Source organism: Molothrus aeneus, chromosome 4 (genome assembly GCF_037042795.1).
Source record: "Molothrus aeneus isolate 106 chromosome 4, BPBGC_Maene_1.0, whole genome shotgun sequence".
NCBI classification, from domain to species: Eukaryota; Metazoa; Chordata; class Aves; order Passeriformes; family Icteridae; genus Molothrus; species Molothrus aeneus.
Window position 1 is genome coordinate 27,567,103 of NC_089649.1, and position 144,179 is coordinate 27,711,281.

Genomic DNA, 144,179 nt, shown 5'->3' on the forward strand with positions numbered 1-144,179 from the left:
CAAGGTTTTGTCTGATGTCTCCAAGAATGTATGTCCTGGTATTGATTCAGACCCACTTTCTTACTGCTTCTGCTTTTCTCTAGATTGTGAGTGATTTTAGATCATACCTGAGGGTTTTGGCTTTAATGATTGTGAGGTTTTTCTTGGGCACAGAATAATTTATGTTGGAAAAGTCGCTTAAGGTCTTTAAGTCCAACTGTAAACTTACACTGCCAAGTCCACCACTAAACCCTGTCCCCAGGTGCCATGTGTACAGGTCTTTTGAGTAGCTCCAGGGATGGTGACTCAACCACTTCCCTGGACAGCCTTTTCCAATCTTACAACTCTCTTGGTGACAAAATTTTTCCTAACATCCAATCTAGTCCTCCCCTGGCACAATACTATTTGTTGGAGCCTCCCACCATTTGGGAGTGATTTGAGTGATTTTTATACTACAAACTACTTGAACTTTATTTACAATAATTTTCCAATAAAGTAGAAGAATGCTTAACCAAGTACAGCTGAATACCCCAAACAAATAAATGAATGCTTAGAGTCTCCCCCTTGTCCTGCCTCTGCTAGGTGTGCATTTGCAGCTGTTACTTGAGCAGTGAAGGCACTGGCACAGTGAATATGCCATATTCATTTGTGTACACAAAGACCAATGGAAAAACTGCAGTGAAGCTCTACTGTCTCTTCCTGCCCATAAAAATGCCTCCCTCCTTCCCTGTAAATATAGATTTTATAGAGCAGTAGCCTGGCCTCAGCAGCCTGTGTCCCAACCTCTTGGAGGTAAGAGTCAAAGAAGAACTAGGAATAAATGTGATGTCTAGGCTTCCTGTTTTGAAGTCCCTAGTGATGCACTTTGTTTGAGTGTTATACCTGTTTATTGTCAGCTGGTAAAAATGACAAGGAAAGACAAGTTTCTGCAAGACAGACTTAGAGTGCATTAAATAAATATAAATTTTATTAAAAACACCCACATCTCAGCGTTATCAGGAATGATATAATAATAAACAGCTTTCAAATAACCTGCATTACATTACAATACTTACAGTATTTATAACCATCCTTGGATTCTCTTTATAGACATACCAAACATCTCATGAAAATGAATGAAACTAAAGTAAAAAAAAAAGGTAGAACATAAGCATAGAAAATGCACACAGAAGTTCATTACCTTAGTGTCAAACTGCTAAAGTTTCCTACACAAGTTAACCACTAGCGTTAGAAGTGAATTTTATACTGCTGTGCGTCAATCAAGATGAAAAATTCATTCAAGTAAAGTTGACAACTCTCAGAAGCATCTTCAAGTATGGCTATAATCGACCTGATAATCCTATACAAGCAACTCTGTCTGCTTTGTCATTCGTTCCAACTGAGGCAGGGTTCTGTACACCAAAAATTACAGCTCAGGTATTTACAATACAAAACTGATTCTCCAACTAAGCTTCCTGCTCCTGCTGCCAGCAGTTTGGCAAATGACAGTGCATGGCATATTAACCAAACATCTACTATGGATTACATGAATTAGATAGGATTAAAAAAAAATCACTAAAAGATGAAGATATATAATGATTTACTTAATCTGACATAGAACCATCATTTTTTTTTTCCCCAAAAGGCAAAATTTTTGTTTCAATGAGTGGATAAAGTCACAGACTGAGAAAACCCAAAATTGCCGTAATAAATATTTGACCATTAAACCCAAAGGCCTCCTTTGATTTTCTTGAGTTAGGTTGTGATTCTGTTGTATAGAATTTCTCTTGACCAAACATAATCTTACAGTATATTGCACAAGATATAGCTGGGACATGGAGGTTTGCATGTTTAGGGAAGCCCTTGTACTGACTGTACCTTTTTATATTTTATTTTATTCATTACAGTATCCAAGAAGCCTTGTTTAGAGAGTGACTTGAACAACTCTAGCAAACAGTCACTTGCCAAACCCCTGCCTTACATTTTTCCCTTTAATCAGCTCAGTGCATTCTACTTTCTTTTTGTTTAATCATTTGAAAGAGTCAAAACATTCTAAATCTCTTAAACACTTCTGTTACAATAAAAAGAGCTAACAAATTTACAAAATTAGTTTTAGTTACACAATACATATACAAGAAAAATAAGAGAAGGGATTCAAAAGAAAAACATTAAATCCCTGAAAAAAGAAACAAAACAAAAACAAAAAACCCAAGAATAATATATTTAACCTACAACAGCTTTACATACACACAGGTGACACGTTGGCATAGGAGAACATGAGCTGAAATATCCCTGAATTTTTAGAACAAAAAAAAAAAAAGGTTGAAGTTCAAGTTATACTTGCTAAAATGTCAAGTATTGAGAATTTTTTGTTTAGGTTTTTTTTTGTTTGTTTTTTTCAAAGGCTGTTGGGGGAAAAAGATGGTATACAATATATAAACTTTCACACTCAGTTCAATATCCTATTGCCAAACTAGTGTTGAGGTATATGACAAGTAGGAACATCACTCAAACCTTTTAATGTATTTTTAGCTCACATTATGATATATTTGTAGCAGGCTGAGTAGCACCATGATGTGAATTCAGCTCAAAACTCAAATATATATAGATTTAATATTTTTACAGTACTAAAATACTAAAGCATTGTGTTAAAAAAAGTTTTGTTTACAATTTAATTTACTATACAACTCTCCTGCTTTTTAAATTTTTTAATAGAAATTAATGATTTAAAACCACCACAGCAAGCCAGCTGCCTATTTTTTTTTCTATGAATCAACGGAATCACACAGAACTAACCCTGTTTCATTCATCTTGTGTAGGCATCGGTCTGCTCAGTCTTTCTGGAAAAGAGGCCACTTGCACCAAGAAATGACTTGCACCACAATGTACATAATTATCAACACAAAAGCAGTTCTGCCATTCCATAGTGGGAGCGCACAGATCTCTAGAAACAGCAGAAGCCCAAGCTAACTAGGTGTAGTCTGTTGCATGCTGCTAATTATTACTTGTGGTTAATATAAAATTCTTTCCTTAAAACTGTACATATTTGAGCAATGAACTTGTCATAATAATTGTAGAAAACAGTTTACAGTATAGCTGTGTGAGATGAGCACCAGAAAAAAATGTGTTTTGTGTACTAAAGTATTCCCTTATATCCAGTAAGCCCCATATTTACCATAACTGACTGTATTAAAAATGGATATGTAGCCCACTAGCTGATGCATGGCTAAACCAAAAGTATTTAAAAGCTTTTTTAGTTTAAAAAAATTATCTTTGCATTTTAAAATCAAAGTAAACTCTTCTTTTTTTTTTTTTAATGTCTTAGTACCTTAGCATTGTTCAAGTTGCCAAGCTTAGGTAGACAAAGTGCTTTTGAAACACTATTTAAAAAAAAATATCTCTCTATTTTATTGTCCTTTTCTAGGACTTGACTGGATGAGCAAAATCCAGAGGTCTTTGTAATTCCCATATGTTAAAAAGTAAGCTTATTTTAACACCAGGTAACTTCAATACATACATGAATGAAAAGGTCCTCCCTGTTGCTGAAGAACATTTGACTACATCATTGACATTTTGTTATAAAGGCATTAACTGTTTCACTGATAAAATAAAGACACTATTCTCTTTGATAGCACCATGGTTTTAGAATATTCAAACAAATTCAGTGTTTTGTTGTCTATTTGTCTTATCTACTTCATTAAATAAAATCAAAATACTATTAAGATTACAGTAAAAACTGCATGTTAAAAAGCCATAATTCCAGTATTTCAGTACATCATAGATTCAGCACCAGATGTTATTTTAAGATTCCTGCAGTTGTAATACTACAGTATTATTCTTTTTTAGGGTTGTTTTTGCTCCTGTTCCATGACTATGCAAACTTGATGACATTAAAAGTGACCACAGATGTGAAAAACTGTAAGAAAAAAAAATCCATTTGCAGATTATCTCTTTCAGTAATAGAACCAGTGTTTTCCAATGTAAATTGTGAAACACTTTTTTGTTGTGTTCTCTCCTTTTTTCTTTCCTTTTATTTTCTTCTTCTGTTTGTAATTTTTTTTTTTGCATAGGATGCTTTGGTCTGTTTCCTACGTGCCATCTGTGACCACTTAAAAATCAGTGGAAAACAAGTGCTCTAGTGAGATTTACCTCTTTTTGCTGGTGTGCCGAGGCTTTTTCCACCGATGAGCTCTGTAAAAACACTGTTTTCTTCTCCACCCTTGCCTTCCACGAAACCTAAAGCACCACTACCCTAGCCACAAGGTGTTTTTTCAAATGAGGTAACCAGCCAAGGTGTCAGATATATCTGTTGTAAGGCCCTGTAACCCGTGTAAAGGCATATGGAGATGTGGTGACGGTGGAGTCCGTGGTGACCGACAGTGTCCTTTGTGCCAGGGACTTGATGAAGCGCAGGTACGTTGGCTCAGAGGGCTCGTGGGGCTCCGCGGGCTCCCGCTTGGCTTTTTTGCCATAGGATTTCTGAGGCACGTAGTCTGGGCCGTACTTCTCGCATTCCTCTTCTTTCTCTCTTGCTTTCTCAGCCATCTTCGCCTCCCACAGAGCCAGACCATGTTTTGGCTCATTCATGCTCTTGTGCTGGTAAAATACAAGGGATATTCTGGTGGGATGGTTCCTGTTGGGATTTTTTAAGGGAGTCGTTGCGTGGAGCTCGCGTTTTGCACACTCTATGAGAATTGACCCATGAGATGGAGCAACTGCCACTCCTCCAATTTCTGGATCCAGAAAGTTCTGCTCACTATCTGACCAGACTTCATCGGGATCCTCTGCTTTTTCTGGATTCAGCACGTCAGTTTTATCTAAACCACCCTGGGGAGTAGTCCTGTCATGGTTTTGACCTGGAAGCATGTTAGACAAACCATTAACTGCGTGTGAAATAATTTCATTATCCTTATTTTGGAGATGCAGTGAATTAGGGGGACCACTAAACATTGTTGGAGCAGAATGGTAGTCATGTGATAAATGTGGAGGGGGTTGCATGTGATGATGTTCACCTGTTTTACTCATGGAGGCATAATCCATGCTTGGATTACTCAGATTAGATTTTAACCTTGAGGCAACTTCCATAAAATGGCCATTGGCCTCATGGGTTGAGTAAGAGGAAAATGACCCTACGTGGTGTAAATTTGGTCTTATGGCGCAATTACTGAAGGAGTCTACCTGCATATTTTGGTTTCCATAATTCAAGTACTTGGGACCAAAACTCTGGTTATTCCCAAACCTATGCTGGTATAATGTTTGAATGGGTGGTAGACTTAGTTTAGACATATGGTCTTGGCTCTGGCAACTATACAAGTCCATGTGCTGATGCTGGGAAGAGTAGGAGCCCAAGTAAGAGGGGTAGTTGTCCATAGCTATGTTTCCATTGCATTGGTAGGGGGGATATTGGTTATTTTGACTTAAAGATCCTGAATAAGGGTTCATGGGACTGGAAGAATTCAAATAAGACCCCGCAGACTGTGATGAGGTTGGATAGAGGTTCATGGCATTGGACCCTCCATATGGATCTGAAGTGTACGAAGAGTTTGGATAAGCATTGGCTGGATTAGGCAACCTTCCATAGAGATTTGCAGAACCTGAACCCGAGTAAGAGTTAATGGGATTTGATTGAGGGTTGTTAGGGAGAGAGCGCTGTGGATGTTGCTGCGGCTGCTGCTGCTGCTGTTGTTGTGTGGCTGGTCCTGAAAGACGTAAAAGATCTGTAGATGTAAAAAGGAAAAAACAAACAACCACACAACAAACAGGCTTCTTAAAAAAAGGCCCCAAACCAACCAACCACCCAACAAATTACATACTTTATATGAAATTTCTAAGAAAAGTAGATTCATTAACAGATGCTCCCTTTCTCATATCTCAAACACCATCCTTTAAGAAGCTGAATAAATACTAAGGCTACTCTTCCTTTTTGGCATGTGTCCAACAAGATCAGATGCTAGTGGCAGTGGGGAAAAGAGGACAGTGCAGTCTGTTCAGAGTCACATGCACAAAATCCAAAGAGTTGAATCATCTTTTAAGTAGCCCATGAAATGGAGCATCAAAGTGCTCCCAAACAGCCGTGCACAAAGTGACTTTCTTTTCCTCAAGAATAAATAATTCTTCTCATCTACATGAATAGAACTGACTCCAAGAAATGTCCCTAGCAGTATGTTAAAACCAACATTCACTGGTAGACAGAGCAGTGCAGTAATAAGTGAGATTAACTGAAGACGTGAGAGCAAAAATAACATTCATTAAAGTGCAATGGCGTCATTTAATGGTCACAGCCCTTGCCTGGGTCATGGCATAGCTGACTTCTATTCATAGGTATTTCAGTGACCTTCTGGGTGGCCCTAGATGTATCACTTTTTTCCTCTCTAGGAAAACTGCTGCAACAATAAAATAGGTCTGATAACTCCTTTGCTCAGGACTCTCAAATCTGCTGCTGAAAACTGCCATAAACTCTTACTCCACTATGGAAAGCCTGCTTTGCTTTTGGTCTTGAGGCAGAGAGTTTAAATAGTGGTAAAGAGGTTATGCTTGTATATCCTGAAATCAGGAGGTGCTCTGTAACAGTGACAGACATTGAGTGATGTGTAGGTCATTCTTTGGCAGCAGCACCACAACTTCTCTTCATGGCTTCTAGCACTCCTAGTCCTTTAAAGATAACTTTACTATATGCTGGCTGGCAAGCAGAGTTTGTTTCTAGATTTCTACAAGTGTTAACTATCCAACAGTAAAGGATTTCTCATTGCAACTTTTTTTTTTTATTTTTTCTTCTCTGGAGTTGTACCACATTTGGCACTCTAGTATTTATGTATTATTGATCTTCGCTTTCAAGAAATCTCTTTTTTTTTTTTTACTTTTTACTTCATTACATTCTTGGGCTGAAAATAATGGTTTTCTTGAGGCTGATTATAACTGGCCCTGATTTGTAGGATGCTTACCACTGCTGACCCCACTCAGATTTCTGTGTTTACCTGCCAGCTGCTTTGCGTGACCCGCTGCTTCAGAGGTGCCTTGCTTGCTGCGTGCTGCAGCAGACTTCTCTCTCTCAGCTTTGCTAGACCCATTCTCCAAGGAGGCAAGCTTTTCTGCAGCTGCTTTCTTTGCTTCCAGCTTCCTCTGCCGACAGGTCTTCACCGGCTCTGCTAACATCCGTACTTTTCGTCGAAAGGACGTAAGGACCTGGATGCTGCCATTCCTCTTCTTCTCCTCCTGGCCCTCAGTGCTTCCAAACTCATCCACATCAGAGACTTTGTATAACGGGAGCACGTGGAGCTGCTCATCTTCTGGTGTTTGGCCAATTTCACGATTGTCTTCTCTAGTCAGTGTGCAAACCTGTTAGGAAAGTGTATTAGAGATCTGAAACTCTACCTCTGCATTGTGCCCTGACACTGTCAGCGCTGGCATCTGGCAATCTCTTTGTAAACTGTGAGTTTCTGTGCAATTTTTGCATATCACAACAAGCCTGCAAATGTAATTTCTTCCATTACTTTGTTGGACAGTGTTAAAAGAAACAGAAGGTGTATAGATATCTATTTCTTTTACTTGTGCTGAAATTAACAGTAGAGTTAGGGATTACCCTCATGTGAAATAAACTCTGTGATCCATTGGACCATGGCTAGAGAGCTAAAGCAGTGGAATCTGGGACTTGGTACTCACCTGAAGATTCTTTCACTACAATACACGAGGTAGCTACCTATTAGAGAGAGTGTGCAATATAGCACACTGGCGTTGTACTTCACACCCCCTTCACAGTGCAACTGTAATGTTAATAACAAGATTTAGGGGAGTTACTGCAGCAAGCCTGTTGTATTAGTTCTAGCTAGAACAGGTATTGGGAGGATCTTTGTGGAAAAAGGTGCTGATAGGGATGTATTCTGCAGCAAAATAATTGTCCCAGCTTTGGGAAGAAAGCTCAGCTGGAAATGTATATTAGGGGTGATTAACTTGTGAGTTAAGTCAGACCCTGGAAACAGGAAAAATTCAGTTTGCGTTAAAAAGGCAGATACTCTCTTTGGTCATAATAAGAGCTGCACTGTGAATCTAGGGAGCTGCTTCTAATTACAGCCTTAAGAGTATTCTTTCCTATGTTTGGCCCCACTGTTTTATTACAGAAATAATCCAATACACATTCAAAACCAGCTTGCTTTTCTAGTATCTTCTACAGAACTTCTGCTGTACCTACCAGAAATCAGAACTGAGGAGAGTCAAGGGTACATGGACTAGCAGACTTTCTGCTCATCCAAAGCAGAAATAAAATCCAAATTTTCCAAAACTCTCTCAGAAAGAAGTTATTTGTTTCTACTTTTATTTTATTAGAAGATATAATCCAAAGTTGTTAGAAAAAGAAGGATTTCAGGAGGATAAATATGAACTGTTTTGTGCCAGGAACACTGAAACAGGCATTTCAGTGCTGCTGGGACCTTCTTTCCATTGTCTCCACAAGAAGTTTCTCTTCTACCAGGTCTGTGTTAAACCTTTCTTTAATACACTGTGAGTCTCATTCATTTGAAAGAAAAATGTGTAGGGGGTAGTAACTTAGCTCAGTTACTGCCTAATGGTTTTTTTTTTCTGATCTGCATTATGCAGTATAAATTTAAACAGAGAGGAGATAATGAATGAAAGTCAGGAGCTGAGTGCTGGAGTGAGGAGGCTGCTACACATCCCAGACTTACCAGAGTACTCCCGTTTTGCATATTGTGCAAGTCTCTGTGAGCATGAGCACAGAAGTCGAGGCAGGCAGTGACCCCTGAGAATGGGCGACCTTCCTTCAGCCCCAGGCGGCACTCGGGGGCTCTGTGTTCGTACTCGATCTGCAGAGACAGGACAGGATTCACTGCGTGCTCCACGAGTGCACAAGGAATGAATGCTCTGCTGTGACAAAGGGCAGGTCTCCCTCATGCCTTGGAGGTGACAACAAACACATCTTGAAAGCAAATAAACTACAGCAGTTAGATGGCTGGTTTGTATCCATGCTTCATTCCTTGCTGCTTTGTTCCCTGGTACCTTCAGTCTCTGGCATGATGGTGCAATTAGTCGCTAATACTTCTCTTTGTGTATTACTCTGCCAGGGGTTGGTGTTTTTACATGACAAATGCAGTGCATGGTTTCCGTGACTGGCACTCTGAGAGTGATATGTTTGTGTAGACTGGAAGTATACCAAGCTATTAAGGGAAAATGGCTTTAGAAAACTGACTCCAGAATGACTTAATGAAAAATAATAATTTGCTTTTTGATTTGTAATATTTTGGCATGCTAAACGTGTATTTCATTAGCTTAAGTACAAATCTAAACCACCCTGACTAAAAAGAGAGAGAATTCAGTCAAGACAGTACTTTGTACCCATGCAGTCATTATTAAGGAGCTTTACAAAGAACTCAAAAATGCATTAACACACCTTACACAAAAGAAAGGATTTTGTAATGGAAGATAAAGCCTTAGAAAAATGATGGTTTCATATTTTATTTCAAAAATTAAAAATGAAACCACATTTATAAAACGCTTTTCTGAAATTCCTGAGCCTTTCAAGTGAATGCACGGACCATCTACACTTAATAGAACTTAATAGAGCCCTTTTTAAGTTAAGGTCAAATTAGATGCTTTGCCAAGTCTTCATTCAAAATCACTAAAAATATGTCTAGTTTGCTCACAGACATTTATTTTTCAAATCTGGATTATTTACTTCCCTGGAATCTGAAAACAAGAGCAGAAAAAAAACACTTGAAAACTGTGTAAACTTCTTTGGAATTAAATGTGAGCAGTCTGAAATGTTAGCCAGACTATAATTGTCTGATCAAACTGTATGGGTTTAGCTGCTCTCCGAAATGTTCTGTTTGGTCCAGTTGGGAAACAATCTTTTTCCAGTTCTTGGTTGTAATCCAGAAGTGGTCCAGATTTGGATTAGAATAAATCTGGGCATTTGAAATGTGGTTTTAGTGCTTTTTTTGGTTTTAGAACCTTTTACAATATCATACAAATTAGAGCTCGATCATCTCCCTTTAAAGCCATTGGCAGTAGCTCAAGTACAGTTTCCCCACAAATACAAGGTCTACATGAAACTCGTGAAATAAGCCAAGCTACACACATGCCTTATTACATAAGGTAAAAATTGAAACTTGTAAAAGCATGTATTTTCAACAAATGTTGGGCAGCACCACAGCTTACTTGGAGAAAAGTTCTTAAGTGAATTTTTGTGGGAAAAGAAAAGCAGCCCAAGCAAAGAAACAATTTATTGTTCACCACCTCATTTTTCTTTTCTTTCTCTTCTTATTTTCTCTTGCAGAATGTGTCTCAGATATTTGGACAGATAACCACAGCTAGTGGGCACATAGCCACAGTTTTCTCCATAATGAGTCTCCAAACATTGTCAGATCAGGTAAGTGAAACTGGGTAAGTCTGCACTGAGTCTGCTCACCCTGTCTAGCTGCTACTAAATACGCAGTAAAGGAGTGAATTTTACAGCAGATAATAATGGACAGTTTTTTGTTAATTGATTGTTTCTGTTAAAGCTGAGAATCTGTCTTCTGCTGGTTGTACCGTGCTGTCAATAGGAAAGCAGGGTGATGTTACAGTTTGCAGTAGATGCTGAAAGTTTGGGGATTCAAGTTCTGTGAATGTTCCTAACAGTAGTAAACCTGAGCAACGAAAATAAGGTCAACAGTTACATGTTTGCAAGTGGTGTGCTGTCAAATTTTGGTGTAACTATCTGAAAGACATGTTGTAATGAAATGTAGATGAGACACAGCCAGAGTGGGAAGCTCTTCAGAGCTCTGAACGTGTCTGAGAACAGAACCCTTCATGCAAGAAGGCTGGTGCAGGCACTTAGGTGCATACACAGGACTGAGTGTATTAAAATATAGAACTTCACTTTAAAAGCATGTTTATAAAGGGTGTTTTGGTGAAAACTAAATCTGCTGCTTGAGAGAGCAGAACTGAAACTGTGGCTTCAGAACTTGAGTGCAAACTGTTTCCAATTTCATGCCATATACACGGCAGCTTTGTTGGTTTGGATGGTAATTCATGCTAAATCAAGAAATTTGTATTTTGGAGCTGAAGAGTGAAATAATTTTATCGTTTTATGTAGCTGAAAAGGTTAATTCTATTTAGTGGACCAAATCCTGCTAGTTTTACTTGTGAGAGCATTTCAAGTGAAATTGTTCATTTCTATTTGTCTTCATGCTGATATCAAAGAAATGTTAGCACAAAATGTATGTGATGGTTTCGTGCAAGGCTGAAGCATTGGGAAGTATGTTAAAAACCAGGTTATTTCCATGACTGCTCATATTCCTTTTTTCCCCCCATCATACCTGGTTGTTATATGCATCAGGTGCAAGCTTCTTGTAGGTAGGTGCCATCAGGGTTGACAGATTCTGCAAATGGGATTCTAGTTTTTCTTCCTGTTAGAGATGAAACAGGGTTCAATGACACTTCCATACTGTACATCTGGGATCCAACAAGTTGGGGTCTTTACACAATTGTGTGTGAGGACTGTTGTGTAAAGGCATGAACCAGTATCACTGGTGTTTAGACAGTGACTGTTGTGAATCTCCTTTTAATTTCTTTGTTCCAAGGCCTTTAAAGGAATGGAGCAGTTATAGCAGTGTAGTGGAAAACCTGCAGTAGAACACCATATACTATACTCCTAATTTGTTTTATATTAAGAAAAATCACATTCTTCAACATGGATATGTTTTAGATCTAAGTGTGATAATCCTCATTATTTTCCTTTTTGGAGTTGTGGAAAAATAATACTCTTCAGAAAGCTTGAGAGAAATAACATCAGAATGATCCAAGTAAATATGGCTAGTTTAAGGGTTTTGCACATTGCAATGACAACACTTTGACATACTGAAATATTTTTATATGCAGAAATTTCAAAATATTTAAATATTGCAGCCTTCAAAAACTTTCCAATCCTTAAGCAATGAATGGATGTGTCTAGTAATTGATGAGGTGGGAATGACCACACTTCCTTTTTTCTCTAAATTGCGCACTGTCAAAATAAAGCATTAAAAAAAATAATCTAAAACATACTCCAGAGTTGTTTCCCATCATATAAGGATGAGAATCCCAAATTCAAAACCTCACTTGTATGAGGTTTATCATATCTTTAATTTTAAATGCATACAGAATGGTGGCATACTGGAATGGCATATTTGGTTTTAGGAGTTTTTGTGTTGAAGGAAGATGTGAAGAGCTGGGAGAAAACAGGTTTCAGAGAGGAATGCATTTGATGTGTTGAAAGTTTGCATTCCCTACTACGGGACAATATTCTAGTTTGGTTTGACACGAAATTGTCAAAAAATATCTTGCTGTGACCTCGTGCCTGCTGCCAGAATGTGGAGCTTTTGTATGGCCTGTAGGTTAGCATTTGTTAGTGTATTTTCTAGTTTTTATTGGTGAGGATTCTGTTTATGCTGCCTGTAAACTGTGTCTATGCTATGGAACCCAATCCCTGGTCTGGATGCATGCTTTGGCTGCCCCTAACTTTGGGACCAGGACTGGAGGGTAAAGCCCTCTTTCCTGCATAAATCTGGCTTCCATAGGAAGTAAATCCAACAATGCAAGTTGGAAGAGTGCCCTGGTGTGCTCTGGCCGGGTATCATCTTAGAAATGTAGGTAGTTTAGGATTGCAGACTGTGATAAAGAAGGCTTTGTGCCGCAGCATTTATGGAGGAGAGCTATTCTGTAGTTCTTGGTGCTGTAGAAGAGCAGGGGAAGGAAAACCTGTATGTTAGTTATGATGGTATTCTGAACAGTGCACTCTTTTCAGCACAGGCTGTAGGATGTGGAATTATCTGTCTCTGTGATTATGAGAGAGTAATGCTTGGATTTGTGTAAGACATCAGAATACAGTGAAACTAGTGTGCCAGTCCACAAGCAAGGGACTAAATCTGCACATCCTTGCCAGAAAGCAGACTGGGCCCCTGGAGCTTCACATGACTCGCTGGAGGTGTCCAGGAGTCACTGCAGTCATAACTTCAGGGTATCTTGTGTCCAGGCTAAGGTCAATGTTTATTACTCTGGCTTGTTTTAAACATTCACCAGTTTGTTGTAACACAGAGCCTGGTCTGGAAACATTCAGTGGGGCAGGACTGTATGTAGAATGCTTCTTCCTATCCTCTTCTTCCTATTGTCATCTCAGAGTTTCATCATGTTTGTCTCCATTGAACCAGTCTGCTCTGGTTCCAGTTGCAGTGTTATGTGCCATTAGCTGGTAAACCTTCCATTGTGCCACTGGGGAATGCTCAGTTGCAGGCCTAATACAGCCAGAATTATTCAGGCCATGCCTTCTCCTCTAATTGTGAAAGCCTGCAAACATGGTTTCAAGTCTCAGGGCTTTTACCAGCTGTCAGAATTTGGACAGTTGATTCAGCTGGCTCAGTGACTGGAATCAATTGGTTTTGACTGGCAGTTATTTAATTACCCTACATGTACAGCACTCAGGGAGGCCTCGGGCCCTGCTCTCTTGTACTGTATCTCTATTTACAGAACGACAGAAAACATTTCTTTGCAAATGAAGCTCATTTCAGAAATGGACACCAACCTCTTTTGGGTCATCCCCCATCAGCTTAAACTTTCTTGGAATCTTGCTTCTGGCAAACTTACAACCATTGTAGTACATGCTCCAGGAGCAACCGAAGGAAAATGAAGCACCACAAGTTTCAGGGTCCAGCCCTTGGCATGCACAAGTCCGTCTAAAAGATAAGAGAACACAGCTGTTAGCAGCAGGCAGGTCCCCCTGTGGTGCTCTGGCAGTGGCCATCAGCATTCTGCCAGTGCTCCAGGGAATCAGCAGTGCAGATAATCTTCCACCAGTAAATAATGTAGAATTGCAAGAGGGAGACATACACATCATAACAGAAGAATTTATCAGAGTGAATAATTTCCTGGCTATAAAGCAGGGCGTTTGGGGGTTCTACACTTGTGTGAGAAACATGGCTTTGCTTGGGTGAGGGTGTTTGTGTGGTGCCTTGTTAGGTACGGATATTCATAGTGCCTCATGGGCTTCTGCTGACAGCCCTGCAGGAATGTGGGAGCCCTCTGTCAGGGGCTAAGCAATAATGCCTGAAATACGACTCTACCCATGAAGCCAAAGTAGCATACAGTGATAGCTGTGGTCTAAATGTTCTTGTCTCTCAGAAAGGCATGGGAAAGACATACAGTGCAATTTCTTTAAATTCAGGCTAGTCTGTGTCAGCTTACACAAGTATGCTTTAGTGCACCCAGCTTTTATTTCAATGTTGAGGTATCAGCTATCCTGGCTCCTGCTGAGATATCTTCTTTTAAATAGATTGAGATGCTTCACAACTCTGACAAAATGTTTTTCCCTATTTATAAGAGTGTTTACTTTGGGTTTCCTACAAAGTTTGTGGTTTTTCAAACTGCATGAAACAGCTGGGAAGGTTGTAGATGTTTCAGGGTAACAGCATGAGTAGAGGAGCTGGGTCTGAAGATGGAGCTGCAGGTTTGGTGAGCACAGCCCTTGCTGCACTTACTCCTCGTTGAGGGCGCAGCGCCGGTTGGTGAGCGTGCCGTACTTGCGCAGGGTGTCGGTGAGCTCCGTGTAGAGCCTGTCGGCCAGGCTGGTCGGGATCCCCTCCCAGACCAGGATGAGAATGACGATGACGGCTGTCTCACACGTGTGTCCCGCTCGCTCGCGCACCAGGCACAGCAGCTTCTCCTCCTGACTGCTTCTGCGGACTACCTGCATGTACAGCAACACACACCCCAGAGCCCCAACACAAACGATGCCATTCTTAACGTGAAGAGCAAGAGAGAGGGAAACCTCAGCAGTACTGTGTGTCTGGGAAGCTTACTTCTGCTTGTATCCTCCTCTTTGCGTCTGGCAGTTCAGTCTGTTTTTCTCACTGTGATATGGCAGGGCTACTCCTTGTTAAACACTCTTTGTGTTTAATGAAGCTGACTCTAAGAGGGTGACTGATGGCATGGAAAGCTGTGATGGTGGAAACCAGCTTTATAAAAGCAGGATTCCTCTCCTGAATCTGTGTTAGGAGTGTGGCCCAGATTGATTGGTGAGCACGAGGAAGTGAGCAGTGAGGTGTCTCCCTGCACAGAGCTGGGTAGTGGACACCTGTCTTAGGGCAGGATGCATGCAGGCAAAGGCAGGCAGTAAGGAAGGGACTAAATAACTGGACAAGGGAGCTCTCTCTCTCCCCTTCCCTTCCAACCTTAACCAGCTATACTCATAACCAGCCTCACAGTTTTGTGACCTCCTCTTATTACATACAAATATTGCAGTGTTGGGAGGAAAGCAGTAGATGTTTTTCAAATAAAAGTGTCCTTCCAGTAGCATAAGCACTGAGAAGCTTTTCCTAAAAAGGGTGCAGTCTGGCATGCATAAAAACTATAATGCATTAGTTTTTCCTCATGCTGTCTTTCCCCAGCAATCCCAACCACTCAGTAATTTGTTCCAAAGTACAACAGTGTTTGCTAATTAAATTTTATTCTTGCTATTCTCCATGCAACAAGTCAATGGAGTGAGAGAAGGGTGGCAGCAGGCTACAGGCACCCCATATTACTGCTGCTGCTGAGCTATTTGAAGTTTCCTAGTGTCACTTGACAAGACATGTCACTGCTGTCAGCCACATGAACCATCATACCGAACTAGAACAATTTGTTTACATCACTTACCCATTTAGCAATTGGACATCCTTGAGAACTTTTGCCTTCTTTCCCAGTGTAGACAACCCTTTCAATCCTTATAGCTTTACCCTTCTGTCCAAATCTTAAACAAAACAAAAATATGTACAGTAAGCAGATTCATGTGGTTCTGTGTGAACATTGAAAAGATGGAGCACATTTGCCGGTCTTATCTTAGAAAAATAAACACTATGAATTACAGGGAAAGATGTGCAATGGGTTTGTCTTAATGATTTTATTACCCTGGTGGAATGATACATTAAGAGAGGCAAATGTCTTTAATACATCCCAGATGGGTAAAAATTATCAGTATCACATTATTATTACCAAATATTTTAGACATTTCTTTAGAGCATTGGTTATAGATGACATTTTGAAAAGTGAATTTTTTTTAAAAGAGAAGTCTCCTTATATTGGTGAAGAATTTTATATTTTTATTTTAATTTCTGGGTTGAAGTTGTTTCTGTGAAATGTACATAATTAAGTTGTCATGGAACAGCTGGCATGTAACAGTCACTTTATTAATTTTCTGTGCTTGTTTCTGGCTTAGTGTGAATCAGTTAAGTCAGGATTAATTCGCTCCATATCTATTTTTTTAACATAATCCTCTCATAAATTGTTACTTATTTACTTCTACTCGACTTCTGTACTCCGGATAGGATCACAAGGTGCCTCAAATAACACCATTTGTGTGCCTATTTGCAGCCAAGGTGGGTAAGCTCAGCTCTTGCTGAAGCATTCAAACAAGGGGATTACGCTCTCAAGGCAGGATCTAGGTCCATATTCAAGCATTGCTGTTGCCAGAGCAAAGAGGATCCACTTTCCAGGTGGAGATATGTGGCAAATGCCACGTGAAGGATATTTTGACTCAATAAAAAAAGTGCTGGATGTGTTGAGCCAGTTCCAGGCATTTCTCTGGGATTGCCCACCTGCTGAGCCCAGGAGCACACCAGGGCTCAGGGGAGGTCGGGGCAGAATACACAGTGGCCTCAGTGTTACAGACTGAGCCACCCTGGCCACTTGGCTGCTCCTTGGGCACTGGGCAAACTGCACTTCCATCACCATTTCTGGAATTCTGCCACTCTCACTGCTGTTAACTTTTAATAGCCAAGTGTGGGGACTGACTAAATCAGTCTTCTTATTCCTTGCCTTTACCAGCAGAGTAATCAAGGTATATTCCTATTATGCAGCCATTTAGTGATGCCTTAAGGTCTTTTGACCCTTTTTCCTCTTATTTTGCCACTAAAATCTTGGTGACATATTTAAGGGTCAGTATCTGTATTTAAACTTTTGTCTTGTAAAGGAACGAAAAATGCTTATTTTTAGATGTGATCTCATTGTGAAGTTTCAGTGGCACAGGAAATTATACAAACAAAATGAAGTTGTACTACATATGTTCTGCAGGCAACTGTTAGGTCACTTTTTCCTGCTTAGCCTTGGATATTAGTATTTATTTGTTTCTTTAATTAACAACATTCAAAAAAAACATTTTTAAATCTTAACATTTTCTATCAGTTTTCTAATCTGGATTGCAGGACAATTGTGTAGATACCTCTATAGAAATATGTTGTCCATTACACACTGGAAATTAAATGGACTTCATCCCAAGTTTTTTCAACTGTCAGAAAGGAATTAGTGCCTGATGTTTGTCATGCTTGCTTTCAGGCCAAAGCTGATTGGCTTTAAAACTAGAGCAAATCTCACTGAGCAAAAGTAGAATTGGGAGAAGGAAGAGGTGAAATGTCTGTATCTGCTATGGATTCTGCAATAAATTAGTTTTGGTATAGCTAAAATATTAATTGTAAGTCTAAATCCAAATCCTGGCTTCTTTAGCAGTGCTGATACCTTACCAGTTAATCCATATGCATGGGAAACCAGGTTAAAAGTGCTTGAGTTGTGATTAATGTCACCAACTGAACATGTATACTTGAGAGTATCTTTATAGTGAAGGGTTTGGGGTTTTTTTTACTTAGGGATACAAAATTAACTAATGAGTCCTGAGTTCTTCAGTCAGAGAATTTCATAGTTCACACCATACAGTTGAACACTAGCCATTGCTCAAGTGGCTGCTGCTATACTCTGCTGAACCTGGCTGATTAGTTGCACATTGCCTATGGTATCTCCTAATTTCCTTCTGCCAACATGAAATGAAATGAAATTAAAAAAGAAAAGAAAAAAGGTAAGGTCAATATTAAGAGTGAAAAATTACTTTCCAATGTAAAAAAACAGAAAAAATGTCATCTCTCTAATTGACATTACAACATGAATGACTTTCCTCTTTTATTTATTATTTGTAAATACTAAAGAACCAGTTGTGAGAGCTCTGGAGATAACAGATGGTAAAGGATTTCTTCAGAGAATCAGTGTTCACTCTCCCTTCCCAGAAGGAAGCTGATTTATGTAGTTTACATGCACTCAAGCTGCTCCCAAGCTGAAAATTACTGAGGCAAACCAGTAACCATAAGAGTCACAGGGAAAGAGGTGCTAAGAAAGAGAAAACACCTCGGGTTTTAACCTGAAGGATTTAATAGGCTACAAGTGCCCCATGGTTGTGCAGTGATGAACACAAGCTAACAGACCTCGCTAAGAAATGGTGCTCCTTAGCTCAGACCCAGCTGAAACCAGCTGAAACTAGCTGGAGCTTCACTGCCATTCTGGAGTCCAGATATTTAAGGTACCAACAAATCAAATTCCCATCTGTCTCTGACTTAACTGAATAGTTTTTCTTTTGCTTCTTTGTTCAGGGAGCAACTGAGCAACTGAGTCCCCAGATACCTCTAAAAATCTGGTCATTATTGGCTACAAGTAATGCAGAATTCACAGTGCAGAAGTCACTTTTGTGACAGCTTTTAATTTGCGTATCTTAGATAGGCTGGTGGGATTTGTGCTTACTCATCTTTTTAAACAGCACATATCATATATCTTTTCTGTGCCTTTAAAAATTCCTGGTTTGGTTAGCATTGATGTAATAAATATACCACAGGATTCAACATGATGAGAGGGGATTGTCCATAATCAAGATAAGACTGGGTTTGTGCAATACTCCAAGGCAGGGGAATGTTTTCTCACAACACTACTTATCAATTCTTGGGCTGAAATCCCATCCAGCAATTTTGTGGCACTCCTCTGGACATGAATGAATGAGATTTAGACATTTAGTAATTTTGTGAGGGGAAACTAATGCTGAAATTTGGTATTCTGCTCTTCATCCTCCTTCTCCGCTGGCATTCTCCTAGCCAGAGGGAGCACCAGCTCCATGCCTGCCTTTGCAGCCCCTGCCAGCCACTTTGCTTGGCAGGCTGGGGAGAACTTGTTCCAGCTTGGGTTTGCTGGCATGTGTGTGCCAGGGCCCAGCCCGTGCCAGCCAGCAGACTGTTAGCCCTGTCAAATATTGTGACTCTCTGCTGAATAGCAGGGTGCGTAATGTTGGCAACGCTGGAGTAGCTGAGCCTACAAGTAATTACTTGATTTGCAGTTGTTTATTTCTTTATGTGCAAAAGCTGGAAAAATTCTGACATCCACAGAAGGATAAAAGTTAATCTGCTCTGTGCCTTTGCACTAATTACCTTTCTTCCATGATTTCTCTAATAGCTGCCACATTAGGACCGGCTCCTAGATGGGTATAGAAGGGACCTTCATCTTTTTCAATAATTTGCTCTGTTTAAAACAAAATAAAGGTTATTACTTTGAAGCTTAGTTCTTTCATGTAAAATGTCACAAAGCTTACCTCTAGCTTGTTAGAAGGCTGCTGCATGGGCTGGGGTCAGTTTTCAAACACTTATGTCTCAGGTATTTGCCCACACAGTTTGTACTAAACATGCAAGGCAACGGCCAATCCTGCAAACAGCTGTGATTAAAGAATCTCGTGAACCCGAAAATATGCTTTTCCCTAGCACAAACACTTATTCCACACCTCAGGCTCTACACTGATGTTCAAATTGGCATTTTCCTGTTATCAGCGAACAATTGTTTCTCCTTCTCCCACTTCCTCCTCTCCCAGTATATAGAAAGGAGGATAAATGGGATAACAGTGGTAAATATTGATGTTAGGGAGCTGTATTGTACTTGTTTTTTACAGAGCAGGAACTTACAGCTTGAAAAACTGGCCACTAAGGTTACACAGAGAATTCCTGCCACCCACGGAAAGACTGCAAAATGAACCCGCCCGCCCCCCCTCGAGTTTGCTGAAAAAAATCATGCCCAAGGCCTGGTAAAAACCTTTGTATGCCAAGAATGTGGCCTCAGTTTTCTGTGTGTAGGTAGGACCATATCAGCAGTCACAACACATACTGTATGTTTGGTTTGATACCAGGAAGCAGGCTCCAGCTGTGTGAAAGAAATGGGCAGGCCTGCTTGGGGTCAGGAGATGGTGGAGCTGTGCTGGCTGATACCTGATGCTGACTTAATGCTTTCTGCCATGCTAACTCCACAGGCTGGATGGGTGCTGCTGCTCTTGACAGCCAGCCTCTGGAAGCACGATGAAGGGATGGTGTAAATATGAACGTGTCAGTGGGGAACGGCTTAATTTAATCTTCTTAAGGACAATATTGATAAGAAAGAGCAATAAACCTATAGATTATGCTGTGGCACTGGGTTCTTCAGAGAGAGTTCCATACTCTTGTATTTCCTACTGTTTGCTAGGGCTGAAGAATTAAAATGTAAATGGAGGATAAGTTCTTAAGTTTGCTTAGTGGTTTCAGTAGGAAAAAAAAAAGTAAGGATAAGGAAATAAGTACCAGAAAAACTTGTGCTAACTATATGGAAGAAACAATATTAAAAAGCCCCAAAAATGACAACTGTGTTTTCAAAAAAAACCTGGTTTTTTGTCTCAGCCTGAATAGTTTACCCAGTAGAGTCTGAAAGTGCCTGTTACGCTTGTCTATGTGCAGTGTCAGTACTGTAAGAAAGCTTGGGCTAGGGGACCATGCCTGTCACTGTGCTTCCCTCTGCTCTCTTTTTCCAGCTCTTGGAGACAGGGTTTGTCATCAAGCAACAATAAGGGTCTCCCCACTGCTTTTTTGGTGCTGCTTGTGTAGCTTCTCTATGAAACTGTGGATTTCTTTTAGCCTTACAGGAGACAAATGCCTGAAAAGGAGGATAAACTCTTGCAACAAGTGAGGAATAATCTGACATCTGTTTTTTCTTATGCTTTACTAAGGGAAACTTCAACAATTTCACTGTTAGAGCAAAAAATGTCCATAAGGCTCAAAATGCTTTGGACTGGGATAGTTTTTTTAAAAGCTGTATCTAACCTTGACAAATAAATTAGGCCATAAAGTTATGACCTATTTTTTTATCAGTATGTTGTTGTTACATGTCTGCTGCTCAAGGAGAATGGATCTGAAGCCACAAGCATTCTGACTGAAAAATCAAATAGGTAATTGCTTTATGAAATAATGAGAAAGGGGCCTTGTGTAGGGTTGGTAAGTGAAGTAGGCATAAGTGTGTAAAATCCCAGTTTTATAAGTCTTCACTAATTACTGTTCTTTAAAAACCCCCAAAAAATCTTCCAACAAAAACATCCAGCTAACCCTGTGATCCCAGCTTGAAGGCTCATTTCCTTCCTGTGAACTATTACGTTTTTAGTACATCTCAGCACTTACCAACACAGCTGCAAGATGGGAAATCATACTGGGTTTTGGCAGGTGTGTCCAATAAATTTTTTACAGGCGTATCCAATAACTTGGAAGGTGAGTCTAAAAAATTATTGAGAACAGTTCCAGCTGTTCTTTTGGTCGGGGTTTTCTCAGCAGACAAGTTTGCTTGCTGATCTAAGATTGGGGTTTGTGTGTCAAAATCTGCAGCACTGGTATTTCGTGAGAGGATGGTAATAGGGCCTGCTGTTTCAACCTTCACATGTTTGGGTGATTTGAGAGTAAAAGTCTTATGATCAAACAGTGATTTGACCTGTATCTGTTTTAGCTGCTGCTCCATTGTCTCAATTATGCTCTTTTGTTGCGTGTTCTCGCAGCCAAAGTGCTGATTCTCTTGTTTAATTGTTTTTTTCCACATTTTGTTTTCCAGCTGCCCAGCTGATGGGCGTATGCAGACATTAGACTTTGTGCCAGCCTCAATTTTTATAGGCTTGTGTGCTGCACTGGGACCAATCTCAGTTTTGGGTTGCTGGTATGCTTGTTGCTCCTGTTTTTGCAAAAGATGCCACCGCAGAGCAGCATGCTTTTGAAAATCCTTAGGGGTCTGGGACTGCAAATGACAGCCTCTCTGCTCTTGGGCGTGGGGGGCAGTTTGGCCATGTGGTAAGTACTGCTGAGGGATCTGTGGAGCTTGTTTGCTCGGGAGGTCTTGGTTCAGACTAGCACCATAGCCCTGTGAGGGCTGGAGGGGTGGCAACTGCAGAACTGAGGCTTGTTGTGTCTGTTGTTCTTGTTCTTGAAAACAGTGATTCACATCTTGCTTTGCGGTCAAGTTATTTGAAAAATACTGCACATGCTGCAAGTCCTGCATTTTATTGGCTCCAAAGTGTTCCATATTTGCGGCGTTCCCTTTCTTCTCGGAAATCAGGTGTCTTTTGTTTGGGCAAGGGTGCTGGAGACTGGCATTTGCCTTCTGAGTGTAAAGGGGAGCTTTGTTGTTCATGGTCTGTACCTGCTCCAGGCCTAGCTGAGGGTTAGGCAGTGGGAATGCAGCTGATTTAGCATACTTACTCCCAGTTTGGAAACATTCATCTGCTTTAAGTTGATTGAAGGACGTCCTGTCTAAAGGCTGCTCAGCATTGCTTTGGGGGTGGGGTACAGCTTGGGGCAGGTCTTTAGTTTTCATTTGTGGAGCCTGCTGCTGGTTTGGGGTTAGCTGTGGACTGCATGGCAGTTGCACTGGATGTGCCTGTTTTTGCAGCATCTGTTGCAAGATGTGTGAATGCAGGAATTGCCCATTTTCCCCTGGCTGGGGATTCAAGTGCTGCTGTTTCAAGGGGGCCCCTAAAGGCTGTTCAGCTTGTTCTGATCTTGGCTGGAAATGGAGCTGCTGTGGAGGGTGTTGCTGCACTTGGGACTTGAGAAGGGAATCCACCTTTGTGAGCTGTGGCTGCGGTGAGTGTTTCTGGAACGGCAGCTGCTGGTCAGCTGGGGGATGTGGCTGCAGCTGGGAGCTCTCGTTTTTGTACAGTGGAGGAAATTGTTCCTGTTGCATTATCTTCTGGCTCTGGGCCTGTCCTGAAGGCCCCTTTAATGAATCAGGACTTCCAGCATACTGTTTTGTATAAACTGTTTGGGCTGTGCTTGCCTGATACTGAAGAATTGACCGCAACAATGCTTCGCTGGGCTTCTGGGGAGGCTCTCCCTGGCGGAACTGGGTGGAAACCAGTTCTATCCAGGCTGGTTTTGAATAATGTTGAGCCTGTTGTACAGGCTCTTTCACTTGGTCCTTTTCTTTGTCAGGAGGAGTCTCAGGTTCTCTCTGTCCTGGGAAATGCTGATAGTGTTGCTGCAACTCACCCTCACTTCTGTGTGCGTGCAGGTTTTGGAGGGGAGATTCTGACGCCAGCGTCTGTCCTTCGGGGCGCTGCGGAATTGAGGCGGCCACAGCAGCTTGCGGGTTGCTTTCACTGACATCTTGTGACATTTGTGCCTGTTGCAGAAGGCTCTGCTGAGGTTGAAGTTGTTGTTGGCTGAGGCTAGGACTCTCTGACATTGGTCCCTCCTGTTGCCCTTCATTTTTTATCTCCCCAGGAAGAGTTTCATCACACCTGTTGTCATAGGAGTGGTGTCCTTCTCGCACCGCGGCAGACAGTGCACTGTTCATTTCTGAAGCAGGAGCAGTGGAGGAATCTTTGTGAAACATTGAGTTCTGTGTAAAGAAAGCACCATTATTTTCTGCTTGCTCAGAGTACCTTTCCAGAGCAGTGCTCTGAGCTTGCAGGTTACTGCTGGAACTTAGAGAGAGGTCTTGGTTGGGAATCTGCCCTATGCTTCCATGAATATTACTGTTTCCTACAGGTAACTGGTGAGTATCATAGCCTGGAATCTGTTGCTGTAGCTGTAGATCTGGTTTCTGAAGTGAACAGCTACCTGGTGGTTTACTGGAGTCTTTTGTGTTGTAGACCTCAGTAACCACTACAGCTGGCACTTGAGGCAGCTCAGAGTTTGAGGTCTGTGGGGAAGTGATCTGCCCTGAGGTATGGGATGAATATGTTGTCTCATAGGACAACTCATTAGTAGCCTGACTGGTAATGGCATTGATATGAGATGTGTTCTTCTGCATTGCTATGGAAACATGTTCTGGATAGTATTGAGACAGTGTTTTCTCCAGGAGTTCACCATGCATGCTTTCCATGGAAGAGGCAGAAACTGTAGCACCATTAGGCATTGGCACTGCCTTGTTCTTAAGTAGTAAGACAATGTCCCTGTTATGGCAATGAATATTTTCCTGCTCCTGCTCATCCTGAATCAGAAGGTCATGAGGGTTTTCTGAACCAATGCTGTTGTATCTTGTAGATGGTATCAAATCTGAAGTTTCGTTTTCTTGTCTTTTAAAACTCTCAGATTTCTTCTCACTGTAACAATTGGAGACACTTGGTTTTTCACTATTGTCCTCTGGCTCAGGTTTTTCTCCATTTATCTCTTTATCTTGTTTCACTTTCTTGCTCTCATGAAGTCCACACAGAGAGGGCTCACTAAAAGTGCGTTTGATCCCACCATTTTGCATATATTTGGAATATACTTTCTTTTCTTGTAAAAGGTCTGGGCTAACACGATTGTTTGGACTTCCCTTCGGGTGGGGCACTCCAAAGTTGCTTTTATTGAATAGTGGCTTGTGGTCTCCATTTACTTCTACTTCAGACCTCTCTGTTGCTGGACTCCCGTTCTGTAGCTTCACTGCAGAAGGCTCAGCCTGGCAGACGTGAGAAGACTGTGGTATTAGAAATGGACTCAATCTATTGCCGTCAGCATGGTTGGTTCTGTCCTGTTCCATCTGGCCTGCTCTGAGGCCATCCACAAGGCTACCCTCTGAACGTATCTGAAAGAGAAAAGAAACAGGAGAGAATCCAAGTCAGTTTTAGTTTCCATTGAAGGATAGCCAGTAACTGGCAATTCCTGCAGCACTCAAGCACCCCTTGCCCTGACCAGCTCCCACACACAGCGTGAGCCTGCAAGCACACCCGAGGGGTGTTTCACTATCCTAGTGCTTCTTGCACCCCCAGGTCTCCCTTTTTCTTAAAGGTTTGTTCTTGAAGATAAAAAGAGAGTAAAAATACAGTGACTTCCTTACCCCCATTTAACACACAAGAAGATATTTTACCAGAAGAAGTCTCTTGTAGTGGTGCAAAAACTATTCTCTGCTTTTGAATGATTTGCACAGACTCCTCTGTCATCACATTTTGCCCTTGGTAAGGCAGAAAGTCACATTGAAACCGTGCTTCCCAGACTTGGTGCTAATCCTGTAATTTGATCAAGTGTGCCAAACCTCTTTTGTCTGACTTGAAGGAGTATTGCCACCAAGTTTCCAATTAGAGGGGAAAACTTTTTTTCCCTGTCCTCAGCTGTCTGACAGGGTCTTTTAAAACTGGCATTCCTGAAGACCATGCAAGTGGCACAATACACAAGACAAAGCTATACTTGACTGCTGTCCACAGGAACTCTTACAGTTCATCAGCAGATCAGTAAAGTTGACAGAAATAAAGTGATTTTTGAAAGGTTTGATGGAAATGCTTTTTTTCAGGTATCAATATCCTTTCAAATTTACATATAGACATCAAGCATGGCTTAAACCATGCTTTGGGTTTTGAATTGAGCTCTGCAGCTATGGAGTTAGGATTTTTTCTTCTTTGTTGTAATGGGAAATCCCATTTTCTCATATACTCTTTACTTACAAAGTGAAGTTTTTAGCTGGATAAAAGTACTGACAATGTGCAGTGAGCAAATTCCTTACAATGACAAGCTAATCCTGTTCACATGCATCTTCCCAGAATTCACAGAGCCAGTTAACATAGATAAAGCCCTTGTTTGACTCTGCTTGTAATTTATTCTTTGTTGGTTTATGGTTCTCAACCAGTCACAAATGACAGAAGGCAGACTGACAGTGGGTCTTACAGATTTGAACTTGCACAGAGAAAATTTGGATATATGCCTGTCTGTTCTGAAGCTTTTAGTTTTGGTTTGCATAAAGGAGAATCTGAAGGATTCTCCATTACCAGGTCAGCTCTGCTTGGACTGCAGAATCAGGAGAAGCATGACACATGGCTGTATTGCCACTATTTAGGAAGAACTATTATACTGAAAAAATTCTCCCATCATGGTTGCTCTGGTTATGTATTTATCCTACATTAATATTTTTATGTTCTTAAAATGTAATTTTAAATGTTATTGAAATGTAATTTGTATAGTTTTCAGTGCAGTATTGCCTTACTCAGTTTATTAATGTGATTCTAAAATGCTTTTAGAAGTAATATTAATTCATTAAATACATTGCATCCAGCAGAATTCTCTCTGATTGCAGCTCTGATTTCAGTAGCAGGACAATTCAAATGCACACTTTCACCAGCAAGTACCTATATGATAACTTGTATTAATTTCCTCTGATTGCCAAACTTGTTTTTAGATTTACTTTTGACCTCCTGAAGTTTGTTTTTTTTCTTCCTTTACTCAATTTATGGGTTTTTTAATGACAGAAGTAGAGAAGTTCTCACTGCAAGTGATGATACTTTAAAAAAGAATTTTTGCATGGAAAGCTAAGAACAGGAAGATGGAAAAATATGTTTGTCTGTCTTGCCTGGGTTTTTTTAACATGGTAGTGTAGGCTTATTCCCTTCTAGAGGTGTTTCCCACCCTAGCTTAATAGTACCACAAGACATGAGCCTTTGCAGCTTTCCCAGGGAGATAATGTTCCATGCTTAGCAGAAAGCTCTGTGAAAAGGATTCCTCTGATGTGTCATTCTAGGCCAGGCAGCAGAACGATGCTGCCAGAATGTCTCAAAAATAGAATGCCAGACTAATTTGGAAGCCATACTTTGCCTTCACACTTTTCATTCCTAAAAACTGCAGGTGTACCACAGACATGAGTGTATAGGCTGCTGCATTTTGCAAGTACAAAATGAAATAAAGGGCACCATAGTGATTAACACCATGCTGTCAAGCTGCTTCTAAAAGATTTATTTATTTAAAAAAAGTTTTAGTCTGTGCGACTAAGCTGCGAGGAACTTTGGCTGGCCCTCAAAATCTGTGTTGGGGCTTTTTTTCTGATGTACCTTGTGGGTTGCAAGCAAATTCCTTCTGGGAATTCCCAGGCAATCTTTCTTCTCAACTCTTTACTATCTATCAGATAAACCCACCATTTTCTTTAGAAGTGGGCGCTCCCTGATTTCTTTAAACTTAGCTTGCAAACCCCTCAAAGGAGCACGTCTGTGGTCAGAAAAGAGTCTTAGGTTCATGCTGTTCTCAAAACCCACAAGGTTATCTTGTGAGATGAATTATTGTTCATCATTCTCAAAGATCTCATGGTATGTTCCCCCAAATTCTGACCACTTTCAGTGTAAAAGGGATTGGTGTTAGACATTGCAAAAAACATGGAAATCATTTGGTTCTTCAAAATACAAAGTTAATTCACGCATTAAAAATGCCAGATTTGCATTCTTTGAAATGCATCTAGGATGGGGGTAACTTTGCATTATACTTCTTTCCCTCACTGTCTACACTCAAGTTATTCACTATCCTCAAGTCACATCTGAGTAAAAACCTTCCTCAAGCAACTACAAATCACAGCAAATGTAAAGTAATGTAATTTGTAATGTAGAACTGGCAAAAAATAAATGGCCACGATATCTTTATTACTGGTTTTAACTGGGACACTATGAAATAGTACTCCTACTTGTTTACATCTTAAAAAGTCTTTGTGGTTGTCCTTACAATCATTGTGGGATGAACTCTCTACCTCTCAAAGTAAATCTACCTTCCCCCAAGTGCAGCAGTTAGTCTTTTTAGTCTTTCCCATAGCTGTATTTTATCCAGATCATTTAGAAGCTCCATATATTTTTCTTCAGCCATAATTCATTAAAAATTCAAGTCACATCACCAGCATCTGTGAAACAATTACTGCATCTAGGACTGACTCTGCAGTCTAATCCATCATAATTATGACTGGCCTCTTTGAAGATGCCACGATGCATGACTTAAATATAGCACATTACTGTGCAAATGGATCCGCATCTCATCCCACCAATATGCATGCATTCAAGTTAGAATTCAGACTAGCACTGTTTAACTTTTTCAGATGCAATCGATGTAAGTACATTTATTTCTTGCCACACACAGGACACAAACTGGAAACTAGGCACTGAATGAGAGCCTGAGATTTTTTTTGTTGTTTGTTTTATGGACAAATTTGGTATATTCCTGCCACCTCTTATCAGTGTACTGTGGAAGGTGTTGTTACAAGAGAAGAGACATTTCTGCAGCAACAGAAGTTGAGTCATTTTCTTTCACAGAAAATCTTTCTTTAGTTTTTACCAGTTCTGGAGGTTCACAGCTTATTTTCCATAGCACCTGTATCTGGGGAGTTTGTGACTGCAAAGCAGCTCAGATGAATGAATGAATAAATACACCCACTGCAGGGGAGTACAGTCTTCTGCAAAACTGCGCAAGATTCCCAGGAGAAAAAGTAGGTGGGGGAATAGCTGTGATAGAGCACTCACAGACCCCAAAAGACCAAAAGGTGGGATATCAGATGGGTTTTTTTCCCCTTCTAGGGTTAGCTGAGATAGACATTTATCTCCCCAGAGGTTTTTTTTTCCCTAGCAGAAATATACATCCTCAGATCAAAGCCTCAGCTGACTTGTGCTCAACTGATTATCAGTATGAGACTCAGGAAAGCAGAAGTCAGATACCCAGAAGCTTGTTGATGGCTCACAGGGTTGTTCCTGGGGTGTTGCCACAGCCTCCATCCTGCTGGCACCCTTCTGCCACTGCCAGATGACACAGAGATATAAATTGCTCCCAGACAAGAAACCCCTCTAGCACTTTCTCGACAGGAGGTGAATTAGACCATATGCCTTGCCAAACTCCAGTTTGGTAAGTTGTACTTTCTGCTTACACTCTCCTGCTCCTCTTGTACATACGGTAGCTGGCTTCACTTGAGGCTACATATCCTTATGTGCTGTTGTGCAGTTGCATCTCTCCTCTGAAATTCATGCATCTGGCAAAGAGTTCTAAATATTGAACTTCCAACATGTGAAAAAGCTCCTGAAGTTAGAGGTTTGGGTTTTTTCCTATTTCACTAACAAATGAAAATTTGAGAAGAGGCATGAGTGGTTATTACTTAGGTAAGGGCACTCATGCATGACATTGTCAGAAAGTTCAATTTCTGTTCTAAAACCTGAAATCTTCTGGACTTACATATGTGCAAAATTGTTTCTGATTAACCCTATGACAAAGCTTTCTCTTCTTTAACATTGGAACAAGGTGTGTAAGCAGTTACAATGGTGGTTAACACCAGGATTTGGTATTATGGGATGTGATTCCCTGGCCTAGCTAAAGACCAGTTGCTGCAGCTGTGCCCTTGGTTAACACCTGTAAGCAACTGCCAGTGTCCCTAGAGGAGGAAAGACGTGCAGTGAACTCAGATGGCAAAGGGGTGATGTAACACATCAAAGCTCCTTATTAGTGAGACATTTCCATTATTGCTGGGATAAAAAGTTGAACACATGTGGTATAGTTTAAGGATTTCTTATATGTTTTGCACTTAAGGTACTGTAGTTTATACACAGAGAAACAACATGAGCTTCCACATAGAAACTTAGAGGAGAGGCAGATTCGAGAGAGATTGCATTCATACCCAAGGTGAACTGAGGCTCAAAACACCACAACATCCCCTAAGGATTTGCTCTGCTCCTTACCAGCAGCACTGCTGTGCTGCCCCACTGCATATGTGATGGCTGAGGAAAACACATTGGAGCTTAAAGGCAGATGTAAAGGAGGCCCCAGAAGCATAAGGACACTCTATTGTTAGCTGAGCTCTATGGCTTACAATAGGGTCCTTTTGCACTGCATTCAACTATCTCTTCATCTGGATAGTTTATTTATTTAGGGCATTAGCAATGCTTTGGAAAAACTTGAGTAAGGATGCCATGCCTTGCCTTCCCTTGAAGTTTTTAAAGTTATAGTTAAAGCTATATTTTTTCCTGAAATATGCATATTGCTTTCTTATTGTAGCTTTAAAGAGCAGTTAAGGGGTTAATCTAGAAACTCCTCAATGACACTGTGAGTGTATTCAGCAGAAGGTCATATTACAGTAATAAAATTGTCTTCTCTGGCATTTAGATCTATGATAATCTGTGTCAAACAAAAGAAAATGTGGGATGGATAAAACTTGTTACCTAATTTATAGCTAATTTATCCTTAATTTACAGGGAAAATGATGACTAGTGAATATACATATAAGCAGACATACAGGAATGAAGAGCATGGGATTTGTGACATATGAGGATTAATAATTCATTAAATCTTCTCCAAGCCAGACGCTTCAAAATTCATGCATTTTTAAAATCAACTAGTGCTAAACCCTCCTCAATTTACTGACACCAGTTCCTGCATTTCAGTGATACAATGATCTAATTTCAAAAGCACTTGAATCAGTTTGATTTTTCACCTTAATACAGAGGGCATGACAGTAAAGCTAAATGGTGATTTCCACTTGCTACATTCTATACATCAACAAGACTGGATACTGTGTAATTTCTTCCCAGATGTGAAAAATTGTACTATTCTAACAATTGCATAAAATCAAGGGAAGTAAAAATTAAATGCCTCTACAATATGGGTGGAAAAAACCAATTATGCAAAGGAAATGAATTCAGGATTATAAAATATGAGTAAACAGATATTATAATGTTGCGTCACACAGCTCTCCAGTTCCCGTTTTTTTGTGATTTGTGTTCCATACAAACTTTGTACCTAATTGCACTATGTAGCACTTCTAGCAAAACACCACAGCTCCTAAAGTAGTTGCTTTAAATGCCACCATGGTATGATGAGAGAAGAAATGTTTCCCTAAAGGTCAAATTTCAGAACCAGGTTGAATTTAAGAAACAAAAGGACCTTCCCGTTGCAATAACCAAATCATTCAAGGTGAGGTTGGCATCTCTGTCAGTTCTTGCCAGTTATGAGCTCTTTTCCATAGTTTAGGTTTGGAGTATGGTGGATCCAGGTGGTTTGTATGGACAGGCCATTCCACAGAGCTGCAGTGCTCCCCAGGTTAGTTTGTTTGGTGCTACCGTGGGTACTGGGATGCCAACATACTCTAAGACCACTATTGCTCAATTTCTTGAACACCACCCTGACTATTTGATGTCTTTAACAAATTCAGGGAAGCTGAACTAAAGCACCCTTTCATCTTTGCTGGTTTTTTGAGAATCTTTGTATCTGGCAGAGTTATGGCCTTAAATCTCAGGAGTGCTCAAATAAGTGTGTGTAGAGTGAGATGCTTTTGCTTAATGAGGAAATGCTCTGTGAAGTCTGGGCCAGCAAAATTATCTCAAATTGTGACCCACACAGGACATAATTCAGTAATTCCACAGTGCCTGTGAATTGAATGCTGGCAAAGATGTTTGGGTTGGAAAACAGAACAGTCTCTTTTTCTTCATCTCAGTCCATTATGCTAGGCTAGGCGTGTTGAGCAGTGTTAATCAGGTGCACAACCCGTGCTTTGACCCATTTTTGATGTCTGGAGAAAGTGGTTATCTGAGGGATGATTTTCCTCTCAGTACTTCAGCTACTCCATGTGTCAAATGGCAGTGGTGATATAGGCTGCCACTAAAATCAGCTCCCTGAGAGCAACAGCTGACTTCTCTTGCTGTTCTGGCCAAGCTCTGCAGTGCAGCCTCTTGTGAGCACGCCAGGATAAGCAAGCGTTGGTGGCTGAACCGTTCCTCAAGGCACACTTGATGTTATCAACCTGCTGTTTAGGGAGGGTTACCAAGAGGTCACTGTCATCATTATCTTCCACTTTCTGTGATCTTTGTCCATTTGGCTTCAGACCTGGATATAGCACGGATTTCTTGGGTTGATGACTTCCTAGCACCAGTCAAAGGTCAGTTATCCATAGTGATTTCATCACAGCTTTTGGCAGAGTGAAAAACCACTGGATGGAAAAAAGAAACGCTGGCAAGCTAAAAATTTCAAGGTTTCATTGTGTTGTGTCAGTAACATCAGAAAATAGATGTATGAGCGGAAGAACTGATAGAAGATAATAAAACCTGGTGGGCTACAATGTCCTCAGAAAACCTATTTACACAGCTCTGGCTTCCATTATCCTTTGAGCTTCAAGTAGGAAAACCTGTTGGTCTCACAGTTCTGTTGAAAACAGAATTTTTTACAAAATGCAGTTTTCTTAAATTTCTTTTTAAAAGTTGAAGGTCATACTGAGAGGAGAGTGGGGAGAATGCAAAGGGAATGTTGATCGCTCTAAGGTGTACTCTGACTGCATGTCCAGATGGTAAAGCAGAGCTTTCAGCCCTTTCACTGGCCTCACTACAGTAGCCTTAACACCCCTCTACACATTCTTCCTCTGTTTTTCTCATGGCTCTGCCACACCTAGGCTGGGATATTGTAGCGAACTCAACTTTTGGCTGCTGTGTTTTGAGAAATGAGAGGCAGCCAAAGAGGCAGCTCCCACACTACACAGTGTGCCGTGTGTGTGTGCTGATATAGCCAAGGGGCAGGTTCTGGGGATCCCTGCCAGGGCCAGTGAGCCATGAGATGCCCTGTGTCCCTGTGAGAGATGCTGCCTGCCCCTGCATGTCCTGCTGGGGCTTCACTTCCAGTGAAGTGGAGTGGAGCTCCACAGTGGAGCTGGAGGGGTTGAGCCAAAACAAGGGTACTTGTTTTGGAAACATCTTACACTGTTTTAATTATGGCATAATTTAATTTCAAAATGTGTTTTCATTCCCACCTGTGATTTAGTTTTATTCCTCCCAATTTGTGCCTTTCACGACTTACAAACCAGACCAGTTGCTCATAAACACATGGGAAAAATAGGTTTGTCAGTGCCCCGTTCCTTGGCTTCAGGGCAACACCAGCCAGACCCGTACCAGTCCACTCCAACCTGTTTTCAAAAGTCCCTGATGATGAGGGTTGCATAATAACACACAGTTACATGCAGTAATTAATCGAACTTATTAGAAAGCTTCTACCATTTAAAACATAACCTTAGATCAGCTCATCCCATCTGCCACAGACATGCAGAGCAGGTTTTTTTTTCCTTCTGTGCTATGGCTTCTTTCTCCCCATGCAACTGAAGACTATTATTAATGCTCCCCCTTAGACAGAATAAACAACCCAGTTCATGACATCCAATCTCCTCCCTGGGTGGATCTATATCCATACCATTTGTTCCCTTACCAAATGCATGGAGGTCACATAGCAAATCCACAGTCTGTTCTCTGGAGACATTATGCACATGCTACACTCTGCTAGATTTTCTCCAAATTCGGATGCTTGATATACGAACAGCTATAACAGGTATCTGTATAATCTTCCAAAAACCTGTATGAATTACCTTAACTTTTACCTCAGTAACTAAGCAGTTTTATTCCCTCACTGTATAAATCACACTGAAATCAGCAGAATAGGCTTATTACTCCTAGCAGGGCTTTATGGAAAAGTGCTCACTGCTTCCAGTGTGCTCAAGTCTTTGAGCTACTCTTACAAACATCTTTTCTGACTTCCACTGTTGCTGAGGCACCACAGAAGATAAGAATCTAATGCATTTTTAGAGGTCTATGAGAAGATGCTCCCTGGAGCTATGGTTGCCGTTCAGCTTTTCTGCATTTGTGTGTGGTCTTCAGGAGCAGTTTTCATGTGGGTTATTGCAATCTACACAGAACAATGGCATGGATTTTTGGGCTGAAATCCAGATCTGAGAAAACAGTTATAGTTACCTCTCCAGATGTACCAGAGATGGAAGACAAGATGGTTTTGATGACCAGAGCCAGCTGACAACCTAAGAACCGTTGAGGTCTAATCCTGATAAAAGCAAAACTCTGGGAGAGAAACAAAACGTGAGCTGGTGCTGCTGTACCACAGTTCCAAGCACACAAGAGAGCTTGGCAGGGGTACTGTTGCTGATAGGTTTGAAATGAAGATGTGGTACTCTCTTTTCATTTTGAATACTCAAGATATATAAGCTTGGGAAGAACTTGGTTATTGATCTTCTTAGATGAAAAGGCTCAGGACCCAAACAAATTGTCAGTCAAAAGACCCCAACTACACATCATGGCAGCATGTATTGAGGAGTTGCAGCCTAGCTTCTTAAGCCTGGCTTGAAAAACATATTTTCTGTAGTTACCATCTCAGCTACAGTATTTTTCTTCCCTTTCTAATTTTAGTTTTATATCCCTTTCCCAGAGAGTTTTTAGGTTTTTCTTTAGAAGGCCGCTGTTAATCTTGTTCTGAGAATAAGGTGATAGGCTCCAGTTTGAGCTTCCACACAACTGAGGCCATTTCTCAGTTACTTCTTATCTTGTTCTATCCCCACTTACAAAGGATGTGGGTTTTATATATAGCCATTTAAAACTTCTTAGTATTTAAGCATAAATGGTCAGTATATGGGGAGTTCTATGTATTTTGTGACAAGAAACATTTATGAAAACTACTAGAGAAAAAAGATTATTACAAGGACACAAGCTTTTTCCTTTCTGTAGAATATCACTTAGGTATTCCAGGGAAACTGGAAACCAGTCTAGATTTTGTGAATGGGATGATTGCTTAAAAACACAGCTCTAGCATGAAAGTTTTCCCCTTTAACTAAATTAAAAGACTCGGAATGCTGTGCTGAGAAACAGTTGGGACCCGAGAACGAGCTGGCGTTCCTGCTTTTCTTTAATTTCCAGTAATTCAAAGGAACATTGTTTCTCCTGTTTAAATTTTTCCCTTTGTGGCAGGATGCAACATGAAGAGGCAGAAAATTCAGTGCTGCCAAGCTAAAAGGAGCCAGGGGAACTGGCAGATTGGGATTTAACTCTCCCTAAGACTTTTAGACTCCCACAGCTGACACTTGGAAGAGCGGCATTTGAGCAGTCCTGAAGGGAAGTGCAACACTTCTCTCTCTGTCCTTCCTTTTCAAATATTTTCAAAGCTTTGAAAACAGTCGGCTGTTCTTCGTTCTGGCAACTCGCCACTTGCTGCCGGCTCACATCAGTTCATGGTCTTCTGAGGTATCAGTGGCCTGCATGGATTTGAGAGAGTCTGAAGCTCTAATGAAAGACCTTTGATATTTTGGGATATTTAAGAGACATAGAGAAACGGGTGAGTTAAAAGAGCTGTTGTCAGCCTCAGCAAAGCCCACTTCATATTCTCAGTCACGAGATACTGTTTCACTAATTGATTATTGTCTGTCCCCAACACAGCCATGCTCTTAGTGCACAAAGAAGCAGTGTGGATGAAAGGCTCACCATTGTAAAGTACACACTCAACTGGATTTAGAAAGCTGGGAACTACAGACAAATCTAAGATATGAGACCGCTTTGAATGAAACTCATAAATCATAGCTGAGACTTTTTGCAGCTTAAGTAAACATGTTTCCTACAGACGATGAAAGTTAATGGAAGCTTTTTAAATGCCTCTCTTTAGTCTCCCTAAGAGGACCTAAGCAGGGGAACTCTCCTCAAAAGGGTCAGGTGACTTTTCATTCTTTAAATCCACACCTCCAGCAATGAAGACTTGATCCCACAAGCCCTGCAGAACTGCTCCTACCTGGCAAGGTTATGCAGAGTGTTTGCCAGGCTAGTCCTTCAGCCAGCAGCCTCACAGCTGTGGTGGTCTTGAGCTCAGGAATGCAGGTGTAGGAGAGAACACCCTGCATTGTGTGCTTGAGTTCCTGTAAGCGTGTGCGTGTCCTCATGTGCCAAGTGGATTGCACAGCACAGTCCCTGCTTTTCTTGCCAGCACAAACCTATGGTCCCTCTGTCACCCTTGAGCCCCCAAAACACAGCAGGAAGAGAACAGTTTTGAGGGCAAAGCAAAGATGATAGGCAAGGATTAAGATCTGATTTATGCAACTGGTGTTACTCAGAAAAAACACAGCGCAGACTGTGACTGGTAGTCTTACTTCTATACAGCCTCTGGGGGCAATGAACAGCTGCTTTTTCTTAGGAAAAAAAAGGCATGGAGAGTTGGGAGAAGAGAGGAGACATCTATCAGGATACTCAATGTCTAATGCAGTCAGTTAAGCTAATATGAATGCCACTGTCAAATGCATATAAGGGTACTTTATCTTTGGTTGTTAACCTTTGAGGGTCAGCCAGGTTGATTATGAGAAAATGAGCTAATAATTTTACTGTGGGAAGGGTGGGAGACAAGGATGAATGGCAAAATTTATCTGCTTATTACACTCCCCAGCAAACAAACCTTCCTAACAGCCTCATCTTAGCTCACAACAGCTTTCTGCGGAAACAGTGTTTAATAAATGAGATGTGTGCCTCAGTTTTCCAAACCAAAATTGTCTTAAAAGTCTTTCATAGGTATTGGTGATTAAGCAAATGTTCTGAAAAGTTAGTTGCACCTAAAATTAGAAAACAAAATGGGGGAAAAAATATCCTAGAGTATCTGCAGTTAACCTTTAAAAAAGCATGTGGAGGACTAGCAAATCAAGTGAATGCTAGAAACAGAATATGTCCCCATACTGCTGTGCATCAAATGTGAAACATGACAGAGAGAAATTATGTTATGAAGCTGTTTGGTCTCTATGTTCAGGGTGCTGACAGCTCCAAGCCCATCCTATTTCCTACCTTTTCCCTCTAGCACTTTTAAAGTCCTATGACTGATAGAACCCAAGAAAACCAGGCTCCTCTCTTCAAGCAGAGGGGCCAGCTGAGCATGCAGTGTATACAGGGCATGTGTCAGCATCACCCAGCAGAGCCCCAGTCCCATCCTGGAAATTGCTGGGGATCCCAGCAGCTCCCAAACTGCCCTTGCCTGAGCTCCCTGCCCCAGCCCTTGGAGCTGTGGAGGCAGAGATGCCTTCAGAGTTGTTAGATGTTTTCTCATACACTGCAGTATAACCAGGCAGCACAAAAGTCTTAGTCTGTGCTTCAGTTTTTCTGTCTTCATTGAAAAAATTCAATGTCTTGAAAACAGCTGGTACTACTTAATGATCTTTTGGTAACTAAGGCTGATTCCTTTTGTTATGCTCTCTGAAGATTAAATTTTGCTCTGGACTCTATTGCCTGAAGGAGGCTATTGTAAAACAGGATACTCGGAAATCAGCAAAAAGATGTTAGAGCTAAAACAGAACACCAAAACATTTTAACTCTAGTGGTGCTGCTGCCAATGAATTAGAGAAAAGATCCTGAGATTATGCTAAAACCAGTCTGGTATTGTGGGCTAATGGCTGAGGAACTGCTTTGTAAAAATGTGCACAGCCTTGTAAATGAATCAAACCTCCATGATATAGAAGATGCTTCTTTGAAGTTTGGTTTTAAATCCTGACTTGGTCAAACAGGCTATCATGGAAATAGCTAGATGCTGGTATACACTGCTGTTACTTTAAATTAAAGGGAGGAAATATAAAGCTCAAGGATTTGCAGTCCCCTTTACAAGAGACACATTGGGAACAGCCTGTGTCTACCAAATACTGAAAAGCTCAATCAGGATTCCAAAGGAAATTGCTATGAAAGATTAAATATGTGGTCAGCAGTAATAACTCTCCCTCTGTTTGTTGTGTCAGATTGTATTTGTGTTGGAGGAAAGATTGGTGTACTTCAGATAGCAACAAGGAAGAGAGAGAGAGAGATTTTGAGAGAGATTTTCCATTACAAGGTTAACAAGAGGAAGTGGATGGGGATGAGGGAATGTGCTCCACAGAACTGCAGGAAGCTGAAGCTGGAGGAAGCCATTGCAGCAGCTAGAGACTGTGGCTAAAAGTTTTGATGAGTGAAAACACTGACAGTAGTCTTTAGAGATGAAATTACCAAGGACTGCCAACCAAAAGTCTTCAAGTTTCCATTGTTGGGATGCCCCTGCAGCACCTGTGGGGGTTGGCCTGTGAACCCTGGAATCAGCAGGCAGTGACCTTTCTCGGGTGTTAATTACAGAGGCTTCCCCCTGAATCTGGCTTGCTAGAAGCCTACTGCAGAATTTGCACTGACTTATTATTGAAGGTTTCAGTTTGTGGTTTGCAACTGTGACACTCATTTCCAAGTAACTGCAATAACTTTTCAAATCAGTCTTTATAGGAGCTGGCCCATGCAACCTTCTGACCCCTCCCAATGCAGAGTAGCTCCATAGGCCTTCCCCATTCTGCCAACTTGCCCTGGAGCACCCTCCTCCAGGCTGGTGTCTAGCCTGGCAGCAGGGCACACACTGAGATGCCACCTGTGGGATTTGTGAAGGCACTTCTTTGAGGCTGTCTCTGCAGAGCCCTCGTGCTCCCCACAGAGAGTTGCTGAATGATGCGGGGGCTTGCACGTGACACCACTTCCTTCCCGCTCCAGCTGGAGCAGGGCAGCAGCCTTTGCCAGTTGTTTTGCTCATATAGGTCACAACCACAGATACAGACTCACAGGGAACTGCAGTACAATGCATAACAATGCACAAAACACAGGAAAAACATTTTGTAAGCACTTTGAGCATCATTGTTGCTTCTTTCTGTTAAAGCTACAGACATGTATTTTTAATACACAGAACCAGGTTCATTAAGGCAAGTACTGCCAGCACTATCTTCCAGGAGAAGATTTGCACTTCACATATGAAGACATGAACAGTAACTAGTGCATGTTATGCTGAGCCATGACTGAGTGACACTCCCTGAAGGATTCAGGGTGGCCAGACACTGAAAAACAGTGGCCACAGGCCATGAACTGTGTACAGCGTGGCATGGCAAAACATTGAGCACATAGGACAGGATATAGGGTGTTTTTTTCCGACCAGAAGCTCAGGGATGAGCTATTCATAGGCATTGCAAAACAAACAGCGAAGCTTTTAAGTTTTAAATGAACTTGCTTGAGTTGAGACTTACTGGGTTTTCATAATTTAGATTTAGTTTTAGGTGTAACAACTTACATACCTGCAAAATCATTTGCTACTTTATTAATACTTTCATTTCTGTGGACTGTACATGGAAAAGAGGACCATAAACTTTTGCATCCACTGCAATGGATGGAAAAACTGCTGTTGACTAGGCCACATATCAGATTTTTATGCAGAAATATTACAGATTCTAGTAACTTAAAGGCACTGCCATCAATTACAGGAAAGGTAGTGGTGGTATTTTGTATATTGGTCATGCCCCAATAACTCCCACAGTGCTCTTCTGTTGTAACACAGTGTTTCATGGCTTGACAATGTTTATTTGCATTCTTTGTATTTTTTGCTTGAAGGGAAGTTCTTCTGTAAACCTTTAAAAAAATAACAAAAAAACCCTTTATTTTTTAACTCTAGTTTCTGTATTTCTCATCTTCTCATCTCACTCTAGTCTTGTCTTTTCTTAAAAGGGAAAAAATAGATTTATAGTATCTGAATGAAGAAGACAGATGATATTAAGTACCTGATACCTCAAAAGAGCAAAGATCAGCAGCTTTGTCTTTCAATGTTATAGTTAGACAGTTCATTTGACAAAGTTAGGCTGTCAAATAGATCATCTGCTGGGAAGATTTACACAGTTCTCTCACTTGTTATCTCTACTCATGACAGAAAGGTTAGTTAAAGTCAAGTCACCCAGATGAAAAATGAGAAACTGTGCTTCTTCACTTAAAATTTTTGGTGATTTTAAATGCACAAAGTAGATGCATTAATTTCCTGCCCTACATGATTTTGATCCCGAATGTATATTTAGCATCTGAGCATTTGAGGCAGAGCCCCGAAAAGTCAAAATGACAGCACAAGGTCTTAGATAAGAGGGATATTCCTGAAAGATTCCCCACCCAGGAAGGAATGCCCCATCTGACTTTGGTCCATGTTCAGTGTCTGTCTTAAAAGCAGAACTAAAAATGCTTTGCAGAGGAAACTAAATCAGTGTTGGATGGAGAGAAATCTTTCTTTCCTCAGTTCTACAGTCCTCACAGCTGGTTGCTTTTATTGTCTTCATTTCAACTTTAGCTGTATTTGAGGGCTGCTGAGGAAGAAAGAAAATCTAGGAAAATCTTGTGCTTATACTTCTTGTCTCACAGAAGAAGTTCTATAATCCTTTTTCTTTAATTTCTTCCAATTGTAAAACAGAGCTAAAATTTTTCTTGGCTATCTTTAGGGGTGAAGGAAAGGGATTATTTCCTAGCTTTAAATGGCATTTTAGCATTTCAGAAAAACAAGCTTTTGTTTGAATAACGAAGAACAGTATCATCACCTTGTAGCAGGTGATACAAGTGGTATAGCAAGATTTTTGGTTTTGCAAGGGTAAACCCAAGTTCAGTAGTTCGGACATAAAATAGGAATCTTTGGAGATAGGAGAAGGAGTTTCAGAAATGCATAATCCTTGTCACAGTTGACCTTTTCTCTCCTTGAGCTTATGGGTGTTTTCTCAAGAAGTAGAAATTCTTGTTCTTGCTGTGCATAGAGGAGATAAGGACAGTATCACAGAGGGAGGCAGTTGTGTTTTCTTAAAAGGTAAATTACTATTTAAAGAGGGAGGGAAAGAACAGACAGAAACTGTTTGGGGGGGATATTTTGCCCAGGGGAAGAAGAAAATATGTAGTATCACAGCTGAGACTAATTATACTGAAAAGACTAAGAAAAAGAAACCGCAACAGTGAAGAGGGGAATCCAAAACTTGTAGAAGTAAAATGCCCCCACCAAGGGTAGAATGGCAGAGATTAGCATTCAGATTTGAAACTGAATTGATTTACTGACTTTCTAGAGAAAGAAAGAGGGGGGGATGGGTTTGTTGGATTTTTTGATTATTTAAAGTATCATCTGATAAAATGCTTAGTTAATAGCCAAGAAAAGAAAAATCCAAATACAAGAAATCTCCCCGCGCCTTGGTAAAGAAAACTCCCAGAGTCACTAACACAATGATTGAATCCTATTTTAGGCAGGTAATGACTTGAAACTCCCCGCTGAAAACAAAGGTGGTTCACAATGATGCTTGACAGATGCAGAGGCAATGTGACTGTGAGATGGCACAGTTATTCAGGTTTCAGGGGCCACAGGAGTTTATCTAAGGATAAAGGAGGGAGGGATTCCCTGTGCAAGGTCAGTGTAGGGGAGAGATCCAGGGGGAGACCAGCTGTCTGTGCTTACTAACCTCTAATCCAGGAGGATGGCTCTGTTGTGCTGCTCCAATACAGAACAGGTTAGACTGGGTGCCGATGAGGTACCAGCCATCTAGGAAATCATTTTCTGTTTCGCTGATTTTAGTTCTGGTTGTTTTGTTTTCCCTTCCCTTTGTATGTAAAACAAGCGTTGAAGGAGTTCCTGAACAGAGGTCGCTCTGCTCCTCTCGAGGAGCGGCCTTGCGAGCAATGAGGCTCTGCTGGTCCCAGGGCTTGCCAGCACTTCACAAAGGGCCCTGATAGTACATAAATTCAGATCTTCACCAGATAGATAATTTTATGTGGTCTGCAGAAGAATAGGCCTTTGTCAGAAGGAGATGATGGCTGACTTTGTTTGGGAGGGGAAGGGGAGGGACGAGTTTTCTCATTTTCTGTGTATTTCTATTCAGCTGCTGCAGAAACATCCCCATCTGCTTTGAATCTACATTTTAATTCCAAACCCCAGCAAGAAATACAGCAAGCTGGCTTGTTCTGCCTGGCAAAGTAAATACACAGCAAGATGCTGAGCTGAAAGCTATTCCAGAATCTAGGAATATAAGAAACTTAAAAGCCAAGTTATCTGGCCTTGTGTTCTGTTTAACCATATGATGATGATAATCAAAAATAGATTTCATTTGTCTGTCCTTTAAATGTTGATACTTACTCAAGAGTACCTGCTTTCTTTCCTATCTGCTTAGTCAGAAAAATTTGGTTTAAGGATTTGAAATGGGTTTGGGTTTTCATTTCTCTGGTGAAAGCATGCAATGGACCTTTGCCTGTCTTTCCTGCATGATGAAAGGGTAGTGAAATGGGAGGTGCAAATTAAATTGTTGATTACCATCATTTATAACACCTATATCTGAATTCATGTAGTATGACATGACTTTTGCTAGTAGCACTGAAATCTTGCACAGTGTGTATGTATATATGTGTGTGTGTGTGTGTGTGTATATGAAAGCTCAAGGACTCGTGTTAGCTTTAGGATCTCCACAGTTAGAGTTTCTGCTTGTCTGTCCTAGTGCGTACAATTTTATCCCTAGCTGTCAACAGGTGTCAGAAACAGAAGCAGCTGGAGCCAGAGTTGAACAACATTTCTGTTCTGATCTGATGCACTTGCAAATAAGCCATGTGTAACTCCTATTATGGACACCCAGCAAAAGATAATCATGATGCAGACCTAAGTTAATTTCTGTGCCTGTTTCACAAACTACAACGGGATAGTGAGTGATATACAGACTAACTCACAGGCTGATAAGCAGAACTGCCTCTAAATTGTTCCTGGCTGAAAGGAATCATAGAAATGCAAGTTATTTGTGTGGCACTCTAGAGAGACTACAATTTAAAGGATTTTTTTTTGTGTGTGTGTGATGGAAGGAAAATGGACAAGCAAAACTGTTCAAGCAAACTTAAGCTGTTGTGAGAAAAGACAAAAAAGGAGAAGAGGGTTTACTGTGAACTGAAAGGGAAAAAGAATTGAAAGATGCCCATTCAAATGCTTCATCTGCCTGCTAATTTTAATTAAGACTCCTCCTTTGTAACTATGCCACAGAGCCTGAGTCTTTTAAGAAAAAAAATTGTCACTAGGCAGATTTCTGAGAGTCTCCTGATTGAATCATCATTTTAATCTTTTCACTGCCACCCCCCTCTCCTGAGCAAAAGCTACCCACTGCACTATGTGACAATTAACATGCTGAGAAATGCTACTGCACTCCTCAGGGAGTTTCAGTGATGCAAAACACCGTTCTGCTGTGTGACAAAAACACCAAAACCTCTAGAATATCTCTCTGGTGAAATATCATGGCTTTTTAAAGCCTGGATGCACACCTTGTTTTCAGTAGGGAAAAATACTCTTCATTGACTTTTTCTTAGGAAAAAAGTATTCTTTTCCTTCAATTCTCCAAAATCCTCTTCAAGTTTGGACAACTTGATACTTTGCAAAGAATTATCAACCAGTGACAAAACCTGCTCTCTGGGTATGTGTGTCTTTGCTCAGTGTGCTTTTACTTTCTCAAATCCTTCCTCATCCTTGCCTTACTGCTTCATGTTTCACCTCTCTTCCCTAATAAAGCACTAGAAACAGCTTCTTGCTCTATGCCTGGTATGGTCCCAGCCTGCTCTTCTGCACTGTCTCACTTCAATCCCACAGGAGCCAAGCCAGGTTTATTGAACTGGGTCACTGCTCCCAGTTAGACACCACCCACTGTACCAGTCTCCTCTCCTAGCAACAAAAAAGAGGGGGGTAATAAAAAAGCAAATTAATCCTTTCTGCATTTTCTCTCTGTCACCTTTGTAAGTCACAGATCAATCCAAGCAAGGTCTGCCTACAGGGACATGCTAATTGAGATGCTGTTTGGCAGCAGACTCTGTCCTTGCACAAATGTTCACAAAACGACTAATTAAAAACAAGCCTCTTACCCTGCTTCCTTCCCTTGACAGGCTAACATAGGCATGTTTTTCCTTTCATTATTTTATGGACAACAATAATGAACACACCAAAGAAAGAACACTTCAGGAACAATTCTGTCTGAAGAAAATACCCAGGGTGGTTGTCCCTTTCTTCTCTCACACCCTGATGGCTGCCAGCATTGCTGGGAGAGTACAGTTCAGGAGGAAGACGTCAAGAGGGGGTGTATGGGGAAAGGTGAGTCACTCCAGGCAATTCCTAATTATAGTGAAAAAGGAGGAAATATGCTTAAGCTGAAGAATTCTGTTTCTGTTATTCCAAAATATTTTGGATATTTGCGAGGAGAATAAACAGATTTTCCATGAAGCCAGGAAGGCTAGGTCTCAGTGAGAAACCCTTCTGCTGCTCAGCTGAACATCTGTCCTCCCATGGCCTTGCTTGGAAACCAGAAGGCACCAAGTAGGAGTGCAGAGCGCTGCATTACTCCAGAAAGCATACACCATGCCAAATGGCAGAGCTCTTAGTTACATCATAGATAATCATAGAGTAATCACAGAAACATGCAAGGAATGGGAGTAACTTTAATTCAGGAAAAATAGCTAAGTGGGTTGTGTAATGGGGAAAACCAGCAAATGCAGGAGGAGAACACAGTGGTGAGGTGACTGCTGCAAAGCAGGCAACAGAATGATTCCCACAGTGATCAGAGATCATGAAGCAACAGGCTGGATTTTGATCTGGCTGCTGTGCGTGACTAACATCAGCTCTGTGTGTGCATGAAGCACTGAGAACTGCTTTCACTGCTGCTCTACTGCATGTGTGTTCATTGTTGTCTAAAGTTGGGAATAATTGCTGTGAAACTTTCAAGCACATAAGAGTTTTCCTGTAGGCAGAATGGACAAACTCCTAAGGGAGAAACAAGCTGGCACCTTCTGAGGACCTTGATCTCAAGACTTGGAGAGGAACAGCTTTGCCGTGCTGGAAAAAGCTGCATGTGCATCCACGTGCTTTGGAGGCAGCCTCCTGGCTGGCTGTGAGCCAGCTGCTGAGGAAGCAGCTCCCCACGCACAGCCAGGCTGCCGGGGGCGTGCCCGCAGCGCTCAGGGACACGGAGGGAAGCCTGGTTATTCCTGCTGAGGCTACAAAGGGATGGCGGCGTGGCACTCAGCACAACCTGAGTGCCAGACTGAAGACATGAGCAAAAGATGGGCCAAAATGTGCAGTGGTGTTTAAGCACATAGACATGCAGATGGACACGTCCTGGGGGTTTACAAACATAAATAGAAACTCTGTGGAATTACAGAAATGCCAGTCTGACTCTCCAAACATCTGAATGCTGTTGGAGAGATGGTCCCTAGGGCCTGTTTGACCAGAAGTCAGGTATGCAGGTTTGGTGACCACAGAATACACAGGTCAGATCTTTGTGAATGCAGCTGTCTTGCAGGATACCCGAGCTCTACTGTGGACTGCTGGTGTTTTGGTAGCCCACTCTCCATAACACCAGCCTGTGCCATTCAGTTAGCAGTCCCATATGTAGTTTGTGGAACCTGCTTAGTCTGCTGCTGACCTCCACAATATCCTGACAATATGTGAACAGTTGCCAGAATCAGCCTTATGAAGCTGAGGTTAAAGTGTTTTGAAAAAAAAAAAGAAAAAAAAAAGAAGTGCAGTAGCAATTTCACCTTGATACTGGACCTCCCTTGCTAAGCAGATATATAAACTTAGTTAAAAGGAAAAGCCAAATGCTATAGGAAGTAGGATTCATATTTCCACGTGTAAATCCACCTTCCCTTTATGTGAGCTCCAAACCCTCAACATAGAAAAATGAAGTAGCCTGATTTGCAGGCACAAAAATCGGTCTTCCTCTGAAATAGCTAACTACATTTTTGTTCAGAGTAAGGAAAGGTCAGGAACTGAAAAGAGTGATCTTTACAGGTCAGGTTTTTATTTATGTAAACTATCCAGAACACCTTGACAATCTGGGGGATACACAGAGCTATATATAGAAGTATGAATAACTGTGTAAGTGAGCGTGACACTGCGTGCAAGCCAGAATACTTCTGAGTGTTTTCAGCCATATGTTTTCTTTCTTCCCTATAGCCTTGCATAGGTTATTCTAAATCCCTTTGGCACTATGGAAAAGAATTTTTTCTTGCCTTTTATGGTAGTCATTTCAGTATTAATACTATGTAGTCTGAGACTTCCTCAAGAACTCCTGGTTTGTCTTGAAGTTTCCCCTGAATAAACACTTCTATTAGGATCCTGTAAAGCTGTACCTCTATCCCATTGAAGTAGATCATTCTGCAGTGAGCAGGTTATACAGAAACCTCATTGCTGAAGAAGTAGAAGTGTTAGAACATGAGAATTAGTAGATCAATAACCCAAACAGGCTGAATCCAACTCCAGAGTCAGTACATATCTGTCATTATCCTGAGTTACAGAGCTTTTTAGAACTGAATGCAAACCTAGGAGGTAAGGTCTTTTCCAGGGATTGTGGTGCCGTTACTGGTGCTTGTGTTCTGAGCATGAAGAACACATGCTGTAAACTAATATTTAGTACTTCTGAGCTGAAATGCAAATGCTAAATGATTCTGGCTGGAGTGGGAACTGTTCCTGATTTGGGACCCATGGCATGCTTTCCAAGCAGGTAGTTTCAGGAGCACCAAGCCTCAGGAACATTAAGATTACCCTGGGTTTGCTTTTCTTGGGTCACTGAGAGTTTCAGCAGTGAAACTCTCCTGCTTCACAGGAAGCTTTTCTCAGGAAGCTTTTCACAGGAAGACACTCCCTGTTTGGGATCACAGAGAGAGGTGAGAAGGTAAGAAGTAAAACTGACCAGGTCTTTTTGAAGCAACAGGCTTACTGTAATTTGACTGACTAGAGGACAGTACTTTGGATTTCCAGCTTTCTTGTCTTTTATGGAGAGAAGCTTGATAAGTAATGTTTTGGGGAAGGTAAGTCAGAAAAAAAGCCCACAACAATGCTTGAGAAGGGGGTAGGGCAGACAGGTGGTACAGTTCAGAAAAATTCTGTGCTGTTTTAATGCATGCTAAGTCATGCAACTGCAGGGTAGGAAATTTGTGCCAGTCAACAAATTTTCCCAGAGAACATTTCACACACAGTAAAGTGACACACACATGAAAGGCTGGAGAGCTTCAGAACTAAAAGGGACAGAAAGCTGGGAATGTGCTAGAAGAAGTCCCTTTGTAATTTTTAATTTGGGAAGGGAACTGTTTTGAAAGAGTTGAAGATAGCTGCAAAGTTTGGTCATAGGAACTGAAGAGAGAAATTTGAAGGATATGAAGGGAAGCAGGGTAGAAAATGTCCCCACACTGGCAGAAAATGTGTAGATGCTTTGGGAGCATGCAGCTGCCAAGAATTGAGAAGGAGAGTGCTGCATATATCCAGATACAGATGCAGACCTTGCTTAGATTATTCAGATGTCTGGCCTTCTTTGGGAAAAACAGCAGTGAGATCAAAGGAAGTATCCTAAAGGAGGGCAAGAAGGGATGAGTGAGAATGTGAAATGGAGAAGGCTAGATATAAAAAAAGAGGTTCTGGATAGTGGAAGAAAAAGCTTACAAAAGCATATTTTGAAATAAAACAGTTACATTTTTCAACTTGCAGAAAGTGAACAGAGCAAGCGAGAGGTGAAAAAGAGTTTATAGAGGTAAGAAATGAGATAAGAAATAGGATTTTCTGTTTTCTTTTAAAACTAATCTAACAAAATTATGAACTTCAGCTTTCTGTGAATGACAGCTGTTGTTCTTTCCTTCGAAGAGCTAGTGTGGTGTGTGACCAAGTGGTAACAGTGGTGGATATGATGAGAAAAAGGTCTGTGGTGTGGCAAAAATACAGGAGGATGAATTTACCTGTCTAGTTAGTTCACAAGATGTGCTGTGAACAGGCCATTCAGAATGATCAAATGGTTTATACGATATCTTTTCTGCGGCACGTGGAACCAAATCTGTGTCCTGGAGTAAGGTCACTACACTGTCAGCTGGGTGACAAACCCAGTGTGAGCATTGACTCATGATTGCAGGCCACGGGCCTCAGGCCAAGGGATGTCGAGCGTGCCCCAGAGGTGACGCGCGTGCTGCCGGCGGGCGGAAGGCTCCCAGTCCATCGGCACGCCGCCATGCCAGCCCTGCGCCAGCTCGCGGGAAGGCAGCCGGGCTGCCTCCAAAGGAGTGTGGCTTGTCTGCCTGTCCAGATGGATGTGGTGTTGTGCTGGCAGCAGTGAAAACCTGGCAGAGAGGAGGAAGGGAGTCTGTTGGGTAGCCACTCACTGTTTGTGACAAGCTTTTTACGGAGACTGAACGCTTGCTGAGGATGCCCTGTTAGCTTTGGCCAAAAATATCTGGTGTTTTGCAAGAAACAGCGGAGACGAGGGCAGGTGTTGCACTGCTGTGGGTCAGGGTAGCTGCCCTGATTTCAGCAGTCGTGCTGGTTGACTTTTGGCTCAAGGTCTGAGCAATGGCATTACACAGTGAGGCTGTTACTGCACTCCTGTAAAATGGTACTATTCCAGATCTTCCTGGTATAACACAGATGTCAGCCTGCCCCTCAAGTGTTTCTGTTAAGATATGTTGCTACTGAGAATTTATTTGGGGTTTCTGCATCGGTTTGAAACGTAGCAGCCTCCTCACTGCAGCTGAATGCTTCAGACAATGCCATGACAACCGTACCATACGGTGCCTGCCAGGTTCAGGCAAGGACATGGTGGAGCACATGTCAGCAGTGAAGCTGCAAATGAGGTAATGTGTTATCAGCAGACAGGTCAAGGCTCTGTGTATCAACTCCTGGAGCACAGAGTGACTAAAAATAGCTTTCTATTGCAAGTACCCATTTCCCAAAGAAGGAAATGCCCTTGATTAACACCTTCCACCCCAAACAAACCAGGAATGACTTAATGTAGTTCCTGTACCCCTTTACATCCTAGTCTAGTTGGATGCCTGGCTTAAGTGCTCTGCTTTCACCTCCAGAAGGTGACCATAAGTCAAGAGTCATATAAAGACCTGAGCAATCCCAGACACAACCTCATCACCTGACTGTCACCAAGGATAGTATTACAGTTATGCACCAGCCTCTCTCTGTCAGGATTGTGAGTGTCTGGAGCAAGTGTGGAGATGAACTACTCCTCGTGGCTTTTGAGGTACACATCACCAGGTCAGGATCTAGACTACTAAATTACCTCACACGTCAACTTCCTACTCGGGTCTAAACTGTGAACAGAGCAGCCTTTGGCTTCTGTTATGAAACCAGACTTTATACCCATACACAGGCACCAGAAAGATCCCAAGGACATATTTCTATTATTTAAAAAAACCCATAGTATTCATCTGTAGCTTCTAGAGTGCCCTAAGAAGTTTATTTTATCCACTAAACTTGTAGTGGATATTTTGGTCCTTGCAATGTATGAAGAAGTCTATAGGACAACATTTCAGTGTGAGGGGTGTGAGTCTGTTCTCCCTAGCAGAGTGGAGCAGCATGGACTTGAAGCAAGGGTAGAAGTGAATGAGGTCCAGTTTATTAATATTGGAGGATAAAAAAAGAATGAAGCTTAGGTACTCTAATTGTGGTTTTGCATCTTCATAAAAAAAGTTTATTTGATTTCAGTAGGTTGTTTCTCAGTAGGTTTGTTACTCACTACCTTGTCCATCAGCTCTGATGCTTTCACTCTGGCTAAGCAATTTCTATTCTTTCTGCCCTCTTAATTATACTTTTCCATATATTTACATTAGTAAGTCATGGAGTATGCTGATCCTGTCTAATGAGAGTGACAGGCTTACAACTGTGCCACTACAGGCCAATGCAGTCTTCTCCTGAATACACTACTGCTTTAAGAACGTGCAATAGGGGGCAAAAATGAAAAAGCAAAAGCATTTTGAAAAGGCACCTACTACTAGATACACCAGAAACAAGCATGGTAAATAATTCATAGCACATCTTCTAGTGACCCCAGGTATTTTAGTAACACACATAAGCAAGGAGCTTAAGCAGGTCCATTGTATCAGGCGGGCCGAACACCTCTGCATTTCCATCATTTTACTCAGGATTGGGCTTTCTTTTTTTTTCCTCCTGACTACACAGTGCAGTGAGTATAAAAAGGACAATTAAGCACCACTGCTGAGCATGTCTCTTCTTCCCATGCTGCACGCCCTGGCAACAAATCAATTTTGTCCTTTGCTGCAAGACTTTCTCTCTGCTGCTTCAAAATTACTCTCCCAGAATCCTCTAAAGCAACTTTTTTTTCCCCCTTCACAGTTCATTCTGCCAGTTGCCACTTCAGTAAAAGGCAAATAGCAAGCAATAACTTTGTGTTTTCCATTCCCTCTAAAGGTTAACTATAGGTGAATGTTTTATTCTTTATAACAAGTAATTGACATGCATGAGCCAACTTTCTGTTCAGAACATAATTTGTATTCTTGAGAGATCTGTGCGTGTTCTTGTTCATATTGCTTCTTCCCTGCAGGGATCTGGGAGGGGGAGGAGAAGGAGAAGCTTTTAAAGTTTGGCTCACAAAAGTTACAGAGAAAGATCTAGGCTTTCAGCTCCATCAGATAAATGCTAATGTAACTGCACCGTGTACAGTACAGTGGCACATACTGATAGGAAAAGAACAGAGTAAATAAGGGGGAGGGAGAAGGGGAGAAGTCAGCAGGCAAAAACCCCAGAATACTCAAGTGTTCAGGCAAGCTTGCTGCTAAAATATAAATCATCAGGAACTTTGATCCCAAAGGTTGGTGAGCTCATTAGAAATACAAATCAATTTGGTGGGAATTTAATGCAAACTTTCTAATGAAAAGTTGATGTAGTTCTTCATAGCCTTATACCTGGGCACTTGGTCAGCATTTGTTCAATTAAACTTAAAGATATGATCCCAAGATCACTGAAATTAGATTTGTTTCACTCACTTCAGTGAGTTTAGAATGAAGTGCAAAAAAGCACCATTTTAATGGGGGTGTGGCGGGGACTTTCACAGAGCATACTTTTTTCTTTTTTTTTTAATAAATCAAGAGTCTTCTCATGTGGTTACATCTTCTTGTGAGAAGGTCTTTTTAGAATTTTGGTTTAAAACGAGTGTCAGCACATATGCAACCCCTGTAATTCAGAATACAGTTTGCGGGTTGTGGTCTCCTCGGTCAGGCTGATAGGTGTGGTGGGTACAGCTGTGTAAGCCTTATGATGCTGGCACCTGTCAGCTGCCACTTTAATTTTACCACACAATAGTGATTTTATATTTTGTAGTAAGGATCTTCAGCACCTTTACATATGTTTTTTTTCAAAATTAAACAGGCCTAACATCCCCTTTAGCATACACATTTGAAAAGCTAATGTAAAATCACATATAGAGACTTGATATTCACACCTATGAAAGTAGCCCCTGCTGACCAACAGTAACCTCCTCCCTTAGCCTGTAACATTCAAATTTGTGGTTTTGAAAGAATGAACAATGTAGTTTTACTGAAGAAATATAATTTACAGGCAGAACTGGGACAGGATTATATATTAGTTGCACATGATCGTGGCCATTTATGAGACTTAGCTAGTGGAGTCTTCAGGCTACTTAGGTTACAGTATCCTCTTGTAGCCTGCTCCTTGCAGTTTTCCTGCTGCACTCACCAACAAGCATTCTCCACACACAGATCCTGGTTGTCTACTAAAAAATATTCTAAATACTAAGGAAATAAGGCAACTCAGGCAGACAAAGACACTTATCTTGTACAATAAAAGCCTGAAAGAGAACCGTGAGGTTATTCTTTCCACTCACACTTTATTTCAAACAGGTGTGCAAAGGGAACATATCAGAGAGATTTAAATAGGTTAAGCAGACTGTGAATTTCCATCTACACTTGGTCTAATTAAAGCTGTGAACATAAGTGAGACTGAGAATTTTGTTTAGAGTAATCCCCTTTTCAAAATTGTCGTGTGCCAGGAAATGTTAGAAGCAGAGTTGCTTATTCCCCATGTTCTTGAGCTACTGTTTTTGCCATTTAAATATCAACATTTCTCAAGAGCTTTCAGTTTAACCCACAGAGGTTTTCCCACAGTAACTTCTGGCTGACTTGTGAGCCCCTTACTCATACTGGTGATTAGTTTATTCCACAAATGCAATTGGATCACATTTAATTATGACTGCATCAATGTAAAAGGTTTCCAGCCCTTTAGGACTAACCCAGATAGTGCTATGAGATAATCTCCCAGAGGCTGTGATCACCAGACTTTTTTCTGCTTCTGCTTGTGTGAAAGACAATCCACTGCCACCACAGACAAGTGACAGAATGTTTCTATTGCAAGCCATATAAGCATGGGTTTGGGGTTTTTTTGGTTTTTTTTCCTATTGTTATCTTCCTACAAAGAGCTTTCTGCCTCTTCTGACTCATATTCTACCATAAAAGCAGAAATTTAAGGTCTAGGGTGAAGGATTTTCCCAACTTTACACCATCTCACTCAATATACTTCCAAGCTTTGCACCTCTACTCAGTATTTGCACTTAAAAACAATTAACAAATTATACATAAAAAATATTTATGTGCTATTTATGTACCACAGGCATGTCTTCATGCATCTGCTGAGCTAGGGGGCCTCCTCTTAGATACTGGAAGGATATAAAATGTCCTTTTGGCTTCCCTCACTGTATTGTTCTTCCCAAAGGGCTACAGAGTGAGTTCTTCCATGGATGCATCTAAGTTCTCACATGTGATCTCACCGCAGTCAGTGACATTATTTGTGAGATTAAATAATCACCACTCTGGAAAAGCACTCATGTTCTTTTTAATGAAAGGGGGGGAAAAGCTTTTCAGTACAGGGATTACAATCCTACATGGAGCAGCAGACAAAGGTCAGAACTGGAAACAGGTGCTCATGGATCACACAAGTCCTTCTGAAGTCACCAAATGGGTCCAGGGCTAAATCTACATACAGACCACAGGACTACCCATTCCCCTAGGGCTCCTTTTGTTGGTGTCTGAGGGACAGATTTCCCTCAGCTTTTGCCTGCAAGTTACAAAGCTTTCTTTTTTAAGAATTGCTATGTAATAACCCAAAATAGCCTGCCCGTCTATCCTGAGTGCAGCCAGGCAGAGTTCCTTCATAGTATCTGTCATGCCTAAAAATATTCCTGTTATGAAAACAGAGACAGAGATCTCTGGTTTTGTGTGCTGTGCCTGTGTGTTTAATGTACCTGTAAGTGCACGTGGAGATAGTCTGAGGGTGAGCTTCATCATCCTCAGAGATGAGGATGCCCAAATCCTTGAATGCTATACTGAAGGATTATTTAAACAGTGAGCATCATGATAAGGGCTTGATACCTCTTTCTGAGTATCTGTCTATAGCTCTACTGCTGCACTGTAAATACATCAAAACCAAAGCAGACAGTATGTAAAGTAGAGCAGGGAATACCTCTGACTTCTAGACTTGCTAAACTTGCAAAGCTGTGGGCAGTGCTGCTCACAGTAATACTTCACAGGCATGAGAGAAATACAGAGCAATAAAGAGCAAAATACAGAGAAATAAAGAGCAATGAGGCAGGTTAAGCCTCATAAGTGGGATGGGCTATACAACAGGGATGTTTGGAAGGAAAGAAACTAAAGGACAGAGCAAAGTAGGTAAGATGTACCTTGACTGGTGTGTAGAGGATGACAGTGGCAAGGGTCACAGTGACAAGGCAGAAAAGTGAGAGGCGTTTTAGATCACATGTGGTTTTCCTTCTCTGAAAGTTTTAAGTCATAGAAAAAGCCCATAAAGGAATCAGGTATGACCATACAGAAACAGGAACTGATGAGAGAATTTAAGTCTCAGGGTAGAGGAAAACCCTATTAGTTGAGTGTTTCTCACAGGGTTTTTTTACCCTTCTTGCTTTTAAAATTATGTTTAGCTCCCTAACAGAGGCAAATCCTGCAACAGAACCTGCCCAGTTTAGGTGTTTTAAGGTATAGAGGAAAGCAGAAAACATGGAAGCACAAATACCTGCTGAGTTTAGGAGAATAGAAATAAACAAAAGAAAGGATAAAACAAAGAAAAGGCCTTGGTTGTTTCCAGTTCCCTCTGAACCTTGTCCAGGTCAGCACTGTTGCTGACTATAGTGCAAGACAGGAGTTTCTGCAGGATGCCCAGATTGTATGAAAAGATGTTTATTTCTCACAAGTGCTATCTTTACATCCAGTGTTGCTTTGAAACCTTCTTTGCTTCATAGTCTCTACAGTACTCCAACCAATATATCCGTGTACTCACTCTCTGAGACTGCTGAAAACTACTTGTAAATTCCCTGGAGGAAAGGAGACAATCAGATGAGGTAGCACTCTCCTGCTCAGTTCTGAACACAGAACCCGTAACCCTTCCAAAAGGACTGCCATTTACCCCCTCGAATAGTTCAAATCATATTCATATATATAATTAACATTTTAAAAGGATTTCTAAAGTTTGTGTCATAGCCTGTAAAATGCTTTGGCACATGCAAAGGAATTTAGGTACTTTCAGGTTAAAACAATTTTGGCAAAAGAAAGACAACCAGAGGCAGTAATAAAAAGCCCAAATCCTTGAAAGCCCATGATGTGTCCTTCCCCATGCATTAGGCTGCAACAAGTGTGTTGATAGGCAACATTAGATATGCAAGGATGAAGTAAACAAAAAGCCCAAGGATTATGAAGTAAATATTTGGGTGTATTAGCTAACTGTTTGGGGGTGTTTTGCGTTTTTAAATTTGTTTGTGTTAATGTTCGAGTCCAACATGCCTTCTAAAAAAAGATAACTGAAACGATGTCTCCTGCCCACAGTCATCTCCTCCATCAATATTTGTGCTTATCTCTCCTCGCATGTTTCATGTTGTTTCAAGCAGCTCTTTAGCAAGCCACAAAAATGTTAGCTATCCAGCTAAGTTGAAGTGGACCCCAGCTGAAGTAAATACTCCAGGCATATTATCTCTGTTTTCCATTTCTTGGTTAGTATTCTTTGGGCCTGCTACATGTAGATCAGGAGTCTTTAAAATGTTTAGTGAGGGAACCATGCATTACAGTAACTCCTGCTTTCACAGTGCTGTGTTTCTATAGTAACCACCTTATTAAAGCACTGCAGCCATCTGCTTTAAATACTAACTTCACAAGACCATCAGGACTAGCTTAAAACGATATCACATGTTCATTAAATATTAAAACTAGAAACAAAAGGAAAGAGCTAAAAGAGAGATCTTTTTCCCGTTCCTTCAATCTAATCTTTGAAAAAACCCCAACACTTGTTTGCTCTTTTTAGATAATTTAACAGTTCATGCCAGTGCTTTACAAAGAACTGTGGAAGTGGCCACACTTGCTGCTGGTGACATAAACTACAACTTTCTGGGATGTTGCAAAAACAAAAAAATGAAGAAAATAGCTTCTTGGGGTAGTCGGACAGTCTGTACATGTTCCTGATAAGAGATTTTCTGGACCCTGTTTTTGCTGCAGTGGTACTCTCAGGCATATTGTGGTGAAGTCTTTACAAACAGGAGCACACAGGGAAACAGCCAGCAGCAGCTGAGAAGTGCCACACTGAAGCAAACAACTGTCTGCTTTTATCATGGTCTGCTAAAGGGCAAATGCCTCAGAGAAATGTATAATCACTCAGTAATACATTTAGCCGACCTCCAGCTGATAGCCAAAACCATGAGACTTAAACCCCCTATAGCCTGTATCCTTAAGGAACAGAAGCCTAGACATGGTCCTAATTCACAGAAATGTCTGCTGCTTACAAAGGAACCTGCTTAAGTGACAGGCTGTGATGGCAAGGTCTTTAGATTAAGCACATCCACTGTCTTTGTTTCCTTTCAGCAATTTGAAATAAATTGGCTGCTACCTTCTTTAAATACTGTCTTTCTTCAGACTGTGCTAGAAAGCCAAAGGTAGCTCCTTAGAGCCCTTCTCTGTCTTGAGTGTATGTTATCTAGCTCACACTCCAGAGTTAGTTACTTTCACTGTGCTTTACTTCCTGCTCCCTCACTCTGTGCTGCCTGTTTTGAGGCCCTGACCCAGCACAAGCTATTGTATTTGGAGTCAGAATACATGGGAACACTCATAATTTGCAAATTTCATCTGAAAATCCCACTGGAACAAGAAAGAGAAGAAGTCAGGTCTTCCCATGGTCAAACCAGACACCTCTGGCACTATAGCTCAAGAGAAATATCTTCTAGTGTTTTGCATTCTCTGTCTTCATTCACTACTGCTTAACAAAGCCATAGATACTGCTAAGATTAAGTACTGTGTTCATCTGTTTTTCCCACTTCTCTTTACTGCCACATTGAGCAAGTGCCTACACTTAAGCTGTTCATTGTATTGTCCAGATCTTCTTCTATGGCAGAGAACTCTTTGCATCATGCAGAGAAAAGCAGCAGTGTGCCCAGATAACACAGGCATGGTCCTTGGCCAAGAAATGCACATTCTGATGAATCACCAGACCCTCACAAAAATGTTTAATTACTTAAGATCCCCCCACTATGCAGTTCCTCCTCCTTGATGACACTAACTTCCCTGTTTCACACACTAGCTTTTCTTCTAAAGTTCTTAGGGTGTTCCTGGTATTGGTAGCCTGAGGGCAATGTCTCAAGGCAGGAACAATCATGAACAAAAACACTGAATGATGAACAGGAGTTCCTGGAGTTAGAGTGAACATCAAGCTGAGCACTTATGTCAACATTTTTGAGAAAAGAGACAATTTTTGCACAGGCTCTTTTTTGTGGCTTTGTCAGACATTAAGTTATTTTTCTTCTTAAGCCTTGGCAGGGCTTCAACTGGAATGCTTTATCTGTCCAAAAGGCAAAAATGTTCATCAAAATGAGAAGACCTGGAAGAGTACAGAATCTCTATTAGCAGAGATCTTCTAGAGCAGATTATACACCTATTTATTAAAAGTGCCAGTTTTATGATTTGGCTGACTTGGGAGAAGAAGATGGAAAAAATGGTCCTTCCATGACTATTTCATACAACTGTTAGGAGCAGCTTGTCCATCTTTCTTACTGCTGTGCACTGGTACAGGGAAAGGCTGTTCAGTACATCCTGATGAGAATTTTCCTGTGTAAGGGTGCAAGCAAGTTTGAATAGGCCAAAAAGGAGTTCACAAAGGAAAGATACTGGCCACTCTTCCCCTCAAAATTAAACTAACCCAAATTGTCCACATCAAAACTTTACACTGAAACATGACATTCTTTTGCATGGAGCTTCATGGAAATTGCCATTCTTGAGACAACCATAGTCCATGTTTGTGGACCTGCAGCAAGGATAAAAAAATCAGGGAAAAAAAAAAAGAAAAAGGCTGCCAGGATAGTGAAACATGAGTAGAAGAGAAGGTCTGATTTTGCTGCTTCTGGTGTATCTCTGTTGAATTAATGAATCAGGATTTCTGCTGCTTGGCTGTTAAATATATGCAGCTGCTTTCTTGCATTGATATATAACTTGACTACTAGAAATAGGGCTTTTGTCATATTTTGAAGTTTTGGAGGTTGGCCATGGCCAAAGCCAGGCTGGTGGGCAAAGCACAGTAGCATTTCTTGTAGGACTGAAAGACATGGAAAGAAACCTCAGCACTTCACTGGTTTAATCCTGTGTATATGAAGAGCTATTGCTGGTATGGTTCAGCCATCTTTTGTTTTTTTAAACTCACTCTATAAGGGGGATTTTCTTGCTTTCTTATTTACATATTATAGTTCTTATGACTCTTGAAATTTACAGGACTTATGTTTTTAAGTAGGGTGATGGGAAACATTTTCTGCCAGTGGTTTATGCTGAACATGTATTTAGGAGGCCAGTTGCATGTTCCCACCTTGCCTTTGAGTGCTGCAGACAGTTGTTAGTGTAACTTAATGTACTGTCCAGCAGGTATTCTGTACATTTTATTCTCTGTGCACAAAACCAATAAGCAGTTGGTCTGTTAAGGAACCATCTTCTGTTAAGAAAACAATAAATAAGAGAAACAGGAACAATTCAACCCATCTGTCTACCTCCTAGGTCAGGAAGTCCTCTTACTGCCTCATTCAGTGCTTCAACTTTTGGAGCACAATTGATGTGCAATTCAGATCCTATCCAAGATTCCCAGCTCCAAGAAACATTAATTCAGAACCCTCAGGTAAATACCAGAAGTGTTGTTTCATCTCTTCTCCATCTTCCCCTGCTTTTTTTGGTAGATTGGTTTTTCAGAGCGGTGAGGAAAGAGGGGTATTGACTGAAAAATATGAACTGGCGAATAATCTCTTGCTCTCTCCCGCACACCTAGGTGGCAGAGAGAGCTATGGCTGGGAATAGTTGTTTATTATGCCAAGGGATTTTCTTCCCCAAACTGTGCACTGTCATGACTGTAGCTCAATCCATCTAAGTATAAGAAAAATCAAAAGTCCTAAGTCTGTTCTTTGGGAGTTGAGTAAAACTCTTTAGTAAGACTTGTACCTGTGCATCTGAAGACTTTAGGTGTGCCTTTTGCTGAACTTGTTAAACAAGATTTCCACTGCTTTTTTACCTAGAGGACAAACCCATGAGAGAGTCTGTATTTATTTTGAGATACTCATCTAAACTGACACAATGGCGGTATTCACCCTGTAGCATACAATGGTAATCTTACACTGTTCCCTTGCCTCCTGCCCCCAGCTAAAAGCATTGAATAAAATAAATTTCATCATAAGCAGCACTTTTTCCCTTATATTCTCTTCATTGGATGACTAAAAGAAGTTCTTCATATAGTGTAAGAAAATATTATAAACAATAAGAACATTCTCTGAGTAAGAGATTCGCCAGACAGAATTTGTGTATCTGTATAGTCATTACACTGGTTAAATTAAATGTACTTACTGCTAAAGCCCACAGACATCATAAATACCAATAATCTAGTCCTTGTAAACCTCAGTACTCTCTGATTCAGAACAATTTAAAAAGTGCTTTAGGGTTTCTGAAGAAAGACTCCAGAGGATGTACAATGATGTACCCAAGAGGAAAGCTATATACATTAAGGGATGACTTTACACAAAGGCTCTAATTCTCCATTCTCCCACTCTGCCCATACTTGTACAGTTTCACAGTAAGGTGGATTTGCTTTCCTCAGGCAGGAGAAATGCTACAAAGAGCTCTTAAATAGGAACACAGCAGTGACCTATTTTCAGTTCTTCCATTCTTATTTCTAGGTCTTTTATATACAGTGTAATGAACATTCAGCAGTGAAAAGACAACAATAACTGACCAAGTACATTTGCTGACATTCTAAATACAAGACTAAAAATAGTTAGGAGACTGGACAAAACTGGCAATGGGTCAGGGGCTGACCTGCAGAGCAGTTCCCCAGCTCAGGTTAGAGCTATGAGAGACCTCATGAAATGAGCCAGTGACCAAGCCAGAGTGAACATGTGTCACCCTCTCTCGTTTCATTTGCTTACATAGCAAAGAATCTTTGCAGGAATTTTCACAACTTTAATGTAGAGCTGCCATGGGTATGGTTGGAAAAGATGACATTTATACCTAGAAAAATTTTATTCAGTAGTGGGATTGAACTGTATTGCAGGAGAGGCATGGAGAAGCTCATAGTGTGTCTTTCCTACAGGCTTTATCATTATGATATTTACAAACACTGTGACGTATTACAATAGAACTACAGTCTTTTTACCATCTCATCTGCTTCTGAAAAGTCAAACTTTCTATTTGGGAGGAGGAAAATAATTTTTCGTCATTTAGGAGGCTTTTGCAAAGCTGAAATTAAATTCTTCAATTCCAAAAGTGAAAACTGGAAGTGATTTATAACAAGGATGGGTTATTTTTGCTCATTTCACAGCTTTTTCAAGAAAACTCTGATTATCTTAAGCAATCACTCACAGTTATAGTACCTGTCTTCCTCCACATACGTGTATTTCTGAGACAACTCCAAGAATCTAAAATCTGTCAAAAATGAATTGTTGGATCATGTACTCCACTCTACTATAAACTGCTAACTTCTAGAAAGCAAGCTGGTTTGGAGTACTTTGGCATACAATACAAACTTCTTTTAAGAGCTTCAACAATGAGGAAGGAATGCTTTCCTTTTTTTCAGTAGATGTGTACTTTAAAAAATATATGTGTGAAGATAGAACATGGACATTTGACAGTTGAACACTCAGTGCTTATTTTGCTGAAGCACCATTTCTGCTTTGCTTTTTTTCCTTAAGGCCCATGTCAAAAAACCAAATCAGCCATATAGTGGTATTCATGTTTTGTAGATGGAAGTGTTTAATTTGAAATTACTAAGGCAATCTTTTTCCTAAATGGATGGTCACAGCCTGACTACAAAGCATTCATTAGTGCCTGAGTGCAAGTGTTAATAAAGGAATAAAAAAGGAACTGTCAATCAGGAACTACATGATCGTGCAGTGTTCTTTTCTTTTAGTAATCCAGCTTTGCATTTCCTTCCTGTTGTGAGAATTTTATGTGCTGAGTTAGTTCAGTGCAGAAACAGACTCAGAGTGCCGAGGAATACAGTCACTTCTATCCCTGAGTTGCTGAATCACTTACCCGCCACTCCTGCTAGTTAATAGTAGCTATTTTTAGTTTATGGTGGAAAACGCTCTCATGGTGGCAATGATACTTCAAAACAGTTTGGGAGCAAAATCATCTGCTTTGAACGTCTCTCAGAGCCTGTGTGGGTACGAGCGCCTCGCTGTTATTTCCCAGCGCTGGCGATCTAGGTCAGCCTGGCGCGCGGGATGTGGCACTCGCTGCCTCTTTCATAACTGCCTGGAAGAGTTCTGGGGTCATGTTTGTAAACACTGCTGCCATGTGCGCGTAAGCACGTGGCGAGACACCGGCATGACCTGGAGTGCCGAAGCCAAGAGGTAAAGCTTGGCGCCAGTGTGATGTCGCTGCGCCAACCAGTGCCAGCGCCCCGGCTGGCGCACGCCCCGTGCAGCCCTGGGAGCCACCACGGCGCGGTGTGTGAAGGGTGAGTGGGAACCTTTTCCTGAACGTGGCACACGTGGATGTGTGCTAGTGTTGATGGTGGCCCCGCAGGTTCATCCGTCAGTGTAAGCAAATGGCAGTGCTGAATTGTTCTTAAGAAAAATGGGACTCCTTTCTGCCCTAAGTCACTAAAATTGGAGCCCACATGGTCCCAGAACACAATGCAAAACTGTGACTCTTAGGGAAAAGAGCTGTATAAGGGCACATTGCCAAAGTTTCCAAAATGACTTCAAAGACACATAACAGAAACTTCGTGTCTGTAATAGCTTTTTGCTGGCTTTGCACTGATGAAATTAAGACCATGTTTCAGGCATTTGAGGAAGTAGCTCCTAAATTATTTCTGTTTATCAGAAGTTGCGTGATATGGCCAGTACAAACAAAAGTCACGAGTCTTTAATTTCCTCTGAATGAGAAATAAGCAGATTCAGCCACCCAAACCTATGCAAAGTTTCATCTCACGCTGGCCACACACTTTATATGCTTTAAGGAAAAAAAACCAAAACATGTGAGAGGGGGAACAGTCTGTGGTCAATGTCCCTCTCCATTGTAGGGGCTCTGTTTCAAGCGCAGCTCCAAGTCTCATTTGGTTTGACCTTTCCTGGGGGAGCTTGAGAATAGGACAAAGAGTTAAAGTGTTAACAGTCTCTGCTGAGTCTGCACTCTCGGCCAGGCAAGCCAGAGAGGCGGCTGGAAGAGGGTGTGCTCGCAGCAGAGGGTGAGCGGGAGGGGGTGCGGGGAGGGAGAGTAAAACAAAAGGAGAAAAATAAACTGTGCACACCCCGAAACAAAACAGGGGAACAAGTACAGAAAAAGTGCTCGTCTTTGAAGAATGGGAACTTTTCTGTTTGTTTCCCTCCATGTAGTTATATCTTGTTATCTGAACTCGAGGTACGGTAGATATATGAATCCTTGAACTCTGAACCGGTGAGGAGAGTAGCAAAAGTAAGTGAATGCAATTTTAGCTGAGCAGCTGGAAAGAAACAGGCTTTGTCTTTTTGTGCCTCAGCTATAGGAGGCCATTTAACGCTGTAACACACAGCTGTTCAAACCTCTTTCTTATTGTATGCCAGTGGCCTGCTAAAACAAAGCAGAACTAAGGCAGTCTTCTCTGAGTGACAATGCAACTCTGGTTTTAAATACTAGCTGCTCTGAATTATTTGTGTTTTGTTGAGCCCCATCTCTTAAACCTGGACAAGACTTGGTCCCTGGTTTGTTAGTGGGAAATTAAAAAAATAAAAGTATCCATTCATTTCCATAGGCTTTTTGAAATCCTGCCCTACTGTAACCGTTACCCAATTCCTTAGTAGTGTTTCTGGAAAGCAGAAAAGTACCTTCCTCACTGTTGTGTGTACATCCAGCTAGCGCTCTCCAGTGCTACTACGCTATCGAGCAATGAAGTTTCTATTTTTGACTCACTGTGGACAACCTTGCTCTAAACCCCTGGCCTGAATATTGCTTAAATGTAAAATGAGTAAACCTGAACAAGCTAGCAGCTCCACAGCCCATCAGAGCCCTGCCTTCAGCCACGACTGCTGCAAGCAGCCAAGACCGTGGGTGAAACACAGAAGCTCTCACAAGCTGCAGTGTGGTGCCCAGCGGTGCCGGGGACACCCAGGAGGGTGTTTGTAAACAGCGTGGCCACGTGCACGTGAGCCACGTGGGCCTGGGCTGGCTGAACCTCCAAACTGCTCTGGGGAGACGAGCAGCTGCGGGCAGCAAGTCCAAATGCTCCACTCCATCTTTTTCCAATGTGTTTGCAGTGGTGCTGTATCTCTAAACATGCAGGGAAAAAATCCATCTGTCCTTCACGGTCAGCTGCATCTGCCAGCATCCAGAGATGCTGCATGAACTAAATTACCTATTGGATTTTATTTCCAAATGCAGTTCATCATGGATTGTATCACAAGTCCATGAATATGCTGAAGTTAAATAGGGTGGTTGGTTAAATGCACTATGTAACCAGGCAGGCTGAGCTAGGACTATGATCCATAGCAAAGGAATTCTCAAAGGCCAGAGACATTAAAGATTACCATCTCCAACTCAGGTCGAGGAGAAGAAGGTGGACTCTTGAACAGAAAGCTATGAATGCTGCTATGGTTAATGTCAGGTCAATGCAGGCTTGTGCATCCCATCTCCAGCAGAGATTTCTGACAACAAATGAAAATTGGTTTTATTTTGGTATTTTTTCCTCCTTTGAGCTCTGCTACCAAGTGTGATGGCAACATGAAAGTTCGTGGACCCTGACAAACCTTTAATTAATAAAACAGATCAAATGGGAATTGTGTGGTAGATTGGAGCTGATGTACATGAATGGCTTGCAGACTGTGGGAAATCTTGCCTGAATGAATAGGAGGATCAAGGGTATTAAAGGGAGTTAACTGGAGTACCTACTTAGAGAAATGTCATAACTGTTTCACACACTGTGATTAACTGACACAACCTACTATTTTTAATTATTGTTATTTTAACAATAATTTTAACAATAATTTTAACAATTCAGAGTTGCCATCCTGAATTATTTGTTTAGAGGTACATGGAGACGTACCATTTTACAGTGCCAGTAAAATGGAGATAACATTCTTCTCTGCATCCTTTCTCAGTTGGAGTGGAGGGTTTAAACAGTGCCACAAAGCAAAAAGCCATCCTTTTCCCTGAGGAGATTTATTTAATTTCCTGAGTTGTTTTGGATAAGCACTGCTGATTTAGAGGTCCGAAAGTTTGTGCAGCAAAACCAGAACATGTTGTCAATCAACAGAAAATGCTACTGAAAACCAAATTCTAAAAAAAAGTGAAAAGTGTCTAGTTTCTGTTTCTTAAAATTGATACTTCTGTTATCTTAGTAAGCAGAGAAAACGATCAGTAAACTTCTGAATGAGCAGGAAGGAGGGTAAAGCACTGGGGTTTAGGAGATATGGGTTCAGTTTCCAGCTATACCACAGCTTTCCTGTAGGTCTTCTAGGGTTAAGAAAAAAAAGGCACAGAAATGAATGACTCTAGCAGGGTTTGTACCACATTGCACGATCTCTGTGTGCTTTGGCTCTCAGTTGTTGCTTATTAATTTTATACCCTTTCTCTCCTTCTTTGCGTGTTTTGCCTGCTCATTAACATCAGCACCCTGGGGAAAAGGCTGCAGCAGTTCTGCTTAGGAACTCCTCTGACACACACACACACACACACACACACACACACACAGAGCAGGCACTAATAGCAGCTTTGCTTTATTTACTGCAAATATTGATTTTTTTGAAAGGGAGCTGCCTGCCTCTGCTATAAACAAGAGTTACTAACACTCTGGCCCCTTGTGTGCTGCCAGACCCCTTTTCTCTGCCTCTTTTACTGAATTAAATAGTAAGACAGAACAAAAATGGCTTATGTTTGTACAGCCCCAAGCACAGTGGGATTCTGTTTTGTGGCTGGGATATGAGGTGCCTCCTAATGTGCAATAATTAATTTCACTCTATCCACTCTCCTTATATTTAGAAGCATCAGAGTTGCCATCCTGAATTAGACTCATGCTCCAGCTTGTCCAACAAAGTATCTCTAACCAGCTCACTGTTTCAAGAAAAAGCAGCTATTCTGTTAGTAGCTAGACCCACTCTTCCAGAAGCAAACTTCTTATTCATCGGCTGGAAACATTTTATAGCAAAATCCATGTTAACTTGCAACTGCTTTGAAAAGCTGGTTTTCTAAGTAAAAAATTGGTTTTTAACTTGTATAGCTGTAGTCTTTCCATCCATTTCTTCTCCCTGTCCCCACAAAAAACAGAAAAAAAAACCTCCAAAGACCTACCTTTCTTTTTCCCTTTCTTTTTTCAGTACTACAGAGTATATGATTGACTAGGTGCCTCACTGCCTCAGGTGTCTCTGGTATAGCTTTGCAAGCCCAAGAAGAATGAATAGGGCTTTGTGAAAATGGCAGTTTGCAGGATCACAAGTCAGCTGACATTGGGAAAAAAAAAGCCACCTATACTTAATGTATTGTCAACTGTACAACATAGACACAGTGGAAAAATAGATAGAAATCTGTTTTCCTGCCTGGTTTCTCACTTCTCAGGCAGTACACAGAGTAATAGAAAGAAAACAGATCAGCACAGTTCTTGGTTTTGTTACTGCTTTTTCACACCTACAGAAGCTTCTGTGCATTAGGGATTACAGGGAAGCAGAAAAGTACAGGTCTGAAGTTATTTAGGAAAAACAAATGTTCCATGTAAAGTATGGAAAGCACCATAGAAACAACAGAGAACTGAAAGGCTGCTGTATTTTTCTGCTTTGTGTGGTTTTCATCTTTATGAATATCAAGAGTGTTTTTCCCTATTTGGTCTGTATTTTCACTTGCTCCTAGGTATGTGATGTGTACATTTGCAACTACCTATGCATGCAATGGGAAACACACTAGCACACATTTTCCTTCCCACAAAATGTCTACTAGATACACAAAATGAAAGAATTGTTAAATCTGACCCTTTCCAGTTGTTCAGCTTTCATGTTTTTGATTTTTAGTGTTGCCATTTAAGTAATACTTCAGAGATGTTTTGGGCAGACAAACTTAAAATTAAATAGAAAAGCAAGCAAAGGAGTACAGAGGGAACAGAAATTTGGTAGCCAGAAAGTATGTTAAAATTTGTAATATGTGTGCACACATACTACTGCTCCATATCCCAGGAAGAGGTGAGTCCCATGTATTTGCCAGCTTTCATAAGTTCTCTTTTAGGGATAAATTGCATTTGTTTTATTAAGCTGTACATGCACTTGGAGCTTCATGGAAATACCTCACTTCTGTGGTCTTTAACTTTGGGAAAGCAGTAGAAACTCCTGTTTTACTGCAACAATTCCTTTACCTCATTTTACCGTGAGCAGGAGAGTCCAATGCTACTTGCACACAAGAGAAAATATGCAATCATTCTTTTCTTTTTTTTGCTTACATAAGAGCTGAAAGAGTTTTGTGTCCTTTGGCAAGTATAAAAATTTTATAACTTCAAAGAATGTGACTTCAAACACAAGTGAAGTAGCACTGAAAGAACAAACAGATTAAACAAAGATGAAAAAAAGCATTGGGGGCAAGAAATGGGGGTGAGTGTTGCATGAACAGTTGTCTTTCATTTGAAGGGACAAATCTGGAAAGATGCTAAAGGACACAGAAGATGAGGGCAAAAATCTCCCTCCAGAATCAGGCCCAGAGTTAATGTTTACCCTTTGATCTCTCTAACAGTGCTAGAATTGGCAAAAGAAGGAAAAAACAGTCAGCACAAACTCAGGAATGCCTTTGTCACATATTCTCTCAACATGCTTTACTCTTGCTTGCTACCTTCTGCTGCCCAGAACAGTACAAGCTTAATGGGAACTGTGGGTCAAAAAAAAAAGGCCAGAAAAGAAAATGAAAAGTGGTTAAAGAGCTTACTGAAACAGAAGCAGATTCTGGATATGACACAAATCATTTTATCCTGCAAATGAGAAGACACCACTGCAATGTAATTACAAAATTACAGTGTTGTAATAGACATCAACAGAAAATGGGAGCAACCAATGTGAACATACAACTGCTAGCAGAAGCCATGTGTATAACAAGATCTGTGATCAGCCTTCCTACTCTGTTGCATTACAGTGAATACAATGACTCATCCAGACAAAGTCAGAATGTGGAAGAGACATTTGTACCAACTGCTTCCTTGCTATGAGGAGAAAACAGATCTTAGGATTCATTTTGTAAAGCGAGTAATGTGCTTTGCACAATGTTCTGAGTGCTTCCTGCAAAACTGCCTAAGAAGTCTGAAAACATGTGCATGGGACCAGAAAAGGAGCATTAGAACCTCTGATAATAAGGTCCTACAGCACATGCAGGGCATAGGCTTCAAGTGTCTCTGAAGACCAGAACTGGCCTGACAGGTTTGGTTTAGGTCCACAGGTAAGAGCAGGAAACATGTTGTCAGTTGGGTGCTTCTGACCAGCTACAGTGCATTTTCACAGAATCACAAAATTTTTTTCTCTGCAAGGAATCCCTAATAATTAACACAATTAGCACCACTTTTCCCCTCCTTTTTTTTTTTTTTTTTTTTTTTTAGCAACAGATTGTTGGCATTATTCATTTGGTTGGGTAAATGCAGAAATTTCCACCGAGCTTCTTACATCTAATGGAGATCCCAAACTTGCCTTGCAGTGGTATAAGCTTTCGTAACAGCAACGCCTCTTTGTGTCAACATGTCTCATTAAGTAATAAAGACTTTCAGCTATTTGATTTTACTCATAAAGTTAGTGGGATTCACAATTTCTTTCTTGTTCTTTAAAAAGGGAATTGTTCTAGTATCCTAACAGGCAGTGAATCATGCTTAATTAAGGAAAAAATATATAACCATTTACAGTGGGATTCTTATATTGTAAAGAGCTGGTTTGCCATAAAAGCTTTTGGGACTTGAATTAATTATACATTTTTAAAAGGGGAGGAGGGGCACAAAAATAATTTGAAACCTTTGCAATAATTCTCTTAACCCCCATCTCATACTTCAGGTCAGTCTGTTCCAGACAAACCCATCAACACAGCCGAGACTGTGCTCAAGTGCAGAGTAAAAAAAACTACAGCATTTGAGAAAGGATCCAGTGGTCTAGAATGCAACACAGATGCAGAAAGCTCAGCCAAAACCCAAACTATGATATGAGTTCTTAAAACTCTTCATTTTTTTCTGTCCCCCTCCTCCACTGTCGTGAGGACTAGGGACATTCCTAGAACTCTGTCCTCACTGGCTGCATCAAGGCAGCTGCTGAGGATGCTGGGACACTGTTTGTAAACACTCAAACCACGTGCATGCAACCACATGGAGAGTCATCGTCCTGACCTAAACCTCCCCACTTGGTAAGCTGGGCTTTTGCTGCAAAGGAGCCAAATCCTTTCCCAACACGTTGTGACTTAGAGTACTCACGCCAGGACACTGGAACACAAACTTGGACTGCTGATGCATTATTGGAAAGGAGATTAGGCAGAAGAGTTGTTAAAACTTTAGTCATTGAAATGTGAGTTTAAGGACAGGGTAGCTCACGTAGAGTGCTGAAGATGTTCTTTATACAGCTGCAAAAATTCAACTTAAACCTGGAAACTTCCCCTCCCCTGTGCATACACCTGGTAAAACCAATATTGCTATGCTGGGAAAACATGTGGAATATATTTGAGGTTAGAGGTAATGCTGTAGAACATGCGAAGATTATTCCATGTTGTCTAAATTGCATCATAGTATTTAATCAGAGTGCAGCTGGTACTGCCCTGTACCTGGGGAAGACACTTCCAAGGGGTATTTGATTATTTAGCTATTCCTGGTTATCTTAGCTATCTAAGCACTCACCTGCTCATTTCTTTGAAACTGTCTGTTGTGGTTTAACAAAACTTTGTACTTGATTAGGCTTAAAATGCTGAATTTTCCTTTCTTGCTGAACTTGAGCATTGAACAAGCCTATTCCTTTCCACACTGCAACAGAAATGCCTCCTGCATTAACATTTTATTTTTGTTTTAGTAAGAGGAAAAAAACACACACAAGGAATTAGGTCAAATACTGCAAGCCTTTATTCGTCTGTAAGAATTAATCCTTCTGGGATTTCTTGCCATATGTATACTACAAGGCAACAACACTCCAACTTGGAATCCCCACCTCCACAGAAAACTTTGCTTTTTAAAGACAGCCTCAATTTTGTTCAGGTTACTAAGATGATTCAGCATTCTGGAAGGTGTTTTACAGAGATGAACAAGCCTGCTTGAAAAGACAGACAGGAATCTAAATCTTTATGCCATTTATTTGTTAAACTGTTTTTCAAAGCATGGCAATTGTCTTTAAAGTAACCTCAGATTTAAAATTCTTTATTGTGAAAAACTAGTAGAAAACTCTTTTTGATCCACCTATAAGTTAGGACTTATTTTTTTTTTTCATTTCAAGAACAGTATGAGATACATGAGTAAAATTAGTTAGCTGTTATTTCTGTTTCTCAGACCTTATTTTTCTCTACCTTCTTCCTCCCTGCTACGTAACGCAAAGCACATTCCCAGTATTTTAATCCAAACAACCTTTTTGGGTCAGTCATCAGCTGTCCTTGGGATTAGTCCAGCTGATGCTGGAGGGTCAGAATTTTATTCCTTAACCCCACCATCTCTGCATCCACCCACTGAGCAGTTTCATAGCAAAATGGGTGATTTTCCATATATATATATGGAAAATTACCCATATATATATAAATATAAATAAATTTATATATAAAAATATATTTATATATACAGATTTTTTAAAGAAAACTTATCTACCCTAAGGTAAGGCAGAAGTGATTTCTTTTCAATGGGTGACTGAGAGGAGGATTACTCATGGTACTTTCCATTTGTAAGGCTTTATTATCTAGGATTATTGGGACCAGGTATGCAAATTGAACATGTAAGCAGTGATGATGTAGTAGCAACCAGAACTATGGCAACTTGTTAGTAGTTACTTGTTCAGTGTTCAAAGGCTTATTTCTGCTGCAGAATGTCACTAAATGAGTAAGATGGTACTCACTGCCTTATGAAATAAGGGATGGGAATAATGCTGCAAGTGTGATTGATTCATACAATTCTCTTTTTGGCTTTCAGCCATGATGCAGTCATATGCTTTATCTCTGTCAGACTACAGCTTTTTTTTTTTTTAATAATGAATCATAGTACATCCCACTCCATTTCAGAACCAGCACATTGCCTTTCAAAATGATGTCACAACTCTTAATGCTGCTGGCTGACTGCCTTAACAGCAATCAGAGTGCTGGACTAAATAAATACTGTATATTATTTGCCAAAATAATTTGTGGTTGTGTTCTCCAGCACAGTTTCCAAGATAACCACCAACTCTACTTGAAACTTGGCAACTTTGTTCTACCACTTTCAAGCTCCAGTTGTGAAGCTAGCTTACAGATGCTGCTACCATGCCTAGAGCTACTGTGCAGCAGCCCAGTGAGAGAGGCAGAGGGGTCACTCCCTGTGACCAGCCAAATTTGACAGCTCTTCTGGAATTCCACCTTGAAAAATTGTCAGCTTTTCGATAAGGACCTTACTTGGCTCCTGTCGAAACACAAAATACATCTTCCACTTGGAACTAAATGGAACAAGGGATTTAAAGTCACTGCTAAGGCACACTGATAGAAACACTACTGTCCATGCAACTTAGGAGTGAAGCACCCCCTGTAAACCTGACCAGAGTCAGTAACATTAATCCAACATGACCTTCATGTTTTTTCAAGCAGCAGATTTGCTCCAAAATATGGTTAGGGGGTTTTTCCCCCCTTTTCTTTAGGGCTATTTGGCTCTTGTTAATATTTAAGAGAACACTGTGGAGGACACAGGCCAGCAGCATCTGAAGTGCTTGGGCAAGAAGGAACAATCCCATCCAACTTTGGCAGCTGAAATGTCAATTTCAGCAGCAGCTACAGGTTCTCCCAGTTCCACATGCAAAAGCCAAAACATTTACAACCTCGTATTTCTGCTACCCAGTGCAGCACTGGTACCAAGAGTCCTTGGAAATCTGTCCATCATAATAACTCAATAACTCCGCAACAAGCGCTCATTTCTTGTTCTTTAAACAATGCTGACATGCCAAAGTCTAAGACCATGTGCACTATATAAAAACAATATCAGTTTTTCTGGCTAAAAGCCACCACAATGAATCACCACAATGCCAAAGTTCTCATTAAAAACCTTACTACCAACAGTGGTAGTTCTGTAGATTCATGTGCCTTAGTGTCTCCTGTTCAGCCTTGTCTTCTTTTGAAGATTTGTTCAGAATGGGCAATACAAAAGCACTTTCTGAGGTTCCCTGGATGCATTTACAAAGGGGTTTTTTATGCCACTTCCCAAAAATGTAACAACTCTTTCCACTGAAAGATGACTTTTGAGTTCTTCATTTCACATTAACAGCAGTTTAGTACCACCACCAAAACACTGTTGTTTTCCACAGCTTTGCATTTCCTTTTTTCCCTCCTCCCCTCACCCTGGCTTCTAGATTTAAATGTTTTCTGACTTCACTGGCAGGGGTCATTCTAAGCTTTCCAAGAGAGAGACAAAATACTGCCTAGCAGAGATTTTTTTCCCATTGGTTCCAAATGGTTATTTTCTGCGGGATAAAATCCAAGATGGGTACATTGTTTCACAGAGTTAACAGCAGCAGCCAGATCCCGCTGTAACTCCAGTTTAGACATTACTATTGATCATTCACTTCTCCCTGTTGAGTATCTTCGGCAACCACGTTCTGTTTTGCACTTTGCAGCCTCCAAAGTGCTACAGTGGAATACACAAGTGAATGTGTGACTGTACTCACCCCCTGCTGCAGTAAATCAACCTGCCATTAACACGCGAATGGAACGGCCTCATTAACCGATAAACAACACCCACTGACCTGCTTTCACTAGGGACACTGTTATCTGTTCATCTCTGAAACTCCTCAACTTCACATTGAAAGGAAGAAGAAGAAAAGAAAATGATGCTGAACATATATTCGGAGCTGCCGATCACTGCTCAAAACCTGCACATTGGCACGCCGCTCATCATGGAAAGCAATTCTTGTGATGAGATCTTAGGCTGCAGCGTTTCGATGAAAGCACGCTAGACCGCATCACTTTTCCCTTCACCTCACTCCGAAAAGGAAAATTACTTAGCAGAAAAGAGTCTGCTGAATTTCCAACACTCAGACCGCGAGACGAAAAGCGCCCTTTTAACTCTGGGCAAGAGAATCAGTGCTGGTGTCTAAGGGGGTGATTTAACGCCGATAAACGCCGCGATGCGAGCGAGCGAGCGCACACTGCCGCGCGTCCGACTCAGGCGCGGTGAGGTTGTTGCTCTTGTCTGTCATCTGGCGGGGAAAGAGCCTGACCTCGCCGAAAGCGTTCTTTTAGAGGAACACGCTCGGGAAAGTGATTCTCCTTTTCACATTGTGCCCCGACGGCGGGGTTTAGCAACGAGGGCGAAACACGCGTGTGGACCATTGCAGGGAAAACGGGAGGCCTCGCTCCGAGCCCCCGCCTCGCCCGCACGCACTTCTCCCTCCCGAGCCCCCGGCACCGCGCTCCGCTCACCGCCGCCCTCGCCCTCCCCAGCCCCGCGAGCCCCCCGCCTCTCTCCCCTCTCCCCGGGCTGCGCCCGCCTTTGTGTCCGCCCGGGGCCGGGGAGCGGCACAAAGCCGGGGCGCCTCCGGCCGCCGTCCCCCGTCCGCAGACAAAGGCGCGGGGAGGGGCGGCGAGGCGAGGCCTGGGTCCGGCCCCGCGGGGAGGGGGCGGCGGCGGCACCCCCGCCGCCCCTGTCAATCAGCCATGTTGGGGGACCCACGGCGGCGCCCCCTCCTCGCCGACCCCCGGCGGCGCGGCGCGGCGCTGCCCCGCGACACCTCCCGGCGGTGCCGGGCGGGGAAGGCGGCCGGCGCGGGGATCCCGCTCTGACCTCTGCCGCGTCCCTCAGCCTCGCCGACATCCAGCACGCACAGCCCAGGCGCCGCGCTCCCCGCTCCTACAGCGCCGCCATCTTGCTTCCTTCTGCTCCTTGGCGAGCGCGGCCGGGCCCCCGCATCAATATGCGCGCGGCGCCCTGACGTCGGCGCCCGCCCCGCGCACCGCCCCGCGCGCGCGGCACGGCTCCCCCCGGTCCCCCCCAGCGCGCGGCGCGGGGGCGCCCCCAGCACCGTCACCGGCGCCGTCCCCGTTCCCGACCGCGTGAGGCTTTTTTCCCGGCTGCTGACGCTCTTTCGGCCTTTTGGGGATTCCCACCCCCGCCCTCTTGCACCCCTCCGCCTTTTCTGCTTTCGCCGGTGGGTTCGCGGGACGCCCATGGCCCTCCATGCGCCAGCCGCCGCCACCCCCCGTGGGACACCCCCCGTGCCGCATCCCTCCCGTCCCCGGGGGCCCGCGGCACTTTCCCACGGCCCCTGGAGCCCGTCTGCTGTGCGGCGGGCTGCTCTCCCCCGGCTGCGGCGGGAGGCTTGAGGGTGCAGCTCGGTAGTGCGCGGTGGCCGGCTGACAGAGTAAAAGAAAAAGCCAAGAAAGAAAAGTGGAGGTGGGGGGGGCGGGGGGAATCGACAAAACCTCCACAGGCTTCCCCAAAATGAAGCCCTGTGCCCGCAGACACCGAGCTGCCAGCGGGGATTGCTCAGCGCGGGGTGCGCGGGACACTCGTTCCCGGGAGCGCCCGCAGCCCCGCGGCTCGGTGCGGGACGAGCAGGACCAGCCGCACCGTTCCCAAACTACGGGCTCGGGGCTCGCCGCAGGACAATCGGTGTCGTGCCCGCGGCAGCTGGAGCCGCAGAATGAGGTCTGGTTGCCGGTCCCAGCCCTGGGAACGGAGGTTGGTGCCCCCCAGCTTGCCAGCCCCCGCCGGCGGGGACAGCTCCCCGCTGCCATCCCCTCCGTGCGCCGCTCGCCGCCTTTCACCGGCGGAGCTGGAGCCCTTCCAGCTGGGCAGCTGCGGGGAGCAGAAGTAAAAGTATGCAAAATCGCCTCTCTGCGAACCGGCGCTGGGCTTTCACACCGCCGAAACACCGCCCGGAGTCCCGAGCGCCGGACGGAGCTAGGGGCCGCCCCTCCAGCGGGTCCCTCCACTTACCGCTGCGCCAAGTAGAGCAGCCCACAGGCTGCTTTCCTTCGGCTGGTCCGGGGCAAGTGCGGGGCCCGGGAGGATTTTAGGAGAGCATTAGCTTTCTGGCCAGGCCCTCTCCCTCTCTCCGGTGTGTCTTTCACCCCAGGGGGTGCCAGGAGAAGGTCTACAAGCGCTGCGTTCATCAGTGGTACCCAAGAGATGTTGAATCCGCATCTGTCCCCTCCCTGGCAAAGGCAGGCTGGTGAAAAAGGGCTTCGGCAAGATGACAAATCCGGTGCATTTGATGCAGATCAGAGTGATTTCTAGGAAGTTCAGGTCATCACTGAGTAATTTGTTTTTCATATCACAGGTTGTACACTGAGTTTTGGTTTTACTTTAATTTCTGTGAAACATTTCAGAGGTACACTAGAGATAAAAGTTCACCCTTACATCTTGCTGAAATAGCTGGTGGCAGAGTGTCTGTCACTTCAGCACCTTTGCGAGGCAGCTCGTTCTCCACAGCCTTTGGAAAGGTGCTGGGCTGGCTAGCCCTATCCTGTAGGAAAGTGCCTGGAGTTTCTGACAAAGACCTTTGTGTTTACTTCTCCAGAGCTGACTTCAGCAGCATTTCATGCAGACTAAATCTCTGCAAATAGACGCAGGTCTCTCTCTTCTTGGAAAAGTAAATGATGCAAAAAATGGTTAAGGTCTGCCTCAATTGTGCCATTTTTTGTGCTTTCACAGCATTCGCTCAATTTCCACAGGCTTTAATCAGCATTTAAAACTCTTTTAGGTTTGCCTGTTTTATTAAAGCCTGGGGTTGCTTTATCCCCTGGTATGGCACATCCAGCTGACACGACAAGGAGCGACCATGCTCAGCCTCTCAGTGTGTTCCGAGCTCTGTCTCATCCCTAAGCTGCTCTAAGGGCGCTGCAGACACCTCCATCCTCTGCACCCTTGTTCTGCCCAACCAGGGCTCGGCGCTGGCAGGGTTTGGCGGGGCCCCTCTCTGTGCTTTTCTCCAGCAATTTGCATTGCGCTGGGAGAGGTGACCCTCCTTTGCATGGCTCAGATCCCTCCCGTGCCCATGAGCCCTTTGTGGCTGGAAAAGGCAGGTGGCTGGTTTTGGCAGGACGCTGCTGCATTGGAGCAAAGACCTATCTTCCCTTTGCATGAGCAAGCAGCTGCAAACCTGGGTAACTGAGTGGGTAAAATGAAAAAAAAAAAAAAAAAAAAATAAAAACCCTCTAACAACCACCAAACCCAAAAGCCACAAGCAGGAGTTTGAAACTGAGCTGGGATTTTTTGTTTTCTGACTGTGCTGAAGATAAGGGACCACTCATGCATGTTTTACCTGCACATATGAATGTGAGAAACGTGTGCATTTTTTAAATGCTTCCTGACATAGGTGTGGTTCCCTTCCCTATTTGCTCTCTCTCACTCTCTCTCTCTTTCAACTTTACTGCCCTAATGACAGCCTGTAGTAATCACGAGGCTCAATAAACTCTGGAGCAGTCCTGCTGAACCAGCAGTACTGTCTTGCCTCCCAGAGCACAAGGCACATTTACCGAGCCTCCCCTGCACCGCCAGCGTGTGCTCAGCTATCTTGACCTACAGACCTCCTAAGTGACCCGGTGCCATCCTGCTACATCTTGACAAACCAGGATCTTTTGGTTTCCAAGACAATGGCTTTCTGTCGTGCATACCCCTGCCAAATGTAGCATGCTCTACAATGCATGTTACTTGGTATCTGTTAACAGCCTGATGGGAGGGACATGAACCTAAATTCTCCCTTGGAGTAGTTCTGTTTGCTTCAATGTATTTATTGAATGAGACATTTTGACCCATTTTGCTCTGCCCTATCTATCAAACGGGGAGAAAAATGACTGAACATGACCACAGTGAGAAGTCACATAAAACCCCCTACACTTTTTCACCCTTAAAGAGTTGGGGGTAAAAAGTCTTTTGCCCCTCAAACATGGCATCCCCTGACTTAAGCTGTATGCATTCCTCAGAGTAAGTATCTGCTGTAAGAAACAGATATGCAGCTTCTTTGGAAATGTGCTGAAATGCACTTAGCTCAAACAATGCTCTGGAGCTGTTTCTAGAACTATCCCAGCCACACCATTTCTCATGGGCAAAACCACAGGTGAAGAGCATCCTGCAATGAGAGCATTTGTGTGTACAGTGTGTAATTGCACACAATTAATCCAGCAGTTTCAAAGAGTATGGGCCTTGCCTTCTACTAGAGGAAAACTTTCTCACTGTCAAGGATTTGGGGGGGGGCAGGATGAGAGTTGCAGTCAGATTCCTGCTGCAGAGCAAACCTGACTGACTTACTGAGAGAATGTAATGTACGTGGCCTCCTCAAAGCCCCAAATGAAACATCCAGAGTGATGTACAGTGCAGACAATATTTCATCCTGTGCCCTGCATTGCAGAATAAGTGGGTTTGTATTAGCTACCCACTTCACATAGCTTGCAGGGACAAATTGAACTCTGACTTTGAATTTCTGTACAACAACCAGTTCAGAGCCATAATTCAATTGTTTTTACTGAGACTTCAACTTTTCATGTTGTTTTTATTCATGTTGTCTTGCCCTCATAATAAAGTGTGAAGAGCTGTGTGAGGTGAGAGGAAAGAAATCTGCTAGATACCCCATTTCACCTCCTTGAGCAAACCTCTGGGGCCCAGAGAACTGGCTGCTGTAACGTGATGGGCCTGCAGAAAATCTCTTGTGTCCTTCCTCCACACAGACATTTGTCTCTGTCACGAGGGACACTGATTTCTCATGGGCCCATGTTTGGATCACAGCAGCATCCACCAGAAGCCCTAGAGGGACAAGGTGAGGGAAAGGCAACAGGACCAGTTCAGTGAGCTGTTGTTTTGCTTTGGTTTATACTTTCAGCAGGGCTTTTTCATGTCCTGAGACATCAGCTCATCCATGAGTTTGAGAGTCCAGTCTCAGAGCTGAGGGATCACACTGGTGCTGGGGCTGCAGCCATGCCAGCTGGCAGCAGGAGGTGGCCCTGCCAGACTCATGTTGATGACAGGATGCCACCTCACTTTTTTCCTCTGAATTCATCAAAGAACATTATTTGTCATGTCTTTGCATTCTTACCCTGGACAGGAGGGGACTTTTCCAGGACTGCAGAGATGAGTTGTTGCAGAGGAAACACGTAGGAGTTTTGTTTGTCTGTTTGGGAGCGAGGTACCCAGTGGCTGGGATGCCTGCAGGGACACTGGGATGAGTTGTCTGCCCAGTGCTGTCATTGTGTTGGTGGGAGACGTGTGTTTCCTAAGAGCTGTAGGTGGCTCAACTTTTTAACCCTTGGCTTTTGCCAGTGGGTGTAGATGTCTTTGTGCTGCTGTTCAGTGTTTATGGCTCTAAGGTGACTGCAGCCTTGTGATTGCTAAGGCATTTATGGCTGGAAAGCCTGAATTTTGGCACCCTAGACATCTGCTAGGGGCAATTCCTGCCCCCAGGATCATGGTTGGGATTAATGCCCTGGGGAAAGGAAGCCCCTGGCAGAGGAGAAGGGATAAAGGAGGCTTAAACAGAGGTGAAGGAGGAGAACCCTTTCTGAAGGTACAGCTTGTCCTTTTGAGTTCCCAAGCTTGCTTTTTCATGGTTGTAGGAGTAAAATCTTGAATCCTCTATGCAAGAGAAGCAGAAGCTCTACTCACAGGATGTGGGGGAAAGTCTGAGCTGGTGGATGGACAACCAGGTCTGTGGTTACTCCTGAGGAGTGGCACTTTGTTGACCTCTGGCAATAGCCTTCCAAGAAAGGGCCAGAAGCTGACCTGCAAAGAAAGAGCACTCAGCAGTGTGATACAGATCCTAGATGCAGCTGAGCTGGCGACATTCAGGATCACAATCAATTCTTCCTGCTCTGCTCATCCCCCTCCCCAGCCTGCGAGCATTGCCCATTTGTGTTCACTTCTGGACTGCAGCACCTTTGGGAAAGGCAGCAAAGCTGGGAAAACAAGTGCATCAAGCCAGTACCACAGACCAGCACACGCAGGGGGACAGGAGCAGAGTGCATGGTTGCTCTTCCCCAAAACACCTCCCTGTGAGCAGAGATGGCAGCTGGTCTCACTCCATCAGTCAGGCTTGCTGTGGAATGTTCTCCCACAGGCAAATGCCTGTCACAGCAAAGTCTGGTGAGCTGTGCTGCTTCTGCCGAGTGCATTACGCAGCCATCAGGTGGCTCGAAGCTACACCATCAGTCAGTCCAGCTCTGGGGAGGAAAACTGTGCTTTAAACCCCTCTCAGAACCATTGAGCAATGACGTGTGACCAGGACTGACGTGTGACTTGCACTGGTGTCAGGTTCTCTCTGTGACAATGTGCATCTCTCACTGAATTTCTGGGCTAGAGCAACATTTGGTAGCTGTATCCATCCATTCTCTGATTGTTGGAGGAATTAAAATCCTTTGATAACCCCTGAACTGTGAGCATTTTGCAGCTGCATGAACAGCTTAGGGCTTGAGTGGATTGGGCAGGAAAGGCATGCTACAGCTGCCAAATCCTATACTGATTTTCTCCCCCTGCTTCTCTACTGGTGTTTGGTTTTCTCCTTATCTTCAAAGCCTTCCACAGCCTTGTGGGTGGCTTCCTGGTGTGGATCCTTACGTGCTGCCCATGGGCTCTGCTGCATTGCTCAGCATCACCTCGCTTGCTGGCAGCTCTTGCCCTGTGGCTCCACAGCAGGGTTAAGGGAGCAGGCAGGTGGAAGAGGCCATGGAGTCTCCTGTGTGCTCCTCCTGATCTCTGCTGGTGACAGTGATGGAAGAGGATCCCTTGATATGATGAGCCCTCAGTAGAAGTGTGAGAAGAGCCTGTGTGAAGCAGGGTGCAGGAGGCTTTTGCAGGAGTTTGGTGCTTCTGTTGCTGGAAATCAGTAGTGTTCACTCTGCCTTCTCAGCGTGACCAAAAAGTGTCCCAGTTTGAACAGTGGCTTGTTTTCAAGGGCTTCTCTCTCATCTGTCCTTGTACATGACTTTTGCTTGACTACAAATTGAACAGGATGGATGGAAGGCTAAATTCCTACAGCTGCTGGGCCCTGAGAGGGGCCTGGTGTCTTTTCTCCCTGGAAACTAACTTCATATTCCTCAGAACATCATGGTAGAAAATGAAGGAGTGACTGAGCACTAATCTCCTGAAACCACATTTTCAAATTAGGTATCTGAAAACAGTCTCCCTGTGTCTGTAGCACTGAGGAAAGGTATCTCTTTTCCAGGTGTGCTTGATGTCCCCTAGTGACACTAGTGACAGTCTCAGTAATCAGTACTGATCCCTTTCAGTTAGATATTTTCCAATGTATATATTTTAACATACAGCTTTAGGTATCAGGAATTTGGTCATTTTCTACAGCTCATCTCTCAATTAGGAAGGAAGAGGTTTTGCTGTTAACTGAGAGAAGTCAAGGATATGTAGCACTTCTTGCAGTGCAGCCTGTGATTTCCTGGCATATAATGAAAGCTGGCTCCTAAGAGAGTCTTGCAAAAGGAAAAGTGCCAAGGGAAAACTAGAAGGGTCTGATGAAACAGTTAAACAGGCTGATATACAGATACCTGGGATGTGATACAGCAAATGCCAGTCTTTGGAAGGAGCCTTAGCTGTGTGCCTGGGCAGGAGCTGGGAAAGGCAGGGGCTGCAAAGTTGTATGACTCAAAGAGTTTTACTTTTTCATTTTTAATCATTAGTCATTTTAACAAGCTCAGTAGGACTTGTTGGTTGCCGTTCTCCCAGTGCATCCAGATGAAAAACCCAAACCTTATAACAGGGTTGCCATTGCTCTGTGACTCAAAAATTCTCAGCCTTTGAGCAGAAGTGTCATGTTTGTTCATATCCTTAGTGCAGGCACAATTATATTGAGTTAAATTCTGCTTAAATCAATGTTACCCTGTAAATGAAAGCTATATGCAAAGCTGGCTGCTTTGCAGCATGCATTTAAGCAGCTAAATAGTGTTCTAAAGCAATGTAAATGCATGTGTGCCGGTGATCTCTGTAGTGTGGATTTTCTAATCTAGAAGCAATGTATAAAGAAGATAAATGTTGTAGCTGTCTTTGTCTCTTTTGATTTCCTTCTCTGGCAGAGCAGTTTGTCTGTGGTCCTAGCTGAGCTGTCAGCTTGCTTTGAGTTTTCTTACATGCCTGCTACTGATTTAGGCAGGGAGTCAGCACCATATCTCCTCAGGGGCAAGACATCCAAGGAACACCCATTTGGACATGAACTGGCAGCAGCCTAGGGTTTTGCAGCTCAAGGAAGGAGCTGTGCATTCAATCCTTTTTCTTCAGGTGAAAGTGGGGATGTTATATACAGTTGCCCTTCTGCCCTTCAAAAAGCTGTTGAGAAGCTCTGCTGAAAGATGCAAACATACATCAGAGTCACAGTCACTGCATTATATCAAAAGGTACATTTGTATCTCAGGGTTTGAAGAGCAAGAAGAGTAGACTGTCAGAGCTCAGCAGTTGTGAGGCACCAGCAGAAGCCCTTGCCACCCTGAGCAGCTTTAAAACCCCACAAATTCTCTCTTCTTTCAGGAAAAGCAGCTGCCTTCCTGGCTTATTGGAGCAGCTTTCACTATGACAAGGTCTCCTCTGTCATCCAAATGTAACAATGTGTGCCCCTTTCTGGCTGGCAGCAGGGTGACACAGGTGGGATTTGCTTTTGGTCACTGGCATCAGCAGGAGCTTTGGGCAGAGCTGAGGGCTGGAGTCCAAAGCATGTTCAGTGGTCAGCCTTAAACTGGCAACATGCACCTTTGCATGCAGCCACTGCCTCCAATGTAGAATGCCACTGTCAAAATGAAAAATAGCTGTACTGCTTCTTGGGGATGGCAACCTGCCCTGTCTTCTGCTTCCCTTAGTAAGGTGTTGAGAGACAAGGAAAAGAATGATTTTATGAACCTGGTGAAAAGTTAAAAAAAAATTATAGCTGTTGGGATGATGTCTGCCTTGCTAATTCCATCTCTGAAAAATTAGGAGACATATTAAAAAGTAATTGCTCTGATAGAAGAAGGTTATCTGTGACCAAGGACTCTGACTGGCACATAGCCTGCAATGTACTTATCTTATTTCCTTCCACAAAAAACTGTGGATGAGCTCTCCACCTCTGTGGCAAGATCCTCAGTTTTCTTCAGTACCAAGGGAGTGGGGATGCCACTGATTTGAGGTCTCTAAACTGAAGCACCTTAAGGGGCACGAATTTTAGAGGATATTTTATCTGGCATTTTTAGAAAATTCAACTGCTGGATGTTTTCAGGACATCTCAAATTAGGAACTCACTTTATGAGATTTTTACTTCCAGTCCTACTTTGCCTTACTCTTCCATTTGTAAATAAGAACACTAATACCCTTATCAGCAGAGGGATTTAGCAAAGATAAACAGATTTGGTTTTAATTCCTTCAGAAATCATGCCAGAAGTACAGAAAATAAACAGGAAGTATTTGGATATTTAGCACAGAAGCAAGCCAGGATTTAACAGGCACCACAGAGACTCTGGGGGACAGATTACAGCTTGGAAAGACAGATATGGAAGGGCACAGCTGATTTAGGAAAACTATGCAGAGAAAATGGGGGTTAAATTTTGCAACAAATACCAGGAAAGGCTGTTCTTCATCTGACATTTGTGAGAAAGCAAGAGGAAGATTTATTGAATGACTTTGGAGACAGATAAAGAGGAAAGAGAGGGGGATGTCAAGAGGAGGACTGTTACAGCTCTCTTGGTGGGAAGGGAGATGTTTAGGAAGGTGCAGCACAAGCAGCTGCTGAGCAGTCACCCCTGGCAGTGATGGGCACCTGCCCCCTGCCCACAGCTCCCCAGGAGGGCACAGGCTCAGCATCAGCAGAGCTCCAGGCTGCTCTGGAGCCAGCAGCCCAGTGGTGCTGTGCAAGGGCAAAGTGTGCCCCTCAGGGGGGTACCCTCTGGTGTTCGCAGCCTGGTGAAGCTTTGCATGGAGAAATGCAGCCAGCTGGAGAGCTTCCAGTAATATCTTAGATGAGGGAGTTCAGAGGTCATCTGCAGGAGTGACAGCTTATACAGCAAAGCTCTCCCCCAAGCAGAAGGGTTTGGAGTTGCTGAATTGGGATTTTGGCAGCTGTGAGGACATGGTAAGTCATCTGCTCCATGTTAAATCCTGTTAAAATGCTGAGCATCAACTGCCCTTCACATCCTCTAAATAAAGCAAGGAAAACCTGGGCTAATTGGCAGCAATGTGCATCTATTGCCAGGACAGTAATTTCTGACTGTAAAGATTGTTCTGCACTTAAAACAAGTTGCCTGAAGAAGATATTACACCCGAGGCTCAGCAGGGTAAGGCCTGTCAGGAAACATCCCCACAGGCCAAGGATGGACCAGAAACCACCTATAGTTCTTCAGAGACCCATGTTTGCAAATCTCAAGAAAATGATGGACTTCTTTTAAGAGTCTCAGGAAGAACAATAATGTCGTGGTTGGGGACCACACAGAAAATAAAATCTGGGTGCTTGGAGTAAGATAAATAGCAGAGAGGTGCCATTTGCTAGGCCATCCACACTTAGGGAGTTACAGAACATATTGTCACAAGGGAAGGAGGGAGCACACCTTACATTGCTCTTTGCTGGGATGCAGGGGTGGACTGAACCTGGAATCAGACAAAGACAAAACAAAACACAATAAATGAGGGCTAAAGTTAGAGAAATTCAGCCTGAAAGGTTCTCCTTGTTAAGAGCAAGTGACATTTTTTTCTTAAATTGTAGAATAATTTAGCAGGGGAAGTGCCAGAGCCTTTCAATCAAGGGTTTGTCTAAAAGACATGTCATGGTGCTGTAGCTGGTTACCTAAAGGCTGTGCTGTGTGACAAGTCAGAAAAGATGATTGTGTGGTCCAGTTTAGTCAGTGGATCACACTTTTAAGCCATTTGTGCTGTTACTGTGACACAAACTGTGACAAAAACTGTTACTGTGACACAAAAGCATGACACAAACCTGAAGATGTCCGCCCTGTTGCTGGAGGTCTATGCAGAGAGCAGATGCCTGGCATTCCAAACTGAACAGATAAAATCAAGATGTCCCATGCAAAAGAGTTGTAATTATATTAATTTCACTGCCCTTCCAGGGCTTTTGAAACCAGGGATTGACAGAGGAGTCAAGAGAGGTGGCTGCTAGCCCACTAGGGATCTCGTGAAGCTCCCGCGTGTGTCCTGATTATCAAAGAAACTTTGTGGGCTGTTGCTGTAGGGCTCCTGTGGCTTTCACTATTTCAATTGGCTGTGCTTCCCTGCCAGAGCTTTTCTTAGTTTTCAAGCAGCAAAAAAAAAAGGGTACTCCATCTGAGGGAGGTCAAGAGAGCAGCAAGTTTCTGGAAAGGGCAGGACTCAAATTAATAAATGTGGGTGGGATGGAGATGGTGAGGTGCAGTTGTCTTTCACATCTAGTCACCCATGTTAATCTGTCCTAATTGCATTAGAGAGAACCAACAGGCAGCAGAGCTGATGTTTGCTGAGGTTGATGTTTGTAACAGCTCTGGGCATCTGCTGGGAGATTTCACCAGGTCAGCTGCACTGAGGGCAAAGATGCCAATCCCAAGTGAAGGTAGACAATGCCTGTACATGTGCACATGTGTCTGTACTAGATTAGTGACAGGGATGTAAACATATGTATGCATAAGTGCTCTCAGGAAAGATAGCTTAAAAATTTGGTGAATATAATGCCCCCTCACTCCAAACTTAGGTGAGACCCACACTTTGCATGTTGTAAAACAAGCTCTTAATTTCTCATTTACTCTTCTTGCACTTTGAACATGATGTTTTCTCAGCAGATGATATTTATCCTGTTCCCCCACAATGTGCTGGCTCTTTCAGACTGTTTTTCTCTGGCCAAGCTTTTGAGCAATCAGTTGTGTCATTGAGGCTTCAGTGCAGGTCAGAGTCTGAGTCTCACTAAGGGCAAACTTTCCTGAGGCAAGGAGAGCAAGATCTGGTCTGGAAGCTGAACCTCCCCTAGAATTGATGTTTTTGGCATTTCAGTCCATTTAAACTCATAGATACATTTCTCACAAGTCCATGGTTTTGCTACATGCAAATCAGGAGCAATGGGGAGGTAAAAATCCCCATCTGAAGCCTGCTCATGGCATTGCTGTACCTGACATGTGTCACCTTGGTATGGAGGTGACAGCCTGATTTAATGATGCCTCCAAGCCCTTTTGGCCCATGCACACCTATGGTGGTATCTGTGGGTGGGGAAGAGTGGAGAAGAGCAGCATGGGAGTGCAGAGACCTTGTGTGCATATTCAGTTGATCCAGCAGCTGCAAGGAATTTGCATTTTTAAACAATTCCCTCATTGCCTGCCCCCTGTCTTGCTTTCCTGGTTTGTTTTCTGTCTTTAGGTACAGCAGTGGTGAAGGCAGGGAGCTCCCCCTCAGCACAGCACTGAGCTGGATATGAAATGGGACATGTAATGAAACCTGCCAGGCAAAGGGCTTGTTCTGAGCTCATCTTCTTCTCATCCTTCCTTCTTCTCATTCCTTTTCCCAGTCACCTTCCCAGTCCACCCTGTGGTCCCATAGGAAAGCAACAGCCTTTTCTTTCTGTGGGGAACTGGTTGGCATCCCCATCACCACGGCTGTAGCAGCATCCACAGAATGCAGCCATGGAAAGCTTCTTTTTAAGGTATATCCCCCCTCTCCCCGGGGGCAGCTGAGAAAGCAAGGGGCCAGCATTCATCTCCTTTTCCTCATGCTGTAAAACCAGCCCTGTTTTAAGGTATCACAAATCTTGGCTGGCCTGAGTGTGGGGAAAGCAGGATGCAGGATGCTGTCAGCACTACTGCCCAATGAAGGGGGAACCAAACCTTGGTTTGCTCTGGGTGGGATGTTGCAGGCTGCTGAGGGTCTGGGGCCATTCCTGCTAGTAGATTCATTGGCTGTTGTGTGGCTTTCAAGGTTATTCAGGTTTAAAAAAAAAAATTCCCCCCACTTTTCCCCACTTAACTGTTGGACATTCCTTCTGCCAGTGGGTTTAGAAAAAACACTCCTAGTATGCCAGGCCTCATCCCATGGGAAGCACTAAATGAGATTTAATGATTAACATCTACTTCCAAGCCACCCAAAAGGTGTTGACACTCTCCCTGCTATTAGGTGCTATAGGCACAGAGCTGTCTGCATGTGCTGATTAGTGTCACACGTGTCGCTGGCAGTCTCCTGTGTGCTGACCATCCCCACATGCCTGCTTTGTTTTATGCCCCTTCCCCAGAGGTGAGGGCTTGGTAAAGGACTGTGAAATTAATAGTTTCCAAAGTACCTCTGTGCTGGTACAGGATGAACCTGAAGGGCAGAGCATCCTGAGCAGGGATGGGCATCAACTGGTGCAGCTCAGTGAGCAGCCAAACTCACCTCCAAAGAATGAAGAAATGTTTTTAATTTAAATGCACAGGCACTTTAAAGTCAAGGGAGCAATCCTAATGGCAGTGTGACCCAGCCTGCCTGGGATTTAACACACCAAATTGAAGAGAGCAACACAGCTCCCAGTTGCAACAGGGGCAATTTAAAGGTGGATTTCCCTAAAGAGAAGGGTAGCCCTAGGCAGCAGAAACCTCTTGTCTTCTCTTTGGTGCTTTTTGCAGGATTTCAATGGCATTAAATCCCTCTGAGTCCTGCAGGTGTGTTTTTTCTCCTGAGGTAATGGTGTTGGTTGGAAAATTGCCTATAAAATGTCCATCCTTTGAGATTACAATGCGGGGAGTTGACTTTTGTTTGTTAATTTTGTCGACATATTTATTTCACATTAAGGTGTGGAAAAAATACATTTACAGGGAAGCAGCCACCAAGATAGTCAGACCATCAAGCCTTGGTGGTCTCTCTCAGCTTTGAACAGAAAGTGTTGTTCTCTGCACTGTGAAGCCAGCCCAAATCAGCACACACAGTCGTGAAGCATTAGCAAAGGCTGTGAATGCCAATAGTCCTAATATTAGGCCTTCTGGTGCTCTCCCTGGAATTGTCTGACTCGATTGCATCCTGTTACACTTGCAATCTGCTTTCTGCTATCGGCTGATAGACTGGCAGACATTTAAATTGTCATTTAGAAAAATCTGAGAGCGCTTGGTTTGGGACATTTTGGGTTTTTCTCTGGCTTTTTTTCTTGTTCTGACAAAATGTTATAGTTACCAGAGGGCGGCCTGGGGAAGGGCTTGATCTTCCTTGGGGCTGAACAGCAACAGCTTGCTTTTGGGCTGGTATAGTCCACAGCAGGGACAGCTGAGAGGAAGGGTGAGCCTTGTTGGGTGTGGGAGATGTTACTGTGCTGCTCCCACCTCCATCCTCATCCTCTGTCCCTGTCCCTTACTGGATTTGTTTTCCAAGGAGATGTGGGGGAAGGAGATGCCAGCATTCTGCAGCCCAGAGAGACACAAACCTTTTTGTGGGGTTTTGTGGTGCAAGGAGACAGCATGAGGAACGCAGGGGGAGCTAGGTCTCATGGAGCTGGGGTTTGGGCTTGGCACAAGGATAAACTTATGTCTTCCTGGGGAGACTGAGGGGAAGAGAAGTTGTTGTTCTAATGTGAACAGGGAGGTTCTTCCTCCTCAAACTATTGCACTCCTCTTCCTCCTGGTACAAAACACGGGGGAGCAGGGAGAGCCCCCTCTTGCCATCATACCCTCCTGCAATCCTGGCCCTCGGGGCCACATCCCAGTGCTGCGGGAGTCACTGCCTGGGGGAACAGGGCTCCTCCCACCCTCCTCCCCATCACCTCCGCCTTCCCTGGATGAAAGGCTCTTTGCTGGAGACACCTGGCAGCGCTGGCGCCCGCAGTCGCCTCTCAGTCTCATGGAAGATTTCCCTGCACAAGCTCTCCCGGCTGCCCGAGGTGAGACGCTGCGGCTGCCAGCGGCGCTGCTTGACGCCTGCCATTTCGGCATCCGCGGCCGTGAGACACCACCGGGGGTGCCAGCTGCTGGCACAGCCTGCGGTGGCATTAAACATTAATTCATTTACTCCGTTTAGCTACGGGCAAGGCATTTCCAGAGGATTTAAAATGTGCCGGGACATGAATTCCCCCTCCTGAATGCTTATGTGTAAGGCTCTCATTTGCACAGCGGTGAAGATGTCAGGTTTCCTGTAGGATTTGGCTGGGATGCCGACCCTGAGGGCAGCTTTTGCATCCTTAGGTCTGCTACGTGGGAAGGATCTTTAGATGTGGAAAACCTTCTTACAAATGCTATCTGCCCGGCTGGATTTGGGAGACTTGGTCCTGAGGGAGTATTTTCTAATTTTTGGTCGTGGCTCCATGAGATAATGAACTGTAACCATGTCCTGGCATATCTACCTGTATACAAATCATTACCTAGTGTGAGGGAAATCATTTGCCCGGCAAAGTTTAGCTCCTTGGTGCTGCTTTACACAACTAAATTCTATAAGCAACCTCATTTTTGCCTGTAATGAACCACTGCTGCCCTGTTGCCTGCTTCCTGAGAGAGGGCTGCACACATCCCCAGTCGAGGAGCGCCATCACATGTGCCTAAGCTGTGCACAAGGGCTTGAGGGATGCTCCTTTGGTGAGCATATTTCCTCCATGGAAGACACTTTTTTTGGAGTGCTCTGGGAAGCCACAAGATGCAGACACATCCCAGCTGATGGCACATCCTTTGACCTGCTTTCCACTGACATGTGAAAACCATCCTTCCTCATTCCTTCAGTTCTATGCATGGGAGTAGGATTGGCCAAGGGGCTGGTCCCCATGTGAGTGGTGGGAAGGAGAACTGCTGGGTGATTTTGGGCAGTTTGGTTTAATCTCATCTGCCAAAAGCATTCTCAAGGGAGTCTGAGGAGCGAAACGAGTGCCAGGCTTGCCTAATGGCTGCACTGCCGGGGAGAAACATGCTAAAAATCCTCAGGCAAATGAAGGAAGCCTAGGAAAACCAAAGGATGTTTTGGTAGATGCTCTAAAGTGCTCCAGGAGCAAAGTTAGGACCACCAGTTGAACAGCAGGCTCATGACTCCAAAATACAGCCTCAACATTCTCTTTTCAGGCTCTCTTGCTTCCTCACTCAGCTCTGCTAGGAACCAGACCAAAACACAGGAAAAGTGGCTGCCATGCATCTCTCCCACCTCCCTTCCCATCTCCTCATGGCTTTGTTGGGAAGGAGAGGTGCTGGTGGTGCTCTCTCTGCCACAGCTGAGTCTCCAGCTGCATGGGCAGGTGTGGGGACTGCACACCTGCCACTGTGCCTGGAGGCCAAGTTTGTTCCTTGTAGCATCTGTTGGAGAGGAAATGGCTCCTGCCACAGAAAGGGGCTTCATAAGGGAAGGGCAAAGGGCCATTATGTCACTGCCATCTCGCCTCCAAGGAAGCAGAGATCTCAGAAGCACCACCAAACACTTCCAGGGAACTTAATCCCCTACTCAGAGATTGCACAGAGGACAATGACTGGACCAAGCCCTGGTGGTAAGGCTGAGATAAGAAGCTGTTTACATGCCCTGAGGAGAAACTCCTTTCTCTTTTCCAGGTGACAGGTTTATGACATGTGGCTGAAGGATGCTCAGTTTCTCAGAAGTCACAAACACCCCTCAGTGCCAATAGCTGCCAAATTATGTGTACTGGGTAGACAAATGACTGCATAGGCAGTCACGCATGCATACGTGCATGTATATGCAGATTTATATGCATGCACATATGCATGTGTACAGCACGTGCACCCAAAGCTTTTATCAGGGAACAGGGTCTGACTCAGTGGCACAGAGATGTCACACCATGGCACACATCCCCCACCATCCCTGGCTCCCTCCCTCCCTCTCTCCTGGGGGCTTTAGGGGCATCTTCTCCAGTGTGGGGGTGCAGGGGCTCAGCAGCACAGCCTTTGGCACCAGCTGTTTCCCATGGTGCAGCTCTGAGTCAGCACAGGTGGCAGATGATTCATCTCTTGCATCAGTATGATGCTCATCTGCACAGTCTCAGGTTAGATGTGTTTTTTTCTATATTTTTCTTTTTTTAAAATGGCAAGATGATTAATCTTCTTGTGCTGGTACTTCAAAAGCTTTAGTCCCAGGGGCACTGTCTTATGTGGTTGGTCTTCTAAAGAAAACTGTGCTACCACTTCCCTTTCTCTGTGCTAAGCTGCACTGTCTGGGTTTTTGTACTTTGCTCCTTCCTTTCATGTTAAACTTATGGTTGGCTTGTTGTAGCTTCCAGACAGCATTAGCTACGCAGGAGTGATAATTTTCCCTTCCACTTCATCCCTAATAATTTAGGAGGGCAGTGATTACCACAACATCCTCCAATCTCACTCCTGCAGGACTTGGTATAATGGTGGTGAAATGGTTTGGCTGAAAATGTCTTACACTACCAAAAAGGTCTCCCCAGCTGCCTCTCCATGGACTGAGTGGGCATGTCCCTCCTGAAGGAAACCAGAATGCCTATCCAGTATGGAAAAATACATATTCAGCTTTTAGCAGCACAGAGGTGAAACCCTTTAATTTGTCAGCCATGTTAGATATTGGTCCTCAGTTGTAATTGCTGGCTCCTGAAGTGGAGAGAAAGAGCTGCTGGAGGCAAGGAGAGTGGGAAGCACAAGGGCTTTAAATTGGGTGTTTGCAAGCACCAGCTGGAGATGGACAAGAGGACATCAAAGAGCCATGAGGTTGGTCCAGACAGTGGGAGAGCTTTCCAAGTACAGATATATCTATCTGGAGGAAGGAAATAACCTTTCTTCCAGGAAGAAAATATCCACATGGATGTGGAAAAGAGGGACAGTGAAGGAGAAGGGGGAAGGTCAAGTCCCTGGCATGGATGCAGCAGAGACCAGGTGGGTTTCTGGCTTTGATTTTGATTTTAGTGTTTCTTGAAAAATAGTAATAGTTTCTCAGAATACTCTGGCAGGTGTGAAATATGTCCTCACCATGGATATGTTTTCACTGCTTGTGGTGTTCCCTCTGAAGTGGGCTGTAAAAAGCCTGCTTTTCTAATTGAATTTGTGTGTAGATGGAGAAGGTATAATCTAAGATAATTAATGCTAATTAATTATTGCATGGTCAAATGAGCAGGAAATGCATATAGAAGCTTGAAAAAAATTAATTACATGAAAATAGGATAATTGCTTGTGTGTTCAGATACACATTTATCTGAGCAGGCATATACTCAGCATTTTAAAAAGGGTTACTGTAGGACAAAAAGCTGTGAAGAGAATACATTTCCTAAAAGACTCCCTATTGCATATTAAGAAAACCCCAAAGCTAGCAAAAAATAGATGAAGTTAAGAAGAGGCTAGTTTCACTATCACTTGCTTTTGAAAGGGAAAACATTGACATCACACTTCCTACTGCGCTCTCACCATACAAATACACCTGGCCTCTGAATGTAGCCATTGTTAAAAAAAAAAAAAAAAAAAAAAAAAAGCCAGAAAAGGCTAAATGTTGGTAATTTGTCTCAGAGTGTGCAGCACTTTGTTTTGTAAGGAACCGCAGTGAAGCTGGGGAAAGGAAGGTGAGAAGGCTGAGGGGTGAGTGGCTGAGACCCATGGGATGGGAGGGTGCAGAGGCAAACTGATGGTTTTTACATCTGCCACAGCTTGGCTCAAATGCCCATTACAGCTGCTGCAGACAAAAGCTGGTTTCCTTACAAAGACAAAAATACTTGCTTAGTAAATCTCCAGAGCTATCAGGATCCAGGTTTTCTTCCCATATGTTTTTTTCCCTGTCAGCTCCCTGATTGTAGTGCATGATGAAATGCTCCTCCTTAGCAGCCAAGGCTGGGCTCAGAGCTGGTGGAGGCAGGCTGGGATGGTGGCTGCAGCCTGGAAAACTGGGGTTCCCTAAAGGGACCTGGGGGGTTCACCTCCCTCTCTCCACAGGCTCTTGTGCTTAGGTGGTACAGTGCTGCATTGCTAAGCAGGTGCATCACCTCCAGGGTTACTGGTGGGATGTGTGGGACAGTTTGTGATGGAAAATCTGTCCAGGGAGCATGAGATGGACTCCTGGGAGAGAGAGATTTAAAGCACAAACCTTTATAGCCAAAAATTCTCACTTTCTTCCTTCTCCTCTTCCAAGGATTCTGATTTTAGATGATTTATTGAAAAAGCAAGCTTGCCAAAGGTTTGCAAAAAGTTGCTTTGTGGGAAACCTAATTTTTTCCTGTAAGTGTGTTTGATTCAGAAATTCATCCTAACCCTTGTCTGAAGACTTGCAGTGCCCAGACATGTGTTTATCTGCTTACACCTTTCCTCTGAGAAGAAGGTGGTAGGAAGATGACCAGAGCTTGGACCTTTTTCCACAGAAGAGCACCACAGTTTGCTGTTAGTGCACCTTAGTACCAACTTTCTATCATCTTTGGAGAAAAAGAAAGATGGAGGAGCTGTCCTTGGAAATGAATAATGGGCTCAGCATTTTCTGGGACCTGCTCTTGTCCAGAGGGCTGGAGGAGGAGCTCAGTGCTGCACCTAAAAACACAAGTCCTCAAAAATGCCTAACAGCTGAATTTAGGTCTCTAAAAGGCTGCAGCAACACTGGTTCAGGATTCATTGAATATTTTATCCAAGCACAGGCATCAGATTGGCTTCCAGGAAGTGGGTGGATGAAAGTGTGAGGGGGTGTATGTGATTTGTATTAAATTAGAAATAATCAGTTAAGCCAATAGTGGTTTCAGGGAGCCCCAGCAGACCATTTCCAGTAATTGATTTTTTTGGGAGCCCCGCGGATAGAGCTTTTCTTTTTTTATAATGGATCTGTTCCCTGATGATTAACTAAGTAATTCCTCTAGCAATTACATCCTCTCTGAAATGACAGTTTCATGGCTTAGAAGTTACTGGGAGCTGCTCTGATCACCAAGCCTGTGGAGTTTACACCCCTGGGGAAGCCCCACCTCATCCCTCCAGCATCCCCATCCCTCTCAGCTTCATCTGTCCCCACAGCTTGAGCCCCATGCTCTGCCCTCTGTGCTGCCCACTTGCACATGAGAATCTCCTGGCAACACTGTAAATGTGACGTAGAGATGGCAAACAGCTCCCTCCCTGGCTCTGGCACAAGGGCTGTGCCTGGTCTTTCGTTGGGCACTGAAGCCTGCAGGACTGGAAAGGAGGTGTTGGAAGATGCAGGGGTGCAGGAATGCACAGGCATCTCATTTGTCACCTGGAACCTCAGCATTTGGTGACACTGAGGACACAGTGGTGCTGGGCAGTAGCTCAGGCAGGAGTGACTTGTCCTCCCTCAGCAGCCATAGGGTGGTGAGTGTTTGCAGTTGGAGGTGTGACCGCTCACAGAGGACGGGTCTCCATCTGCCTGCGGGGCCAAACGTGACACAGATCATCTGGATGTCTATGTTGTCCACTGAGATGCATTTTGGGCATCTCTAGGACATAACAGACACATTCCTGGTATTCTATTCTATTGTATTTAAAATTGCCTCCTGAACTCTGGTAGTTAGTAGGGCATGGTTAACCACTTTCACCCTTGAGTGGGAGCTGCACAGGCACACCTTTTCCCAGAAGAAAGTTGTAAACTTGAGGGTGTGTGATGGAGACAAGTCCCTATGGCTACTGGCCAACAGCAAATGATTACAAACCAGCAGGGCACTCACTTCCTTCAGCTTCATATAAACCGGATAATTATCCTTTGGCTTCGGTATCATCCGTGCAGTGTTGGCTTGTCAAGTTGGCAGGAGCCTGTTCAGTCTAAGCAACAGGAAGTTTCCTCTGTGAATACTTAAAACTTTAATAATTATTTATTGAATAAGTAGGATGAGAGCCAGGACATAGCAGAAATGTGAGGAGTTTCCCAGGTGACTTTCCAAAGTCTTTGAGATACTAGCAGGTCCAGCTCTAAAGTTATTAAAAGGAAAGAAAATCCACTCTAAAGAGCTTTTGGCTATTCTTCTTGCTCTCCTTCCCTCCCTCATTTATCTGGCCAAATCTCTTCAATCTGCCTTTATTTAGTGAAGTTAAGGAAACTTTTTGGGTTTTTTTTTGATAAACTGAGTCCTTTCTGAGTGATCTTGGTGGAAGAGATAGAAGAAGAGAATACAAATCACGGCACCATATTTATTCCTGACAATGGGAGCTGTTGCTGCTAGTCCCGAGACAAACAGATAAGTCCAGTAATTATAGATAAGTGCTTTTGTTTGATCTATATAACAGTTTCTGCTTTTCACGTAATTTCCCTTAGGTGTTCACAGGCAGGTGGGAAGCTCTTCTTATACAGTCTATATTTTAATCTATTTTCAATTGACTTGTTTATGAGCAGACAAACAACTTTTTTCCATTTTTAGGACTAAGTCTTTTCCTGAGACTGTATATGAGCTGAAGTTATGACAGGATTTAATATTATACTTTCTGACTTCTGCCCTTTCCTCCAAGTAAGTAAAATAAAATACCCAGTTGCTTCACTCTTGATTTTTCCCAGTAGCAAGAACTTCAAAATGCCCTGGCATGTTGCAAGGCCACCTTACAATACAGATGCCAAAATCCCAGGTGAAGATTTGTCCTAAGCCTGCTAGAAGTTGTGAAAACTTCTCCAGAGAAGTGAGAGTAGTGTGTGAATAACTCAAAGCATTCATTTTCCTAGCGTTCAGATTCCTTTGAAAGCCCACTGGGATGTTTTCCAGAGGTATGAAGAGACTCAGAGGAGCTTTGCTAAATGCCATTTGCAAGCTCACACTCCATCAGAACTTCAAGGCTGCTTGCAGACACACTGCCCTGGCCAGGAGGTTTGAAAGTGGACATGAGCTGAAGCCAGCTCCATCAGGGAGTGATGAAGTCAAGCTTTTGCTATCCCACCTTCAGCTCCCTGAAACAAAGCCAAAGTGATGGGGCAGGCTGGGCTGTTAGCAGGATGGCTCATGCAGGTGTTTAGAAAGTGCTTGCCTGTCTGAAATTGCCCCACTCTGTTGGTGGCTTTAGGTGATTGTGAGAAGTTCCTGCTAAGGAAGGGTGTATTTTTTAATGTCTGAAGTGAATGCACTATTAGGTTACTTGTCAGTTTGACTAGCAATTGTTCTTTTAGTGGTGAAAGAGCAGCAATTTGAGAAGACCTAAAGCAAACTAGGTATGTTGAGCTTTGAATCTTGCTCCTCCTCCTCTTCTCCACTCTTTCTGGTCCCAAGAGCAGTAGCCTTGTTCCAGTACAGCAGCATTCTCTGCTCCTACTTAGAGGCTCTGTTTGACCCTAACCTCAAAAGGAGTGGCCAGTGGGTCTGGCTGAAGAAGAGAGTAGGTACGTGGCTTCCTTCTGGGTTTTTTTTTGAATCCAGCTGAATGCTGATGCTGGATGGACCGAATGGCAGTGCAGAAAAGCAATGAGAGTGTGGCCCAAGAATCATAGAACGGTTTGGGTTGGAAGTGAATGTGAAGATCCCCCTGTTCCAGCCCTGCTCTCTGCTGTGGGCGGAGAGACCTTCCAGGTTGCTCAACACCTTGTCCAACATGAACTTGAACACTTCCAGGAATGGGGAAGAAATTTGCTTGCTCTGAGCAGTACCTTGTGGCCTTGTGGTAACTGCCTGCTGATGAAGGACAGTCATCCTTTGGCAGTGAAAGACCTCTTGTGGTCAAAGGAAACATCTCCCTTGGCAGTGCTGTGACCAAAAGCCGTGTCTGAATGGATTCCAGCTCAGCTTCTTGCAAGGAAGCTTCAAGGATGTTCCAATGAAGTTTCTAGAGCCTGATGAACCCTAGAGTTTCTTAAGCATCTTGTCTGTATCTGAGTTACTGCCACCACCTTAATGAAAAGGCTGATGTTGAACCAGATAAAGAAATGTCAATATAAGTCACATGGAGAATGAGGCTCCCATTTTGGACCAAGGAATATCTAATGGGCTCATTGGGTAGTGTTGTGATTGTGCCTGGCAGTGAGGGAGCCATAGGTGTTTCATTGTGGGCTATGTTAGTGTCAGCTAGGTGTAGAGGGAATGAGTGTCTAATAAGTATTTGACAGAGCTCTCTATCAGTCATGGTAGATTAAATAACAAGACATACATTAACTCATTTAATAATTAGCTACCATCATATCAACTTGATAAAAGAGTACTATTAAGTTAGTCTGACATTGTGTTAATACAGTCTTTAATTTTTAACATAGAAGATTAAGATTAAATGACTGTCAAGGATTGCATTGCAACACCTTTTCCAGCTATGTTGGGTTAAATATCTCTTTGACAGCATTTGACATGTTAACCCCCATGTCTGGTATTTTTCTGAACTTTGTATTTGTATTAATTGTTCCCTTGCCTCCCTTTCCTTTGGGAAAGGGCAAACTTGGAATGGGCACCTATCACAACAGAGCCAGTTTCAGGGGAGGAAAGGTGAGGATGCAGTGCGGAGCGGTGACCATCCCATGCCAGGAACCACACAGAAGAAGAATGGATAAAGGACCTGGCTCAGGTCTGTTGTGGGGTTCCCCATTCTACTCAAGGTGTCATTCACCTCACTTTGCATTACTTTATCTGTGTAAAAATAGTAACATTGATATTTTTTTTCCCATGTCACATTGTTTGGTATGTCACTGCTAGCGTTGCCGTACTTCGCGTGGGGTTAACCACATTTCCTGGCGTGGTTCGGGAGGTAGTGAGAGCACAAGAGCTGCTGTCCTGTGTGTGCATTTCTGTTAGCCACATGGAAAGTCTGGGTTTATACTAATGTGGGAAAAAAAGTGATATGTGGTTTGCAAGTGACTTAAGCTGGTTACACCTAGCAGATACCTTCCTCATAGCGAAATCGTGTAGGAGGCCTGATGAGAAACAATCATTTGGGTTATGATCATGTAGTATAAATTTGCTGTGTGTGTATTTTGTCTTTTATTTTGCTTCCATTGATGCTGGGGTGTTTTGTGCTAGCAGTGCATTTCTGAGCCCTTCAGGGAGCATTCTCTGAGAAGATTTTTGATCCCTTGCCTTCACTTCTGGATTTAAAAGCCATGCAGGGTTTTAAATGACTCCCACTGCTGGTGGGGAGTCACACCCAGCAATAGGTGGGCTATAGCAGCCTCTGGCTGTGCTTTGTCCTCTGGCCAAAGCCCTGGTGGGCACCCAGGGTAAAGCAGAGCTACGGTGGGGTTTTCCAGCAAAAACTTCCCCACTGAAAGTGCTCCATAATGGTGCTGGAGGGATTTCTTTGGTAGGAGCTCTAAGTCTCTTTCAAACCTATATAAGCTTTCAGCATTTTCAGAGGATGTGCTGCCAGGATTGGCCAACCACTGTGCAGGTGAGTTTCTTTCCTATCTCCAACACACTGCCTGTTAGTTGTTTTCCATTCCTGCTTAGCTCCTATGCTAAAATGAGTGTGACCAATCCATGTCTGTTGATGCATAACAGTTCATTGCCTTTGCTATGTCACCAGGCAAGCCACTGCATATTAATATGAAGGTGTTGGGGGGTTAATTCCAGTTTAAATTCAGAAACTAGATTTTTTTTTTTCCCCTGGTGAAAAACTGATAGAAGATGAGTATTTGGTCCACAAATAGATATTGACTAATTTGAATATTAATTTCTGTGTTTGTTGCTGACATGAAAGACTAAGTGGCCACATCATAGAGGGCTTGGAGAGATTTTTATGAAAGGGACTTGAATACTGTTATACCCATGCATTCCTTGTTAAACACCAAGTAATGCCAGTGGCTGATACTAAAAAATAATAGTGGGCTCAGAAAAAAAAAAAACAGAAGTCAGCTTAAAATCATAAGAAGAAAAGGAATATACACTCACACACATCTGTGGAGAGGCCATTTTAGTTCTTATTTACCCTTTGATTTTTGAGCTGCTGTTTATGTTGGTAAGCTCTTTTCCTACACTCATATGCTGTATCAATACTTTTTTATTACATTGAAAATGAGGTGAGCACACGATATTACTCAGCTGGAAGGCCAAGGCTTTAAGAAAAGTAAATATGACAAGATTCTTGATAAAATCATGTAAAAAGACAAGCTACTGTAGCTGCCTGAAGTGTCTTTACTGGTGAAACATGTTGAATAGTCAGTTGGGAGTGGGTACAGGTAATGATTCTGAAAAATTACATTAACAGTGCTCATTCAGGAAAATGAGCTCTTGATGGGAGGTGCTAATTGTTATTAATTAAACAACTTACAGATTATATGATTAGTATTGACCCACAATATTAAAACAGTAAATTACTTACAGTGTGGGCAAGACTACAATATGGGAAATTGAATAAGTTAATAAATCAAAATTAATGGGTGTCTGCAACAATTATAGCCATTAGTGGAACTACAGTCACTTTAAATATGTAAAGAGAAGTTCATAAAAACTAATAGTGTTGCCCTGAAAAGGGGCTTCTTGGACCAAAACAGAGATACAGACTACTTCAGATCCCATGTAATAGGAGCATCAAATGAGGGGTCACCTGTGGTTAGCAGGGGCTCTTCTTCCCTATAGCTTTCTTAAAGGGGCTCAGAGAAACAGTTTAAACTGTATGCAGTATACACCTCCCCAGTGAAACCAATGAAAATTAATGACTGAAAATATCTCTTAAGACCAGGCTTTGATGTGAAGTCCTCCCAGAGATTTACAAAAAATAAATTGCACTTAATTTAATAAGTCCAAATCCTGCTCTACACTCATAAGGCCTTTTTAAAGTGCTCTGAAACTTGGAGAATCTCTAAGGGTTTTGAAGAAAAACTACTGCTTGTTGGCTGCTGCAGGAACACTGGGCTGCCAGTGATTCATGTTGCTTTTGCTTTCTCACCAGGCTGTGTTGGTACAGCTGCTCTGTTCCAGTTTGCAGCTGGGGCCTCAGTCCCTGAACCTTCTCCCACCCTGCTGAGTGATGCCTTCACTGGCTGGGGTGGCATGACATGCTTGGTCTGAGACTGTGGAATCTCACATATCCCTGTGAGGTTTCTGTCTGTGGAAGGGAGAGGGGCTTGTGGGGTGAGCTATTTCTGCCACTGAGGGCAGAGGGCCTTGTGTTTAATGATCTTCTTGCCTTTCAACATGAAGCTGAGGGTCCTTGTCCCCTCTGGAATCCATCTCCACTGACTTCTGGCTCATGAGGACACATAGGGCTGCTTTTGTGGAGAGAGGGTACAGGAACACCCTCTGAGCACACATCAGGACAAAGGAGGTAGCATGCTATGGACCTGCTCTCCCTTGTATGTACTAACTTATGTGGAAATGCAGTGAAGCCTTAACACCCAATCACCAGGAAACTGAATCTCTCCAGCCAAAGTTTTACTCTGTTAGTGAGGCAGATTTAATCAACAGGAACCAGTGCTGGAGGGCAGTGACAGATAAGAGAGAAATTAGTCCCAGAATCATTGTAATCAAAAACATCAGGGTGATGTCAGCCTGCCTAAAAGCCATTTTCATGAAGAGTTTGTGAGTACTCCTAAACCCCTCATTGGGGTTTAGGAGCACTAAATTAATTGGCAAGAGCAAGCCTGTGCATTACCTGCCACCCTTTTCTTCCCCCTCCACCCTGTGTGCATGTGTGATGTCTGTGCAATATTTATTGGTTTGGATATTCCCACAGATAAAATTTCCCATTTTCCAATGTTGGAAGACCAATGGCACTTAAGAATTTAGAAGGACAAATTGATGGCCAGACTCCTCAGCAGATGGAAATGTTTAACAAATTTCTACATCCACTGGAAAGACTTCCACAAATGTATCTTACACGGAGACTTCAGCCAAGTATTTATTTGTACATGGGGAAATGTTCTTTTTTTATATGAGAATTTTCTTTTCACAGACACCAAGCAGAAACAAAGAAGCAGTACCTCTCATCCCCACCTCCGAGGCAGCAGAGATGGCTCTAGTGGGTGCCATTCAGATGGAAAATGGGGAGAGTTCAGCTCTCCTTCCCAGGATGTATGGCAAGGCTTTCAACATCTGTAGGGGGATACAGTATGGGCAAATGAAGGTGGTATAGAATGTAATCTTATCCCCCCTTATCTTATCTTATCTTATCTTATCTTATTGCAGCTGGACCAATTACTAAAGATTAGGAGCAGGCCTAATCTTAACAGGCCACACCTGTAGCCAATAAGAACAATGGTATAAAAGAGTGGATTGGTGGGCTCAGGAGTCAGATGACTACTGCAAGGATCAGGAACAGTCAGTGCTCAGAGGAGCAGCCTATGAGAAGCATTGAGGAGGTATGAAGCTCTTGTGATATGGAATCTTTGCACTGTAATGATAAGAAAACTCTTGATATATAAGACAACAAACATCAGTGCCCTTCAGTCTGGGACTATGTCCTTTGCCTTATTAAATAGGAAGAAGACAAATGAGTTACTTCAGGCCAACACTAGAGTAGGAATTTTCTACTGGGACACTGGGAGAGTTGAGCTGAGTGGTGGGCATGGGTAGGGATGTTGAGCTGGGTGCTGCTCTGGATTTCTCCAGCATGGGAAAATGAGGTCACAGAGAAGGAGTGGATGGGCAGGGGGCATTGTCATCAAGGCACTGCAGTGTACAGGGAGCAGGGCTGACTGCAGACAGGCACCTGTGCTGCCTTTCTGAGGATGGGCAGCTTAGGCACATGCAGAGGTTTCCCTGCCAGGGAAATCAGCCAGGACAGGTACAGCCACAGGATGTTTTCCCTTTCCCAAGGTCAGTAAGACTTTTTGATGTGGCAGGACGAGTATGCTTAATGTCTGCAAGGGATTTTTTTTTTTCTTGGTTTAATTGACAGCTGGCTGGGATTTTTATTGTTTGTAGGATATGCTTTGTCCCTGCTAAACCTCACATCTTATTGCTTTAGTTTATAGTCTGAGTGAGAGTCATCCTCAATAATGTTAGCATGAGACTGTTAAGTAAAAGGGAACTCAGGCCTTTTTCAAATGCTCTTGTTTTTTTGTGGAATCTAAAGTAGGGGAATGGATGCTTCAGTGCAAACTTGCTGCTGTTGCAAAGACTGGTGTGAGAAGGGGCAGTGAGGGTCGTCAAGAACTGTTGCAAGACATACCAATGAAGTGTCACTGACATCTCCATTATGAGCTGCTGCAGGAAATTGTAATTGCACTAGAAATAACCTGGGGTATTATTTGAGCCTTTTAACAGACTGATCTAATCCACTTTTCCAGGTGTTTATAACATAACCATAGTTGGGGTATTTTTGCATGCTACAGAACTCTCTTAAACTCTGTGAACGTGTTACATTAGAGATTGAGTTTTCTCTGTGTAGACATCTCCCTGGGGCAGAGAGAGCTTGCCTTGTCTTTCCTGTACAGAAAAGTGGAGGTTTTTTTATTTTTTGATGAGGCCACTATAATACATTCCAAACTCATTGTGACTTTATGGTGTCTGCAGCAGAGAACCCCATCCCTTAGTCCCACACTTTGAGGAGCAGCCTCTAACACGGTGCTGTGTGCATCAGGCTGGTTATTCTGGCACTGGCTCACAGAGGTGTGGAGCTCTGGTTTCCCATGGGCCCTGCTGGGATCCTCTGCAGCTCTGGAACATGCCCGTGGGCTGAGCACACCACAACCAGTGTGGGAGAAAAACAGCAGCTGCTTTTGTAGTTGCTTCAAACAAAAGGGAGGGAAAAGAGCCACATTCTCTGACCTCTTTGCTGCAATGTGCTCACCAAATGATTTCTCCTGGCCCACAGGAGGTCTTGTTTTCTGAAGTGCACAGATAGCTGTCCCAGTAGCCAGGGCTATTTTGAAGACACCTTTCTGTTTTTTTTTCTTTGCCATCCAGTCTCTTGAAAATACTTTAACTTTCTGCTAAATAGAAAGTAAGTTTTCTTGAGGAGATTTGTGCTTTAGAGGTGCACACAGAATGAAACCCTGCCATGCATTAAGAATACCTAACTCAATTTATATTAAAGTGTGTCATCAACCCCATGAGATGAATGGGCTACATGTGGGCAAAGTCAGACATGCTGTCTTTTAACCAAGCTTCAAGACAAGTCATGTGGTGGCAAAGTCTACCCAAGCAAACAAACAGTCAGTCAGAGGCAGATTTGTTGGCAGCCCTGCTGCCTCGTCCTGCTCTTCCTTCCCTTGCAGCCTCCAAAAGCTTCCTCTGTGGAGGGGGTGAGAGTGTCCTGCCAGAAATGCTGCATTGCTGGGATGGAGCAGAGTCATCATCTGCCCTGCTCTCCCAGAGCTAATTCCCATGGTGTGTCCCCAGGCTGACATAGTGCATTCTAAAACAAACTCAAGGATGCCCACAGGATGGGCTGGGGGAGCTTGTCCAGCTGCATTTATTGCTGCTCTGCCTCCCAAGATGATGAGAGGTGCAGGTCCTAACTTTTGTCCAGCTCTAAAGCCTTGTAAAACATAATAGAGCAGATCAAAGGCCTCTGCAGCTTAATAGCCATTTCCCTCCTTCCCTCCTAGCTTTTTGCTAAGGCAGTGCCAGGAGTACAAACCTGAACCAACAGGTTGAGACCAAAATCAGCTGTTTTCACAGGGAATGACGTTTGTGCTTCAACAACCAGGAGTAAAAAGCCTGAGACCGACAATTTGCTGAGTGCTGTGGCCTGCTAGTTCCTAGGCATGTACAAACCTGAGGGAATGGCTGCTCCCACAGCCTCCTGCTCGGCTGGAAGTGGGCAGGGGAGGTGGTGGTGCTTTTCCTGCCCTTTGCATCACTCATCAGCCTCAACCCTCCTTGCTCCAGCAGTGAGAACTGGTGGTACCTGCTCCATTGGAATCCAGGATCTGCCATTTCTAATAGCAAAGCACCACAGGCACTGGTGGTGCTGCACTGAGGGAAAAGAGATGAAACTGCCCCTTCTTGTCACTTGGATTAACTAGAAGAGTCTGTACTGGTGCAAGGGAGGCAGAGGATCCCTAACAGGCATATTTTTGAGGGAAGTGCTGTCTTTACCCCCCAGTGTGGCTCCTGGGAGTGAAATCTACTTCATGCCTTACTGTTTTCCCTACTCCCTTGCCCCAAAATATTTCTGAACAACTCAGCCTGTTTACTGGGGAAGTTGATCATACTAGCTGATGCAGATGGTATTGGAAATTAGAAGTTTTAAACTTTGGAATGTCACCAGTATTTCCAGTTTTCTTGTCAGGCTGGGCTGCACTGAAAACAGTAAGTGAAACTTCTAATTATTACCTGATTCTTCCTGAAAACAAAGGCACAGGGCAACTGAGTCCTTGTCACCTGCAGTGCAAGGTGACAGATCATCACAGGAATGAGATCAGGATTTATGGAATGGCTTGCTCTATAGCAAGTGGGTGAATGTAGTGTGTTGCCTCCCATGAATATTCATTCCCATTTAAAAAGTGACTTTACATCAGCCATTCTGGGTAGTTGGTGTCTCTGGAGATGATTATCCACTTAGGGGTACTGGCTAATTTGTTTGCCTTGAATTTTTTAAAAGCAAAGGTTCCTTGCAGTGTGTTTTCCAAGTAAGATGTTTTTTTACAGAGATGGGAATAGTGAACACTGCCCCTTGGGGTCCTCTCCCCCAGCCTGCCCCAAGAACAAATCTTCCACATGCTGGGGAGTGGGGAAGGCTTTTTACCATGGCAGTGAAGGGAACTGAGGGTGAGCCAAATTATGTCTGCTACTGTCTTTCTGAATTTGGAGGAAGATTATCTTGCTATCAGGTATTTTATAGCATGCCTTAAACTTTCTCTGAATTTTTTTTTTCAGATTTCATGCAGCGAAGTTTTATTCCAAACACAGATATCAGAGTTCAGATTGGTAACAGGGCTGGTTTGGGGCTGTGTCCAAGTACTGTGCTGAAGCTGAGTAGCACCACTTCACTAGGCAGCGGTTTTGCTCTTGATATCCAGGAGAGTGGCAGAAATGGGAGCACACAACACAGGTGGCAGGTCTGTCTCTGGAGGGGGTTGGTTGCCAGCATGCGAGGTTGCAGGCTGCAGCATGCAGGCTGACCAAGCCCAGCCTGCACAGGTTAGAGGAAAAGCAGCTCCATGACTCTGGAAAAGCTGGAAATCTTTAAAAGCTAGAGGTGCTGGCCATCCTTGGGAGCCCCACCTGGCTCCTTTCCCTGCTCCCCACAGCTGCCTGGCAGGCAGTGACAGCTCGGCCAGCCACTGGCAATACGTTTGCTCTAAACGTTTCCGAGCTGCTGTTTAGATCGTTAAGAGCCTGTTTGCATTAGGAGAGTGGAAAGGGGCCATGCAGTGAACAAAAAAGCTCCTGCAGATCTTCCAGTGTTCTCCTGCTTCAGGAGAACTGGTTACAGAAAAGCTTTGTGTGACTAAAAGCGCAGGGCAGCCGCTGCCTGGGACATGAAGGGGGTCTGTGGGAGTTGCCAGCCCTGCCAGCATCTCTCCTTGAGCTGGTCCTGCCCCTGGCTACTGTGAGGCCAAGTGTGGGACCCAGGGAAGGATGCATGGAGAGGCAGCCCAGCAACTCCCACCGGTGCATTTTTCTTGGGGTATCAGCATAGGTTGGTTATTTGGGTTGCAAATTATTTTTCTGTAAAACATTTACTGCATTAATAATGTTTCACAGGGCTCTGCCTTTAAAAGAAAAGCCAAAGTAACTTTGTCAGGGTGTTGCCAGCCCTACCCACTCAACTACTTTTAGCTTTGAAAGACCTTATCAAGTTGAACACAACTGACAGGTCGTACTTTGAGGAAGTGAGCCAAAAACGTTTTCACTATTTATTTGGGTAAATTCAAGTGCCGAGCAGTTCAACCCCAATGCACCCTCCTCATCTGCTCCCTACATGCATTTTTAGATTGGTTTTGTAAAGGAAAAATGTAGCTTGACTATTTATGCCCTGAAACATAAGTGTGTGTTTTCTGCAGTGTTATAAATGGATGATCATTTAGTAAAAGGTAACTGGGGGGGGGGGAAGGGGAAGAAAACCCTCAAAGGTGATTTCCATCAGTGCTTCCAGGCTTCACTTCCACTGTTATGCAATTAAATCCAATTCAGTTGATGCATTAGTTACCCAAAATGGAAAGACAGAAGGTTTCTATCTCTTTCCATTATTATGGGTATGATGAAAGTACCACAGGACCCCATCCCTGATAGCGACCGCTATTGTCTGAGATACAAAGCTGAGTGATAAACACAGTCCCCAGGGGAGATTCTCAGCTGGTGTAAATTATCACAGCAATTAATGTGCTATTTTGAAGTATGACAATTTACAACAGATGATAATCTTCCTCCTGGCCAGGAAGAATTACTGATTTTAGCACATGATTCTATTAAGCCAGCTACAACTGCAAACTGCCCTGATTTACATGCTCGACTAAAAACCACCTTCTCTGTCACGTTCCTCTGAATTAAGAGGGTTAAGTGTAACATTTAGGTTCTCCCTCTTCTTTACAACAGACACCTGTTGAGCACCCACCTTCCAGGTGCAGCCAGTAGTTTTTAGGCATTGCTCTTCTGGTGGAGAGCTGTCTCAGCCTCATGAAGGCAGCCTGGACTTGCCCTGCTAACGTCACCCTGCCTGTGTTGTCTTCCTGCCTGGTGTTATCGAGGTTTGTTGCTCTAAAGGTGTGGGGTTTTATAGTTGCTGAGTTAAGGAGTCTTTGAAATTCTCTTTGGAAATGATATGGGAATGCAGGCTTGGAAAAGCAAGCCAGCAGGCAGAGGTGGTGTATTTCTGCAGCTGTGTTGTGGCCTGAAGGATCAGCAATGATGAGGTTAGTGAGAAACCCTTGCAGAGCCCTTTCCTTGCCACAGTAGCTACCAGCACTGGCTTTTCTTTGCTTTACAGGCTATACTCACCCAGCACCTTTGGGCACATGAGTGTTTATCTGCTATTACTTTTGTTACCCTGTTTGGGCCTTGGTGTGCACAGGACACCAACATCATGGAATGAGCTGAAGTGACCCACAGGGATCATTGATTCCAGCTCCTGGCTCTGCACAGGAACATCCCCAAGAGTCACACCATGGGCCTGAGTGTGTTGTCCAAATGCCTCTTAAACAGGCTCCATGCTGTGTGACCACCCTGGGGAGCTTGTTCTGGTGCCCAGCCACCCTCTGGGTGAAGAACCTTTTTCTGATATCTATCCATGATCTCTGCCATGGCTGAAATACTTCTGGCTCTCCAGAAGACGCTTGAGGAGCACTGCTTTTTTTTAGAGAGATGCATACAGACTTCCACAACATCTAAAGCAGAAATTTTAGAGTCTGGCTGTGTGTTTGGGCACCTAAATTATCTAAACCCATCTCAAGGAAGGTTATTTTCTAATTTTCTTTTTCTTTGTGGAGGTTGGATCGCTGTAGTTTCTTCTCTACACGTTTATTTCTAAACCTATGAATTACACAGAAAAAAGAGTGAGGACCCCTCAGATGTACTTCACACCTAGCACAAATACACACTAGATGGAATCCTGGCTGGATTTGCTTTTTTTAGCCTGGAGATGTCCCAGATGCTAGTGCTGTTACATGTGTGCAATGGAAACAGGATTTCTTTATCTGGTTAAGCACTTTTGGATCCTGCAGGATGGAGGCATTACTATTATAATAATGGTTAAGATAATTTCCAAGGTAGATGATAAATCTATCACTTAATCTATCTCTTCTAATTAAACAGCAAGCATAACATCACTATAGAAGGAGTCTCAAGTGAGATCAGTGTTTAAAATCTAAAATTCAAATTATCCTTTCTTTTCTGAAGATGGGGTGGGGGGCACTGTTTAAAAATAACAGACTCCAGTGATTTATATAGTATCCTCTTGTCTCATAAAAAAAACTGCAGATTCAAATTGGAAAGGCTTTAGTGATCCTAATGGAGAAAAGTCTTGAGTTTAATCCTACCAGGCATTTTAAAACCATGAGATGATACAGAGCACAGATTTTAAGAGGCAAAATGAAATACTTAATCTTCATCAGTTTAAAAAAAGCCACTTCAGTAACACAGAAGATTATATAATTTTAAGGAGAGGTTTTAAGTGGTTATTACAGCCTAAGTAAACTGGGATTGTGGGAGCTGGGAACAGGAGATGTGAGTGGAGGGATTTGGGTTTGACTCACTGTTGGGGGGTCATGCATGTGAATTCTAGACCTGTCTGTGTAAGTTGAGATCCTGGCTCACCCAGGGCCCCCCTTATGCAGAAAAAGTCCAAAATGTTTGAACAACTGAAAGGAGCAGGACCAGCTGTGCGTGTCCCTGTGATGCTGAAGCAAGGGCCAGAGCAGTGGCTTGGCTGCTACAGCTCGTGTGGGAATGGATTGCTGGTCACAGTCTGTCTTGCCTTTTACTGCCCTCATTTTAACCTGCTAAAAATAGTTCTTTTGGAAAGGTTTTGCAGACCATTTTACTGGTTCAAGAAGCCTTTCAGGTGCTGGCTTAGAGATCTCCTGCCCATGAACTGGAGCTCTTGTAAAGAGCTCTGTGCTCCTGCCTATGGCTTCTGGATTAGGGCTGTGATTATTACAGTGCACTTGGCATCAAACCCACATGAGCTGCTTTCTCCAAAAAAGTGAGAATAAATTCCAGCTCTTGCCAGAAAAAAAGATGAGTCAATTAGTTTTAATTTCACCCAGTGGGAGCTTGCAGGTGGTTTGCCAGTTCTGTGTAACTTTTTATTCCATGAACTTTTAGTGGGATGCATTTGAAGCTGGGCTGTGGCTGCAGTTCATCCTTTTCCCCTCTTATTTTTTACCGCTCTAAACTTTTTCTTTCGTTAGAAAAAACAAGGTGCTTCCTACACACAAATCAGAATGTTCTGAATGCCTCTGATGTAACAGGTGGTTTTGAGAAGAAAAATTTTTCTATTTAGGGTATTTTTAGCTGATTTGAAGTATAACAAGCGGCTTATGTCTGTGTCCCTAAACATGAGTGGCAGGGACTTGTCACTCATAAAGCCTTATCTGATGCAGAAGTTTTCCTCCATTTGTAGCTTCTCTGTTCTGCCAACTTATATCCTACTGTGGAGGAGCTGTAAGGATTGGATCATTAATTAATAGTGGTATCCTAAGGTTATTGTCTTAATCCAGTGCAGTAAGATAGAGCACTGATTTATTGAGTTGTTTCTTTCCCCTGCCTTAAAAGACTGAAAAAACTCCCCCCTCCCAAAAAAAAACTGACCCAAAAACCTAAACCCTGGAAGTGGAGTTTTTTATAGTGGCAAAATCTAGACATAGTGAAACTGCTGCATGGGCTGGAGGATGGGGGAAGAGGGAGGAAAACCTAATTTTGCTTCCCCTTCTGGCAGAAACACAGTGTGTATAAAACAGCTAAAGTCACTTACAAAGAAAAGCTCTGCAAACAAGGCTGAAAGCAGCATTCACTCCTGCTTTAACAACAGCCCCTGGGATGTCCTGTGTGGCCTGGCTGGCTTGGATGGACATGTCCACTCAGGGTCAGTGTCTGTAGAAGCACTGCTTTTGGAGGAGATGTGCAGATTAATACCAGCCATGGACCTTCCCCCACCAGTCATCAATTTTTTTTTTTTTAATTTTAATTTATATCAGCTTAACTCAGATCAAAATTGGGACCACTGTGCCAATAAACCCACGACCACTGTCCTGATGGGATATGAATTGGTGGCCTTTTACTTAGACCTGCTTTCACTGGTTTCATATACCAACATAATCATCTGGCATTAGCATCTAGATGAGGGTCTTAAAAAAAAGGAAAATTAACATGACATATTGGAGGTGACATTCAAATACAAAGTCCCCATCATTTTCTTGACTAGAATTCTGCAATTATGAAAAAATGAGCCCATTACGTGCTGGAGGTTCTTTCAGACTGCAGGAGAGCCTTGCAGGCAGGGAGTGCAGCATTAACACAAACCAGACTTTGTGTTCCAACAGCATTTGACAGCATTAAATATAACGCAGGCTCATCTAACCTTCACGGCTCCATTCAGAGGCCTGACAATAGCAGCAGTGTTGTTTTATTATGGATTGAAGTGCATCTTGACTGGCTTTTCTTTGCCCTTCAGAGCATGCTGGAGAGCTCTAGATATCCTTTTTTTTGGTGTATTGAGGGAACTGAGGTGATTCTCTTAACTCCCACATCTTTCCCATGGCCTGGACAGCCGGCTGTTGGGGTCAGCATGTTTACAGCCCTGTCAGGGGCCAAGCCTCCTGCTCCCAGTTCAAGGGCAGCCCTGGGTGGAAAGGGGCTGTGAGGGAGGGATGGGAAATGAAGGAGCAACAGATCAGCCACACTGGTGCTGTTTGACTTTTCACACAATCAGCAGCAGCATGGAGGGGATGCAGGGGTCTGTGGCTTAATCTATCCTGACAGCAGAGCTGTCAAGGTATCTTTCCATAATGGGACCTAGAGATAATTAGATTTAGCACTCAGGGCCAAGCCATGAACTTCTGGAGTGAAAGGGCTGGGAATTGGGATTATTCCCCGTGGTGGGGTCAGGGTGTCTGCCGGGCCCGGAGGTGACTGTGGTGAAATATTTGCTAAAGCCCCCCTTGCTTTCTGCTGAACTTGGGGTAATGAGCCAGAACCCACAGATTCTTCCTCAGGGTGATGCTTATTTTGCTCTTCCTCATCTCAGTTGACTTTCCTGTCCCCCTCAAAATGGTTAATCTCAAAGGAATATTTTGAGAAAAAAAGATATTGATATAAAATAGTTTCTTCTTTTTTTTTTAATTGTGGTCTTATACAGCATTTCAAACCATCCTTAGGAAATAATAAAAGTTACAGACAGAAGTCAGAGTGAAAAGAAAGAAGAAACACAATTATGCCAAAATGTAATTTAAAATGCAAATTTGCCTGAGTAATGACAAACCCCTAATTGCAATGCTCTCTCTTATCTCTTCAAAAGCTCCATGTGCTCCCTCCCTCCGGGAAGGGCCTCAGCCGCGGCTGTGCTGCCACACTCTGACCTCTCCAGTGAAATACGGGTGACCCGAAATAAAACCAAGAGGGGAAGGGGTGGCTAGGGCACCCCCCCTCCCCCCATGGGGACTCAGGGGTCTGGTGGGTGCCCCGGGGGGGAGCAATGATTTACAGGGAATGGTCTGTGAGCATGTAGGTCTGGAGAACACCGACCTGCTGCCTGCGCCTTCCTGTCTGTAATGCCAAAGAAACCCCATAGCTGCACTTTAAAAGAAGCTTAGCTGGGAAAGTTGAAAATACTGCAGCTATTGAGATGCCTTTTCACAGAGGCTAGTAAGTGAAATTAAAAAAATAAAGAGTTAGTTGTTGAGCAAAATGTTTATAGCTCTTCCAAGTTGTCCTTGCTGGCTGAAATCCCTGGTTGGACTATGTAGCAGGGAGCCTGCTGTGCTCCACGCACCACCACGGCCTCCAGGAGGGCACCTTTTATCTCTGTTTGGGTGGCCAGAGGCAGAGGGGGCTCTCCAGTGTCCTCTCCCCTGCCTTTGTGGGCTGCCACTGCCCAGGGTTATGGTAGAGGTCCCAGTGCTGCACATGGACCTGTGGCTGTGCTCTGGCCATCAAAGATGTCCTCAAGGGCAACACAGAAGTAATTACACCACATGGTCTCTGGCAGGCTGGCCTCCTGTGAATATCTTCAATCACTTTCTGGAGCTGTTTTAACCTTTGCCTGAAGTAGCCCCCATAATTTTAAGCCCCGTTTTACTCTGATTCCTTGTATGGCACTGGAGGATCTTTGCAGGCTCTTTGCTCAGCATCTCACAGTGAATTCAGAAGAACTGGGCATTTATAACTTCTTCAGCCTTCCTGTGGCTTTTTCTGCTTGTGGTCTGTCTCACTTTCTCTTTAGTTATGCTTTGAGATGCCCTGAGGCTGATTGCTGACAGGCAGTGGAGTCATTTTGGAAGCTCTGATCACTGTGGGAGGGGCTGATGCCTCCATCTCCCTTGCACAGCCTGCCCAGGGTGGTGACAGACACTGGGGTGTCACCCTGCCTGCCACAGGGCTGTGAGGTTTATTTCAGCACAAGGGGGAACAGCAGTCAGATCTCCACTGAAAGGCACCGAGCATTTGGGGCCTCACAGAGTCACAGATGGGGTTTTCTGGCTGTGTACTCACCATGGGTGCAGGACAAATTTCCCTTTTCAGTCCCCCCCGTGTTCCAGAGTGCTGTACTTTGCTTAAATTCTGGCAGTGCACTGAGCTGAAGCACTTACTTTGTCTTTTCACTGGCAAGGTTTCTCAGAGGCTGGGGCACATCTGGGGTGCAGGTAGGATGTCTCTCTGGTGTTTGCCAGAGCCTGAAACAGTGGTGGGTCTGAGGGTGCTGGAGTGGGAGGTTTTTCTTGTGCCTCTGACCCAGCAGAATGCTAATGTGAGCAGTGCAAAGTCCTTTTTAACAGTCCTAGTTGGCATTTGGGAAGGAGTAGGTAAAAAAGAGGATGAAGGCAAATGTATGACACTGTTTCTACTTGCACAAGGGGCTCAGGAAATAGTCAAATAGGTTGTGCTGGTTCAGAGTCCTGCTTTCTGTTTTCCCTTTTTCCCATTGCAGCATGAGGTAGGAGACCCAAATCAGCCCATTTGGTGACTGGTGTTTTAATTTAAATCCACTTTCATTGGTAATATGGACTCAGATCCTGCTGGGCCAGCATCCAGGGTAGGAGCTGCAGGATGACAAGGACTTGTGGGCCCACCTTCTGGGTAGCCACATGTAGGACCTGCTGCTGCAGTGGCTCCTCATTGCTGCTTAGTTTTGCTTATCATTGCTCTGCCTTTTGCAGACCCTGGCTTGCTTTTTATGGTTGCACCCTGCACAGCTGCTCTTCAGCCATGGGGGGCTGAGTTCCCTCTGTGATTCCCCATCAAAGGTGTTTCTGAGCATGATGGGGATTTCACAGCCTCTATGCTGGCTCTTATGGGATAGAATGGTCATGGTAAGGCACTTGGGATGCTCTAAAACAGTGAGAAGAGGTTTTCTTGGCATGTTTGCTGGCCTCTCCTCTGGGCTTGCACTGTGGGACACGTGAGGCACAGCCAGTCACACACTACTTTTGTCTGCCATGGAGAGGGGACAGGGCTTTGCAGGCAGGCTGGCACATGTGCTGCTATCCAAGCTGGTTTGGGTGGAATGACTTTTGCTTGGCACATCCAGCACCATTTCACTGTGTGAACAGCTTGCTGGCAGGTATGGTGCCAGCTGGAAGCACACCTACAAATGTAAGCATGAGGAAGAGGCATTCACATCATCCAAGAATCAAACCCTGACTCTTAAAGGCCAGTGTGTTGTTTTTCCTGAGCTGGGAGCTTGAGTTATTAATGCAGCTTTATGCTGGAGATATGTATTAGATGTGGACATTTTTGGCATTACCACTTGTTGGTGACATTTCTGAGCTGGCTTTTGCCAATGTCTTTAACTTGATCAGTACTTTATTGATTAATGTCCTGCATTTTCTCTGGAAATACTCCTGCAGTGCTACTTACCTTGTGGCCTAATGACATGGTTTAATTTGGCACATCATTAATGGTGCTACTATTAGTGTGTCCTCAAAGCACCACAGTAGTGTCTCAAGCCCTCAGTGTGCCACGGCTGGGCAGGAGAGTGGCAGCAGCAGTAGCTGGCTTAAGGACCCTAGAGCAGCAAATAAAGTATCAAAATGAGCTTCCATGTTGTTCTATTTCTAGAGTCCCATACTGTTAAAAGATTTTCAAAGTTCCATGCCTCCTCGGTGCATTCTTACGGCTGCAGATCTTCACAGCACAGACTCCTTCTTCTGCATGCTGTTCTCTCTCAGGTCAGGGCTCCTTCAAGGCTCTCCCTGACTGGCTAACCCGCCCCCTTTTATCCCAGTTATCTTCATTGGTCACAGCTGCAGCCCAATTAAGGATATTGCAGCTGCAGCCCATCAAGGACAACCAGGACCTCCTGGGGCAAAGCCTCTATACAGATATTCAAGTACAATACTTCTATTTTGCTAGGACTCAAAGGCCACCTCTACTATACTTCCAAATGTTATTCCTGCCCGAACCTGGGCTGGATGCTGTGCCCATTCAAACACAGGCATCACCCCACTCCTGAAATCTCCTAATGGCTTTCATTCCAAGAGTCTCAGAAATCTAACCACAATGCATAAACACTAGTTGAAAAGATGTTTCGAAAGCCCAAAATGTGGGTCATCCTTAGTTTGCATAGATGGGTGAAGGCAACAGGCATTTGCTCTCATGCTAACTGCAATGTGACTTTCAAATTTTGGATCTGGAGGTTGGCTGCTTACACACAGTCCAGGGAGCTGCAGCCAATGGTTGTGGCTTGACAGCAGCAGAGCTGAGTGAAGATTATTTATTTCCACCTAGCAGAGCGATAATAAAAATCTTCTTGCCTCAGACAGGCGTGGTGCTCACCTGGCTCCTTCTGTGCTGATGGATGGGAAAGCAAATGAGGTTTTACTTGCCTGTGGAAAAAATATTCTCAAAGAAAGCCAGCCTGAGCTCAGCTTGTTGGAAGAGGTGCCAGGGACTTTTAAAGCCATTTTTGGGGGTAGAGCAGTAGTGAAGTAATTATTGTCTGAAGGCACACACACCGTAAAATGGGTATGTTTTCTAAATGGTCTCTTAAAGCAAAACTGAGTAGTAAGTAGGAATGCTTCCCTGCAGACTGGCAGAAGGACACAGTTGGTATCACACATTTTAGCAGCTGGCATGTTAATGAGGCCATTTTTATTGAAATGAGCTAAATACTATTAACATTTGTGGACTCCCAACTGATTTCTGAAGCATTTATTGAACTTCAAAAACTGCCTCAAGAATCAATTAAAAATAATTTTTTAGATTTGATAGAAAGAAGATGAAAGAAAATTGTGCTGTCACATTTATGTTTATCTGAACAGATCTTACCTTTCTGTTGCTGACCTTAAAGAGTTTCTTCTCTTTTTTCCTTTTTGGTGCTTAAAATACCACTGAAAAATATCTCTTTGGAGAAGGTGGTAAGGTAGTTTGTAGACAAAATTTTTGTTGGTGTGGCTTCCCTTCTGCACGGGAGGATGGTTGGTGTGTGGTTGAAAATGAACATGATGCTCTGTTATACAGTGATTGCGCTTGGTCACTTTTACCAGTAAACAAAAAGTGTATTTAAATTACTAATTAAATACTAAAAAGTTTTAGAAAGGAATAAAGCAATGAAGAGCTGTCTGGCCTAGCATTGTGGGGGATTGGATGACAAGCAGTGCTTCCCGTGTGTCCTTTCACCAGGCAGATCTTGAGGAAACCCTTGAGCTTTGATATATTTTGGGAAGCCTGAGCAGTCAAGTCTGGGAGCAGTGGTGAGGAGCTGCTTATCCTCACCAGGGCATCTTGTGGTCCAGCACACCCAAACCCACCATGGCACAGACAGGTGAGGCCTTGTTGTCTCCTTGGCTGCCTCCCTTGGCTTTGGGAGAGCTGCAACCCAATATTTACAACATTGTGACAAGCTCTAGTATCTTCAAGGCAGAGTCAATTATTCGGTGCTAAGGTGAGGGGCTTGTTGGTAAAGACAAATATTAAAAAGAAAAATCAAGTCACATTCTTGAAAACGACATTAATCTAAGCAGTGTGTCAGCCTGCAGATGCTGCTGAAGTCATTACCCTGAGCTGAAACAACAGCCTATGCAATTTTATTTCCCTTGTTTTGTATTTTTTGTCACAGCAGGGATTCATTGCCTGAAAATACGTGTGATGTTCATCAAAGACAGTCAAAGGTTGCTCCAAGCCTTGGCAGTGTGTTTGGGGTGGCAGGAGCCAGGCACAGTGTGGTGGCTGAGGGCACCCCCTGAGCCATGGGCTTGGGTTGTCCTGTGCAGCTGCTTCAGGTGGGGGCAAATCCACAAGAAGGGACAACTGGCTGGTTTGTTGAAATTATCTGAGTAAGGGTGGCTGGACCATCATTTGGCCTTCCCCCAGGGACTGCAGGGCTGTAGGTCCTTCCTTGCTGTCAGGTGTGCTTTATGGCTGGGGCAGAAAACCTGCTCATCAGCAAGGCTCCAGAAAAGCAAGTTTGTGCATTGAATGCTGCTGGCGGGACCGACATAAAAATTGGGAGTGGGAATTTTAGTCTTTATCCCAAGCACATTTTGCCCATTTACTGATGAGTCCAGTCTGTGGCAGAGAAATCCTCTTGGCTCCATTTAACAGCTCTGGAGAGGAAGGCAGAGTGTTAGAGAATGATCTACAGTTGCATACCAAAAATACAGGCTGTTAGGTCTGCCTGCGGTCTGCAAGACCACAGCCTGCCACAAATGTGCAACCGTGCAGCAGCTGAAATAAGCAGCACTTCTGTTTCTGTATGCCCTCCAAAAAGTTGTGTCATTGCTTCTAATTTTACCTCATATCTAACCTGAAAATTACTAGCCACTAGGATGATGATTTTTTTCATTGGTTTTCTTTTAAAGAAAAAGAAGTCAACAAAACAAACCCACAAAACAAGCAAAAAGATCCCATTATGAAAGCACAGCCTGTGCAAAAATAAACCAGTAGGGAAGAAAAAAAAAGACTACTTGTTTTACAAATATGCCTAGAAGTGGTTGGGATTTTTTTCTCATCTGACTTGAATCCTTTCCCAAACTTTAAAAATATCCTCATCTGAAGGAAGGATAATGAAACAAGAAGAAGCAGCCATTCACCCCAGTGCCTTTAAGAGTGCACCTGTGCTTCCCCAAGCTGCCAGGCTGTTCCCCAGTCCACACTTAGGTGGTGGGAGCATGACACACAAGGAAATGAGACCAGAGCTCACCCTGAGGTAAAGGAAGGAGCTTTTCCCACCGTTAAGTGTTGGAGATGAGATGTAAGCCTGGCAGGCCAGGATGGTATGGAGGAGAGCAGGTGAGCACCTGTGTTGAGGCTGGAGCTGTGGCAGCAGCATGGGGAGCTGCAGGCTCATTGCAGCAGCAGAGTAGCATCCCTCACCTGCCTCCTTCACCCTTCCTTGCCAATGGCATCCCTTGTGTAGTCATGATTCTGGCTGTCAGGGGAACAAGCTTGAAACACTCTGCGTGGAGGTTTCAGGGATTTAGGGAACAGCTGACAAAGTCAGCACACTACAGCTGGAGACATTACTCAATGTACATTTCTTCACTCTTCTGAGTTCAGTTTTGTCATGTGAAAAAGAAACATGGATGATACTGTTGCCTAAGTTACTTGCTAAACACTGATCTTTTGTTATTTAGCCCTATGGCAAAATCTGGTTTAGCTGCTCATTGTCTCTGAGGCTGCACAGTTGCTTCAAGCCTCATCCAGGAAGGACTTTGTCCTTCTGCCCTCATGGAAATGGTGAACTGTTTTTCAGCATGTGAGACAGCCCCCTCAAGGCAGTGGGGGGACTTACCTTCTATTGGGCACAAATACCTGGGAGCACTCAAGATGAGCTTCAACTTCTCACTCTGTTGCTCTCTCTGTGAATGATTTCTGTATTTTTATATTATATTTATTTAGAGTCCAGGGTTAGTGACCTGTCTGGCATAACTAAAGACCACTTTCATTCTGCTGGTATAGTACACCTGTGGATCTTGCTCATTCTCTTGAACATGCAGATTCAAAATACTCTTAAAATGCTTTCTGATCACTTTTGAGTGACCAGAAATCCTCTTTTGACTCCTTTGTGCTGGAGTTTACATTACCCACCCAGTTTCCAGGAGAGGGGCAGGGTGCAGGTGATCCTGCTAAATGGAGGCCACGAGCATCAGCGTGGCAGAAATCCAAGACGAGCTTGTAGCTGTGCTGCAATTGCAACGAACAAGTAATTAACAGCTTTAAATCAAACCCCCAGCCGAGGTGTTTGCTGATAAAGGCAAAGTTCAAAAGCTCCATCCATTAATCCCTGGGAAGGGCTGGTGCTCTTCAAGCCCAAGGGCTGCAGTGGGGCTGGAGGCTGGTCTGGGGTAAAGGCTCCAGGCCTGGCATTGTGCAACCAGGCACAAATACAGTGGGTTGGTTTTAAAATTGCTTAAACAATTTGTATAGTTCTCTTTAGATGCTGAACAGCTTGTGGCAGTTGCTGCCTGGGAAGCTTCATGTGCCAGGGCCCTAGTCCTGAAATAGTAATTTAGGTGCTAACTCTTACTAAGATTAGTAGCTCAGTTTTACTGGAGTGGGACTGTTCCCAGTAGTTAACCACGTGAGAGTTTGCTGGAAGATGAGCAGCTGAAGATCAGAAATCAGTGAGAGGATGTGATGACTGATAAGTGTTGAAGGAAGCAGAAAGGATAACTAAGATGATAGCATTAGTGAGACAGAATTTCAGCGCAATTCTTCTTACTGCCATACAGCTTTCCTTATATACTTTATCCTTGGTCCTGTTTCTGTTTGGTTTTAAAGTTTCTGTTTGGGGTATTTTTTGGTTGATTGGTTGGGGAGGTTGTTTGTTTGTTTCTTTTTTTTTTTTTTTTCCCCTCCATTTTCACCTGTTACTTTCAGGGAAATCCACCTCATCTAGCCCCTGCCTTTCTCAGTGCCTTTGCTGCTGCAGGGATGTTCCTGCTCCCCTGCCCAATTTGGCCAATGAGAACTGGCAATGTGCCTCCTTGGGAAGTTTTGCAGTTTGGATGCTGTTTCACTTATATTTTCATTTAAAAAATTAAAAATGTACCAGCAGCAGGAACGTTGCCCACAGGACTCTGGTATGCCAAAATGAGTGGAGCCAAATGGCACTGCTTGCAGCTCCCTGTTCACACTGTGTCACTGGATCCAAGCATCATTTGCTGAAGGCTCTGGGTGAGATTGCTGGTTCTTACATGACACAATGAGAAGTGTTAAAAAGCAGGGCTGGCTCTTGCCTACAGGGAAAGTGGGTGGCTGCTGAACAGCAGCAAGAAAATGCCCCAAAACATAATGGCTGTTAATTGCCTGAGAGGGCAAGTTGCTCTTTTCTTTGCAAATGAGACTTTAGAGTTGGCATGGGTAAAGTCTATCTTTTCCCCCCTGCCTCCTGTGTGTGAGTGTGCCAGAGTGCAAGTCTAGGAGGGAAGGGTTTGCTGAGCAGGGAGTTACCTGTACAGGCACTTGACATGGGAAATCCCAAAACAAACATCATGGCTGAACCTCTCTCCTCTGGGCTTGGCTTTGCTTCCCCATTTGGTGGGGAGGTATCTGCCTTTCTGGGACAGGCATTCCTCACCCAGCATGTGTGACAAGCAAGAGCTGCAAAGAATTACCAAGATGAGTGAGTTCCCTGAGTGCCAGAACAAAAAATGAGTTCAGACAGGAGCTGGCATCTCCTTTATTACTCACTGAGTGACAGCATCAGCCTCAGCTGCTGCACACAACCCAGAGGCTTTAACTTGAGGTGACTCATTCAGGAAATAACATTTTCCCTCCCTCCTCATCCAACTATTCCAACTCTTCCAAAGCAGTGATGCTCTCTCTGTCTGCTCAGCTCTTCCCCATCCCAGCACAAGGGTATACTGGCAGCCTGGAGCTCACATCCCTGCCTGTGCCTGCTGGTGTCTTGCCCAGGGCAGCAGCAAGGAGCTGGGGACTCCCCTGCAGACATGCATGGGACACCACAGTCATTGGCAGAGACTTGTCCAAAACCAAGCAGGCTTCTCTATATGATGCTGCTGGAATCAGCATCACCCCACACCTGGACATGTGCATGATGCTGAACTGAGCCCTTGATTTTCCAGCTGCACTTGGTTGTGTTCAGGAGGCATCTCTCTGCCTCCCTAAAAACAAGCAAACAAAATAAACAAAAATCTAACAGAAAAAAACCCCCAGCCCTGCTTTCCCCCCTTCCCACCCCCAACCCCTGCTCTGTGAGATAGAGAAAGTGTGTTACAGTGAAATGAGTCAGATGAAAGTGTTTTCTTCTGAGCTCTGTTCTCTAATGTCAGTGTGGTCAAAGTGAAGAAATCAGAGGTGAGATGTTTTTAAGGTTTAAATAATTATTTTTTTAGTGCAAACAGGGCATAAGGATTGACATGAGACTACAATCCAGAGTAGCAGTAATTGTGTAAAACCAGGGAAAACGGGACTAGTTGAGGAGCTGGCACAATCTGTTGATGGTAAAGCTGGACACAAAATTGGCATTCAGGCCAAAATCAGTCAATTATTAAAAACAACTCTTCTCAAATGCTTGACATTTTTGCAAACACTCACTGCATCATTGCCACCCACTCATTGTGACAAGTACAGGGGGCTGCCTTCTGAATTATCTATTTCATTTATATATAATCACCTTGAAATCATGTGACGGTGCTGTAGTCTTCGCCAGAAAAATGCTGGTTTAAACAGAAATCTCTCTGCCTGTAGAACTATAAAAAATGTATGACTCTGTAAACACAAACTAAAAGGGCTGAATTTATCTTTCCTGTAACTTTGCTAAAGCTGATGCTATGATCTGTGTCTGTATGAATGAAATCAGCCTGAACAGCAAGGGAACCAACTTTATACCAGATTATTGCAAATGTTTGCAGCTATTCCACTTTGCTGCCAGAAGTGCATCACTGTCACACAGGTTTTAAGTACAATGTATCATATAAAACCAGAAACAGGAAGCTCTGTTTTTTTAAATGACTGAATATCAAGTATTTATTTTAAACACTTCACTTTGTGAGACATTGGGAAACTGCTGTCACTTATATTTTAAGAGCCCACTTGAAAGCCAGTAGTCACTAGGAAAACACTGAGTTTGAACCTTGTTTTTGTAGTGGGGTGGTTTTAATGGTTAGATTTGGTGGATTTTTGCTGTTCTGGATTGTGAGCAAAGTTATTGTTCTGCTGCTGTCTCTTTAGGAATCATGCTGGTTTTTTTCACTTCTCTGTGAATGGGAAAAACATAAAGCAAGCTGGCATCAAGGACTGTGCTTTATAAGAAAGGAATGAGGAAAGATAAAATGGCTACATATGGCAATATGGACAGTTTCCAACTTAATGGAAATAAGAGTCCAATTTTTGCAGCATATAGTGAGAAGTGAACTGTATTTTTATGCAAATGCCGCAGAAAATGCAGCTCAGCAAAGGCTGTTTTCCAACTGTTGTCTGGAAAGCATTTTGAGTGCCTAAAGACTTATATTTTCCACAAGAACTTGGTGAGAAAGAATATAAAGGGGAAATAGAGCATTTAAACCCATTATACCTACCAGAGGTTTCTTTTTTAAAAAATCTAAGAATCAGCTAGGAGGAGGAAACACTACTGAACCCTTAACAAGCCTAAATAGTGATTCTTCCTTGTATTTTATTTGTTTGTTTGTTGTTTTAAAGTATTGTCAAACTCAAATTTGTTTATGGAGTAGAACACCAAGAAAAATGGTGTATGCTTGCACAGCACAATCCAGCCCTGAGGGCTGCCACAGGAGATGCTTTAGGTGCAAGGTAACTTTGATTGGGTGGAGCTTTCTGTGTCCTAGAGGAAAGCCAAAGTACAGCAGCACAGCACTGCTGTGCAGTGTGGACCCAGCCTCATCCTGGCTCTTCTGCACTGAATGATGCTGAAAACTCATTGAATAAGATGGTATCACTATCAGAGGGAGCTCCACCATGTAGAAAAACCTTTGGGAGAGGGTAGATGGGACAGGCCTTGGGTGAGCATGGCTCAGAATGAGGGTGCTCCTTAGAGTAAAAGCTGAAGGGCCCAAACCCCCTTAGTGGCATGGATGGGATGGGCTGACTTCCTGTGTATCCTGTTACTGTGAAAACAAACCATGTGCCTTTAAGCCTGGGAGGCCAGCAAAGAAAAATTTTTTGAGTGAGTGTGAAGGGAATTCTCTCCCCTCAGAAAGGGGAGAGGAGTTTGAGGCTGTGTGGTTGTCACAGTAACTTCTCCGTGTTCTTCTATGCCCTTAGAGTTAACTGGGACTGAAGGGGAGATCTCCTGCCCTTAGGCAGAAAGTGACAATTCATTGAAGTGTAAACCAGAGCAAAGAGCAGCACACTGGAGACTTGCCAGGGACAGGGAGCCAAGAGTTAAAATGTAGAGCCCTATGTAAGTCAGACATTTGTTTCCTGAGTGGCACAAAGGAAGGCTGGAGGAGCTGGCCATGCCATTTCTCAGTTGCTGTGGGTGAGACTGGTGCCATTTGTGTAGGGGAGGGAGGCTGCAGAGAGGTGGTGGCAAAGATCAGAGGAGCAGTGGGATGGATGGCAGAGACTGGGTGTAATTTCACCTGCAGATTCCAGGGCAGCAGCTACACCAGCCATATGTGCTCCCAAGACTGCATAAGGATTTGTGGAAATGATAAAGTCACTGGGAATCCTCATTTACAAGTGGGTCAATACCCAATTCCTACACTGTAAGGTTCATTCACAGCAGTTTTGAGAAGGGGGGAATTTACATCTCCCAGCTGGTCCTGGGTCTTCCAAAATGATTTGATGGTGAAGATACCCAAGGGGCCATTTACAAACATGTCAGTAACCCTGGGAGTGGCCAATCTGTATGCCACAGGATGAGGTGTGGGAATTACCTGGGCTTTTTGGAAAGTTTTTTAATGAACGGGATGAGTTCAGAGGAACAGTTCAAAAAGTTGGAGGGAGCACTAAAGAGTCTGCAAATATATGGCTGAATTATTAAAAGAAGTAGGTTCATTTAACTTCACCAGAGTTATTTGCACTCTATAACAGCAGGAGCAATCTGCTTATTAAAAGGGAAAGCAAAAATAATTAAGGATGTACTGGTACCACAGAATACTGTTTCTGGTCACATTAAGCTGTTAAAAAGTTTTATTCAAATATATTAACCTTGATCAGCTTGATGTCTGGCTTGTTTAAAACAGAAAGAAAAGCTTCATTCAGAGGAGTAAAATTAGATATTTTGGCAATCAAATAGCTTGAGCCCTTTGATGCATTTTATTCTTTAGCTTAACATTTGTACCTGTACTGGAAGGACAGGTTCCTGAAATTTCAAACGTCTGTTAAGAGATGAGTAAAAAAAACCTCTGTATCATTATCTTACTGGACATCTCAAAACTGGCCATCATTCATCTTAAATAATGCTGTTTTGCTGTGCTTCTTTCACTACAAAACCCTTTTGTCCATCATTTGCAGATAAATGCTAGAATGACTCGTTGGGGTGAAAATAATGTCCTCATCACCAATCCAAAGCTACTGTTGGAAGCATTGAGGCTGAGAATATGCATTTTACAACTAGTAGAGGCCAGATAGCAGGCACTAAGTTTTGTTGGGTAAGCATTTTACCAAAATACCTTTTAGAATAGACCCTCAAAAATGTTGTCTTGTAGTCATGGAAGGGAAAAAAAGAAAAAAACAGTGGTTCTGTGTACGTTTTCTATTCTACAGACCTTTCTTAGCAGTGCTAAAGAAATTGTTCTGGAAACAAGAAATAACTTCATTTTGGTTATAGTTGTACACTCTGGACTTCAGGGATGGCCACATTATATCACGGGCGGCCAGCTTGAGCCAGAGTGCTTTTAGAAAATTGATGTTTTCCTTAGTTCTTTGCCAGGGGGAATACTAGGGACAATAAAAAAAGCTTACAAAGAGACACACTGGTATAATTACCTGAATAGTACCAAGAGACTGTTAAATTGAAAAGGAGGAAAAACCTCATTTTGTGTGCCTGCTGCTTTCCTGCAGAGCAGACACGGGCAGCAGTTTGTGCCCTCACAGCAGATCATGGCCCTTGCAGAGGCTGGGAGTGCTGTTACCTGGGCATGTGTGCTGTGCCACCACATGTTAATTTTGCAGGGGGGGAAAACCTGCTGCTTTCACTGCTGGCTGGAGCACATTACTGGGGCCAGAACAGGATATGAGGGATGGGAACATGTGCTGTAGAACAGCCCTGGTGCTTCATGAAACAAAATTTTCTGAAAACAGAGCCAGCTGACCCCTGTGCTGCCCCCGGTCCTGGGATGCCCACCTTGCCAACCAGAACAAGTGCTTCAGGAGGGAGTGCGACAGAGCTGCTTTGGTGCACTGCTGCAGCTTCCCTTGCCTTGCACAGGTTGGCTGCACAGAAAATGTCACCAGGTACCCCTGACATAAAGCATTCCCTGTGCTGAAATCAAGGAGACTCGAAACGCTTGGCAATGGAAAAGTCTCTGCTCCCTCTTCCGCCTGTGTGATGCCCTAGGTGTCTGCTCAGAGCTGATGGTGCCAGTATGCAGTTGGATGGGACAGGAAGTCTGGGAGAAGGCATGGTAAAACAGATTTTGTTGCCAGTGACTTACTAAGCAGAGTTAAAGGAGGTGTGCTGATTAATTGAAGAGCTTGGAGCAGGTGTAATATGTGGCTCCAGAAGTTAATAAAAATGGCTTCAGTTTTACAGATTTCTGTTGTTCCAGAAAATAATACCTAAGGAAAGGAAAGAATGGAAAGATATGTGAGCTTGCAGAAAGAAAAGGCAAGAGAAAAATCCCTCCCTGATGCCCTGCACTAACCATTGAATTCAGAGTGCTTCCCCAGGCTTGTGATTTGTTTTTCTGTTGGGGATGTCACTGGAGTAATGTGCGAGGGAGAAACTTGCTGTATTGACAGGCCGTGCTTTAAAACTTGTGGGGCTGATGATTTCTTGTTCACTGGGTAAAGAGCATCTAAAATTTTGTTCTGTTTCAATCATGATTATTGCACAGTGGGATTTGATAGACCTTCTGTGTCCACTTCCTCTCAAGAGTTACTGATTTTTAACTTCTTCATGTATATCAGCCACCTAACTGGAAGTAGCTTATAGAAAGGAATATGAAAGATAACAGCGGCAATCTAAAAAAACTGTGGAGAAATTAATTGAAAAAGCAAATTGTAATAACCTCATTTAGGTTTTTGCAGTGGGCAGCCCAAATTACTTACAGCTGATAATGTTCCTCATCAGATGGACTGTACCTCACTCACTTGCAAGACAAACACCCAGAAGCCTTTAAGAGTCAGGTCCCTGACAGAGTGGGAGGGCCCATCCTTCCCTGTTGGTGTGACTGCTCACTTGGGCATGAGCATGAGAAGACCTCTGTGTGCTGGGTTTGGTGGATGAGCAGAAGGCTGAGCGCGGCCCTGGACAGCCCTTTGCCTCTTTCTTTAAGGACTAAGCCTTGCAAGATGCGTATACTCCACCTGCCTGCTTTTACAGTCTGCCTCATTTTTCTACTACATAATTGAAAAGAAAGAAAAAAAAGAGATTGTACTTCTCAGCTTTTCTTAGAGGGACGAAAATTTGCTCCTATGGAGCCCATTAGTATTGCCAAAGGTTGCTTATGAAATGCTTGCCTCTTATGGATTGTCCCCCAGAACTGTCTGGCTATACCTTTAGCACTGCCAAATCACAAGCTGAAGGGGAAAGAACTTTCCTTGAAGCTTTAGCTCTGGGATTTGTGTGATTAAACTGGGTTCTCATTTTCCATTGTAAAAACTCATGTTTCCAGCTGCTGTGATTGCAAAAGAAAGGTTGAAAATCTAAGCCCAAAGTATGCAAAGCAAGAGAAGCAAATAAAAGCAATATGAGGAGGTTTTTTCATTTAGCCACAGTGTTTTGAGCTACTCCTTTCTCCAGGAGGCTGATTCATTCTTTTGAATGGATTGCACTGGTTACACCATAATTTTTTTGTTCCCATAAGGGATAACTTCAGAGCTTTTCTTCCAAAACTTCTCTGCCCAGTTTAGACATCTCTTAGAAAAACTAAATGAGAAGGAATTTGTAAGAAAAATTAATGATCTGCTATATAAATTTTTCACCACTTTGTACATGGATGGAGTGGGTTTGTAGAATTACAGAATTGCAGTGACTAATAATAGTAATAAAGTATCTGATTGTACTGTGTAGTTAAAGATAGTCATAATAGTCTCATTGTCTTGTCTTCCCACTCCTTGCTGTTACATCAGCCCATCCCAGACCATCACATCCTGCTCATGGCTGTGTCTTTGTTGATAAATAGTGAGTCATTATATGCTCTGCTCTATGACTCTTACAGCTGTATTGCCCAATTTTCTTCTCTCCAGAATGAAATCCCTTTTTGCAAGGATTTAGTATGCCTTTAAAACAGCCAAGTTTGTCTTGTGACAAATGTGCACTTCAGCAGAAGTAGGAATGAATGAAATAAGGGGCTTTTTTTTCTGTCTGATACCTGAAGTAGGTTCACCTACTGTAAGTTATATATTTTTATTAATGACAGAGCTTCACCACCACTATGTACTGATGGCACAATCTACCACATACTGAATCATTTCCATGCCTTGTCCCTGCAGGACACATTTGACCTGTAGAGCCCTGCTGCCACACAGCCATTAAACTCTGCTCAGAATATTCAGATGCTTACATGTAAACAGAGGTGGAAGTTACACCTTTTTACCACAAATGCCAAACTGATTTAGTAATACTGAATTCAAAACTTCTTGCTCTCCAGCGTGCTGCTACTTGCATAGCATACTTGGGAAGCTCTTCTGAAACTAATAGGATACCAATTTTTTTTTTTTTTAAGTACAAGAAATAATCTGGATGCCTTCCAAAAAGAAAAAAGTATGCACTAGCACTGGGAACATAGCATTCTGGCACTCTAAATAGCTGGTTTGCATAGTTGGGAGATAGTTGCTTTCTTTCAATTTAAATTTAAAAGTATGATCAAGCATGTGGCATAGCAAACTTTGAGTTCTGCAGACCTATTGAATTAATATGAATTTCTTACCAAGAACCAATGAGCAGTTCAGTATGCCCACCTTGTACAGATGAGCTGAGGGGGAAGATGCAAAGATGTAACAGATCCTCAGTGAGGCAAGATACATCATGTGTTTGTTTTAACTTGTTACATTTTACTTGGTTATTTTGTAACTCACCCTTGCAAAGGCTGAGAGACCAGACTGCCCAGGGCAGGCGTCGCACTGAGTATTTAGGATAGTGGAAAGGAAGGATAGTGGAAACCAGGACAAAACATGTGGTCTCTGTGGTGGACAGATGGATGGATGGATTGTCTTTAACTCCTACTCTCATTGCTGCTGCCTTGCCCTCCCTTTGCTTTCCCTAGGCTGAGGGTGCCAAGCCCCAGCCCATCAGCTGCCAGACAAGCTGCACGTAGTCAGTGATCTGGTGCAGACTAGAGCATTGGCCAAAACCTTGGCTGTAAATCTTGCTCTGCTGGTGACCTCCCATGGGGCTGCACCTGTGTGCCTCAATAACCTTCCACCTTCCCTGTGTGGAAGCACAGAGCTGGAATGCCTGTGCCAGGAGCAGGGTGAGGTGGTGGGATATCACGTGGGTGTGCAGCTATGGAGCAACACCTGAGCTCGGGGAATGTTGCAAGCACGTGTTCAGAGGTTGCCCTATGGAAAACCATCACCTTTCTGGCACAGCCTGTGTGTTGCACTGAGCCTGCAGAGCCTCCTTAAGAGCATCTCTTCTCCACTAGACCTTAAGTGATCCAGGAAAAGTCCTGTCCTGACTCTCTCCCAGAAAGATTCTGAGTGAAATTTTCTCACCCCTGCCATGGCCTGGGGCAGGTGCGAGAATGCTGCTCTTACCTTGCCAACAACTTTCCTGCAGAAATGAAAATGTTTTCACTGCACAAAACAGTATATTTCATTGCAAAACAGCTCTGCTGACTGCTTGCACATCTGTTCCTCTCTTCCCTATATCACAGTCTCCTCCTTTGGGTTTCTGGGTGCTGGGGGCACCATAAAGTACTGCTCATGGTGCACCAGACCTGCACAAGGCATCCCAGCCCCAATTAAAGAGCCATTCTTGTGCACAGGAGGGACTGGCTTTGGATAAACAGAGTAGAGCCCCTGCAGCCCTGCATGGGAGATAATTCAACTGCCCATTTGCTGCCTCTTTCTCTGTTCCTTCTGATGTATTTTTGGGTGGAGGGATTGAAAATTTGATTTGTTAAATAGGTTTAAGAAAATGTAAATGATAATTATAAAATTCCCTGAGTCTTTTTTTTTCATGATAGATTTTATGTAGCTGGCAGTTAAAATAAGTGATTACCCCATAAATATAATTTTAATAGCCTAGTCAACAGTGTAGCCTCTGCTGTTCTGAGATTTTTATCTCAGAAAAGGGAGGGAAAAAACCCTTTCCTGTGGATTTATATTGCTGTAGTGGCTGCTTCTGCTGCTCATTACTTGCTGAGTAATTTGAGGGGAATGTATTCTTCTCATGCAGGCAGACACAGGGTGAGTGAGCACAGATGCTGCTGGGGACTGGCCACCCTGTGCCCACACAACCAGCTGTGCCCTGGCCAATGGTGGCCCTGGCCAGCATGTCAAGTGCTCCAGCTGAAGCTTTCGGGGTAACAACCTCATGTTTCCCAAAGCCAGTTGTTCCTGCACATGAGCCTGATTATTTGTTGGACAAGGAATTGGCTGGATGGCTGCATCCCAGTTATTGTGCAGTCAGTGGCTCAATGTCCAAATGGAGATTGGTTACAAGGGATCTCAGGGGTCTGTACTGGGACTTGAACTGATCAATACCTTTTTTATTGCTACAGACAGTGGTGGCCAGTGCTGCCTTGGCAGGTTTGTGGATGACAGCAAGCAGAGGGTGCTGTGAATTTGCCTGGGGAAAGGGAACGACCTGGACAGGCTGGAGGGGTGGCCCTGTGTGAACCTCATGGAGTTCAACAAAGCCAAGGACACCTTTTCAACTCCTTTCAATATATTTAAAGGGGCTTGTAAGAAGGATGCAGAAAGACTTATTACCAAGACCAGCAGTGACAGGACAAAGTGCAGCAGTTTTAAACTGAAAGAGGATAGGTTTAGGTTAGATGTAAGTAAGAAATGCTTTACTCTGCGGGTGGTGAGGAACTGGAACAGGTTGCCCAGAGAGGCTGTGGGTACCCCATCCCTGGAGACGTTCGAGGCCAGGCTGGATCTGGCTTTGACCAACTTGATGTAGTGAGAGGTGTCCTTTGCCCGTAGCGGGGCGGTTGGAGCGCAGATGATCCTTTAGCTGCCTTCTCACCCAAACCATTCCGTGAGTAGGGTCTGGGGTACCCTGAGGTTCCACTTTGAAAGTCGCTGAACCCCGAGCCGAGCCCGCCCGCTCCCTGCCTGCCCGCGATTGTCCCCGCGGAAGCGGCGGGCGGCGGCAGGGGGCGCTGCGGCCCCGCCGTTGCGGCGGCGGCGCGGGGGCGGCGGGCGCGTTGATCCTAATTGGAGCCGACGCGCGGCTCCTCCATAATCCTCCGACATCCCCCCGCCGGCTCGTAATTCCTGGGCGGGCGCTGCCGCCGGCTCAGCGGGGGAGCCGCCGCCGCGGCCGGGCAGGTGCTGCCGCCGGGCGGGCCGCGCCGCGCCGCCCCTGCCCGCCTCCCGCCGCGGGGGGCGCGGCCGCCATGTTGTCCCCGGCGTGAGGGAGCGGGAGGGTGCGGGAGCGGCGCCCGCCGCCCCCGGGTTAATAATAGAGCGGTAAAAGCTCCTTTGTGGCGGTAATTGGCGCACGTAGCCCTGGCGCTGCCGCGTGCGAGCGCTGGCGTCATTCCCGCAGAGGCGAGGGATGCCTCGGCTCGCCGCGGTTCTCCGGAGGGCAGGATGGGGATCCCTGGGTTGCGGTGCCTCCGCCCGCGGCGGGCCGGCGGCCGGGCTCGGGAGCCTGCCCTAAGTAAACGCAAGGTCGGTCGTGTCTTGGCTGCCACCCCGCAGACCGTGTATGTTCCTGTGCCGTGCTCAAGGCGGTGTTTTGCTGCAGATGCTGCTTGCGGCCGGGTGGTGTTTGAGGGAAGAATTGGAGCAACTGGCTCCGGCTCCAAGCCCCTGTAGTGTGGGTACCAGTGCTGCCAGTAACAATACCAGTGACTGTCCAGGTTGTATTGGCACTCTTGGCATGGCTCAGGAGAAGAGTTGAGGGGTTCAGCATGGCTGCTGGTCAGCCGGAGAAGCTGCCAAGAGCTATCTCTTCCCTCCTGTAGCATCTACCCGGGTTCTGTCTGAGAGGCAGAGTTCCTTTGCTCTATGCACTCTCTGAACAAAGGGTACACACTGATTTTGCTCCTGGGCTGTGCAGGGCCCCTGGACCTCGAGTGCTGGAGTCGTTGCAATGTGTGTGTGTTTGGGACAGTGGAGCAGAGATACCAGGCTTTGCCTGCTGGCTCCAAGCCCTGCTCTCGGGCTGGCTTATCAGATGGCCACTATCTGTTTCTGTCTTCACACAGGCACTCATTTTTTTCTCTCCCTGTAAGCACACAAATTCATCTTGCTAGGGGTGGTGTGCTTCTGCAGGTTTGCCAGAAGTAGAAAGATGAATTGTTCAACCTCAGCTTTAAAGGTTTGGACTCTATGGTTGTTTCCACCTTCATTTTAAACAGATGTAAATCTAGAGTTAACTCTGCTGAAAGAAGAGCTGTGTGGCACAAAACCATTGTGTGTTTCTGTGAACAGATATAGCTGACTGTCAGAGAAATGAAAATAATGAAGTGGTGGTGAATAAGGCAGGCACCTTGCTTTCAGCCGCAATATGTGGAGTTTCTGAGGAGCAGATGTTCTTCCTCTTGCAACTGCTGCTCTCTAGCTGAACATGGCTGAGGAGGCAGCGAGGTCCCCCGAGCCTGTGTGAGGTGTGAATGTATGTAAAGGTTTTAATGATGTCTTAAAGGCAGAGTCCCCTCAATCTGATCCTTAGATGTAGAATTACAATATTAGATGCACTGCCAGACATGCTAGACATGGACTGGCTTTACAGAGACCTGCATTTGCATGTCTCTTGATTTGTGCAGTAAGCTATTGAAGCCAGATGAATGGACATGCTCTTTGGCAGTTCTGTGCCTTCAGGGCAGATTTATATATCTAGGTGGGTCCTGTAGTCACTGGTGCCATGTATTACACCTCCTGCTGATTGCTTGTGCCATAGTGTAATGTAAGGACTCTTTTAGTCTTTTACAACAGGTAGTAGTGCCATTTCTGACAGGACTAGGCAGCTCTTCCACTACCGGGGCTCTTGTTGTGTGTTAGCAGGATCGATGAAGGTTTCTCCCATCCATTCACTTTAACGTGCTCCCTGATCCCAGCAAATAGCTGTGTACTGGACTGGGACAAGGAATCTTTGACCTTTACATGAGCCTGGAACTGGCTTGAGGAGAAACTACACTAGTCTGCTCCTCTGTTTCTGCATTTGGACTTGAGGTAAACTTGTCATCCAAGAGTATTCCATTCTCGAATACTTCTGTTTTTCTTCTATTGGCCACCTAGAGAGATTTGTTTATCGTACACCTTAAGGAGGTTTGCTTTACAGAACTTTTTCTGACTATTTTCTGTATTTAAATAGCTTTTCTCTTTCTTTGCATTGACCCTGATATAGTCAGCAGCAGCTTAATAAAGTCTGGGGGACTGGACTGTATTGATTTGGGATTGACTTGGATACTTCTGAATCTTTTCCACTTCTGTCATTCTGAGCAAATTTTGCTTCAATTTTTGTATATATCCACTTACATATCTGTTTCCTCTAGTGACTGTTACTGCTCGTTTTTACGGGTGACAGTTCTAGTACATATGTGCTGAATGCAGAAGTCTGAGGACTTAGGAACTTTTTTCTCTTTTTTCCTCTTGAGCAAATTTAATTCTAATTTTGGTGTATGTATTAGAGGGTATCTCTTGGTATTTAGTAAAGTCAGTTTGGCTGCAGAAGCTCTTGAATCCAGTTTAGCTGATTCTGTGGAAGGGACCGAGCCAGCCACCAACCCCACCAGTCCTCATAGAGTGGTAGGATAACTGAGACACACAGGGGTTTCCAAGTGTGCTTTCTGCCAGACACACAAGCTTCAACAAGCTACTGAAACTTGTGGAAATGTGCCTGTGGTATCTCATGGACTTTACTGCCACCAGTGGAATCCATCTGTTCCTTTCATTTCCCATGGGTACTACAGCAGGAGCTTACAGGAGAACTAAACGAAGGGGTCACTTCTTACGGTGAGGCTGTTTGTCCATCCTTCAAAGGAAGGTATTTGATCCTCTTTGTGGGAAAAAAGACCTCCATCAATCACATTTTTGATTCATACTGATGGAACTGGTGACCTTACTTACTGAAAACTTCATTCTTCTTGGACAAAACTGTGGTCACTAGATCTCTGGCGCTCAGCCTCTACAGTTCTTCCTGTAGCTAGAGCTCAGCAAAGTGTTCTAAGTTCTCTCAAGGAGGGCAGATCTGCTTTGGTATGACATGAAATTTGGTGATGTTTCTTACAAAAAAACCTCCCCCAAATCAAAGAAAAGGCTAAAAGGAAATATAAAAAAAAAATTAATTTTGTGGGCATTTTTTTTTCCTTTTCAGGTAAAAAAGTAAGGAGCAGAATAAATAATAGGGAGCAGTAAATATTTGCTATTTTAAAGACAAACATTTCCTTCTCTGTTGTATTTTTTTGTTTGGTGTGCTTTTTCTTTCCCTTAGCCAAACCACCCTCTTAGCTTTTATTTCAGGTAGATTCAACTGAAAATTTTTCTGCCCATGATTGTTTTTTGTTTGGCCATTGAACCAGATAATCCAATATTTGCACAGCACTCCCTTGAGCTGCATGAAGAGGTAATGTTGTCATTATGACAGGTAGACCTCAGGAGATTACGTGAAAGCACGAGGTCTCCTAGCAGAAGCTCCTTGGCCTTTAAATGTCCACTCTCAGATCCTTAGGATTTCCCTGCAGATCTCTGGACTGAGTTATATTAGAGGGGGTTAAAGTGTAGAGGGGGTCGGTGGCTTCCTAAAGGAAGAGCAATAATGGTATTCAGCAACAGGGCATGGAGTTTATGGACTGTTCATGAGTATCTTTCTCTTAAGGGAAAGATAAGGCTTCTAAGGCTAAATGGTGGGATTTGCTCCTATGTATATCTGAAATTTATTTTTTTTAGTGTGTGGCTTTTTATAGTTCTGAAAATATGGCAATATATATAGATATATCTATATCTATCTGCATATCTTTTCTGCTGTGGGTTCTTGCTTAGGTCAGTGTACCTTCTTCTGTTTGTACAAAAATATTTGTTCCTAATTAAACTCACCTTCCTCTGTTTGTACCAAAACATCCTGGGCTCTTGAAAACTGCCTGTCCTGTGAAGCTGTCTGCTTGGACAAGGATTTTGCAGATCACTCCACACACTGAAATCCAAAATTTCTTCTGCCTGGCTTAGATGGTCAATAGTACAAATTTTTAAAGAAAATGCCCAGTGTTACAAGCAGCTGCAGGTTTTGTGGTTGTGAAACCTATTTGCACAAATATTAAAAGCCACCAAAGTCTCCACCCAAATCTGCCACAATTGCTCAGATCTCCAAACAATTACAATCTAATTAGAGCCGGCATTCAAAGTTGCCTCCAGCATTTGAAACAAAAGTAATTTAGCGGTAATAAAAGTGGAGATTGGCAGCTCTGGAGGCTGAACTCTGCCTACCCACAAAATGTACCCGGGGTGGGAAAGAGCTACAAGAAGCACCACAATAACTGAAGGGTCTGACCCCCTGCCTTGAGATGACAACCCCCAAGGGATGAACAAATGGGCAATTTTCTACAGGTCTCTTTACTGCCACTGCCAAGAGTGCTGCTAATTACTGACAATAATTAGTATGTTGTCTATGGCATGAATACGTTTCTGCTGGGAAAAACACCTGATTTGTTGTATGATAACAATCAAATGCCCATCATGTAGTGATGGTGTTTATGAAGTTGAGGATTATGCTGAATTTGAACCACGGCCTTTGAGGTGAAAGGCTTTATCCTGTTACCAGTCTGCCGTGTGTGAGGCACAGGGCTGTGATTACCAATTCATTTCATAAAGGGCAACCATTTAAAATTCTCTCAAACTAGCAGCTGCTGGAGGAATGAAAAAGCAACTGGGTCTGGACAAATATCTTTTTTTTCCCCATTGTGTTAATTTAAAAAGAAACCCTGCAATTCTTCCCCCTGATGAATGAGACTTTCAATAGTGTTGAGCTATCACTGCTGGATGATAGTTTGTCTGTGCTTGCTTGACATGAGGAATTCTTCCAGTTCCAGAGGTGGAAGTCGTGTTTAGACTGAAGAGCACCTGAGAAAATAAGCTGCTTCACATTACCAGTCAGTAGGAGGAGTCATTTGGATTTGATGTGGAGGTGGGTTCTAGATGAATCTGCTTGAGCAGTGGTGTTGCATTTGAAGATCTTCAGAGGTGCTTTCCAACCACAACCATTCTGTGAAAAGAACCCGCTTGCCTCAGTTTCTTGTGGTGCTACTGTATTCTTTTATTGCTCTCAGTTATAACAAATGGCAGAGGAAATAATTCCTTTCCCTTCCCCTGGTTTTTATACTATAAAATAGTGAATTATAACATAGAAAGGATCACCAGTGATGTCTGAAAACTGACAAGTCTTAGTTTTCCTCCAGCCAAGTTAGCATACACCTTACCTGCAGCAGGCAAACCTTAATTCAGTTGGCAGTAGCGTTACAGCAGATATATTTACCCTCAAGAACACTAATTTTCCATTTATAATTATTTTCTCTGCTGAGTCAGGAGGAAAATCAAAATTATCCTCTATTTTAGATTGTTTTCCTTGGACTGATGTGAAAATTCTGGGTGACATTGTCAAAAGCATCCAATTTATGTAGGATCAAAAGACTGAGGCTTTCAAGATCCATCTGCTCCTCAGATGTATAAGGGACATTAGAAAACAGTTCCTTTGGTTTCTAATGTTGAAGATGGAGACATAGATAGAAAGTGCTGCTTCTATTGCTGTTAGTATGGGATAAGATCATAATTTATGTTTTCAGATGAGGCTTTGAATATGATGATCTTATGTGTTCTAACTAGAAGCCAAGTTGCCCCTGGGGTAGGTTTTGAAAGTGTAGGAATATGCACTAATGGTTCTACTATAATTTTTTTCTTTGTCCCTCTGCAATATGTATTTCTTGCAGCCACAAGCCTCTCCAGAGGATGAAGAAAAAGGTAGGAGGCTTTGTGGATGCATGTGAGAAAAAGTGGTTTGGGTTTCTGGTTTGGTTTTTTTTTTTTCCTATAACTTTCTTCTCATCTGCAAATTACTACTTCCTGTTTGAAAACTGTGTGTAAGCAAGATGCTTTTATTCCTCCTTCATCATTGTGTTCCACTTCCCCTACGAGCAGATTTAGACAGATGATGTCCCTCATTCCAAGGAGTTTGTATGCCACCAATATCCATGCCTCAGTGACCTCGAAACATTATGCTAACCCACTCAGAATCCAAAGCTGTTTAGAGCAGTTGTACCTACAGACATGCAGTACAAGTCCTTTTCTTTTCCAGCTCTGTTCCCTCATCCTTATTTAAGAAAAGCAGAATTCTGTGAACAGCTATGACAGCCAGCAACTTGTCTCCTCATCTGACTGCAGGGAGTTATATCGGCAATTTGGCCTAGCATCTAACCCAACACCTCATGAATCTCACCAAAATACAAGATAACAGTACAGATGAAGTAAGGATAACAATACAGATGGAAGCATTTAAGTTAGTATATGTATGTAGAGTAATTTAGGTTGATAAATGCTGTAGAAGTTTGAAGCACTATTTAGTCTCATGCTCACATAAACATACATTCCTTGGCTTTGCGTTTCATTGTGTGGATTAAGTTATAGCAGATCTGTCTGGAACACCTGTTGAGGCTAAACAGTGATGCTTCATTGTTTAATATCAGCTGCTTTATTATGGGAATTCAAATAAAATTTGACCTAAACAAGGAAGGCCTTCCCACTATTTTTAGAATGTTATGCCATATCCTATGTCCGTGTCACAGGCCGGTGTGTAATTAATGGTGTGTGTCCTTCCTTCTCTCATTAATTGATGCACAGGCTTTGGGAGGTTTAAAATCATGCAGAAATGTGACAAGTGGAAAAGGGAAGAAAAGAAGAAAAAAATCTGCGTGCCTTGATACCACAGTCGAAGTGGGAGCGGGGGTGGGTTGCTCTAGGCAAGTTCAAAACTGCACTGCCTCATAGCATTGCTGGGATCCATGAGCTTTGAGCATTGTCGGGCTCCAATGCCTCCATGAATCCTGTTCAGAGAAGTTGCTTCAAATGTGTCTTTTCCTTCTGTTGCCCCTTGCCCTGGCATCTGACAAGAGGGCAGAGGAGCCTCTCCTTCAATTTTCTCCTGAGTGATCTCCATCTCACCGTTCGCTTTCAGGTTGGAGGCAGGTGTGCAGGAGACCATAGGTTCCTTTAATCCCTATTAAGAACAGCAGATCACAGTTGCCCCTCTGGCCTTGTTCCCTATGACTATGAAACTAGCTTTAGCAGCAGAGAGATTTAATCTTTCTAGTGGAAATGTAGTGCTGGTCAAAGGTCCGCCCTGCATCTTTTAGGACAGTTTCTTAGCTGTGTGAAGTTAATTGTGAGGCAGTGTCCATTCCAAGGCACAGATTTTGGCAGAAGGCTTGTGCTACACTCTTGCCTTTCTGCAGCTCTGCTCCTTCCCTGGGAGAGATCTCAAAGAGGAAAGCTACAAACTATGCCAGATGTGCAGAGGCCTCCAGCCCCTCTTAGAGGCTCCTTTATTTGCCTGCCTCCTCTCCCCATTACCTATCTGGTGACCAGAGGGGAGGGAACAAGCAGTTCTGGCATGCACCAAGCTGCGTGGGGATGATAAGCAGCTCTGTTTTCCTTTGTTATCTCTAAAACCTACCTAGTGCAGTCTGTCAGCTGCTTCAGGTGCTCTCTGAGAGCACGGACGAGGATGAGGCAAGGTGTCTGTGCTCCACAGTACTCTGGCTGTACCCTTGCTGGTGCCTGCAGCAGATAGGACAGGCTGATACAAAGCAGCCAGTCACTCCTTCAGCGCTTGCTGCCCAGTTTTGTTCCGCCATCTCCAGTTAATTTAGATCATACCTTAAGTGCGTCCACAACTACGTTTAAGCAAAAGCTGTTACCATAGTAACACTGGAGATTTTCTAAATGCAGTCTATGATGTAAACAACTAAAATGACTGTCACCCCAAATAGTTTATTTCTTCTGTGTAGTTTATCAAGTATTTAAATATGTTTTGGCACACACAGATTTACCACTTCTAAGTATAACTTGGAGGAGTAACACATCTTTTCTTACTGCTTCCATTTCAGCAGATCTGTTTCCATGTCAACAGCTCACATTGATAAAGAATTGACATTCTGACTGCATTTGGCAGTGTAGGATAGAAGGTGACAATTAAAATAAATCAATGTTTCTAATGATGCTGATGTTAAAACCATGCCAAAATACTGGGATTCCCATGCACAGTAGGCAGAGATTGCTTCTTTTAATCTGCAGAGTGTGAGGCAGGAATTCTCATGGGAACAGACGTTCTTTGCAAGGTTTTTAAGCCTTCCTGCTTACAGATGCAGAAAGACTGGAAAAGCAAACTCTCTCTCTCTCACACAGAAAAATGCACCTAGCACTCTATGTGTATGTGCACATGTGTTTGCTTTGGCTCATCCACTTCTAATCTAGGCGAGGTCTAGGAATGTATAAAGCATGTAATAAAAAATAGAATGCAATTCTTGGATTAGAAACATGTTTTGAGCCAAGTTTCTTGCAAAAACTGTGTAGCAGGTGCCCCTTCTTTCCACTCCTGATTTCCTAGTAGTGAATATATGTGTTGAGATTATGGAGGGACAAGAAGAATGGGGGCCCAGAGGGGCATTTTTTAAGCTTGCAAACCTGTTCAACAGACTGGCACTTCAAATTGTGTATTTTGGGGAGGCTTTTCTTTGTGAGCAGCATGTGAATACACAGTAGTCACTGTTGAGGTGTCCTCATTGTTCTTGTTCTTCCTTAGTTCATAAGGGCTGAGATTAGTGTCCCAATGCATTAAGCACCCCAATTATATGTGATATGAGACACAGAAACATGATCCCCATTTTACAGGGGCAGAGAGGGACTGACGGAAGTTTTTCAAAGCTGCAAGTTGGATTGGATGCTTCCAGGTGGTGCAAGCTCCTCCCTACCTGTGGCTGGGATGCCAGAAAATCCTTTGTCTGGTATTGGCTTGGGGTCATACTGAAGTCTTGTGGCAGACATGGAAATCCAGCTAAGCTCTCCTGATTTATAATGTAGTCACCTTCAAGGGTGAGCAAAATTTGGGAAAGTATTTCCATGGAGGCATTCAACTTGTCTGAAGGTACTCTGTCTAGTTTAAAGTAGGTTTAAATCTATAGTTTCTGTTGCATCCTGGGACTATAAATGCCTTCTAATTTTAGGCATGTAGGTGATGTGTCTAGTGATCTTAGTTGCTGTGGGTTCTCCTGCAATCCAGTGAAAAGAAAGAGTTGTGTCCATGCAACAATATCACCTTCAGCATGTATATAGCAGTGCCTGATACTACTTTGTGAATTCACTTGTTACATCTTTCATATTATGGAATTATATAATTCTTGTGGGTTTGACAAGTGCACAAATTTACTTTCCCTAGTGAGGCTTCTATTTTTGAATGAAAGTCTTAGGTGTTGTTTTAGAGAAAAAATATAAAGCAGAAATATGGGTAAGAGTAATGTGGTTCCTGGTACCACTGAGGTATACCAAAATCTGGTGAGATTTGCTCTCTTACACAGAAAATCAGTCATTTGTGTAATGGAGAGTGGAGATTAATATAATACATCTCTCACATATACTAATGACAATTTTATTTTCAAATTGCATTCTTTGGAGGAGCTCTGGGCACTTCAGAAGAATTAGTGGATTATGTCTCACTGCAGCCCATAAGATGGTAAGTATTATTACTGTATTTGTAAATGTGAAAGAATTGTGTTTTATTAATAAACAGAGAACTTGCAAAATTAGTCAAGTCCATGGCAAATAACTTTTCCCTATAGAAAAATCCCACTTTCAAATACAAGCCATGTGCAATGTTTATATTTCAGCAAAAGAGCCATTGCTGAATGACTTTAATTTGATTGTGCAGGAGTGAGACACTTTTAGGACATATCCTGTGAATGTCACTGAAGTGCTGTAGCATAAAAAATAGATTGCAACTGAGACAGGATGTGTAATCTCTGTTCTTTGGTCTTGACTATTGGCTGTGGCTGACAGCAGAATAGCAGCTGGTTAGGTGGAGCTGTACAATAATTAGAGCTAAGAAGATCCAGCACTCTCTGTTGAACTCCTGTTGGCCTTCCTTACTGTATGACCTCATCTCCTGGCTGCAGAGATTGGCAATCCTTCAAGGAAGTGTGCACAATATTGTTTTCCCCCACCTTGAGTTAGAGGTATAAAAGTAGCTGGGCTGTATGTGCTGCTTCTCAGAGATTGGGCTGAGTGAGGGGTCCTGTGAGGGGGTAACCTCCAGCACCTGTGGGATTTAGTTTTGAAGGGCACCAGGCTCAGGCAGGTATTCCTCCTAGTGCCACAGCTTTCAGTACCTGGCTCTGCCTGAGTTCTGGTGTCTCCAAACACTGGAAGATTTTACCACACACTTGTGGCTGTTCATTCTCAAGCTAAGTTTCAGTACCTATAGCCATTGTTCCATGGAGACATGACTAGCCATATGGCAGTGCTGCTTCTACCCATTTTATTAACTAAATTTAATTAACAGGCAATTATAATATCTAGACAGACAAATATAATAACATACTGTCATGCTTCATTGTAAATAATGTCTGTAGTAGCCAAAGCAATGTTATTTGACTTAATATGAATGTGCTTGACATGTGCCATCTAGAGTGAGATGAACATGATGCCTAAGACAAACTCTGAAATAACATGTGGTCCCTATTGTTCAAAAGCTCTGGAAACCCGTCCATAATCAATAACAGTAAAGTTCTAAAGAATGAAAGGGTGGTCATAATCATTTATATATGAGTTAATGCAAGCCAGAAGAAATGCAAAACCAAACACAGACTGGAACTGATGAACAGCTATAACTTAGTTCAAGAAATTCTGTACTAAAGACCCTGACTTTTACAAGATTGTAATGCCTAAGACAACACAGCTGAGAAACCTTTGTGCAAAACAGAAGGAATATATGAATTAAGGATGTTAAATGGTGCTTGCCTATAATTTGATACAGCACAAATGCCCTGAAAATGTTAACCTAATTCTGTCCAAATCTGAAAATGAAGTTTGTTCTTTCCACTCAAAATTTCTTCTAATTTTGCAGAGGTGCACTTGTGGACCGCTAATAAAAAACTCCTATAATTCTAATAGCTGAGCAAAGCCTTTTCCAATCTACCACTAGAAAGTGGAGGAGGAAAGAAATTAGTTACAACCCCTCATGTAAAAAAAAAAGGTGGGAAATAATAAAGAAAATTCTTTTTCCTAATAAATAAAATATATTACACTTTCAGCTTCTGCCCTTCTAAAATAAAAGAAAGCAAGAGGTTGTCAGTGGCAAAATACTACATTGTTGGATTTTAATAGAATCGCAAACCCCATTCCTCAGCCTTTGTGAGGATGTAGTGGAAATGCAAGATGCTACTCACAGTTCTGCTTGGTTTCATTCAGTGTCAGAGTTGCCTTTTGTTGTCAGTGGGGTGCAGTTCCTATGGAGTGAAACAGTGCCTACAGCATGGACTAAAGTGCCTCAAAACAGCTGTGTGCTGCCTTAGGCAGTACCTCAGTGGTTAACAGGGATAATGAATGTGCACACTAACAACAGTGAACACAGCCAGTTTAAGGATCAAGACCAAAGGTTATTTTTGGGTAAAAGAGAGAAGAAGGTGAAAATACAGAGATGTGCAGGAATACAGTGTTGTAAGCAGATTTAGGGCCTTGGCAAAAACAAAGATTTCTTCCTCTGCTGTTTCTTTGCAACAAAGTTTTTAACCTGAAACACAGGTAGCTAAAATATTGCTTCAAGCTGTCTTAAACTTCACAGAGCTCTCTTCTGCTGAGGGCTGGGCAGAGCAAAGGGAAGGGTAGTAACCAGGGCTTACTGAGACCTAGTAGGGCTTTCTGCTGGGACACACATTCCTGAGCAGTCACTTTGCTACCTTTTGAAAGGATAGAAATACTCCTTCTAGACTCTTCATACTGGTGCAGGTAGCTGTGTAGGCACAGAAACCTCATACCAAAGAGAATGCTGCAGTTTCAGTAGTATTAGAGTTTTGGCCAAAAAGAAAGTGAAAGAGCATGCAGTGACGCATGCAGCACCCCTGTCTTCTTCTTCTGTCCTGCTGAATCTTCCTGCTCTTTTTCTAGTCCACAGCAGAGGAGCAATACAGCAAATTGCCTGCTTGCTCCATTCTCTCTCCTGTAGCTGTAACATGACAAGCTACCACTGGAAGAGTGGCACTGGGTCTCTGGTGACAAAGTAAGCAGGTACCAGGGACTGGCAAGTGCACACTGCCGCAAAAAGGAGATTCCAGGGTGTCAGAAATGTCTCACCTTGGTTCTGTGTTTGGATGTTTAAGCGCCGAGTCAGCATCCCAATGCACTGTGTTATTCTGGAAGAAAGTTACTCCATTTACTCCTCAGGTTCCTAATTGCTGGGGTCAGAGACTGGCCTATAATTGCAGCTGTCAGCTCACTGTTAAATAGAGAGATGTAAAATACCTCCTTGCACATCATTTATTAACATTTAAAACCCATCAGGGGACATATAAAACATTCCTTTTTTTGTAACATTTATAAACTACTGAGGAGCGCAGAAATATTCCCCTATATTAATTACAGTAATTTAGGCAATGTCCATGGAGGGCTGGTGAGCACAGCAGCTATGATTCTCCTCCACAGTTCTTTTATTTCCAGGCACTGAGGTTCCCCTGAGCCCCTTCCAGCTGCAAATTCTCCTGGCATGAAGCAGGGTAATGCTGGAGAGTGAATGTATTTTCAGACCATGTATACATGAGGGAGTTGCACGAAGATTACTGGTAAGCCTGCTTAGTTAAACCAATGGAAAATGTGGCATGGACAGTCTTATTTCATCTGGCCACTTCTTTTAGATTTGGATTGGGTTTGAAATCAAGTAAACTCCCATTTAACATGTTTAAATAAAGATGTATGAAGGCATTCACATCAGTTTAACTTGAATTGTTTCAGTCAGACCTAAATGAAAGCAGTGAAGCTTTCTTGTATTGAGGTGACCTCAGTAAATACAAATTTCTGTCTCTATTCTACAGACCAAAGGAGCTGCAGCTGTGCTGGGTTTTCTCAAGGCATTATTTTAGTCACCTATGTCAGTAGCCAGTGGGAATTACAAGCTTTGCTGGATGAGGGTAAATCAAGTGAGGGACATTTAGTGGTCAGGAAAGGAACATGAAGGAAGGGAGCTTTACCTGTCACTCAATGAAAATGAGCACAGCAGCTTATTTGAACTTCTTCAGGGCTAGTGCTGTGAATGGTTGGGCCTGCCCTAGGCCCCCTGTGTCCTATTATTGTTGGAGTATCCAATGGGGCCAGCACAGGCGCACATGGGGTAGTCCAAGTGATGCATCTGACTGGGGAAGGATCAGCCTGCAACATGGATAGATGGCAAATTCCTTTTAGAACACTCACTCCTCTGCTGGGACAATACAGAGCTCTTGGTACCTGTGTGTGAGAGCAAGAGAATGGGAACCCTGTTCCCATTGGGTTATTTCAGCCAGCTGATGCAAAGTAAGAAATGCAGCTACTTTCAGCTTATGAAACCTTGGTGGCAGGCATGTGCTCCTGCAGTAGTGTGATATTTGGAGAATAGAGTATGTTATGCTGAATGTCATCTTGAGTTTCCCCCATGAAATAATTTGAAGAATGTTCCCCAGCTGCACATGCTGAGCTGTGAGAATTGTTGCTGAAAGCACATAATGTGGTGTACTCTTAATTTTAAATTACTCCATCATGGAGAAGCATTAGAGAATTGCTGTGGTTTTGAAAGGTACAGATACATGGTTTTCTTCATCAGAGGTGAATCCATCTAAACGCTGCTTGTCACTTTCTTGTTATGCACTTGCTGTGTCACCTGTGTTTCAGTGGGTGTCCCAAAACAGTGATGGAAAAGCACTGGATCTAAAATAGGAGGGTTCTTGAACCAGAGAGAAGCTGATTAGATCCAGTGTCTGAAGGAGAATTCTTCTGCAGAGGTATTCTTCTCATTACTGTGCCGCTAGGCCATATATCATTGGAGGGCTGAAATTTGTTTTTATCAATTCAGGAACAAGATCCTACATCTGTTCCTAATTACAGGTAGGGGTCTCAGAGGAGGTCTGAGTTACCGTGTATGGGGATATCAAAATGCCTAGCTCTCATTACTTGAATAGGTAAATAATTTTATTCATCATCTGTGCAGGGACATAGGAAGCATAGCCCAGGAGATGTTAACAATTAACAGCAATCTCATCTGCTTTACTGGCTATCAATATCTTCAGCTCTTGTGCTCACTAGTTTAATATTGACTGTAAACCCTCTGAAAAGGGATAATTTTTTTTTCATGTGAATTGGACATTTACAAATATATTTCTGGCTTTGTTCAAATTGAATTTACATTGTATTTTTCTGCAGAGGATATGATTTATGGTTTTTGCTCTCTGAGTGGAAATGAGGGACCAAATGTCTTCTGTAAAATGTGTGCTACCACAGCTTGTGACTGGCTTCCAGTCAGGTCAAAGTGCTAACTGTCATGCAGGACTGCTTCCAGTGCCTGAAGTGAGTAATTTCTCTGGACCCAAAATTTTACTTTTGACGGAGCTTGTATTGCTGCTTTTCATTTTGAGGGCATCTGTCCTGTTCCATACAGTGTACAGATTTACTTTCCAGTAAATGCAAGAATTTGCTGTAAGTTTTTAAAAGGCCTTGCCCTCACTGTACAGTTACTCTAGTTGCTTGTAAAGAAGTCACATGTAAGAAATGCAGCCTGTATTGATACAATTTATTGCTATGGATTCAAACAGATGTGAGAGAAAAATAACAAAGTGTAGCTACTTGCAAGTGAATACACTACTATTAATATTTTTAACTTGAGCTGGCTTACCTGAAGCACCCTGGTGCCTTTTACTGAAGTCATCTGCATAGCCAGAGAGTATGGGCAAGAAATAGAGCTAATACCACATACCAGATGCTGATAAGACTCCTCTGTATAGTTTTACCATGACACAACAAGGTGGCTCTCCTCCCTGTAGAAACTGTAACTCAAGGGTTGTTACCTCAACCCCCTGTTAAACTGTAACTGCTGGGAAACTTTTTTTTTCTGTTAGAAATTTGTATTCTGTATTTCTGTTAGAAACTGTATTCCAGGCAGATTTGTTCTGCCCACTGCTAATTGTGGTAGCAAAAAGGCTTTGATGGTTTTTATATATGAGGCTGGTAAATCCCTCTGAGAAACTTAACACATGCAGTAATGTAAAATACACTGATGCTGTTGTTGAATTTTTTAGTTTGTTGAGGTGAATAGCAGTTACCTGCCAACCGGAGACAATCTGGTGATTTCAAATCAGTGAATTAAATTTGAATTCAGTACCAAGCACATTGCTGGAGTTATTAGTAAAGCAATCAGTTTGGAAGCAACTACAGCAATATGGGTGGTAAATAGATGGCAGCATGGATTTATTAAAAGTAAGTGATACAAACTAATTTCTTTCTCTGATATGATAAAAAGCTTAATGAATAAGGTAAATCCATCAGAATTATATATCTCTGTTTCATGGACATTTTTCTCACAGTTCCATATGACAGTCTCATAAGAAAATTAGAAGTGTAGATAAGATATTTTATAAAATATGATGGATTGTGAGTCATTTTGAGTGACAGTAAATATATATGTCAAGGTATATCTGAAGTGCTTGTCACATTGGTACTTATATATGTATTAATAACTGAGTTGTGAGAGAGGAGAGTGCTATCTTCTAGGAATCAATTCTGACTGAAATACTAAGTTAATGTGCTCTATTTTCATTAATTGCTTTGCTGGTAGGATTAGGACTTCATTGTTTCTATGTGTGAATGATATTAGTCTTGGGACTGCAAATACCATGCAAAAAGTAGTCATTAAAATATCCCCTTCTCTGTATATGTTCCTGGCATAAACACTAGAATCTTGGACAGGGAATATGTGCATAGTTGCTACTTTAGAATTTTGTCTATAAAGAAAAACTCCTTCTGTCCTACCTGGGATCAAGAATTTGACTTCCTATCTGCAATTACTCTAAAAAACTCAAACCCCAAGAAAACCTCACATTGAAAACATACATTAAAAGAACATTGAGGTTGTAAAGCCAACCACTGAGTAATTTGGAAATAATAGAATTCAAGTGGCCTGTATAATTTTATTTCAGCTTCCTAATGCATATTTATTATGAAGCAGTCTTTAATTCCAGGAATTCACACTAATTTTGACTCAGGATTCTCTCTTGGTAGCTGTCTGTGAAGGGAGGAATGTAATCTAGAATGAAGCTTTTGTCTTCATCCAATTTAATGAAAAATTCCTCAGAACTTCATTGCAGGCCAGTTTGCAGTCCACCATTCCTAATTATATTCTCGCAAAATGGAGATGTGCAGGCAGAGGCATTGAAGCAGTTCAGAAAAATATTTCAGAAGCACTACAAAGAAACACGTAGTTCTGAAGCACAACAATGATTTAAGAAATTGGTGAAATATGACCTTAAAAAAAAAACAAAAAAAACTTCAAAAATCCTTCCAAATTCAAGTTTCAGTGCAGATATTTTGTAAGGTCTGTAATGAAAGTCATAATATGATCTCTACAAACACTGAATCTTTGTGTCTGAAGGTTTGCACTGTTGCCTTAGATGCATGACAAGTAGGCATTTTCTGTTGGATGCTCTGGATAATACCATTAGATGCACAATAATTAGGTGTTTTCATCTCATTAATATTCATTTTCATACATTTAAATGCCTCTCTTATAGAGTTTGTTAATTAACATACATTTACAATGGTATATTCCTCTTCCCCATTCACCCATTCTGACTAATTTAATGAGCTGACATATCAGATGACTTCTCATACAGGATTCTGCTGTTGTATCTTTGGTGGGAACAAAGGAGTGGTTATTGTGCTGTTTGCAAGCAGTATTAGCACAGCTATTTTTTTCTCATAAGGAATCTGGGCCATGGAGAGTTTGTTCTCAGTGATGCTATTGCAAAATAGAGAGCTCCTTACTGTCTATTTCCTTTTATTCATATTGTTAAAACCTGCATTGCAGAAGCAAAGTTTGTGCCGTAATGTATTATTCAAATTGAAAGCAAATACAGTTTGTACCCTTAAAAGTTTGTGTTTTGTGCATCTCAGAGAGTAGAGTGCAGCCTGTGAGACTGTAGTGAGGGACACATCAACATTAACAGAAGAAAACCCTTTAAACATTCTTGTAAGTAGGGCTAATTTAAAAGGTAAACTAAAGCATTCGGGGAGTTGAAGGAAATCCCCATTTCCTGATAATGTCTGCAAGGAGGTGAAATAGAAACTGAAATGCTGCTGTATAATTACACCTGCTGGGGATATTCATTATGATTCTTTGGTTTCTCTGGAGTCTGACTATTAGTAAGTTAGACAGCTTGCCTGTGTATCGTACAAATATTTTAACAGACCATGCACAGCACCTCCCAAAATAAAATCTGTGGTTTCAGTTCCTGTATTGCTGCTGAAGGACAATAATAATAATAATAATAATAGCAGCAGAACACGTACAGAAAATAAACATAGTTCCTTCTGTAGGTTTAGCAGATAAAGTTTTTGTGCCACTACAGTTTTTTGAGTCTCATTTCACCAAAAATTAAGGTGAAAAACTCCTGTACAATTCTTCATATTGATACATCAAAAAGCAATCTCAGCAGTTAACAGATTATTCAAATTCAAAGGGAGAAAACACACCTGGAGGGGAATTTTCAAAAAGGCTCAATGTCAACTTAAATCTGTTCCCACTGAAGTCAATGGGAGTTAAGCCAGTACAGAGCGTTTTTCAAAATCTTAACCCTGGGATCTGCATACCCATCTAAGTTCGATGAGGTTTACTCTTTAGGAGATTCCAAGTTATTAAGAGAGAGATTTTCAGTAGCACCTGAGGGATTTAGAAGCACAGTTCAATTAGTCTTTCAGTGCAATTTGTGCTTCTAAATACCTGAGACAGGTTTGAAAATCTCACGCTAAAACCCTGTCTCAGCTGTTGGTTAAAGCCTCAGTGCACATGTCTATTCTGATAAAAATAGGATTGCAGTGTGAGGCACATGCGGAATTTTGCGTGTGGTTGGATGGTACGCCGGGAGAATAGGCTGTCACATCCTCGTTAACTATAAATGAAGGGCACTGTCAAGTGAGGAGCGTTTGAACAACACTGCAAACACTGCTGCTGCCGTCCTGTGCTGGGCTCTGCTAATGCTGAGGAGTCACGTTCCGTGACCTGTGTTAAACTGAGAGGCACACAACTCCCTGAAGATGCAAGGAGGGTAAGTTAGTATTCATTTTGAGCATGGTGGAAGGATCTGGTGCCCCACTTTTTGGATTGGCATATCACTTAGGAGTGATGGATGTGGTTATACGTCAGTGAACATGATTTACATGGGTTTAAATGGCTCCTTTTGACGTGGTTTTTATACTGCAGCCACCCAACAAAACCTTGCCCTGCTAGTGCACTTGAAGATGATCAGATTTAGGTGTCTTGACAGCCCTTGCTTTTTTCTGCTGGCAAGAAGAGACATATCCCTCCTTTCCCAAATTTCATGGAAGAGAAAACACACTTCCTTTTAAATGTCTGAACGAGAAAAGAGTAGACAATTCTGTCAGTATGTTAGAAGCTGGGAGATTCAGCCGTGGCTCTTAGGAGAAAGGTTCCAATGTCCAGTGTTCCTTCATTTAAGAGCAGCTTGGCTGGCAATGTCAAGTTAACTCCCTCACTGTTTGGAAGTTCCAGGTATGAGATGCCAGTGGTTCAAAGGTTATTCTGCTTTCTTTGCTCATAGGATACAGTGTGTGTTTCACACAGAAATAGGGGGTATGCCTCTTTCAGAGGTCAGATTCTCCTTGAGATACACCTAAGCACTCCCACTGATGGGAGGTAGTTGGATGGCTACTGAACAACGTTG

At 43.1% G+C, this 144,179-nt stretch overlaps 1 protein-coding gene across 2 annotated transcripts; it reads right to left on the minus strand.

Annotated features, from left to right (window-relative positions):
* Positions 1 to 924: 924 nt before the first annotated feature.
* On the minus strand, positions 925 to 71,674 carry TET2 (tet methylcytosine dioxygenase 2). Of its 2 annotated transcripts, none has more exons than XM_066548155.1 (10): positions 71,568 to 71,674; positions 21,225 to 24,597; positions 19,188 to 19,278; positions 15,613 to 15,706; positions 14,457 to 14,665; positions 13,505 to 13,655; positions 11,265 to 11,354; positions 8,634 to 8,771; positions 6,933 to 7,293; positions 925 to 5,657 (listed from the first exon to the last, which is right to left on the minus strand). In XM_066548155.1, the coding sequence occupies exons 1-10, from the start codon at positions 71,595 to 71,597 to the stop codon at positions 4,255 to 4,257; spliced, it is 5,940 nt and encodes a 1,979-aa protein (XP_066404252.1). In that variant the 5' UTR covers positions 71,598 to 71,674; the 3' UTR covers positions 925 to 4,254. The 2 variants fall into 2 exon arrangements, with proteins under 2 accessions (XP_066404252.1, XP_066404251.1); XM_066548154.1 differs by having other exon boundaries at positions 925 to 5,675.
* Between the last annotated feature and the right edge of the window lie 72,505 nt (positions 71,675 to 144,179).

Bases quoted from the DNA above. Each gene is read 5' to 3' on its own strand.
- TET2 (XM_066548154.1), bottom strand. From the start codon at position 71,597: ATGTCGGCGAGGCTGAGGGACGCGGCAGAG. The intron at 13,656-14,456 runs GTAAGTGCAGCA...CTTATCTTTTAG, and splicing joins CGCTGCGCCCTCAACGAGGA to ACGGACTTGTGCATGCCAAG. The intron at 11,355-13,504 runs GTTGGTGTCCAT...CATCTCTAACAG, and splicing joins TGGGGGATGACCCAAAAGAG to GAAGAAAAACTAGAATCCCA.